Here is a 131,218-nt window from a genome sequence, read left to right as displayed (position 1 = left end):
TTAATCCAATGCATACCTTAATTTTTAAAAAGGCTCTAGCTCTGAAATACTTGAATGTTGGATTCCCAGGAACAATGGATCATCATACAGGACCAGAGTCCCAGAGTTTATTGTGGTGCTGTGTGGATGTAAATCTGGGTCAGGATTTAGGCTGATTTACTCCCCGAAATACCTTAGAATAGATTGAAGATACAGTGATACGACAAGGGGAATGGTTTTGAGCTTAGAGGGCAGGTTTACATTAGATATTAGGAAGAAATTCATTACTGTGAGGGCAGTGAGACATTGGAACAGGTTGCCCAGAGAAGCTGTGGATACTTCAACCCTGGAAAAGTTCAAGGCCAGGTTGGATGGGCCTTTGAGCAACTTGGTCTAGTGGAAGTTGTCCCTGCCCATGTGTGAGTCCATCAACCCTGGTATCTCTGACAAGATAAGCAATGTCAAGAGAGACAAGGTAAGAATAATTTAGATAATTCATAGGTTCATTTCTTTCCCTGTCTATCATATCTTTCTATTTAAAATTAATTTGTGTAACCTGTAAAAGATGAAGGTGATGATTAGATTACTGAGCAGTTGGACAGGAATTTGACTGAGGCAGATTTGATATCTACAGGAAACTTGTTGCAAAAAGCTGGCACTTCAGTTTACTTCCTTAAAGAGCAACTCAAATCAAAACATTTAAAATTTATTTTGAATAATTTGAAAGCAATGTATTTCAAAATCATTCTGCTTGCAGACCTTTTCCCAGTGCTCAGCTGCTGACTGAGTAACCATTTTTAAAGATGCTCATGGCCCAACCTGCTATGCTCATTTCATGTCTAAGTCCAACCACCTCTGTTATTGCTCATATGCATTTCAAGGTCTCTTGAAAAGCCCGTCCTTTATCACTAGTATTTTAAAAAAAGAAAAATCCAACAAATTAAAGGTTGCCAATCAGTAATGTCATTCTGTGGGCAGTGGATAAATTGGGCACAAGAACTGTGTGTTCAACAGTTGGATTTGGGCTCTGGGTGGAAGGGAGCAATTTTAAAACTAGCCCTTATTTTTCTTATGCTGGTAGAAGAACACCTTTAGACTTTATGAGCAATAAAACTCAGGGCACTACCCTGATTTTAGTGGTACATTTCATTCTTCTGTTTATACAGTCAAAGTTCTGTGTTGTTTTTTTTTTTTCTGAAGTTCTTCAGTCATTCAAATGTCTTAGCAGCTGGCAAAATGACACTGTTGAGTGCTGATAACTCCAAGTATTCACCAGTAATTCACCACATTCATCAACATGAGGACTTTTTAGACTGCTCTCTCATAGACAAAGAAGACTCCTATGGACAAGATGATTTTACTGGCTGGTATGTTGGTATGTAACAGAGCTGCTGCAATAGGAGGTTGCTATACCTATGATAGTTGACACACACCCACATCCCCAATATACTCAGTGTTACACTGATACTTCCAGGACCCTTTGGTTCTCATGTGCAGGATGATCTAATTCCTTATCTGGGCTATGGATGCTACCAGCATGGTCAGGTGCCTCAGCATTTGGCACTTCCTTCCCTCAGGCTGTAGGTATTTATTCAAGCCTGTTTCAGAAGTTCTTCTGAATCCCTAAACTACAGCTGTTTCTTTTGTGGTGAGGGTCAGGAGCTCCACCGACCACAGCAGCATTGTAAACACCTCTAAATGGCCAAGAACACGGGCATAAATCAGGTATTCCAGGAAGAGTATTGTGTTTGACAGGCAAGAGGTGGTGGCAGCTACCCAAGGCTCTTGCAGTTGCTGTGGAGGAGTTTGGTGTGTGATGTGGTTGGCTGTAGGATGAGCTAGGTAGGATAATCTCATAGGAGATGCTGCCTGGCTGGCTTGGTCACACATGTGGGAGCTCCTGACCCACCACAGCCTTGCTGCCTCTGAGGTGAAATAGCCCAGGGATGAGAGCTGTGTTTTAACTGCCCGGGATGAGACATGGGCCATGAAGTGTGGATTTGCCACTATTGCACTGCAAAATGTCTTTTATAGCAGTAATAGTGGAAAGAGTTGACAGTATGGAGAGAGTCCTCTCCAACCCCAGGGTCACTGGCAACAGAAGAGGTTCTGGCTCTGACAATTACATGCTCTCGCAATTGAGCATGCAATTATATACCTGCATCAGCAGTTTCCAAAGCCTGAGAGGAGATTATAGTGAGATTTACATGGCAAAAAGTAAGATAGAGGTCTCCTCTCTCCCTGCTTGTGTGTCCTGGTGAGGTACTGTGCTCCCAGTTAAGAGTGGGACCAGAACTATGCAGAGTCCTTTCTGCCTCAAGCCGCTGTTGCCAGAGAGCAGAGTGTGTTGCATTTGGTTTTATTCTGCTGCTGAAAAGCACTCTGATTTACTTTGGCTGTGATAGGTATGGCCAGCTTACCTGCCTCCTCTCAGCCTAATCTGACAGTCTTTCTAAGGGGTAGAGTCATCAGGTCTCCCTGTGCCTCCAAATGCCCTCTCTGACAGGACAAAAAGACCTTGAGAAGATGACGGGAGTAGCTCCTTGGGAGCCCTGCAGCTCTGCTCTCAGAAGACGAGCAGGATCTGCAGATGGGTCCCTGAGTTTTCCCAACCTCTCTGCAGTCATGTTTCACCCTTTGCCATTGCAGCAGGTTTCATGCCAGGGCAACTGCAGTGCTTGTGTGGTGTTAGCCAGAAGCACTGTGAGATGCTGGGAGAGGTCATGGGTCATAGCTCACCCCAGTACAGACATTACAGCTATGACTGGGCTGATGTTAGCACACTGTTGGAAGGTGATCTTTAAAACATTCTTTACAGGGTGTCTCTCTCCCAAGAGAGAGCTATTTAAGGTAAAGCACTATGTAACTACTGGAAGTAGGTAGTCAGCTCTTCAAAGTTGATTATCTCTGCTGATGAAACCACTAATATTCAGCAACTGTGCAGTGTATGTTTATTGTGGAGCAGATGTTGGGATTTGGTATATATACCGAAGAGACTCCATTTTCTGTTTATTTTCAACATGAGTGTGTATTATCGTGACTCATTTGGGAAGATTAAACTTGTGCCTACCAAGTTCCTAGCGCACAGCAAGGTGCCTGGAAAGTTCTAGATGGTTTATGGTAGAGCTTGTCCCTTCATTTAACCACATTGCCTTAATGAGGAGTGCATTTTCATCACCCACTGGTTCCATCCAGAGGACATAAAGTGAAATCTTTCACTCTACAATATCAATGCAAATCACTGCTTCTACTAAAGCTGAGCCAAGAGAATAAAATTATTCAGCAGCAATTTTTTTTTTTTGACACATGGCTTTAAAGCACAGTGTAACTGAGTGTTGTGGCATTTCTATATTGTGATGCTCAGCTGCAATTATCAGAGACTTTCCAGATCAATATGTTTATCATTTTGAATTTGAGATGCTAATTAAAATGCTTTTCCTATTTCTATTGATTTCCTTTTTTTGACTTTTCCCATCACATTCAGAAGGAGCACAGTTAGACCCTGGCTCTGTGGATAATGTATAGATGAGAGCAGCCAGCCACATTTTGCAGCACTGTTAGCTAAAAGTGACACACTCAGTATGGTGATGGCTTTTTCTCTGCTGCACTGTAAAACAATTTCAGGATAAAATAAATTCTGAGCATGTCAAAAAACTATAATCAATACTGCATGCTTCTGCTGGAGACAGAAATATATTATCAGGATTATCAGGAGAGAGGTTTTTCTGGGTGAAGTCACTCAAAAATTCAACAATTATCTCTTGTATTCTGTCAGTTAAAAAATTTGCACTGAAAGGCTTTGATTATGTTGTAGAAAAAGAGAAAAGGATAAAAGATGAAAGGAGCTGAAGCACAGATTATTCCACATGGAATTAGAAACACCTGGGTCTGATCTGTGTCTTTGAGAGTTGCCTGTTCACAGCTCACTCCCAGTCAGGGTCAGGGGGATTCAGGGCACTTCAAAAAGTAAGAGAAATTGTCATTACTTTCCTGCTCACTGTGTGGTTTCTGGCTGTTAACAGTCTTTACAGTTGGCTTCATCCTGCCTTGTATCACATTGCCAATGATTGAAGTCCAGAAATTTGAACTTGTGAGCACTAGAAGATTGTTGCATATGGCCGTGGGAGAACAATGGAAATATTCTAGTGCCTTGTTAGAAAGGGATTAATTGCATCTAAATCACTTTCTACAATATATTTTTTGGCACAACCAGAGAAAAACCTTCCCCAGCTCCCACAGACATCTACTCCACTGTCATGCTGACTTCAGTGGTATTAAAAAAAAAAGGAAAAAGAAAAAATTGCAATTGAACCCCACTAGTTCTTATTGAATCCAGCAAGAGCACAGTTTATGTCTTCCCTTTTTGCAGCAACCTCTCATATATATGTAGAAATATATATATTTCTCCTTGTGGTGGATTTCTTTATGCTGAGCCCTGGTTCTTTCATTCTTTCTTCAGAGGCTGATATCTGCCAGCACCACAAAACCTTCTTCCTCAAAACCTATCAGATGAGACTCAGCTAATATGCTGGGCAGGCTGTTCTGGAGGGTTGTCAAGCATTGGAAGAGGCTGCTAGGGGAAGTGGTAGTCATCATTCCTGGAGGTATTTAAAAGACATGTAAAGGTGGCACTTAAGGACATGGTTTAGTGTTGGACCTGGCAGTGCTGGGTTAATGGTGGGACTTGGTGATCTTAGGTGATCTTAGGTTTTCCAACGTAAGTAATTCTGTCATTGTCAGACTCTGTATATTGGTTTCATTTCACGTTAGCGCAGCTTTGTTTTGTGACCTGCAAGGCTGAACTGCACCTCATTGTGGACCCTGAGTAGGGAATCAAACACGCATGGTGGGCTTGAAAACTGAAAATGTGTAAATCACAATTCCCATCAAAAACCTGCAGGACTGCAGGCCTGAAAAACACTGTTTGCACCAATGAGGCACAAGCTGATAGAAAGTAGAAAACAATGTAATTGATGGACAATATGAGAAGTGGGTTGGAACTGTGTGAGAGGTGAAGGTGCTGTGGGAATTGTGCTTAAAAGAAGAAGCCGAGACTAAGAAAAAGCATGTTCTCAATGGCTTGGTGTCATTTTGAAATGGAGTCAACATGTAGGGTGATGATGATGATAATGTGTGATCCTTAGCAGTTCCTCTGAAAACATTCATCAGGAGCCAGGAATTTGACCCAGTCAGGCAGGCTAAGAGCACCCACTGAGCACCTGTAAAGCTGTTTGGGCAATTCAAACAAGAAAAATAGTTCCAGTTTGTGTAAAAACAGTGGATTTTGCTTTGGAGGACTAAATTACAAAATGTTTTACTGTACCTGAGCCATCTAGTCTTGTGTAAACCTAGGCTTGAGCTGTCAAACCCCAAAGACTCTGGATTTATGATATCACACAACTTTTTTTTCTATAAACATTGTGCTGGAATACAGAAAAAGATGCAGGCATCGATAGATTAATAGAACTCCCCGTTCTACTGCCAATATAAACTAAGCAATACAGAAAGAACTTCACTATTTCAGTATTAACAAGATCATAAAAATTCATGAGGCATTCAAAGCTGTTAGTTAAGCTGTGTGAGAATTTCTGAATATGTTCAGTGTAGGACCAGACTGAAAATAACTCACAAAAACTTAGTTTCAGTGGCTTTTTAAACTGCTCTCAGTTTGGCAAGAGCTATATTTCACAGCCTATTGTTATTTGGTCCTGGATTTGCACACACAGCTCACACAGGAGTACACTGATGGTTGTTACAAACTTTGCATCAATAACTGGGAATGAATGCAGAAAAAAACAAACCAGCAGGAACCTGGAATCCCTCTTCACTAATTGTGCACAGTTGCATTTATATTTCAAGGACTAGAACTATTCAAGTGATGATTTATAGAAATTCTCTTTACTAACTAAAGAAAGCAAATCACTAGACTCTTTACAGACACATAAATAATTTAAAAATCTGTGAACTGGTCTGGAGAAGTGCTTCAGTTTGTGCAATTTAATGAAGACATCTAATCCACATGTTCAAGGAGATACAGTTTACTGGATTACTGCTATTAGAATATGAAATTTGGGGTTTTTTTCAATGTTGTAGGGCACATAAAGTTTTATTACATCTATAAGCATCTAAGTATAAAGAACTGTGCATGAAAATACATATATATCCCCTACTGTGCATGTGGCTTCCATTATTCTGGGAATGGATCTCTTAACTGAAAGCAATTACTGCAATGAAAGGACATTTTGGGATACATTCCCCGTTTTGAATAAAAAGATCTCTGCACTTGTAATTTTGGAAATGAATCAAAAAGCTGCACTATTGACCCAGGAGCAAGACTTCCCTTGAGTGTGAGGTGCATGTTTCTCTGTGCATAACTATTATTTGGATATATTGCAGAAGAAACAGCTGGAAAGAGCAATTATCTAATTTTAATAATTATTTAAAAAAAGCAATTACTGTCATAACAACACAAGACATTTAAAGTCCATGAGCATTCTTCATACTGTGATGAATATATACAAGGAATAACTGACTAATATTTAGCTGTCTAATGTATATTTTTCCTTCTGTTTTGCACCAGGATTCATCTGATGCAGAGTCATTAGTCACTACAGTGACAGAACTGTATTTACTCCACCAAGTGAGAGTAAGGTCTAACCAAACTGGTATTTGATTGCCGTGTCATTGTCAGAGGACTGTCACACCTGAAGATAAGCAAACTTTTGAGCATTATGGATAATTTTTTTCCAAGCAGTGATTTTTCCTTGGGCTTAAAAGGTTTATAGACATTTGTGCTGTGTGTTAAATCTAGTGTGCTAAGGATGCACCTTAGGTCGGAGGGTCAGCTGGCAGAGCCTGGCTGGGCAGAGCCTGGTATTTAGCTGCTATTTCTGCTTCTCACATCCCCTTCACAGTCTGCTTTTCATCGGAGAAGCTGTTGGAAACATAAGCGAGGTAGAGCGGTGCTGCTCCTTCTCCTGTCATGTGGCAGGAACTTCACAGCCCCCAAAGCTGTCCTGCGGATGAACTGGCTCCTTGCAGGACAGCGGCAGCTGGAGGAGGAGGGACTCTTCCCTCTTCCGTCTTCAACACCTTCGGGGACTTTTATGACATTTGTTCATGTGGTGCTTCATCCTTGTTCTCTGTTAGTCCCCAGTAAATCCAGCTAACAAAAGCATAGATTTTGAAAGGGGTTGTGAAGATGTTATTTGGTGAGTTATTAAATAAATACCCTGCAAGGTTATTTTTTGTTTTATAATGCAAGAGAATCTGATCTCCCAGGTTTCTGCAGCTTAAAAAGAGGCAAGGGCAGAAGTTCTTTGGCTATGAAAGACACATACACAGATGAAGAGAACACCAAAAATGATCAGAATAAAGCAACTACCGAGTTCCATAAATATGAAGCACAAAAGGTCATAGAGCAGATTAAGCATTTATCATGTACCAGCTCAACAGGTTGTAAGGTTTTTGTCCTTTAAGTAACTGTGAAAGGACTAAACTAAGCACTTCTACCAGGCTGAGGGAGAGGGACTGGATGTCTGATCTGCTGCCAGCAGTGACAACATGCAGGAACTTGGTCCCACCCAATCAGTTGTAAGGAGGGCAGATCTCACATTGCTCGAATTGTGCGTGTAGGTCAGATGAAATATTACAGATAAATGCCCAGGCCAGTCCTGTTGTTGTACTAAGTCCTACCAAGCAGATTCTCAAAGCAGAAAGCAAATTGTAGAGATGGTTTTAATTTCACTCTTAGGTGGCAGCAGGAGTATCCTGGTCAGCTCCATAATAAATCTATAGGACCACAGACTGGGGAGATTGGCCATATCCGCTGTTAACCGAACAAGGAGCCAGTCCTGTTAATTTTTAATCTTATGACTAGCCCTCATTTGTGTTGATAACTTTTAATTTTCACACTGCTACAAGCATTTATGTGAAGAGTCAACGTTGTGTAAAAGTTTTGAGTAAAATCCTGACCTGTGATGGAAGGGAAGGGTAAAATGACCACCATTACCTACCTCAGATCTGACCTCCAATATTTAGTGGTAAAACTTCTCCAGGAATTATGGTCTGGAGCTCCAGAACTGAATGGCTTTTATATTTGACTATTTTGGCGTTTTTCTTTTGATACTGAAGTACAAGCAACCTAAAAGACATCTCCTTGTTAAGTGGGCCAGGAAAGACTTTTCCACTGTTGGTCTGGTGAAACTGTTCATGGTATAACTGATCAAAAATGGCCATCAAATAGTCATCCGTGGTCTAATATTGTGTACAGAAGAAAGTATTGTCAACATCCTTCATTTGAAAGAAAAAAGAAATGTCTTTGCCTTCAAAATCTGATTTTTAAAGTAGTATTGAGTAACTTAATGACAGTGAAAGCATGTATCATGTGTTACAATTTTCCTGTCACTTCTAAATTTAAAACAAAAATTGTCAGAGTGATTTTGAATTCCAGAATGATCATCTCTTCAGCACCACCTACATCCCAGGTGCCGACATCACCTACTCTATTTGAACTCCAGTTCTTCAAGCCGGTGGTTTGGACTGCAAAGCTGACCCCATTTAGTAAATAGTTTGAGAATATCTAAAAAAGCTACTTATTAGGTTTTTTAAATAATCAAAGCCAGCTGTCCTGGTTCATAGCAAACACACAAGCTTGCCAGACAGGCTGATTCTCCTCCTACTTTTGCTGAATTGTTCCCATTTTCCTTCTGTCTTACTAACATTCATTTATTATCCAAGTCTGTCAACAATGAGAAGAGGCTGAAACTTGTACCAAGTAACAACCATGCAAAATTGAGTTAAGAAAATGTAGCAAAGCTCCTGGAAGAGTAAAGAAAGTTCAGCACACAATTTCCCAATGATTATCAGTAGGCATAATGTTTCAATTTTAATCTAAATGCTCCCTTGTGTGGAAAAAACTTAAGAGTTGGGGGTTGTTTTTTTAAACAATGTGAGACTTAGAGTCTGATTTATCTATTTATTGGGAAGTGCTGGGATTTTCCCACTTCTATTGTACTTGGGTCAGCAAATAGTGCTCACTGCAACTTGCAAGAATTGTAACAGCATGTCTGAGCAATGGTCCAGACAAAGTGTTGGCTTATGTCCATAAATTATCTGTACATTTCAAAACAAGGTGAAAGTAGAATCTAATGTCCAATTATAGGCAACTAAGCTCCTTAGAGAAATTTCTCACATTTTATTAGCTGTAGCTTTTCTTGTATTTATTTCTGGCGTCTAAGTTAAATATGACAATTACCATCAATTTAAATATCTACTCCAAAAAAATTTAATTAATTCTAATTTGTGCCAATGAATTAGGGTTTTACATTGTTTTGGTTCTGCATTTCTGAATTTTTCTATTACTTTCAAATTAATTTTTAATTGCTCATTGAATAAGTCCTGTGTCATGTACTGTAAAAAAAATGTCATCCTTCTGTCTTGCATCCTGTTTTCCTCAGCTATGTTTCTTCTTAACTTTTTTTGACATTCATATTCCATTAGAAAACTTAAAATAATTATAATCTGCCTCCTCCTAAGTCTCTTTTTACAGAGGGGGACAAGACTTGTAATACTTGTGTTGTCCATTCCTATCCCTTTGGTCCTTTGTTTTCTTTGATTACTGTTGCAAAGTGAGCAGTGTTTTTATCATTAGTTCAGTCATAGCTCAGATGCCTACCTATGTATTTTATATGAATTAAATCAACAGCAGCAACGTCTAAGTCACTTGGATGATTTCTCAGACACAGATTTCCTCTGTCAGCAGCTGCTCAGTCAAAAACTCAAGAGTTTCTTCCACCTTCCTTGTGGTTGCATCATTTATGTCCCTTCCAAAATCTACAAAAAAGTTTAACAGTTGCAGCTGCATCTGTCTGCAAGAGGGCCACAGGTTGCACAGTGTTATCCTTTTATCCTGCTGAGAAGTGACTTTCTCCTTTCTGCCACTTGATACTGTTTTACTTCTCAGTTGATGAACAAGTTGTTTCTAAAGATGTGCTGGCAGGAGAGGCCAAGTGCAGCCACAGGGGGAAGGTGGGGATAGAGGAGGGATAAAAAGGGAGTGGGTGGCAATGAAACCTCCCCACTGAAAGGCTGAGAGACTGGTGTACAAAATACATCACTAGATACTAGAAGAGTATATTTGGCTTGGCCCAGACTGAGCATTCTGCTAATACATCCTGCTTCTCAAGGGTCTTCAATAAAAATTATTCTCTAATTGAGTGAAAAGAGTTTTGATGTTTTCCTTTGATGCCTCGAAATAAATTTAAGTAAATGAGCAGAGTAGTCTCTACCTAACAGTTTAGAAAGGTGCAGGATGAAAAATCTAAGGCCGGCCAAAAGGAGACAGCCTTGCTAGACAACTTTTCCAAACCTAAGATCGTGCAAATTTTAGCTAAGTTTGTTTATGGAAGCGTCTGAGTCCCAGTGTGTCTGACCTGTTCAGTTCAGAACTTGACATAATTTCCAAATGGTCCAGTTTCTTTTATGTCTAAGAATTAAAGCCACTGAATTTTTTCCATGGGGTAACGTAAAAGTATCTCTATATATACACATATGCATATACATAGTCTGTAGAGTTTAATCCAAAGATATGAAATTATACGAAATTTGGATTTAAGTAATTAATTCTTGAATGCATATTTGAAAATGTCAGCCTGCAGAGAAAATTGTATTTATCACTTTTTTAATCTTTGGCATGCTTGCTTTTCCTAAGTAGCTATTGCTTTCTGGTTTTCAAATGTGAATTGTAAAAATTTTTATATAATTGGGTGGAACAAGTCAGAAAAAAAAAGTGGAACAAATGTAGAGGTGAGCATTGCATTTAGCTTGACTGATTTTTTGTCCTGAGAGAAACAAGAGAAAATGAAACTAAAATCAATGTCTCTGCATAGCAGCTTACATAGCAACAGACAAATTATCTCCTACCTCTACAAGATCATGCTCTTAATGGATTGTGTTTCAGGGGTCTGACAGAGTTATATTTTGCTTTTTACCTTTTGTAAATCATTTTAAGACAGCCAGCTACTCCAGGGGTCTCACTCTTGGCACTCTGGTGTATGAACCAGACTACCAGTGTTCTCACTTAGATAAAAAAACCCCAACAAATCTTCAACCAACCAACCACCCACTCCCAAATTCAGAAGAAAAGCATCAGATTAGTGCTTTTACAGCATCTGAATAATAATATTGTTTCCCAGATTGAGGAAATAAGCCATTAGTTTACTACTAAAGAAGATAAAAATGTGCTGGTTTTCCCAACTCCTGTGAGTATACCATGTCTTTCTTGGGTACATTAGTGCAGTTGAAACCACTGGAGAAGATTTCTATGAACTTCACTAATCACTGCATGTGTGTCTCCTGAAAGCTTTTCTTCAGTACTTTTGTTTTGTTTTAACTCAAAATCCTAGGTTTAAAAGAATTTAACAGTAGTGAGGCTTTAGAGGGAACATGTTAAGAAAGAGCTCGACCATCCACTGCCTGTGTTTCTCTTAGGTTGTGGAAAAAGCAAGGTTAATGCAGCTTAGCCTGCAAGGAAGAGGGCTGTAGTGACTCAGGTTATGCATGATTGCTTACTGAGCTGTGATAACTTGATTAGGAGTCCAAGTACCAAGTGTTTGCCTGGAAATTCACCTTTTCACAGGGCTCACTTTCAAATAAAACCACTTGCAGAGACGATTAAGTATGGACTCAAGCTTGAATGTTTTAACAGCATGAATATTTGTATTAACAAACCTGCTTTGGTCTGGGTCTTTGTGTTTTAGATTTTTAGGTTGTATCTGAACTCTGTTTACTGGAGGTAAACTGAAATGAAAAGTCCATATATGTTTCCTAAGAATGCTTTACTTGGATTTGTTCTTCCTACTGTGTGAGGTGATGGCAGATCCAGTAATTTATATGGTGATGTCTTTAAGGAAAAGCACATAAAAATAGTCAAATGAAAGAAAGCAAATTTCAAAGAGTTGGATTTAGTGTGGGTTTTTTTTTTACTTTTTTTTTTCATTTTACTCAGAAGATGAAAATTATCCCATATGGATTTTTACTCACATCTTCCCCCACTAGAAAGCAGATCCTTGTGGAATGAAAATTGGCTTAAAAAACTGAAGTATGAAATTCAACTTTCTATACATATTTCAGATTTCAGGTTTTGCATATCCATGTAGCAGAAATAGTAATTTGACTGGATTTCTCATCAGAAAGTAGACCTTTAGCAACTCAAACTTACACATTGCAAAAGATAGTTTTCTACAAAAAAGCTTTACCAGATTCAACAATTCTTATAAACAACTATTACTACCACTAACCAGTTTTAATTGTTTTCCTCACACTGATGTTTAAAGCTGAGGATAATATGCCAAAGAATGAAGTGTGGAATCTGATTTGAGAAGCAAAATGTAAATAATGCTTAAAAAAATATACAGATTCAGGGATGATTTTCTTCCCATTAACTCCCAACCACCCAATTGTAGATTCCACAATGACTTGGGTCATCCAGACTCAAGGATGGAACAGACTTGTGCTGGGACACACAAAACCCCAGGGAATCAAAGCGTGCAGCTGTAGAGGTTCAGATTTACCCAGAACAAAATCTACATAATTTTACTTTAATTCCAAAGGTTTATTTTGTGATCACTGTGCACAGACATAGTTGATCACACACACTTGTGGTACTCATACAAACACCACACTGCAGTACCTCATCCCAATGTCACAGACAGGAGAAGAGAACGTGGCACCACACACCACTCGCTGGCAAACACACAGGCTATAGACAATTTGATACATTCAACAAGAAAAACCAAATGATAAATTGCTGATATTTTCCATTTTATCCTCTCATTGCTGGAGAAACTATAGCAACACAACAATGGAAAAAAACTTTATGGAACAACTTGAAGAACAACACGAAACTCTCATTAGGGTCAGAGATGAGAAAGTTATTGCAGTACTGGCACATCTGAAACTTCCACAACGCAAGGCAGAGGACACTGCAGCCACCTTCCCTGGCCAGTGAGCAAAGCACCAGCTCGGTGCTTTACCTTGTACCACAGGTGGCAACAAACCACTGGGGAGATGTGGAACCATCATCCCATGGCTCCTTCGGTCTGTAGCAGCTTTCTTTGCAGCCACACAGGAAGCGTGTGCCCATCTCACGTAGGGCAAGAGGTGGACAAATGGGATGGCAGAAGAGAAAAACATGACCCCTTGTTGTTAATGTTGTACCAGCCCCTTGAGCTGTATAACAGGAAATTCTGTTGAGCCATCTCTGCCCACACATTCAGACCTAGGCTCCAAATGCAACTGTAAGCAACTGTAAGATGATTTTATTTTGTTGCAGAAGCCCCATAAAACTGCTATATCAGGTCATCATGATATTTAATTGAAGTTATCCATTTTTAAAAATGTCTATAATGAACATTAATGAACAGCACTAAGTGCTAAATTCTTCTAATTCTAATAATAATGGTTTCCAATCTTGCCACCTTGACTCAAACCAGATTACATCATACCATGTTAGTAGCCCTAACTGCAATGTGATTGTCAATCTGAATGAGAAGGTCTGAATTTGCCAGTCTCACCCTGCAGGCAGAAAAGGAAGAATTTCTTCCTAAAACTGTCTGGAGGGGTGGCATTCACACTCATTTTTTACATAGCCATTCACTTAACAAGACTGATGTAACTCATGGAATAGGGAACTAAAGGCACTGAAAGATAATATTTTCATTTGCTATATATAAAATTTTGTAAGTGCTTATTAAACAGACATTTTTCTTCAGTTTTCTCCACAATTAGCTTCTATCTATGATTATCAGTTGGTATAATCCTGATTCACTCTCTCTCTTAATAGTAGCACCAAACTCATAAATTTTATTGTTTCATTCTTAATTCTCTTTCTCATATATATTTTCATTTTCTTACTGCTGTACCCCTATCCCCCCCAAAAAAAAAGCATAAATTCTGGCATAAAGGCTTACATCAATTTTTTTTTCTATTACCTAGTAGTAAAATTGCCCTATTAGGTCAGCTTACAACGTGTGCAGTAAATATGCCACATACAAATAAATCACAGTATAAAACTATATACATAATTTAGTAGTAACAGCTAAACATCAGGATCTCTGATTTTAATTTACAGTGTAATTTAAAGTGTAGAACAAAACAAAAACCAGCTTATCACTTGGGGAAATATGAAAAAAACCCCAGATATTGGAAAACAATTCTCCATCTTGTGTGTGTATAAATATAAATATATAAATATAAATCATGGAATCACAGAATGGCCTGGGTTGGAAGGCACCTTACAGATCATCTAGTTCCAACCCCCACCATTGGCAATGACACCTTCCACCAGATCAGGTTGCTCAAAGCCCAGTTCAATCTGGCTTTGAACACTTCCAGGGGTGGGGCATCCACAATGTCTCTGGTCAACCTGTGGCAGTGCCTCACCGCCCTCACAGTGAAGAATTTCTTCCTAGTACCCAATCTCTATCTACCCTCTTTCACTTCAAAGCCACTAATATTAACCCATTAATTATTAAAATATATCTATACTTGGAATATATATATATATTCATATATGTATACATATGAATACATATGCAAGTGTTCTTATAAAAAACGCTCCAAATGTATGGGTTTCTGGATTAGTAAATACAACTTGTGGAAGCAGTTGGCTCTGCCTACATGCTGCACTTTCTTCTTGTGTCTTACTCCTACCTGAGAGCAGCTCTAAGACTTACTGATTTTCATGTAAAACAGCTATTTAATTTAAAAGTGCTCATTACCCCTCAGCATCCAGGTACCTAGAAGGATCAAGAAAAACTATTATCAAAATTTCAAACTGCAAAGATGATGTTCATTTAAAAAAAAGTCCCATGAATGGTTCACCTAACCACCGAGAGCCTGCTGAGTTTTCCTGTCATGAAATTAAGAAGTTTTACAAAGCACTAAACAGCTTAGAAACTTATTAATGTGAACTAGGCCTGGAGCTTCGGAATTTAATGCCCAAATAAAAATTAGTGTTTAAGTAAGAAATAGGCACTGAAATTCCTTTGGAGAGATCTGAGTGTTAAGAACTAACAGGTCTCAGAGAAATTTTGTCTCCTAAGACTTACTTTAAAAGGAATTTGAAAAGAAAAGCAAAAAACAAACCAAACCAAAAAAACACACCCCCCTCCCAGCCCCCCCAAAAAATCAGAAAACCCCAACCCTTGGAACACTACATGTTTGATTTTTTGTTTTAATACTATGCCCTACACATACCACCAGAGTTTTCTCACTTCATCATGAGGTTTAGTTTTTTCTTTTCATAGTAAAGCTTCTGAGTCTATTCTTAAAAAATAAAATTATTTAAGTATATATCTTCAGAGAAATGCAGTGCCAACAAACCCAGAAACTCTTACTATTACTAGTCAACCAGGATTTGCAAGAGAGACAAGGAAACTCATCTGGACCCAGAGCTGCCTGTTTGTGGTAAGGTGGGACATGTTCAGAAAATACAACTGAAGGTGAAAATAGCTGGAAAAGGAACGGGAGGTCAGGGAAGTGTCATGAGTCTTCTTTCAGTTCCTCAGTTCTCACGTGCAACCTGAATGATATCTTGGGAAACGTGGAGAAATATATGCTGGTGACATTTCAGGTTTGCTTGCATTGATCCTTAGCAGACCCCCACTGGGATCTCTTCCCTTTTCCCTGCTACCTCCTCCTCTTCCTGGCTACAGCACACACACTTCCCTGTGAGCACAGGGGGATGCTCAGCCAGCTGCTGCTCACAACCCTGGCTCCCCACTGCCACTTCACTTCTACAAGTCCATATTCCCCATCCCACTCACCACAGCACCAATTTCACAGGTGCCGAGAAAACCTTGTCTCTTATTTCTTTAATCAGTTGCTGCTACTCCATGCACTTAGTGCCATGGTCTAGTTGGATCAAGGATTGGACTTGATGATCTCAGAGGTCTTTTCCAAGCCAGTTGATTCCATACTCCTGCCTCTCATTGCCTCAACCATCACCCCAGCTGCTAATGAATTTACCCATATTCACTTTAACCATATTCGAGGGGGAATCAGTTCATGATGCCACATAAAAAATACAGGTTGTGCACCACTGTAAATGAAAAGAGCATGTTTGCCCTCATCCCCTGAGAGAGTATCCTGATTTTACACAATCTCTTTTTTGGTTTCCCCATTGTCCACTGAAGATGTGAAGTCAGATTCTTGTTCTGCACTCGATTTCCTCTCCCCTGCGTAGTGGTTCATTTCTTGCATTTCTAAAGTTACTTTATTCCTTTTGGCAAATGCCTGGCTGATCTCATGAAATGTCTTATTTTTTGTTTCAGGCAGGACAAAAAACAGGTAGGTCGCTCCCGCAAAGCAGATGGCAGCAAACACTAGGAAGCAGTAGGTCTGTAAACCAGCCTGTGAATAGAAAACAAAGGAGATAGTCATGACAAAAGGGAAAAAAATCCAGAAGAAAGGAAACATCAGGAATGATTTGAAAGAAAAAATGGGGTGTATGGAGCAATTTTTAACCAAGCACGGTACATGCTGGCACTCGTTGCAAGTCAGAGTGCTGAGAAGTTCATAAAAATGCATGAATTGTTGGTTCTTCCAACACTGCCTGTGGCCTGTCGACAGAAAAGCAGGTTCCTGGCAAAGGCGTGTGGAGCTGCATTCTGGGCGATACCGGGAGACACCAGACTGAGCTCAGGCACTGCGGGCACGGGGTGGCAGCAGGGCTCCTGAAATGTGCTCAACAGAGGCTGGAACTGCTGTGGCATTTGTGGAATTGAGGCAGATGTTTCACTGGGTTGTTCTGCACACCGCCTCACAATTCCTGGGTACCAAAACTGCTGCATGCTTCTGCAATATTGGGCATCTGTACACAACCCATCGAAAAGCTGCCATTGCCAGGGGCACCTTCATCACTGTAGTTACAGGCTTTGAGATTTGCAAAATGAACAAGATAAAAAACCCAAATGGTAGACATTTGTATCACTCATAAGGTTATGGGAGCTTACAGCAGGAAAAAAGAAATCCCTAAAATGTGTTTACTTTCATGCTAGAAAGTGTAAGAATTAAGTGAAAACAACGTACGGACCGTATTTTAATGTTTTGGATTTTACTTCACTGCAAAAATAAAGAGAGAAGGCACAAAGAAATTAATTTATAAATAGATTATAAAGGCTCCAACCAGCTAATATGAGTTGTACTTCACTGAAACGTAAATATTTCTTGCCCGGTGATTATTAAATCATTTCAATAGCTTTCAGTTACCTTTCAACAGTACAGTTGTGAAAAAAACATTTGATAATTACAATATTCAACAAAGCTGTGCTTTGTTGAACTGCCAGCCTTTGAGGAAACCTCCCTTCCTCCTCTATAGATTTACACTCCGTTTTTGTCCTGAAACCAAAAATCCATTTGACTTTTAATAACAAGCCTGAATGAAACCAAAAAGGGTATCTCCAGCTCCAAAAATAAGGTGACCTTTCTGTGGTGCCTTGTGTGAACAGTAAACCCAAGGAGACCTGGATTCCTTGCACATCACCTCAGGTGTTGCAAGGCTGAGGTTACCCCAGGGAAAATCAGTCAGGACAGAGGAAGCAGATGTGGCTTCCTAAACATACGTGTTTGTAGATGCCATTAGAGGTATGTAACAGAAACAATTAAGGCAGAACTAGACAGTGATGCAATCCTGATTTTGCACATTTGTGTAACACACTCCCATCATTGTTGGTTACACCAGTCCTACACTGCAGGCTGGTTTAGCTCCCTGCTTTGGGTGCTCATGGTATATCCAATTCCCAGCATTACTTTTATGTTTCACTTGCTCAGTATACATTATACATGGTGTGCTAGAAGAACATCAATTCCTGTGTGAAACAAGAAACTAAAAATGTAAAAGACCTTTCCTGCAGCTGCTTTTTAATACCATGGCTGATTGCCAGCCTGCCTAGTTAAAGTGTTTTCTGTTTCTGTGGATAATTCACTACCTAGGTCAGCCTTTTAAATCCTGCCTGTAATAAGGAAAGCTGGAAAGTGCATGCTCTGATATTGTCTATGGACTCCTGAGATCATCAAAGCTTTTTCGTTAAATTCTAGAAGCACGAAGTTCTGAGCAACCTGACAATCACAAGACAAACAGCATGAGTGATGTGGGGGGAAAATATTCTGGCATGGGAACAGATAGAACTTTCAAGCTTATACAGAGGCAGAAGCAAATGGATATAGTAGACAGGAAAAAATGATTTCGCAGTGCCTCATAAATCATCCTGTTATGCTAAGAATTCAAATTTTACATCTGGATTTTCTGCATCTATAATTGTAGTTCAGTTGGATGGTAGAGTTTCAATCCAGAATCATGTTTTTCACTTTTTAAAATTTTACTGAATTAAATATTCTCCATTATGACAACGAACAATTAATGCCTCGAACAAATAAGCCTGGCAAACAAATGCAATAAGTTATCTGCATCTCTTGGTGGTGCAGCCACAACTTCGTTCCACCTTTTTTATCCCTCTTTATTTCTTTGCTGTCCAGGATCTAAATAAATTAGTGTTTATTATCTTTTTTGATTCACGTCTCTGTAAACCTTTTCTAATTGAACTGAACAGTCTCACGAGTGTGTGATTTATTTGCAATTATTTTACATTTATTGGTAATAAATATATTCTCCTTAATTTCTGCAATCCCTTAAGAAGTAGTCCTCAAGAACCTCAAGAACCTCTAAATGAATTTCCACAGAGAATAAGATAAAAATTAAATTTTGTTTTAAATCCTACAAGTGGAGATTATAGGATTTATACAAGACTGTGCACTTGTGCCAGCAGGATTTGCCCAACGAAGTCATAATTTCCAGATAGCAGCACTGCAGGGTGTTGCACGCAAAGCCCTTTTCTCACTGGCCAGTCTTCAATCACAGTATTTCCTTAAAGCTGGTTATTATTTTACACTCACAGGGAAGGAAACCACTTGTGTTCATAAAACTTTCGGAACTCATTCAGAGTTCAACTCGTATCACCCAAACCTGCATTTGGCACAGAAGAACATCACACATTAATTAAATTACTCGTTATAAGCACAAAACCTTCTACCTGCACCGCACACTGATAAAGGATGTAGGACAGAAGTACAGGATAAAGTGGAAGGAAAATGTTAAATCACAAATCTCAACTCAGTAAAAGCCCTTAGTGGGACGTGAGTGGGATACAGTTCAGCCTAGATGTTTAATTCATTTTTATCTATTTCTGATATATTTTGAATTGCCTGGTGGTGGAGGAAAGATCTGAGGGGTTGGAACAAGCAGTAGATTGGCCAAAGCATATTGGATGTGCCCATCAGGGGGTTCAGAAGGTAAGATAATGTGATGGAAAAACATTAAATGCTGAGTTATTGAACAATGGCTACTACAGAACAGGTACTCATACACAGATCTGACAGAAAAATGGATCTGTCTTTGTTCCATGAAATGACTATACTTTCTCTTATTTATGTTATATTAGATATTATTCATATTATGCCCAAGAAACCTGTATCCCTCTTTTATTCTTTGACATCTGTAACCTCCATAGTCTCCTAACTAATCCATAGTCTCTCTTCGTTATTTTAGTCCTTCCGACTGTGTAGAGATGAGACTCTCCTGCTGCTACTCTGGAACTAAAACCCCAGAGTTTTACTGATCTTGAGCTGGGGTGGGAGTAAAAAAACTGAGTAAGAACTTCAACTAAAGTCTTCCGTGACTAAGTCCAGATATGCTGCAACTCTGTGTGTTTGGGCCAACAGATGTGGTCTCAAGATTCTTTTCTGACACGTGCACTGTCAATGATATAAGAATAATGACAACGTGTATGATAAAATTTAAAAGGTAAATATTGTTTCTACGCTCTGTGACATTTCACTAACTACATGGGGTTGAAGCCTCAGCGTTCAAAAACTTGAATACTTGTATCCACCAGAAGAGTAACTTGACTCCTTAACAAAATATACCACACCCAAGGGTTAAAAGCAGAAGGGAATGGAAGGAGAAGAAGCAAAGACAAGCCAATTCTGAATGGAAGTTGTAACTAAACACACAACGAATACAAGGGAAGTATGCGGTTTCTGCTACTTCTGTTTTCTCATGTAAGGACTGGTTACTTCCTCACACTCAGTTCCCAGCAGGAGCAGCATCAACCCTGCCCACGTGAGAAGCACTGAGCCAGCCCCATCCATGCCCCCCTGCCACATCCATTCGGGCAAGTCTCTTCAGACAACCTGTTCTGTTCAAGTTCAGAACACGCTGCCACCTTCACAAAGCTGCTTCTCCTCCCCCAACACCAGAAAGGCTTGCCAGAGCTAGGAACATATTTTCTTAGCAAGACCTGAAGGCATGATTTTACATGCACCATGAGAAACCCCAGGGTCAGAAGGAAGACAGAATAAAGTGCGATGACACTCTGTGCTTTGCAGCCATTTTCACCTAACATTTCCTTAAGCATGACCTCCTGCAGGAACATCCAAGGTTCAAAGGTGCCTGAAGTTTCAGGTGGTTTCCTAAGTAACAACAGCTCAGTCTCTTGATAGATAACCATTCAGAGCCAAGGTCAGATACACAGGTGAAGATTGTTGAAAGGCCAGGCTTCCGATGGGTTATTGAAGGTCACCTGCCCTCCCAGGTGCATAGGGGAGGGCAAGAGAACAGCAGACACTTATTGATGCAGTCTCCTGAGGGAAGCACCTACTTACTCAGCAGGCTAATAAAACCTCTTCAAAGCAGGATTTACATTGGATTTTTCAAGGCTGATAAGGGCTGTTGTTATACAGGATATTTAGTAGTTAAGCATAAACTTTTAAATGCTTCACTTTCTATTTGCATACCAGCTTTCTAAGGAGACCATTTAAAACACAGCATTTCTGCGAATGTCCAGCCAGCTGAATCCTGAACTACTCACTTTTATTTTCTCTTCTATCTTCTCTTTTCTGCAGCTTATCAAGGCTTTGCATTTGTCAAAAAAAAAAAAGAAAAAAAAAGAAAAAAAGAAAAAGGAAAACCAAGAAGTGATTTACCTAAGACACACATACTATTACCACAAAAAAGCATCAAAGGTGAAGGAGTTGGGCAACCCCCTCAAATCAGACTGCAGACATGGCAAGCAATCAGGCCTGACTTTGAGGAGGATTAGATACAGCTGCATAAGGAAGGTATATGATTAAGTAGGTGCAGCTCTGCCACATTTTCACAAGGAAAAGGTTAACAAACATATTCCCAGCTTGTGTGGGGCTGCTACGCACATTAGGCAGAATGTACAGGCATTTCCTCCACCTTCCTTTAAATAAAATGGTAAAGAATACTTGATTTTTGCTATTGTGAACTGACTTTAAGTGCCCAGAATGAACAAGCAAAAGAGTTCACTTTTTTCAAGCTAAAAAGTAAACTAAAACAAATAAAAACCCTAACATTGAAATGATCAGATTTCTGATTTTGATTTCAAGAACCCAACACTTTGCCACTTTTAAAGTCATCTAGCTGAGAACAGTCTTCCTGCTAATAGCTTACATGCTGTGAACACCATAGTCTGGAAAAATCTAAAAGTAGTTGAGAGGAACATCATGACGTGCTATTTAATGATGGCTGCTTACAGACAACACTTTCTGTAGCAAAGGTTAAATTCTAAGCAGGACTGTGATACTGGAAACAGCAAAATAGATATTCTAGGGTAGATATAGCAAAATTAATGAGCAAATCAACAAATTCTGAATCAATTTAACAAACTTAACACATTAATATTTTTAAAACAGAACTTCTGGCAAATGCCAGATGTGATCCTAAATTCTCAGCTTGCAATGTCACAGCCCCTTGGCACTGGCAATGGGTGCTTGCATTTGGAAGTTGCCATGAAGATTAGAATCATGAGATGGGGGTCAAACAGGATATTGAAGTGTTGAGGTCAAACGATAATGGTTAGATGTCTTACAAAAACGATCAGCAGCAAAACTGTTATTCATGTAGGCATTCGACTTTGCTTTGAATTGATATAATCCAGTGAAACAAATGGATGAGAGAGTATGTGTCCTTTACCTCTTGTCCTTCTTCAGTTCCAGACACAATTTAAGGTTCTGCTGAAAGTGCAGGACAATGAAGGACAGAGCACTAAAGTATAATGTATGAAACATATTTTCTAAGTAAAAAATAGATACATTTTTAGACATGAACTGCAATTTCAATCATGACCCTCACACATTCACTATCTCCTTATAAAAAAGTTAACAGATCCTTATATTTTATACCTGAAGTGGGTTGCTTCTAATTAAGAGCATTTTTTTCCTCACATCTAATCTTCTGATAGCCTACATTTCATTTTCTCATCTTTGAGGGGAACTTTAGCCATTTACCTTAATATGGGGGCACTGTAGTTAATTTAAACATCTGATGTATTTGAAAAAGTTTAAAATAGCTTGGCTGAGGGAATCTATGCATAGGCTTCTGTGAACACGCTTGTTATTCAAATTCTTATACTGCATAATAGAAAAAGTCAAGGGATATTATTATACAGTAAAGAAATAATAAGGAAAACCAAAAGACAATCTTGCTGAGTAAATGACACTCGAGGCATGAGAAGGAAAATATCAAGTGTAAAAATAAGGAAGAAATAGAGCAGAAGTACAGGAGAGCCTCCTGAAACAAGTATAATGACTAAAAATCTAATGGAACAACCTGGAATATAAGATAAGAATACATCAGCATGTAATGAAAATAACATGTGAAATTATTTAATTATTACTGTTTAGTAAATCTTTGTATTTACACAATACATTACAAAAAGTGAACAGAACCTCTTTCTAGATATCGTGTAATTTATGGTCCCGCTACACCATTGGATTACAGAAATCTGTCCCTCCAAACTTACCATTAATGAAGAGTGCTAGTTTAACACAAGTCTATTCTGCTGCACCAGAGGTTTTCCAGACTTTTAGATTACACTTTTCTGCTGATGTTCCCTCTGCCTGCTTCAGCTCATTGCACCTATATACATACATTCTAATTTCTGATTTATCAAGTGTCCCTGGTCAAACCTCAGCACCTCAAATAGGTAGTTATGAGGGCTGGAAAAGTAGCTACATTTATTTTTTTTAATTTTTTTTTTTTGATTTGTCAAAAATTTATTTGTATACTAGCTTTTCAATATTGTCTGCACATTTTAATGTATGACTCAAGGCACAGTTTTATTATATTTATCTACAGATGGTTGAAGGGCAAAAATCTAGACATTCAAATTAGTTAATTGGTGACATTTGGAGAAGTAACTACTGGTTGATTTTTTTAGTAACTCTAAAGTTAACAGATTTGTTTCTCAAACATTTTTGATAATTTTGTGGAAGGACACCAATGATCAAAAAAAATGGCTACTGTTTCTCAAGCAATCACGTTAGTATTTAAATACTTAGACAGGATTAGGCATTCATTCTGTGAATGAATTTTAAAGGGTTTTTTTCCTGGTTTAGATTTATAAAATGAGCTAAGAAGGGGATATTGCCTTCCTGTAAAGAAGAGGGTATTACCTTTCCGTAAAGAAACAGGTGACTCATAAAATGAATTTTGAGAATAAGGTTGACTGAAATAGAAAAAAGGGAAAGCTCAGGAAAGAGAAGACGTTCTAGTTTGATCTTGTGAAAAAGCTTTAAAATCAAAGACTGAGTAACACTGCTTTCATCTCGAGGTGCAAACTCTAAACTTTTTCTCTTTTTTATGTTCTAAAGACCAAAAAAACAAAAAAACCCCTTCAAGCCAGAAATATAATTTACCTTCATTAAAAATAAACTGGTTAATTTTGTAATCACAAACCAGGATATTTTTATGACACATGATAAATTCCCCAAGGCTACTTCATTTGGATGCAAAATCATTCAAAAAGCTTTAATATGCACATGGAAAATTAGAGAATGTAGTTTTCCTTTTTATTTGAATTTACTGAGGGTCTTTTTAAACAGTTCTCACCAGGTGATCTGTCAGGTAGGATTAGCAGGACAAGAAGGGAGTGTTGAGTACCTGAATGAAAGGGAAGAGCAGTCCGACTGCAAAGTTGGAGAGCCAGTTGACTGTTCCAGCTATCATGAATGCAGCTGGCCTCTGGGACTGCTGGAAAAACTCTCCAGTGAGGACAAATGGAATGCCACCTGAAACACAGAGTCCAACAATACAGTGGTTTTAGTAAACTCCCCCTGCCATCAGCAGTTTGACTTACAGAGATGAATGTGCTCCGTGTTGCACACCTCCGTGGCCAGCATTGCTCTGCAGCTCTCTGCTCAGGTGTATGCAGGGGCTTCTGAGACAGTAACATGTGATTTGTCAAAATCATATTTCAGAGAAGTGACACTTCTCTCTTTCATGCCATAACATCTCATGTTTTACATTCTTTTCAGGGATGGCAAGCAGGTAACAGAGCAGTGAATCCACACAACTGCTTCCAGAGTACTATGTGACCTGCTGTTTAGTAAAAATAAGAATGCCTGTTTCTACTAAAATGCTTGAAATTCTGAAAATTCAGAAATACTCCAAAATACTTTTAGACCTTAACAGTTGGGAAGATGGCTCCAAAGAAACTAAACAATATTTTTTTAACAATTACTACCCATTTTATTTCAGCAATAAAAAAGACAAAACATTTGCCTCTCTCTGAGTGTACTTGTCATTGATGCTTATTTAATACATTCTCCTACTAAGATATACTGCTGGCACTTCTGGCAAGGTCTGTTTCTCCCATCAGCCAAGGACTCTGACCTCCATAATAACAAGCTCAGCTTAATACCACATTTGTCACTCATGTTTCCTTCCACTTAGGCAGTGGACTATTTTGTACAGCACTGGCATATTGCTGGCCTGACAGTAACCCCTAGGGAGTAGCTGTCTAGAAGATGGAAGTCTCAATTTATGATCTTTGGCTTCTCTCATTCCCACTGGATATTTCAATAGAAATATTTCTATTTTTAGAGAATAAAACATGGATTGTATTTGCTGATTGGCTACATATTTCAGTTAACATTACATATTAGACATGTATCTACTTGCAGAATTGTCTTACGGTTTGGAGAACTGTAAACCTAGTAACATCAGTATTCTGCCTCTACCAGTTTCTACCTCCTCATGTGTGCTGGTATGACCTATGTCACCATTTAGCTTTGTAGGCAAAATCCATGTACACATGTACTATGTAAGTCCTTTCTCTGTTTTAAGCATTTTAACAAGTTAGTGTAAACAATCAAAAATGTATTTATAGAAGCATTTACTTTCAAAAACCTCTGTAACAATCCTGATTTACAAAACATATATAAATTACAATGAAAACACCACCAAAGACTTATCCAACCTGGTTCTTCTCCTTGCATGTCCTTGCTTGATCTATATGCTTATCTTTTATACTACCCTTACTCTTGGACATATGTGAATACATCTCTAAGTGCATTATAGCAATGCACTGCCCCTTGTGCTCTATGGCACTGAGCTTAAACACACGCACCAGAAGCTGTCCTACGAGCAGTGTGAGACAGGCACTTATAAACACGTAACATGACGTGAAGATGACACGTTATCAGATATTCTTTCATTCCACATCTTTCAGATGCAGAGACCATGAATATGTGCATAAAAGAAAGGCAATGTGATGCAGCAAACAGCTGTTCTCTCTCATGAGCTAATGTGACTTTTTGTGAGAACATATCTAAAGTATTAGAAAAAGCTTCAACTGAACTTTCTGTCCCAAAGACTGCCAGTACAAATTACACCAAAAAAGAAGAGAGCAAACAGATGTATTTACTCCTACTTTATACATAGGAAACTGAAATATGGTTAGTTTAAGCCTTCCAAACTGCAGCTTTGTGTCTTTCTACAAGACATACGTAGTATCAGAATTCTGTGACTAAAAAAATTAACCTCTCCCAGCAGCAGTCTGAACATGTAGAATAAGCAGGTGAACATGCATAACTGAACAAAATTCAAGCAACGTTTGGTCTAGCAATCCTTGATGGCTTCCACTGGCCATCCTATCATATACTTGGGATTTGGTTCAAATGGCAGCAGTCACATATGTTCTGTCAGCATCTGCTTTAGGTCTCAAATGCCATGAGGTAGTAGTTTTCCAGGACCCTTACCCCTTGCTGAGAGGAACTGAAGGACTAGAAACACAGAAATCATGTAAGATGACTTATTTATGATCATTTATTCTGTCATGCCTTTGCTGTAGGACAATCTACAGAGGTGTTGCTGTTCTTGTCAGTATAATAAAAAATGCTGTTGGAAAATGCATTTGGAAAAATACACATTGTACAAGAGAGGAAAAAAGCCAGAGGCAGGAAAAAAAAAAGAAAAGTACAAAAGAACAGAAACTTATCAGAAAGTATAAATATTATGGAAATGAAAATGCATGGGCACTATCTTGGAAAAGGGTCCTTGAAAGGGTTCCTTGAAATTCCAATGTAATTTCTAAGAACATATTAATCATCACTAACTTTCAAAAGTTCTGTGGAGGAATGGGAAGGCTGGCACAGACAGACCTCCCGAGTTTCTCGTGGCACAGACAGGCCTACCCACAGCATCACAAAATAAAGTCAGTTTCTGTGGAGGGATGACTTAAAAAGGTCACATGGATGAACCAAGGAGCCTGAAAAGCAATACTTGAGTTATGTGAAAGACAGGTCAGGTCTAGAAACATGAGAAACTGGACGAAGCCAGGTCATTGCTGTATATTGCTATACACCTGGAAGAGCACAGACTTGACCTTAGGAGGATGAAGAGGAGGGCATGTGAATGCCTGCCAAGGACCACACCACTGTGAAGAACACACTCTGCAACTGAGTGAAGTGGAAAAAGAAATTTGGATGAGGTGAAGGAAAGATGAGTTTAAGACACAGCCAGTGAAGGCACCTGAGATCAGCTGAGCCTACAGCCCCAGGATTCCATGCTCAGCCATTTCAAGCTGTCAGAGACGTGCTCAAGGTCTTCCTTCCTCCTGGAACTTACTGTTCTTTGAGATACAAATCTGAGTGCATGGGGTCGAAAGAAGCTCTGTTATGCTTTGAGTGCATAAATTGGATCTGGGCTGCAGAAATCACAATATTATGGCATCTCACCAACCACTCCTTACAGAGTCAGTCTCTGTGCAAGGCACCCTGTATAATCACTAGGCCAGATGGGTCCATACTGGCCTCTGTTCAAATGTGGATGCTTGGAAACCACTGCCAAAAGCAATCCAACCAAACCACTGTATTTTTGGAACAGTCTTTAAACACTTTTTCATGAGTTTTGCAGCTTTAAAGTGTATTTGAATGTGGGTGAAATAATTCACTGAAAAAGCCACCTGACGATCTTTCTCATGGAGGATGAACCTGGCATTGGCATTTCCCCTGGAAGGCTTTCCAAACAATTTTAGCTTTATTTTAGCTCTGATCACAGAATCAAAGTTGTGTATTAAGATTTTCTGTAGGAGTTTTTCAGCAAGGTAGCTTCCAAACAAGAATTTAAAGAGGATGCATTGACCCCATAATTATAGTGATTAATTTCTAATACTTTGTTCTTTTCAGCATTGCAGAGAATATAATGGAAGAAGCTCTTAACATACTGCAGTGGCAGTAAAGAAAGATTGTTATACCTGTTAGCAAACTACATCTATTGGAAACTACAAATGTCTTATTGCAGGACTTGTATATCAATAAGCTGTTTAATGAAAGGAGATTAAGCACATGACACAATTAGACATGAATAAATGCTTCTGAATCTGTGTATTTTATTAATTTCTCTTTGCAATTAGTCTAGTGACATAGAATCAGTGTCATGTACTGGTAAAAATCCAAGCTCTCTACCCCGTATTCTTTATGTATGAATTTGGAATGTTAGAACAAAAAAAATATTCTTGGTATCCATACTACAGATTTTCAAATATTATTTAAATTTACAAAAGTATCAACATATTTTCTTAAGAAAAATTAAGTGCAAATATTTACCATTTTGTTCAGTGAGCATTTACAAATAAATACTGCTTAGCAGAAGTTACATGAATCAGTGCAAAAATCTGAAAACAGAAAGCATGAAAAAGGAAGGAAAATGCTGAACTCCTCATTCTATTTTTATCTAGTACCTAAGTGGAAATTGAAGTTATGGTTATATATATGATTTATGAAAGGAGACCGTTAAAAGAATAAATGCCTAATACAAACCAAGGAGATTTATTACACTGGTAAATCACCTCTAAAAGTGCTGGAAACTTTGTGCTCTAAGAACCAATAAGGAGAAAGGAACTCTATCCCTGAGCTAGCAGCTCATCTTTCAATACCCACCCAAGACAAACCTCTGTGTGTTCAGGCAGTGGCAGCCAGAGGGTGTCCAGTCCCACCAGCAGGACCACCCATGGCCACCCAGCCTTGTGACCCCCTGAACGACTCAGCACCCCAAATCCTGCCCATACAGGAGGGAGTCTGGGAATCCCAAGAGTCTGATTAGGGCAAGAGCCCCCAGACCTTCCAATTCCATGCTTTGAGAGGAATCTTCAAAGGGAGATGTTTCGAGAAAACAGACAACTACTTTGCAACAATGTTCCCCCCAATGTTTTTTTGGGGAAAAATAAGTCTGTGCAGCTCTAGATATGATCAAGCAAAATGGCTTTTGTCTGCAAGGCAAGGCATGTAGGAAAGGCTGGTATATCCTAATAGGGTTGGAAGATAAAGTAGTCTCAATTAAAGGTTTTGCTATTTGTAAGTGCTCTCTAGAGTGCAACTGTGGGAAAGAAGCGATGGAAGTGAGGCAAAAATCCTGGAAGATAACTGCTGGAAAAACAACCCAATATTCTTCAGTGAGAGAGCAAAAGGCTGTTAGTTTCCAGCCAGAGCCTAGCTATTAAAAATCTCAAACAAACAAAAAAAACCCCAACCCAATCAATGAACAAACTCCCCAAAAGTCCATGTCAAATCCCATAGAAAAATATGCTGCAGGAATACTGCCAGTGAGGGATGCAATGCAACTACTGAGTTTCTTACATCTCTGTGGGTCTAAAGATAGGAGAAGAATTTTGCAAAATGCGTATCTCAGTCTTTATAGAGGTGTTCTGTCACCTGTTGAGATTATTTTAACTTGTACTTTGTATTTGATAGAATAATACGCCACCAAATCACAACATTAGTCAGATATGACAACTGTATTGCCCAGCTAATCCCGCTGAGAGAACTGGGAGCAGAAGGTGTGATAGAGATGTACTGAGTCACAGCTTCACACTACAGACTCTGCTATCTCTCTTTAGCTCTTCTCCACAGGAGAATTAAGCAAAACAGGCACTTTGCTCATGGAAAAGGTATAGTTCATTAACCACATTGATTTGAAAGGCTGCTTGGATAAAGAACATTTAAAGCTATGTCAGTCTATAGCAACCCAAAAGTACAAACTATAAGATCAAATTAAAACACACAAATAATACAAAATCTTGGAAAACCCAATAATATAATAATTAGTACCTATAATTATTAAAATATTTTTAATACAATATTGTGTGAAAGACTTATTACATTGATTAACTTTCCTTTGGTTTAGCATCTATAAAACCTGTTATTCTGACAGCATATAGAAGGATTGGAGGTATTCTGAACTTTGTTACTGCAAAGCAGCCCAGTATCATTCAGGGTAAATTAAAAAAACAAAATAAGCAATGGTGCAAACCAAAAATATTGATATGCTCTGTCATAAAATCATTAGAAAAAATGTTATTTCTTGGTTCTCAGGTAATTCACACTAAAATGGTTGAAATACAACAAGGCTATTACATAAAAAAACCACACAACATTCTTCCTAGTTCCATTAGGCAACTGTTTCTACTGCAGATATTCCCTGCAACTTTGTAATGCAAAAGACACAAGAATACACTTATCTGAACCATATGATAATTTCCTCTTCAGTGAAATTCTTGTCCTCTTGAATATTAACTAGTGCATTTTCCTATATTTTTTATTTCCATAAGTCAGTGCTCTGAAGCAGAATTTTATGAGCAGTCCTTTACTGACTGAATCATTTTTCTCTGAAAATCTGTTCAATGAAGGCAAAATATTTACCGAATAACTGGTGAACCCAAACAATTTCAGTACTTTTAAGATATTGCTTTTTACTTGACCTATAACAATTACATTTTAAATACAGCTGTTTCCTGGAAGCCTGAGGAATGTATTTAATTTTTCATAGCTTTTCCTCTTTTGCCTTTTTTATTGTAAGAAAAACCAGCAGTGCTTAGGCCATTCTACCAAATTTTACACAAAATGAATACATTCTTTTTTTGTTGTTTTGGTAACACTTTCAATCTATTGGGGTATTTGATTAAATATTTTGTTTGTTTTTTATTGTTGTTGTTTGATTTTTTTTTGTGTTGGCTTTTGTTTGTAGAAACTGAACATCAGCATTAAATTTCTGTTGTGGTACTTAGCAACATTTCTTTTTGCTTCGCAATTATAATTTGGCTTAGCTACTGAAGAATAAAATGCAATTATAAATACACTCAACTTGTAACTACATGTAAATAGTCTTTTAAACATTTCTGCTATATTTTGAGACTCACTTCATCACATCACAACCCTAATTACAGCCCAGCTTTCTGTTCTTCTATCTGAATGTGAGGAAAAAATTTTTACTGAGTTATGAGTCTTCATGATAGAATTAAATTTATAGTTACTCTCAGTAACGATGATGATTAACATAATTTCTGTTCATATTGCATTATTAAAAACAATTATCTCAATGACAAGTACCATGATGAGAGTTTTTACTTCAATAATAGCACAGAAGTGTTCCTTATGTATTCTCCCACTATAGAGATGGCAGTATTGTGGAAATGCCTGAATTAAAGACTCACAAGTGTGTTCAGTCCTAGGTAAGAGAAATATTCATACAGTTGCATCCCTATGTCAGGACTTTAAAGAAGGAAAAATCCCAGCCCTTATCTAGTCTAGGCTTATTAGTTCTACAATAATCTTCTGAAAGAAATGAAAAGCCATCAGATGTGATTTCCCTGTCAGCAATTCAGGTTGACAGTCCATTAGTACAGAATGCTGCTGATTGTGAACCTATGAAAGCTAAAACAGTCTTGAAAACTCAGTGTGGCATGTCAGGTTTTCCTCATGAAATATTTTAACAAACAAATCAATCATACTAGCAGTGCACAGTTTATGTCATTGTGTAGCTGCACTCATCCTGAAGGGCCCCAAGAGTAAAAATAGTGGACAAAATTTTCAGAGAAGCCGGGACTGAAGAGTTCTCCCTGTCCTTCTCCTGTTTAAGATGGGCAACAGACCATGTCTTCACTTTTTTTGTTTATGATTTCTGGAAACTGTTGGAAGTTTTTAGGGCACATGGCCTGAAATGCCAGTAATTAAAGAATCTGGCTGCTGCCACAAGGTGGTAGACAGGGTATGAAAAGAAGTAGATGTAGAACTAATGAATGTAGGACAAATAAAAATATTTTATTTTCCTTACTGTGGCTGATAAGCAAAACAAATTTAGCAAATAGCAGTATCTATTTGCTACCAAACAAAAGGAAAAGGAGGTGAGTCATAAGAAGCCCTTTGATTAGAAGTACCAGCTTGAAGAAAGAAAGTAACAGTCTTCCTGTGAAAAGATATAAGCCTTCTTTCTGATGAAACTCAGAAAGAAGTATCCAAAGGCATAACAGTGTTCCCAAAAAAATGAAGTTTCTGGAGTAGGACAGATAACATCTGGAGATTCAAAGAAAACAACTGCTTACTCAGTCAAACTGACACCATCTGACTACCCTTGGTCATGCAGTTGTCCTTCTGACCTATTTTTTTCTCTGGAAGTCTCTTACTGGTCTCTTACTTATTTAGCTTTCTATGCAGTATGTTGGCTACCAAGAAACACTGTATAGACCCTAGACCAACTTTAATTGCAACATAAAACTAATAAGTTTTTGCATTTAGATTGCAGCCATGGAGCTTAGCCAGAAACAGATGAGACAAACAGAGAACGTTTCTTTGCTGTGCATGGTGCCTGGGCATAAGGAAAATGAAATATTTTTATTGTCTTGCATTCATTAGTTCTGCATCTCCTGTTCTATAAATTTATTAGTTTGCACTTTTGTAAGTATAAATATTTTATACTAATTCACAGAAGAAGCAGTATATTTTTTTTTTACTAGGCTTTCCATATCCAATGCCCATTAATCTGAATAATGTACCTAGGTCACTCACACAGCTTCAGAATAAATTAATTTTTCATGGTTACATGAAGATTTAAAACACATGGGTGCATTTTTTCAGCAGTAAATTTCTTCAGTTGTGAGCCATCAGCAAGTAAGACATGATTATTCAGGAAAAGCTGCTAGTTCTGGTAGGAGGAGCACTGTCAAGTGTCAAAGCATTCACATTTTGAAAGCTTCAATTAAGATAATTTGTGGAATCTATTGTTAGAGGGATAAAGTTTGTAAGTTTTCCTGCTGCTAAGAACTCCAGGTGTCACCTCCAGCAGTTCCTTTATCCAACAGATACAATTACCTTTCAAATACCCGGGGTTAATTTTTCCTTAGAACTGCCACTAATTTTAAATAATTGAAAACACCTCTGCTACAGAACTGTTAAAAGTTACACATTTACTCTATGCTGCTCTTGGAGAAGAATTCAAGCAAAATATAAAACAGGTATTAAGCCCAAAATATATGTTGAATGATGCTGTATTTAATATATTCAAGGGTCATGCTATCTTCCCCCTCAAAAAAAAAAAAAATAATCAATGAAGATGTGGCCAGATTTAAAGCAATTCTAGTTTTATTTCTTAACAGCCCCAAAACTCAGTTTGTTCCCTCAAAGGTAATCAAAAGTGAAATTCTCAACTACTTGACTCAATAGAACTATTTGAAAATACTTCTGCCCCCACGTGTAGGCAGAAGCTTTTTCTATTGCTAGAGAAAACCAGGAAAGGAAAGGAAAGGTAAATCAGGCCTCCTGTGGCTGTGCTTCACAGTCCACACAGATTAAGACAATGGCATTAATATGGCAGGCCGTGATGGCTGGCAGCTGGGAGGCTAAAGGACCAATCCTAGGGATACTTGCATTGGATGGATGGCAGTCTACAGCAACGGAGAGTCACAATAGGGTTGGGAATGGGGCCAGAGTTCCCTCAGCCAGTCTTCAACTGAGATGAGTATGTGCTGTCTCCAGTTTATTACAAGTTCCTGAGCTGAGCTGTAACTCACATTTGGAGTATTTAACTGATTTTAGAATGGCATATTTGAAATCTACTGTTGTGTCCACAAAAACCGTACAACTATCAACAAACCAAACCTTTTCCTAAATACCTGTGAAAAACTAGAGGATATTTCTACAAAAATACTCTCCATATCCGATGCAGGAACCACTTGGCACTATCAGAGGATGTTTGTCTGCTGGAAAGATTGTAAAGGCTTCTTGTTTAGAGAATAAAATAAATTTTGAAAATTAACCTTTCAAATCTACTACTTTTTAATTAAATATAGAGCAACATGGGTTTATTTGTTTGTTTTTAACATCATAGACTTTTCTGTTACAAAAAGGTGGGTTTTTTTTAACTCAAGCAGGCTCAAACTCTTTCTCAAAGTGGACTAGCATAATGCCTCTGTGGGAGGCCATGAGCATTAGAAATTCTTACATCTCTAAGTGGAGAAACTAAAACTTCACACAAAGCTTCTGTAAATGCCTGTTTCAGGCAGTAATACCAACGCTGCCTTTCATTTCAGCATTTTTATGTCTACATATGTGCTATCACACCTCTGTTTGTGTTTCACATCCAAGAGCTGATTTTTATTTTCTTCACTCATGACATTTCAGATTGAACAAACCTCATGACTTTCAAAGTGACCCTTTTATCACAACAGCTCTGCTGTCAATACAGCTGCACGCTGGCATTCAGGGCAAGAGCACAGACTGATTTAAACTTTAAATACCAAAATATCTTTGATACACCTCGGGGCACAGCAATGATTTCCTCTAAGTTTTGTTTAATTTATAATGTCAATTTAACATGCTGAATATACTATTATCATGTCTCTATTTTTTTCAGCTGTGCTAGGGAAGACTTCACTCACATTCCATAAGCCATGACAAATATTATAAAACTCCACTATAGGATAAAACTCTAAAAAAAGAGACAAACGTAAGTGGAATATTTTTCTGGAATGACCTGGTTTGTTAAGGTTTTTGAGATGTGTCTGAAAATGCAATTGCTATAAAAAACAACAATCAAAAAATGAAGATCTTATTACCATAAAATTACTTTTTTTTTCAAATTCCATCTGAGTGTGAATTTTATTGATTTCCCTTTCTTATGATCAGAGTGTGACTGGACACATACCACTGATCTGATTTTGTCAACCCTAAATAGAAACCTATTTTAAAAGTAGAAATCAAGACAAAATCACACAGACTCAAGTTTGATCACACATAATTCAGCCTTAGCCATGCCCCACTGAACTCAGCAGGAATTCTACAGGATTTGAGACCAGAATAACTACGTCTAAGATGTTACATGGCATAAGATAGAAAAGTCAGAATGCCTGAAACCACTTAACCAGAGACTCCTGCTTTCTTCTTACTCTAGTGCCACTGATGTAAAAATAGCAGCTAGTGATAGAAATGAAGTCAGATGATGATCTGCTTTAGGCAATGACCATCTAGAAAATCTCTCTGGCCACCTGCACATCTTTGCAGACATCGTGGGCTTTCAGACAATGGAAACAGAGTAAGACTATACAGAAGATCAAGCATCTCACTTACAGATAAATGAAGAACACAGGATTTCAAGAATAAAGCAATCTAGGATCAGATTAGGTCATGTGGTTCAAATCCAATCCTCAGCTGTTTCAGACAGTATTTAATTTATAAAATATGTTTGTTTCAAGTCTCATTTTGCTGTTTCCATTGAGGAGCTGATACAGAACTTGTCTCCTCTAGCAGCTAGGAGTTTTTTTCCAATTTCCATTCTAAATTTATTCATGGCCAGCTAGCATTTAAGTTTGGGTCTTTGTTGTTATTTTTTGTAGCAATATTTACCTTCAGATTATTCTCCCTTCTCAGTGTTGTTTTCTCTTTTGCCCATGTACTTAGAAACAGAAATAATATTTTCAACCTTTTCTTTTAGACACTATGAAGTTATTCTCTATCTTTTCCTAAAAAAATCTATTTTCTTCACCTTCATGGTAGCCCTTCTTTGCAGCTTTTCTGTGCTAACTACTGCATGAACAGTTTTGTGCTCCAACATTCAGCTCTAAGTCATCATCTCAAAAATGGTGACATGATACATGACAACGCAATGAGCATTTTTCACATTACAATACAGAGAGACAATGCATGACAATATGATGTATTAGGTCTGAGAAAACGTGCAAGAATGTGTACAGTGTTAATATAAAAAGAAAAATCTTTCAAATTACTTAGATGAAATATAAATAGCTATAAGGAAGACTTCCATGTGATACTTAGAGGTGTTATTATATTCTCCCTTAGCTAACTGGCATTTTCAGACACTCTTAAATTCTTACCCTGTTCTGATTTTCCAAGCCTCTTTTCCTCTCCAACTCATACAGATACATATGTCCCATTACTAGAAATGGGCAAAATGTGAAACACTTAAGTCAGATTTCAACAAAATCACTAATCTCAAACTTGAAGTGCCACCAAAATAACACAAATTTCCAGGAAAAGATGGCTTGAGTTACCATGATCAGACAATGGATATAAAAGCATATCCTCAGATTTCTGGAATTTCCCTGAGTGTTACTGCTTGTTGTAATAAAAGCTGATTTTTTTTCCTTCCAGAAGACTCCAAGAAACTCTTGGGGAATGTTTGATGAAAGAAGGAACATTGCTGGACACCTTGCTGTGCACATATGTGGGTGACCTCCCTCTCAGCTACAGTGGTTGAAGAGTTGGCAACACACTTGTGCTACACAAACATTTTTTACAGATCTTACTGCCACAATAGGGTTGGGTGTTATTTCTGCTTATTTTCAATGATAAAATAAGTCCAGTGCTCTAGTTCACCATGTTTACCAGGGCCAGAAAATTTGAAAAGATTTGAAAGCAACAGTACTTATTCAATTTCTGAAATAAACTGTTAAAAGAAAATTACTTCAAAACAAGGTATTTTATTGAAACAGTCCACCTCTTCCCATCTTTCTATTTAGTTAAAGACAGTCATCATACCTAGCCTCCCTCACTCTGGTTTCCTTCCCTTCTCCACAGAAGTGCCTTGTCCATTTATCAAAACTCCATAGAAAGGTGTTACACACAAACAGCATATGCTTCTAAGAAAGAAATATCAATAAATCTCTTCATACAAAGATAATGCGTGGAAATGCTTTGTGCCAAGTTTTCAAGTTTTCAAGGCCTTGACTGTGTTTTTGTTATGCTTGCTTCACTAGGAAGGTTATCTAGAAGTCCATGCCAACGTTGCTGTAATCCCCAGTTAGTCAGTTGACGGGGTTGTTTTCTCCACATGTTCCACCATCTGGCACATCTTGACACATGGCAGAAAAAACATTCTCTGGTTCAGAGAATGAACATTCAATTGTTTTATACAAATTGGAAAAAGTATCTAAAACAAGGACTGCAAGTGCCTCATCTCGAAATGCATAACAGACTCACTGACAGGTGGGGTCACATCTCTGCAGGCAAATCAGGGAACTGGATTGCACACATTCTCTGTCAGAGAGGAGGGTTCATTTTTTTTTATTTGTTTGTTTTAAACTATTTGGCTGGTAGATAAAAGGGGCCAATCTGCAGCAGCTTTTGTAAAACTACAATGCACATTTTTCAATTCTCCCAGAAAAATTAAAAATCACTTGTTGGCACAGCAACTGTTGCAAAGGCACAGTGGGTGACTGGGGAATTCAAGATAACAACTAAAAATAAGCATAACCTTCTCTCTTTTTTCTGTTTAAGTCAGTATATAGAGTGGCTTTCCAGAAAGAGATTGATTCTGCAGGCACAGTTTAACATGGCAGTGTTCAGTGTCCACGAAGAGACAGCCACACAAATTGAACTGAGAAAGTGGCGATAAATTTTAGGTTTTCCTTTTTCCTTAAATATTGTCTAAGGCAAAGTTAAATAAGGAAGACATTTCACATGTACCTAAGCCTGTCTATCACTATCCAAATTTCCAAGGAGCTGCATATTGTTACCCACTCAGTAAGGGCATTACAAATCAATGCATTTACTCATGATGCCTAACCTGAACAACACATATACTCTTTGGAGATACAGAAAATGTTCTCTTACTATTTTTCTTTTATTTGTTTTCTCTATTTTTTTTTTTTTTGGCTTTTTGTTTGTTGTATCCTTAGGAGCTAGAACCAACCCCCTCAGTTCTTTCTATTTACTCTTTGTTGGATGACAATTCTTCAGCTGAAATGTATCCTATATTTATTTCAGGTCAACTGTGAGACCAAGAAAAAACATTTCCATGAAGCTTCTGCCATTTTACGGAAAGGAAAACTTAAAATTGTTTAATTACCTGTTCCCATAGTCAAAAGTAATATTGGAAAGCAGTATATTTCTCTGCAAACCAATATCTACACTTTTATATTATTAATGAAATAGGCACAATGAAGTGGCTGTCTGACCAGCATGGCTTCCTAATCTATAAAACAATAAGCAATTTTGAAGAGTATTTTTCTGTCAGATCACGGATTGATTATCTTGAACATAGGGGTCCCTTTAATTTTTAGAAAGTGAAAGCTTTATTATGTTTGTCTTTTGATAAAAATGATGGAGTACTGAACCACGTGCATGCCTGAACATACCTGTTGCTAACATTACTGTTTCAGTCCTCAAAAATATCTGCAAGCTGAAAAGCCAAATTCAGAAAAGTGAAACAAATAAACCCTCTCCACAGTTTCTAGTAACAGCTGACCCCAGCTTTAAAGGAGCAGATGGGAGTAATTTGTATGCTATCAGAAAGTGGAAGACCACACAACACGTAAGCTATGGAGAAGGTATCAGATCTGCTAACAAGAGAGAAAATATTGTACTTTTAAAAGCAATTTTATGCTCTAGAAAGTTAGAGCAGTATTTTTATAAACTCGGTTCCTCATGTTATTTACTATCTTCAGATGAGATAATTCTTCCAAGCACCAATAACTCAATGAACACAAACTAAATTTATCCTTGCTAAGTTCTGTACCTATGTAATTACAAACCATGTGTTTTTACTCTGAAGAATGCTGAAATACTCTGAGTAACTACAGGTGGAATTAAGATACTGAGCATTAGTTACACCATGACAATAGTACCTGTTTAACCAATACAAATAAATGGCAAAACTTCTACAAAAAGCTAAATATATATAAAATATGCAGATTTATAATAAAGAACATGCTTTAATTCTCTTAGGCAAAAACCCTTTTACTGACCAGAAAGTTGGGAAAGTTATTCCTGAACTTGAATCTTGTCTCATTAAACTACCAGAGTGCTACAAAAGAATACTAGATATTGAAGTGTGAAATTTTCCTGCTAAAGGGGTGTCATAAAATATCACTGAGAAAGTGGCAATAAGAAATAGCTATTCAGTCCAGAAAAATCTGGGGTGACAAAGTAAAAGTCTACAAGATCACAAGAAAGTTGGAGAGGGGAAAAAGGGATAAGTTCCTCTGTTTCTGCAAGACCCAGAGGGCATCACACAAAGAACAACAAAGGACATGAGCATGAGAGGTGATCAACACGTAGTTTTCTTTGTCAAGGAATGCTGAAATTTTGCAGTTTCAGACAAAGAATTAACAAATCCATGGAAGACTATGAAAATGTTAGAAGCTATGACTCAGGAAGACCCTAAACTGAAAAAGATGTGCTCTGGTTCTGGAAAAGTGTCTCACCTACTTGTCCTGTTTCTGTTTTACTCTAGACACTTTCCTATGGCCACTGCACTGGAAAAAAGCAGAAGTACAAACTACTCAATTTTGATCTTTGTGTAGTAATTAAAGACTCAATGTCCTCAGTAGCTTGCTTGACTGCCTATAAGCAAAAAGCTTTTTCTTATAACCTCGCTGAATCTTTCCCATTTCAACACCTGCATTCTGGCCTTCAAGCATCTCACCACGCAGCAACAGGAGACTGACTTCAGCATTGCAACACCCTTCCCATAGGTAGTGGTGCTGCTCTTATGTCCCCAAAGCTGTCTCTTCTCCAGGCTGAACAAGTCCAGTTCACCCGGTCCCTTCTCACAGGAGTCCTGACACTGCTTTGGTTACTCTCCAATGGACTTGCCACAGGCTACTGATGCATTTCCTGTCTTGGATGGGGGGTCAAAACTTGACACAGTAATGGCACTCAGATGTTGAAGTTACGTCTTGTGATACAAAAAGCAGTGGATGGAAAGTGGACATCTCATTTTTGATAATATTTTCTTTGTTCAAAAAAAAAAAAAATGCTCTCTTCTCATTCAACCATCTTTAAACATGGCTAATACTGGAAGTTGCCCAGCTAAGAGGTAGTAAAGTAGTTCAGATCTCCTAGGGGCCCACTAAAGAGAACAGAGAATTTAAATCTGAATATAAACCTACCTTTTAAATCTGACTTTAAAGTCTGCTAAAATAGTAAAGGGAAAAAAGTTAAATGAAGAAAACCAGAATCCGTGTTGAAGAACGATGTAGTGAAGGAGTAACATAGAGGGTTAATCTTCATATGCTTAAAACATAACTCGTAAGAACATCTGCAAATCTGCAAGTTCAAGGTGGAATGTATCTGTAATATGGAAAAAACCTACAATTTGTTTCAAACTCTAATTTGTGGTTTTTAAAAACAACCCAAAACTAGATGCTGCAAGGAGGTACACATTAACTGTCTGAGCTACTTAAAACACTAGAAGGGAAGTTTTCAAGAAGTTTCAATTCAACATTTGACATTTTTATGGTATCCAAAATTCAAGGACAGTTCTATTTCACAGAATTCTTAAAAAAAAAAAAAAGACCCAACCTCAGTCTACAAAATATATGTCAGCAATACAGTGGATGTAGCTGAAACTGAGATATGTAAGAAGGACAAAGGGATGGCAATATTTTTCCAGTATTTTAGCAGTATTTTGCACAGAAATTAGTGACAAACTCTTTTCCCAAAAACAGGGGGAAAAGGAATATCTTGGTCTTCTCCCCATTTTTGCTTTAAAGCAGCATATTTTTTTTGAGCTTTCCAAAAGAGGATCCACAGAATGACAATGTTTCATTAGAGTCACATTAAACATCAGCAACTCTTTCTTCCCCCAAATAAACCACAATCAATCAATTAAACCACTCCAGTGGTGAAAATGTATAAACATTTGATTAATGTTTAATGTCAAACTCTTTACAAAGAAAAAGAGGCAATAAATAGTGCATGAAAAAAGCTCTGAGAACTCAAGGGAACAGAAGTCTTACTTTCTGGTTTACTGCTGAGCAACTGTGAAAAAAATCCTAAAAAGCAGTTGACTTTTCCCCTTTTTGTGGAGGACAACTTGTAAGAGAATCTTTGAAAATTTAAGCACTGTTTTGACATCTTTGTATGTCAGTTGAATTTGGATTACATTTTTCTTTATCTATCTGCAAATAATTTTCGTTAACATTTCATTATTTGATAACTTCAGAATTAAATTCTCTTTAAGTATCTGAAGGCTAGAGCAATATTATTTAGATAAATATTACACTCAGACAAGTATTTGCATCTCTATTAAAATATGTTTTCCAAACATGTGATTCAATTAGAATCCCAGGATAAATTAGGCTGGAAGAGACTTCTGGAGTTCAGCTGGTCTTAGCAGGGGCAATTTCTCATGAACTTGTGCAGCTGACTTTTGAATAGCTCCAAGGACAGACATTTCATGGCCTTCTTCAGTGAAGTCTTCCAGTGCTTTATGTTGTTGTGTTCTGGGTCTGGCCAAGACAGAGTTAACATCTGTAGTAGCCAGGAGTGGCATGGCCAGGACTCAGAGGTTATTCTATACCATCTGATGTCATTTTCCAGTGGCAGGGGAAGGGCATGGCAGTGGGAGTGGTTGGGTATTGTCAGGGGGTTTCCATGTGAATTGTTTGCCTCTCTCTTGTACCCTCTGTCATTGGTATTGTTGCTGTTATTATTTGTTTTCTTACCTCATTGCTGTTTCCAGTAAATTATTCTTATCTTAACCCATAATCTTTACCTTTTATGCCTCCAGTTCTCCTCTCCATCCCACAGGGGAAGGGGAGGGGAAGGAGGGAGTGAGCAAGTGATGTATGGTTTGGAGTAATTTGAGTGGGAACACTAAATTGGAGAATACCATTCTGAAACCACGACATCTCAGTATAATATTTTTCTCCTCTATCCAGTCAGAGAAGGCCTTGCTGAGACTTGACTGTTGCTCTTGTCTTTTTATTCTACATTTCTGAGGAAGGTCTGGCTTTATCAATTTTTTATACCACAAACATGTTCTTTGTTAAAGAAAATGAAATACAAAAATTACAACCTGTGAGTACCAGATTGTCTATAAAGTTCTACTCATCTCTAAGTAATCAAAGTTGAGCTGAGAAACTAGCTCTGATAAACACACTATAACCTACAGAAGCAGTTATCTGAGGGCATCAGTTCTGAAATGCATACAATCTCTAGAGAACTGACAGAAAAGAAGCAGCTCCACTATAAGGGCATCTACCTTTTCTATCATATTCCTAAAGAGAATATGTGTAAACCCTCTCACCTGGGGCTTCTTTGTCTTTGGAAAGGAAGAGAACAAAGGAACCACACACACAGTTGTTCCCTTCCTCCCTCTCCACCAGTGCCCCATTTGAATTCCACCAGCACTGAGGTGCTAACACAACAATTTTTACATAAAACACAGCTTCCAGTCTGAGTGTTTTTGAAGATCTTGAAAAATCACAGTGATCCTACAATAATAGTCAAGATTTTAATTTTTTAGGCACTAACTCTCAATTATGCTAACACCTAAGTGAGAACACATGTGTACAGGGGTTTTTTGTCAAGAATATTCCTATCACTTTGTGTTTCTATCTTTTATTGACTTAGACCCCTTGTGGTATTCAGATAAGGGTAAAGTGAAGTTCCACACAAGTGATTTGTTGACATAATGCCAGTGAAAAAATATCTGTGCTTTGATGTGCAAAGAAACATGAAAAAATATATAAAGACATACCTGGTCCAATGCAGAATGATGCAATGATTGCAAGGATGCAAAATATACTTAGGTAAGGAAGCCAATGCACAGTGTTCTGGGTAGATAAAAGACATTCATGTTAAGCATATTGTATGTATCACAAATATTTGCAAAAATAGTTTTTAAAAAACCACAGATAGTGTTTTCCATTATTCTTTATCTATTTCAGAATTTAGTCTAGGGTTACTTTAGAAAATCACAGTATTTCTGCAGGACCTTACTAGATGACTTGTATTAAAAATCTTGGTCTCTGTGGAATCCCTGTAGAGAAACATTAGACAAGCTCATGCACCACAGAAGTCAGAACTCTAAAAATTCTCAACTTCTTGTGCTAAAGTTCAAGCCAATCTGGAAAAGAGGTTTTCTTTCCAACGAACAGATTAAGCACCGCCAGCCTCCTCAGATATTTCAGTCATTTTTAGAAAGAGCCACTACGATGGCCCATAGAGCTTCAAAGTTCAGCAGTCAAAGCCTGGGCTGAAGACTAGACACGACACGCTGTCAGTCGGTGTGAGAGCTGAATCTGAACCTTGCCCCTGGGGAAGCCACAGTCCAGGGATTTTTCAACCATAATCTTACTTTGCAGACAAGGAGAGCCATGTCTGCAAACAATAGGTAGAGGTAAAATCAGAACAAACTATAAATGCTTCTTTAAGGGAACTGTAAATGGCATCACTTATTTTCCTCCCAAGGCAGTCTTTCTTCTACTTCTAAGTAGATTTTTCTCTATTCAGACCTCTAAATGATAGGAACCTGAAACATGCTGAGCAATTTCTATGGAGTTAGCAGAACACTTTTCTTAATCACGTATGCCTGATTCTAATACCATTAAGATGGGAAAAAACCATGGATGCCCATTTCTTTCTCTCTCTGACAGGAGGGGTTTGTTCCCCAGTAAAGTGTGAATGATATTTTTATTAGAATTTTACTATTTTTGAAAAGTTGGTTAAGATACATGTAACTGTACTATCAGAAAATATCACCTTGAATGGCACTGTAAAAATATGCTTGCTAAAATATTTTATTGAGATTTAATTTATAAAATAAATAAATTAAAATTTATTTAAAATATTTTTTTTCAGTAAAGACCCTCATTTTGTGGTGTGGTTTTTCTTCCAGTCTGAGTTATTCCTTTAGTTCTGTTGAAACCGTGGTCTCCTAGGCATTAACGTTAACCAAAAGGCTTGTAAATCTATAAAAATTACACAATCTGGAGTTCTTGTTTAGGACAAAATCCAAGGTCTCTGAGAAAGAGAAGGTGCAAATACAGAGTAGACAAATTCCTCTGGGATCAAGCCTATTTGTATCCTTGTCTTTTGTTCAAAGCAAATCTCTGATACTTAACAGATTGAGACACTTTGGATGAAAGGATGTAAAACTGAAAGCCATTCAGACTTCATGGATTTACAATAGCTGAAGGTCTTCACACATCAAACTAGGTTTCAAAAGATCTAGAAGAGAATTTTTCACTCGGCATACAAGATTTGCAATAGCATCTCTCTTCTGGAGGAGAGCTGTTTTACAGCTGTCCTGATTGCAGTATGTGAAGTAAAGCTTTATTGTGCTGTACATACAGGTAAGTCAAACAAAAACTTTGTAATGTTGTGGTGTACACCTGCCAGTCACACTGACTTAATGACTCTCTTCAAACAAGAAAGGAGATTTGAAAGTCAGATTAATGGCACCACACAGGTATCAATAACAGCAGGAAAGCAACTTGATGAAAGACCACCCAAACCCATGCCATTGCAGATGCCAGTTTTACTTCTCAAAAGTCCTCAGGAAGAGAAACAAACTGCATCGTTATGTAAATGGAAGCCAATAAAGGAAAAATTACCCATGGGTAGAATTTAAACTGGTTTAATAATCCTCCTCTGATCATTTGAAACAGGTGGGGAATTGAGTGCTAATAAGATCTGAGAACTTAGAATAAATAGTCATAGAATCATTTGGATTGGAAGGGACCTTTCAAACTCACCTAGTGCCAAACCCACTGCAATGAGCAGGGACATTGCCAAATAGATCAGGTTGTTCAGAGCCCCATCTAACCTGACCTTGAATGTCTCCAGGGATGGGGCATCAATCACCTCTCTGGACAACCTGTTCCATCATTTGACGCTCTCTCATTGTAAAACACTTCTTCCTTATAACTAATCTAAACTGGTCTTGTTTTAGTTTAAAATCTTTACCCTTTGTGCTATCACAACAAGCCCTGATAAAAAGTCTATCCTCCTCTTTTTTCTAAGTGCAAATGTTTCCCAAAGGCTAAATCTTTATATTGCCTATACAAATAGCAGACAAGTAACTTGAAGAAATAGCAAACATGAAATTTTTTCACTACTGGAAAAAAAAAATCCAAACCTAAAATAGTGATGACATATAAAGTAAGAAAGAAATCTCAGAGAGAGTGAATCACAAAGATAAACTCATGGAATGTGTAAAAACTATTTACTCAACTATGGGTAAAATTGTCTTCGTAATAGTTCATGATATGAATAAATCTCTGAGTTAAGGAGACAGAATGTGAGAAAGCCCCTCTTGCTTTTTAATGCAAAAGCTGCTGTGACTAATGATAGCACTTTGAAGTCAAGAGATTCATAAATTAGCAAAAGAGACCGTTCAATCCTTATGCCAGACTGATTAAAAGGATTCACTTACGTAGGAATGTCGAGGCCAACCAGTATTAAGCATATTTAAAATAGGTCAAAGAGAGAGTAAAAATATAGAGTGACTGAAGTGTTACCTGTAAAGTCAGGGAGACAGTAAGTACAGAGAAGAAGACAACCATCAACCCAAAACCTCCAATGAGAAGAGGCCTGCGCCCAAGCCGTTCAATAACCAAGCCCTGGAAAACAAAAGGTGGCATTTGACTTTCTTCATAAAGCACTGAAGATCTTGGACCATGTGATATGTTCTCCCAGTAAACGTGAAGATTAAAAATAAAACCATGAGAGTTGATTTTACACTATTTATAAGCTATACATGTTCGTAATTGTGCTCACAATTATGTTTACACAATTTAGCCTCTTTGAAAACACAAGCCAGCATGGCATCCTTGTTTGAGACCATTGAAAAGACAAGGAAACCATCAAAGCAGTAGTTGGTATTTGTGTTATGCCCAAATTTCCTACTACAGAACAAATATAACCATATAGATAGAAAAATGTGCAACGGGTAAATTCATGTTTAACACCATTAGCATAGTAGATTTCAAAGTTATTGCTACATTTACCTTTTTGAGCAACAGTTTAATAATAAAACAAGTGATGTACATTAGCCATAAAAAATAATTAATATGATGATAACAAAATGAAGTTTGATTTTTTTTACGAGGCATAAATAATTGTAGATTGATTGAATGGTTTACAAATTTGCACCAAATTTCTATAATAACATTCTTATAATATGTAATTTTTAAATACCAATGTCGAAGCAAACTATAGTCTCTTGCTTTTGTATTTTGAGTGCTTCATAATTTCAATATCTCTCTGAATTTAAGCTTAAACATTTAAAATTTAAGTCTTAAAGCTTTTTAGCATAGATTAAATTTTGATTAAACTAGAATTTATTTTAAATTTCTTTTTTTGTCCAAACACAGAAGAAACATTTAGTCGTAATTTTAGACAGATAGCGTAATTAGAATATCCAGACAAAAGAAATCCACCCAGAAGAAAACTTTGCTCAGACAAGTGATTGTAACACTGATACTTGTGCACTCATGTTCATTTTAAATTTCTATTTAACACTTGAATATAAGTCACAAAATCTGAATAGAGAAGAACATAATGAAGAATTGCTTCAAAACCTGTAACATGAAACTGTCTTTGCTAGTCTGACTCATTAAAATAGGCTAATACATATTTTAGGTCATAATGGATGATGTAATTTTCATGCTGATAATTACTAAAATTACAATTACAGTTGGTTTTCTTATGAGAAAAATAAAACAAGTTTACAAAGCCCAAAATGTACTATTTCAAATAAGGTAGAGTCAGACTCACATGACTGTTTGTCATATAATTATTTACTATAGGTTGAAATCCATCTTCCACATATCTTTTGAGCAAAAGATAAAATGAGCAACTAAAATGAAACCTGGACTAACACCCTTAATTCTGGGAGACAGGACACACCATTCCCCTGTGAGCATTGAGATGAAATGTGTTAGAGGAAAGCACAAAGTCACCCAGAGACTTGCCTCGAGTGGCAAGAACTTCTTCAGAGTGGGGTTGAGGATCAGATCTTAGGACAGGCTTCAACATGTGTTCACCTTGTACCCTGAGCTGAACTTCCACACCAGAGATGTGCACTGTTACACTGCAGAACACTGAAAGCAGCTCTGTGGCAAGATTTAGCATTCCTTGTTTCTTTGAACGGCAAAATATACTCACTTGGAAAGTTTCCACAGCTTCCATAATAGAATTATGGAATTCCAAAAAGACGCGCATTGATGTTAATAAGATTTCACATTGTGCTCATGAGGACCAAATGTTTCAAAATTGCAACTGCTTCACTGTTGAAACCTTTACAAGATGGTAAGTAGTTTCCATTATGATGAATGAATCCATCTTGCCGATGGATTTTAACAGATTATAACGTAACTTCCCAAGAACTCTCGAGATGCAAGTATTTATCACCTCATTTTCTTCACCTGCTATGACTGGCTGTCACTGGAACATATTTCTTCCTGTTCTGACCCCAGTAAGAGCCACCGAGTTTCAATGGAAATATCTTGCATCACACATACACTTAACCAAGAGACATCTTTTATGGATCTGAAGGATGAATGGGTCTGTAAGACAGAGACTTCTGCAACAGATGTTGCACATGTAATTTGGTATGAATTACACATTCAGCAATAAATGCTGCACATGTAATTTGACATACTGGGCAATTTCTCTTATTTTTTTCAATGTTGGGTTGGTGGTCATGATTAAACAATTTCAGTGTTCCCCAGCTGGTGGGTTTTATGTTAAAACAGGGTAAGGGATTATGCTTTTCTTAGAGGCAAAAAGGGTCGTAGATGCCTCTCGTACAAAACGTGGTGAAGATCCGATACATAGTTTTCAGTTGTAAAGCTCAAAGCAAATCAAATTCCAGTAAGGGAGAACAGCTTGGACAAGTCCTTCAAAAAAACATGTGCATGCAGTTATGTCTACCTACACTGTGGACACATTTGTGTAAAACTAGGTGGGTTGGTGAGGTACTCCCTGTTTTAATTGAGACCAGCCAAGCAGATACAGTTACAGCAGATCTGTGGGTTCTATATCCTTTTTACAGAACATAACAGTAGTTTCTAATATATTTGAATTCTGTTTTACTCAGAGATAATTTGGGAAGAAATAAAGCAAATGCATGTGCAAGCAAATCCATGACATTCTGTTTCCTGAGCTAATGCCAGGTTTCCCAAGCATTCATCAATGCTATCTGTTTAATACAGAACCATTCAGGAACTTGGATGCTTCAGCTTCTGGGCACTAGCTGCAGTTTCTGACCCAAACAATTTATAATTGCTGTTGTTCGTTACACTTCTGGTCATTTATGGAATGGACCAACTTCCTTCACAGGAAAAATAATCAGGAATTTTGTCCTTACTCACAGGGACACTATGTTGTCTCAGAATTGCTGGGAATCCTATAAGCATTTCCACTTTGAGGATTCAGCAATACTTGAAAAGCAGAGTCTAACACATCTTCCACAACAGCAAGTTTCCCTGGTGAAAAAAATGCTGGTTTTGAGGTTAAAAACAGACAGCAATTAATTTTTTTAGTTATGATTATACTAATTCAAAACTTGTTAATTTGCAAAACCCACTAAGATGCTTATGACTCATAAGAAGTGGAAGATGATTCACCAGTTCTCAAGTATTTATAGTTTTGAATGCTCTACTGCTATGCATTGGTAACTGTTACCTATTGAAGACCTATAACAAGTCAAAATATACTATACAGTAGAGTAAATGAAATAACAAGAAATTCAGTATATGCTCTAGTACAGACAAAAGAAGAACCTTACAACTGTTTTCAGTGATAGCACACTGAGTTATGTGCCAAATTGTGTAGGCTGATACTTGTTTATGTGTGATCATAAACATGCCTTTGCAGAACCCTATACCCAGTCATGATAATTAACATAGCTGAAATTACTGAAAATGTGTAAAAAAATATTGTAACCAAAATTCTCTCAGCACAAATGTTTGGTGATAATAAGGCAACTGATATGCAAACTACGTTAACATTTCACAGAACTTACTTTTGTCTGGCAGGAAACAGTTGTGAATAAAGTTAAAGAAGCAAATGTCAACCTTTTCACTTGAGTCAGCTGCAGATACCAAGGCTGACATAATGAAAGCAGAGTGCATTAAAAAAAGATCAGACAAGCTTGTCTGGACAAAATTAATGTCTAGGCAAGTTTTACAGCCCAAATAGGAGGTCACTGAATACTATTCCCTACTTATATCCTGGTCCTAGATTATACTAAGAAAACTCTGTCAGATTTTCTTGATGTGAAGCTCTGTGAAGAAGTTTGCTCTGTATGTTAATGTCAATAGTAGCCACACTTTCTTTCTGACATATTTTGGATAAAGGTCTGAGTTAGACTGTATGACTGGTTTCAGACTTAATGTGGCAAGCTCTTAATTCCATTTTAAGTATCAGGACGAAAAAGTATAATCTCATTTATGTAACTTTATGACACAATGTGTAGTATCTTGCATCCAGGAAAAGGAGCAGAACAGCAGACTGAGCATTATAAATTGAGGGGTTTTGCTTTGTATTTTGATGTATGTCCATCAGTATACTCTATGAATTATACATTTTAAAACAAAAAAGGGTTATTGTATTTAAGTACCTAAACTGGAATTTACAGGCCTAGCATCAAGTTTGACCACATAAGCAAAAGCCTTAAATAAATTGCTGCATTTGCCTGCATCTGTGTTAAAGTCGTGACAGGATAAGATCCTACACACCTTCTGTAGCTGCCAGGCTGGAGATTACTCTCAGCAAAGGGTAGAATTGATTGCTAAGTTTCCAAGCTCAGTTTGAAGCATTTTGCAGTAAGGCATCCTTAATCAGCTTCAGTTGGAAGAGAAATCTTCTACTCACTAAAGATGCTCTCCATAGTCGATGCCTGCCAGACCAGCATGACTGAGACAGGAACTCATCTAGCCAGATGCTTTTGCCTCAGCAATGCTTGGTAACAGCCCCTAGGGTGACACAAAAGCACCTCATTTCATTGTTCCTATGATGTCCCTTCAGTAAACTGTAGATATTTCTGAATCAAAACTCCTTCTGTTGGTGATTCAGCTGTTAAAAGCCCTAAGTTTTGTTTTATGCCATGTTCATGCTATAAAAGCGAGACTAGATCCCAACCTTAATCTATGACAGCTTATTGTGGCTGGTGCTTTATTTTCTAATGATAGTATTTGAATGCCCTGATGAAGATCATCTTGAACATTACTCAAAACCAATGTTTTTTAATCCTCAGCAGCAGGAGATAGCTTTAAGAGTTTCAATTTCTGAATGTATCCTGCAAAAGGATTTGCACTACATAAACTCAGTCTTTAACCATGTGCACCTTGGGTGTTAAGAGTGGCATCGTAAGGTAGACCTTCATAATGAGACTTTTTCTCCTGGAAGGCACTACATGGTTACTTCAACACATGTAAGCCTTGTCTAGTCATAAGTCCACATGTATTAAAACAATTGAAAAGGAATCACGTCTTTGTCTAACAGCAATTCCATTGATCACTTGTGGATGAATGCAGTGTGCATTAACGCAGTCACACTCTGCAGTCCACCCCGCAGTGAAAATGTGCCTGTATGCCTCTGTCCATCAACAAACACCATGATCTGAGATGCTGGTTGGCCAATCTTTCTTTTCTACTGCTGACTCTACCCAGGCTATTACAGGCCAAGATATAACTTTCAAATTCTGGTAATCCTTGAGCAACAGCTTGTCCGGGTGAGGGGAGAAAGAGGGAGGAATGCCATGTTCTTGCACTCTCCTCTACTTACATCCTATTGGGGTTTATGGACAGGTGAAGGTTGATTCTGACCTAGTGTGAACAGTCTCACATGGGACTGCCTTAAAAATCCTACTAAAAATCAGATTATAGCATAACTCCCTAAGAACTCTTGAGATGCAAGTATTTGCCACCCCATTTTTTTTCATTTAATATGCTGGCTTTCACTGATATATATTTCTTCCTGTTCTGACCCCAGTAGAGCCACAGAGTTTCAATGGAGATATCTTACATTGTCCTTTGGAAATCATGGAGGAAATGTGTTGGGGATGAGAATACCTATGGAAGTATCTGGAGTACCCTTGTTTTAAGATGAGCCATGGCCCAAGCAGGGAATCCCTCCTATGTTAAGATCTATTAACATTAGAAGAAACACAGACCAAGTCTAAGAGCTCTTTCTCATGAGATCCTGAAGCAGAATAAAATCATCTCGCCTAAGAAGGTTGGCTTCCTTGACTTCTGTGTGATACTGCAAAGGATTTCCTGTATTCTTTTATGGTCTAGTACTGAAATGTATTTTAACTCACTTGTGGCTTCATATGGCTTGTCTCTGTCACAGGCTTTTAGTAACACCTTGGTGCATCACCTTATGGGAAATGCTTAAGGCACAGTGTTCTCAATATAGACATAGCTAGTCTCTTTCTGTGAACACTATATAAAGACCAAATGTGGTGTCACAGATGGTAAAATTGGATGTGGGATGTTTAATTTGAATAACATTCCTTTTTATTCTATGCTGGTTTCATGGAGGAGGGAAGGAACCTTTTCAGAAGCTTACTTGTCCCTTTACATTCACCCTGCTGCCTTGCTAAAGAAAGGCACTGGTGAATTGTTCTTTTTGCGCACTAAGAGTAAGATAACAACTAAATTAAATAATCTCAATCAGTAAAAATTAAAAAATAGCCACAGTAATCAATCTTACTAAAGAATAACTAAGTTTGTGGAATCCCCTTACTGCAGAATTTATAGAACAGACTTCTAATAATCACAGGGAATTATTTAGGTATATTCTATCCTACTTTAATGAATGGTTTCAGGTTAGATAACATATTGCTGTAATATGCCTACAAGTAGCAAATCCAGTCAGTCAGTCATTCCAGAGGACACCAAACTTCTTCAGAAGTAAACTGAAATTAATGGGCACCCTCATTAAAAAGTGGATTGTCTAGTCAGTCCTCTAAACCGAATCTGTGTTCAGTACAGTGGGTGGAATTCTCTACAATTAATGAAAAAACATACAGGAAGTTTATATTCTCTCCCTAGAGAGAAGCCAGGGTATCAAGTATGCAATGCTACAACAGAGGTGTTTTGTGAAGTAAACTAGGAAGTGCTAGTGCAAGCAGAATTTGTAGCCAAATTATATGAATGGAAGGAACATAACGATACAGGTGTTTCACTTTTCAATGGCTTGGTAACATGGCTTTTGCTCGAGGGGAAGAGGAACGGAGCTGTAGGCAAAGCATGCTACTAGCTGGCATATCAAGAGATCTGAGGCAATACAGAGCTATAAAATGATGGGATGTTATTTGCCTTTCCTCACGAACCACATCAACATTATTACTATATGCTGCTGCTCCTAGGAGACACGTTAAAGGGAAACTTTCAAAATTTTTCACAGTTTCAGTATTTCTCTCCTAAATGTTAACTTTGTTTTCTGTGAAATATGTCTATTTCAATCTATTCCTTTGGCATTCATCAATGGAGCTCATCAATACCTCAGTATTCTTACTGAGGCTCAGAGTCTCATAGCCACCTCATTTAGGCATAATGATCACAGATGGTACGTGATTTCTTGTGGGCCTCTCCTATCGAATTTGCAAGGACAAAAACTATATCTCTGTTACTGATTATCTCTACTGAAATCCTGGAGTTTACTGTAAGTAAAATCTGGCTTCTTCTAGAAAGCACAACATATTAAAAAGACCAGGAAAATAAAGTCCTGTTTCTGCTTTCTTCTGTTTATTTCCTGAGTAGTACAAAAGGCGTGCACATCTGACTTAACATTTAATGCTGTCAAATAGATTAAACAAAAATGGCATAAAGAATCATTGGGATAGGTTAAGAGGGGGAAGAAATGCCCCATCCTTAGTGCTAGGAATGAAGAAAATTAGAGGAAGTTACTTGAATAAATAAGCTGCAAAAAACCCTCAACTGAAAAATGAAATTCACACTGTTGTTGCTTTAAACAACAGCAATGAAACATCTCTGTAGATTACTGTAATAAAATTAAGGCTACAAAACAGCATCTCTTGACCTGAGAAATCTGAAGAGAGAAGAGATATCAACACATCAGCATTTCCAGAAGCACGGCAGGTAGCTTAAACAGAAAAAGTATTAAAAACATTTCTCTTGAGAACAAAAAGTTACGCATACCAGGAGCCAAAGCAGACACATCCACCTCATTATGTATGAACAGTGTGCTCTGAATAAGCCCCACAAACTGACAGCACAGATGACAGACCCTATTTATATAATGGCTTTAATATCAGGGAATCATCTCCATGTAATTTTCCTCTGTTTTCACATAAAAGAGGTGTATTCTTCACTTATATCAGTGGCAGAATTATCATAATTGTTTTTACATATATCTTAAACAGAGGAGCGTTTGTGCAGAATCACAAAGAAGAAACTGTAACAGGTAGGGACTTCCATATTTCCCTACTAATCAATGTCTCTTTAATTAAAAAAGAAATTAAAAATAGAAGCTTTAGCCAAAAATAGATTTGTGGAAATTCAAAAAGATGAGAAGAAGATATCTGTGACCTTTAGAGTCCTTATGTCCTAGGCAATAAGAAAATATACTTGATAGCTTGATTTAGTTTAACATTTTGTAGGTCATAAGCAGTTGCTCTGCCACAGAAAAGGATTTTTTTTTCCAAAACCATTCTTCTGACATTTAAAAATGCTTGGCTTGTGTGTCCAGTATTGTGCAAATACAGTTAGTATAGAATATATGAAGATAAGGAAAAATTCTAGCAAGAAAAGAAAACAGTACTTGCTTGTTTGCAACTTTCCATTCCTAAGACCTCTCCCATTGCTTCTTATTTATTGCAGTGCAAATAGAAATGCATTTCCTTTAGCAATTAATCGTGCATTCACCTACTAAAACTTTCAGATTAAGTTTGCTCATTTAGTGTATTTTTTTTTCCTAGTCAACTTTTCCAGTTTGAAATTGGAAAGAAAAAATGTGCATGGATGATTTTTTCTATTGTTTCCTCTTCATTCAGTGCAGTGAAGGTCCCCAACCTACTCAGGAGCTCACATGTTACGAAAGGATGCCTGCTTGTCCTCGGTGAGTGAGAGAGCAGAATTTAACACCACCCTAGAAACGGGATACCCTTTTCTAGCATGCTGGCTCACTTTGCCACCAATCTGGGTGGCTGTTTCTGCAAGCCACAGCGAACACACCGACCTGTACTGTGCCTGAGCCTTCTCCAACAACACTGTCTGCTTACAAACAGACACATGAGAAGACTCTCAGATGTGAATAAACTGCTACCAGGTAAAGTTGTTTTACCAGGTAAAATCATTTATGAGTTACCACTTAATATACTTTGGGCCTTGCTGTTTCTGTCTTCTTCCTCTTCGCTCATACAAAGCACCTCAGGATATACCAACTCATATGTTCCTTTTATGGAACTAAAACTAAAGAGCATCTTAGAAAAAACATCCCAAAGATGCAAAACCGGGATTAGGATTAAAATTAGAAATAATATTTTCAATCACTTTATCAAGTGTTACACTTAATCAATATACTATTCTCTTTATATTTTTAACCTGTGTAAGGAAATAAAATCAGTAATTTAAATATCAAGCATGTTAATGGATTTTTAAAACCATACTTACAGAAAAAACAGCAGCCAGAGTCTCAACAGCACCAGTACTTAGCGTAACATAGGGAATTGTTTCATGACTGATCCCAGCTTCACTGAAGATGTTGTTTGTGTAGTACCAGATCTGTATCAGAGAGAATAAAATGAGTTATTAAACAATATGGATTGAACTACAATATATTGGTATTCAATTCAACCACCTAATCTGCCAGAGGCCAGACTTGTTAAACCTCTGAGCACTCTCAAATGACCAAGGGCTGGACAAGGGACAAAAAATGAAGGGAAGGTACAAATTCCAGGATTAGTCACAAGGCCGCTGCCCTTCTGCTTGCAGAACCAGGCAGAATTACAAACAGCTTTAACTCAATTTAGCTTAATTCACTTTAGGAGTAAATCAAAGAAACTCACTTTAAACTTGAACAAGAGGATACAAATAGGTTTCATGTGGCTGAGCCACGTTGCTTAACCAGCAGGTTTGTGTGGCTTTATGGAATACTTTAATGGCACATAACAACAGAGGAGAACACAAGAAAGAGATGTTGAGAGGCACTGAAGAATCTGCTCAGTTTTGGATAGAAGGTGTGAGATTTATCTCCAGTTTAACATCACTGCAGTGAGGACATCAGCAGTCAAGTCATTCCCCTAATGTTTCTTTATTATCCACGGGAAGAAAAGATATTTTTAGAATGAGAGTTGCTTGGTGAAAACTAAAAAGCTGTTTTTAGGATGAAAGAAATCATAGGCTAGAAGTAGCTGTCACTAATGGAGAGAAACAGAGGTTGCATAGCTTAGAGGAAGTCAATCATGTTTGGTCGGTAAAACCATATCCAGTGGTGACAATATCCAGGCAGAGAATAATAGCAATATTCTAAAATAAAAAGTCTGGTAATCATCAAAGCCCTATTCACATCACAAATAAAGTTTGAAAACCATATGTGTTTGACTCAAGGTGACAACAAAGAATTAGCCAAAGCTTTTGGCTGCCAAAAGCATGCAAGAAGGAGAGACTGCCTTGGAGAGTGAAAATATAATTGATTTACTAGAGAAAATGAAACAACTGATTATCAAAAGAAAATAAACTTCTAAATCACAGGTAATTTACCAGTGACAACAAAACTGAAAGCCAGAGATAATGATGGCACTAAACATAAAAGTAGCAGTGATATTTTTCCCCATATGCTGTCCATGGGACACACCCTAACAGGGTTAAAAAAAAGATTTGTCTAATGAATGGGAGTGTTATGATCACATGAGGAAAATCATGCTACCTGCTAGCATACTATGCACATGCTACATCTGTTCATCAAGATACTAACCCAGGAGTTTTGTAAAACAAAAAGTAACTCTAAATTCCAAATTAGCCCTTCAGCAAAGTTGCTGGTCCCAGATTAAAGAAGAAAATCCAACTCATCTTACATAAAACCAAAGCAAAATAAAACACCAGTGATAAGTCACCTTATCACCCTACAGATAAGGAGAAGTTGACTGAAGACTTTTATGCCTACTGCTGACACATCAGCTCACACCAGAGCAGTGATGAGAATAATATCAGCAAACTTCTCTATATGAAGGAATCTGCCTTCATGTAGCACGTGTTGGTGTTAACTGACCATTGGCCTGCTGATACAGAGCACAGACTGAAGCAAAACCAAGTTCTCTCTGAAATGTTAATGCCCACTGATAATTTTTTGGGGACCCAGTACAGTGACAACACATTCACTTTCCATATACCTACACAGTATATAAGAACAAGAAGGTAGGATAAGAACTGTGATAAAAATAATTTTCTTCTTCATTCTACAAGTTACAAGACTGATTTCATGCAATAAAGTTAGAAATCATGTAATTTAGGCATTTTATTATTGATTCATTATTGATATCATTTTTGTATAGCAGCTAGAACTTCTAAAAATGATAGAGATATTGCAGGTTTTCACACCTTAAAAGAGAGGCAAAAGGCCAAAGAGTCATTCAAGCAGTTAACTCCTGCCAAAACGCAACAACTAGAACACAAGATATTTTGCAATTTTTTTTACAGAAGAGTATGACTGACCACTGATGGTAAGATTAAAAAACTCGCAGAACAAAGACAGGATAAGATTCATTGACTCACTACTCTAACAGCACAAATATAAATTAGGATAAAAATTAACAAAATGGACATATTTGAAAACTAAAAAGCGAATGTTTTTCAGCTTGTGTATCATTGAAAAGGGAAATACATTGGCAAACTTACTAGGCTAAAGACGACTGTTCTACTTTCACTTAAGATATTTTTCTAACATGCTTTTTGTCAGCTAATGATTTCATTAGCTAACAAAATTAGCTAATGATTAGGCTAAAAGTTTTGGAGTGAAAGAGCTATTGAAAATGGTGCAGAAGGTTCAAAAACTAGATGGGCAACAACAGAGATGCAGTGTGGCACACTGCATACTCACCCCTTCCTGCCCTGCCTGGTGCCAGGTATTCTCCATACCAACTGTGAAGAGCACACTGTGGTACAACTTTTGCATAGTGAAAACACGTATTGTTACTCAGATCCATCCCCAGCATAATTTCTTTCTACTTGAAATACAGCCCTCTGCCTTAAGGGGAGATCCTACAGAAGCCTAGGGATCCCACTTTGGGAATGACTCCCTTAAAGTAATATGCAGCCAGTGAAAAGGATAAACCGGTGAAAACTTCACTATAGTTTTACTTCTTCTTTAGAACTGAGATAAAATGGTAGAAGATAAATGAATTTATTATGGTTTACATATATCAGATAAATGTTATCAGATGAAAAGAGACTAATACAAAATAATTTTTTTATGTCAATGCAGGTCAGATTGTCTGGTATTTTGTTAGAATTGAAAACATTATTATGATCAGAACTTCACTGTGGTTTCTGTTCCATGTGGAAACCAACAAATGTACTGTTTTTAAGCAAAACAAACTTTTATTTAAAGCAAAAGCCTTAAAAGGAAGCAAGTTTCTCAGATACCAGCAGGATGATTACAGCTGGCAATTTCCCTGGAGAACGACCTGAGATTCTCGCCTGAAAGAATTCCAACTTTCCCATATGCCCTGTCCAGATGGTACTTGTGGAAAAGACCAGACTGCCTAAGAGGGCACTACAGACAAAGCAAATGATGGGAGCAATGAATGAGAAGGGGTGTTCACTGCCAGTTAAACCTGGCTGATACTGGCTCACACCCAGCAGGTTGGTTCAGATGCACTCAGGCAAACTAAGACCCAGTTCTGCAATATTTGTCACGCCTGGGCCTGTCCTCTAATCTTGGAGTTTCGGGTGACTTGAGCAAGATCAATCAGGAAACCCAAGCAGAAGAGACAAGCTGTTGAAGCCTGTTCTCTTAATCAACTGGTCCAGCTATTTCTCTTGACCTCTCATGATTTGCTTGGTTTTACCATTAACTATTACTAACAACTATTTCATGTTTAGTGGCATTGCACAGGAGGAGAAACAAAGTAATAATAAAAAAGGTAAGACTTGAAATAGCCAACTCAACACACAGGTTTTCTGACAAAGAGTTTTTCTGAGGCATGTTTTCAGAAAGTGGTCACCCAGTGCCACTTTTAAACAACTCTGGCATCTGTTTCAGACTGGATATGTCTCACTATTCTCCCACGCCCCCAGTCAAGCTATGAGAGTGTGGCTTTGTTCTGCCACAGAATACTGGACAATTTCTGTCATCTATTAAGGATTCTTGAAGTCACAAAACTCTTCTATTTCCTCTGAAAATTTAGCTGCTTCATTACTTGAACAGTCTGTTTCTTACTATAAGTGTCATTCTATTTCACTTATACATTGATAAGTCTTAAAAAGACTGGATGACAAGGTAACTGTTTCTTTTCTCAAAAAAAGTATTCACAATAGGAACAAAATAGCCTGTCATTAGCTCTGAAATCCTACCATTAGAAGAAAACACCACCTATACATTTGTTATTATAGTTCACCCCGCAAAATGAAAAAATCTTCTAATTCCCTTCTAGCATTTTGTAAAAAACTTTTAGACACCAGAGTTCTAGTTGCATGAATCTTTTAAGTGATCTTGGACAAATTACACTGTATTTGGAGTATTAAGACTATGAGATATAGGTGTATACCTGAGATAAGCCTGAACTAGTGCTTATAGATACAAAAGCATATACAGTCATTAGCCCTGGGGAAAAAAATAGCTGCAGAGCCACAGTGAGAGGTCCTTGCAGCAGAGATAATATTGCCTTTCATGCATATGAGCAAGTAGCACATTTGAACTATGACAAAAAACCCTTTTTCTTTGAGGTGCTTCATGAGACCATGCTGCAGCAAGGATAGCTCTGGCTGGAAATAAAGAAACCATTTTTCACTGTGTAAGTGGTGTAAACACCTGGTACAGGTTGCTCAGGGAGGTTGTGGACTCTTCACCCTTTAACATGTTTAAAACTTAACTGCACAAAGCGTTGAGCTGACATTGAAGTCGCTCCTGCTCTGAGCAAGGGCTTGGACCAGATGAAGGGATCTTCCAAAGTAAACTGTCCTGTGACCCTCTCATAACTGGTAAAATAGGCTCAGACAGATGCAAAAGGAGACTTCTGATATCGATTAGCCTCTGACACATTAATAGTCAGTAGGATTCCCTATTGATTATTTAATGTCTTTTTCCTCTCTTGCTCCACTTTCCAAGACAGGAATACTGAAGCAACAACGAAATCAAACATGCAATGCAACCTCTTAAAATCACTTACAGGAACTTTTACTGACTTCTATAAGTACAGAACTGAACCAATGAAAGCTGAAATGTCTACTGAAAAGACTATGGATAAACATGGGGCATATCAGACAAGAAACAGAGAATTTGAGTATCAGAAGTGAAAGCTGTGCACACTTTCTTTGCAGTGCTACCTTTTCATGTATTCTTTCTAAGTTAACACAATATGGCTTCTCTCATGCTTTTTTTGATCAAAAAAAAAAAAAGTCTGAACAATACAGATCTCTGTGGACCTTCCCATGTGCTACGGTCACAGAATCACTACTAGTATGAAAGAGCCAAGAAATGAAAGTCAGAGGTTCCTGAATGGTATAGTCCAAACCTTGTATTAAAGGAAAGAAGCATCCCAGGAGATGCCATGGCCTGAAGGACACTTACAGCATTTAGCCCACAGAGCTGGTAGCAGCCCATGGTGACGACCACGGTAACGACCTGCCATCGCACAGCACGGGTTCTCAGGAGCTGAAGTATCGACACTAACTTGGTGTTTCTTTGGACTCGAGACTCTGCCAAAACTTCTTCTATTTCATGAGAAACATCATCTTTCCCAAGGAATCTCTGAAATGCTACAAAGAGAGGAATATGCTTTAGGCCAGACACTTGGCACTGGGTGCGTTTATAACAGACTTGTTTCTTCGAGATGGAAATGTGTTACACAAACAGGAGACATACATGGGCTACAACCTAATTATTCTTCTGCCAACAATATCATTCTGCTCTGGGCACAATCTAGCTCATCCCTGCTATTGGTCTCAGAAACTGCAATAAGAATATAAATTATTTGTTTCCCTACAAGATCTCCCATATTATTTCATATATAATATAGCCTAAGGCCCAGTGCAGAGTGAAAACCTTGTGTAATTTGAAAAAAACATTAATACCAAAGCAGCTCCAAACATTATTTGACTTGGTTACTTTTGCCGCCTAACAATATAGCTGAGATAGACTGGACAGAGAAGTAGTAAGATGTAAAAACTTATGAAAGTCTGGTAAACCAAGAAAAGGCAGACATTTGAAAGAAAGAGCTATTATTCTTCATGTTACTTCTAGTTTTTACTAGCATATAGACAAGAATTCAAGATGTCAAGATGATTAATATTAGAAAGAATTACCCAAAGCAGTTCAAGACTTTCTATTTGTCAATGCTGGAGACACAGGAGCAAATTTACATGGCAAATGTAAGCAACCAACTAACCCTCATCTCCCTAGAAACATACCATTTAATATTGCACATCAATGACTTATTGAGATATCCTTCCACTGTGAAAAATAAAAGTTTTCCATCTCACACCTCCTCCTAGGTGTACTACAAACAGATACCTCCTACTGCATGTGGTGTATCTCCACCAGCTTTGTTTTAAAGATACTGTATATGCTGATATTTTGTCTCAATCTCATCAACATACCCCAGGGGTTGGATTTTTAAGAGATGGTTAAAATACTCATCATCTCACAATGACTGCAGAGAAACAATTATGTTAAATATACCCCTGCAACAAGGCTTTGCAACCCAGTAGGATGCTAACTCTCAAAACAATCCCTTACTCAGCAGGTCACTTATAATTTTTTTTTTATTAAATGAATAAGTTAATTAAGTTCTCCTAAGAGCCAAATGAATTTTTTTTATCCACAGCTTTGCATAACACTACATATAAATAAATGACCACATTTTTTAGTAAGTTTATATCCTTTTGGATCATAAAAAACACTTGGATGGTGAAGAAAGCCAAAGAAACTGACTAGTCATGGTTAAAATGTCCAGACTCTATTTAGGTTTTGAAGTTACAAAATTTTAAATTTACCCAGCAGGTGAAAAGGCCAATTAGTGGCATTTCAAAGTTCTGAGGGATAGGTCACACGAATGAACCGGTGGTCACTCTGGAGCACCCCTCTCTGCCACTTTGGTGAATGCACAACACTGCACATGCTGCCTGGCCCCCAGTCTGGTGGCACAGGGAACTAACTTGTGCTCTGGGCCAAGATTTTCTGAGGCACTCAGCGCTTCTAATGCATTTTAATGGGCCCTATGTGACTGCTTAACAAGCAGGATGGGTTTTTTTGAGGGACGAACCACCTCTGGGTGTTGAGTCAATTCATAACATTCATATATTGTGATAACCAGTTTCTCTCTGGTGAGAGGAGAGGTCAGAATTTTTAAATCCCTCAGAAACAGCGCAAGATTTATCTTTGCACACAGACTGTACAATCAGAAATGAGTTAACAAATTCGGACCTCAGAACCCAGATTTTAAGCTGCAGTTTTGTCCTTATGACACTGCCTGTTTTTTAATAAATAACATGCTAAGCACTCATTAAAATGACTGTGATGTATTTAAAGACAGTGTTAGGAAATGTAAAAATAGAACAATGTGTGTCTATGGTATGGTATGATAAAAATAAATGTCTTGTGCTTAAATTACACTTTCCTCAGTACTGTTAGACCACTGATTAAGAAAAATTTGAGTAAAGATGCAAGCAACCAGACATATATCACCATACTCTTCTTTGAAAAGATTCTCTCACATTTTTAAGCATCTGGTTTATCAGTGTAAACTAGGTCAGTGCACAAATTTCTTTATTTTTCCCGTCCTTGGAATTTTCAGCATTACTTTAGGGCACACAAGTCAAAAATATAGGTGCAGTCAAGTAAAAAGAAAGCAATCTGTCTTTTCTGCACAAGGGAGCTTGCTGTATTTCTACAGGGACCAGGAAGCAAAAACCTGCAATTTCCAAAATTACCAAGTACAAGGTAGGAAGAAGATAGACAACTGATTTCTTTTTCTTCCCTCTGTGGCATTAATCAAGAGATGCCACTAGGCAACTTTGATGGATACTTAAAATTCACAGAATCACAGAACATGACAAGTTGGAAGGGATCACAAGGATCATTGAGTCCAACTCCTGGTCTGGCTCCAGGACCATCCCCAAGAGTCACACCATGTGCCTGAGAGTATCATCCAAAAAATTCTTGAACTCTGTCAGGCTTGGTGCTGTGACCACTTCCCTGGGGAGCCTGTTCCAGTGCCCAACCACCCTCTGGGTGAAGAACCTTATTCTAATATCCAACCTAAACATCCCCTGACACAACTTCAGGCCATTCCCTTGGATCCTGTCACTGGTCACCACAGAGAAGAGATCAGTGCCTGCCCCTCCTCTTACCCTCACAATGAGGTCTCCCCTCAGTTTCCTCTTCTCCAGGCTGAACAGACCAAGTGCCTTCAGTCACTCGTCATATGGCTTCCCCTCAAGGCCCTTCATCATCCTCATTACCCTCCTTTGGACACTCTCTAAGAGTTTAATACCTATCTTATATTGCAGTGCCCAAAACTGCACACAATATTCAAGGTGAGGATGCCCCAGTGCAGAGCAGAGCAGGACAATCCCCGCCCTTGACTGGCTGGCAAAGGTTTTCCTGATGCCCCCAGGACATGGTTGGCCCTCCTGACTGTCAGGGCACTGCTGACTCATATTCAGCTTGCCACTGACTAGGACCCCCAAGTCCCTTTCCATGGCACTGCTTTCCAGCATCTCATTCCCCATGTCCGTACAAACATCCAGGGTTGCCCCATTCCAGGTGCAGAATCTGGCACTTTCTCTTGTTGAACTTCCTATAGTTGGTGATTGCCTAATCTTCTAATTTGTTGAGATCTCTCTGTGGGGCCTCCCTGATTTTGAGGGAGTCAACTGCTCCTCCCAGTTTTGTGTCATCTGCAAATTTGCTTAGTATCCCTTCCAGTCCTGCCTCCAAGTCATTTATGAAGATTTGAAGAGCACAGGGCCCAGGATGGAGCCCTGTGGAACCCCACTAGTGACAAGTGGCCAGTGTGATGCTACCCCATTCCCTATTACCCTCTGTGCTCGACCCATGAGCCAATTGCTCACCCACCACATGATGTGTTTATCCAGCTGTGGGTTGGACACTTTGTCCAGAAGGATCCTGTGAGAGACAGTATCAAAAGCTTTGCTGAAATTACCAACAAATCAAGAAAAGCTAAGAAAATGCTTTGCTATACATACACAGTTTTGAGTAGACGGTACCCAATCTGCTTGGAAAAACGTTTTCCTGCTATATCTTTAATTTTCTTCCATTACCAGTTTTCAGTACCGTAAGAATCTCAATTTTATACATAACTAATGTGGAAATAAATTCTGCATTAGCAGGGAGATGGGAAAACTCAAAGGTCTTTCAATGTATGATGTTCAGTTTATTCATTTTACATTCTAAACCCCTGCATTGCTGTCACTGAGAAGCACGGCAGTCGTTCCTCTCCTTGCTGCAATGACTCATTTCCCTCCGTGACTGTCTGCTTCTCTCTATAAGGAAGTCTTATTTTCATGTAGCACTTCAAGCCATCTAAGGAGCTGAAGTTCTAGCAACTTTTAGACCTTTCCCAGATTTCTATTTAATTCCCTTTGATCAGAAGGTTCTAGATGCTCAGCTTTCGAATCTTGGGATGCTGTCTTTATAAACAGCAAAACAAGTGGATGGTTCCAGTCAAGGGGAAACTTTACACTTCCATTTACACCACTAGTTTTTTTTCTTCTTGGCTAAGTGAAGGTGTAGCATTTGAAAGTGGTTCAAAGATCTGAACAAAATCAGTCAATACCATCTTTAAAACCAATCAGTCCTTTAAATTAACTGAAGATGGACACTCAAGAACTCAGCTACATGGAGAATGCTTTTTCCACTGCAGCACTTCCAGGATTGTGCAAAAAAGCAGTTGTTGTCCTACAGACAGAATTAGCATGTAAACTTTGAGAAGAAATTTTAGTGGATCAAAATGCTACTGCATGGTTTAGAGAATAAAGCCAGCCTCAGGCGAGAAGAGGCAGAAAAAGAGAGAAGTGGTCACAGGTAGTTTAGGCTTATGTCTTTAAAAACAAACAAAAATAATACAAATAAGCTGCATGAGTATTACTGTCATCTGTTTCCCATGGACGCATTCACTTTCACTTCCCTGCTGATTAAGTGCATTAAACACAGTGTCACACTGTTATAAAGCTGGTTGCTGTTCTGAGCAGCAGTAGACATATGGGGTTCACCCAACCTCAATGCTTTTGAATTGACTGTAGAAATTTCCCTGTCATAACTCCATGTCAACACAAAAATAATTGATAAAATGAAAAAAACTAGTTATTTTCACATATGACTAATTTCATTAGAGTATTGGATAGCCAGAAGAATAATTTAGATGTATCTTGCTAGGAGAGATTTAAATGTAATAATGCTATTTAAATCTAGCAAAATATTTATTATCTACTAGCATGTAGCATAGCAAAATTTAAGATTAAATCTCAGTAAATACAACTGCAAGCAAAAAACTTTAGGTTTTTCCCATTTGTCACCTCCTTCCTCTTCTAAGAAAAGAACACACATATCTTCTATGAGTTATCATCGAGTTAAGGATTGCATCTTTACCTTTTTCGTATGTCTGGTTTCAGAGACTATCGATAGGCCTGTTCAGGTTCACCCGAAACTAGCTAAGATGTACAGGTAAAACAAACTATCCACATGCCACCCTAAAATAACACAACAGCTGGTAAACAGAGTTGTATTAAAGTCCAGTGAACCAAATATCTTTTGTAAGAGACAGGAATTTTAAGAAAAGTTTAGAAACAAATCAGAAACACCACAAGCACTCCAGCTTTTGGCAGTCAGCAACCATCTGAGATGTAGCCTATACCATAAGCCAGCAAGTGTAGGAGTCACAGCTGTCTCTTCCTTTCCAATAAGAATAGTTTATAATGCTTACAGACATACAAAATCCACAGATAAACAAAAATAAATCATATATGTCCTTGTCGTCAGTCATAAACAGTTCATTTTAATCATTTACTGAATTTGCAGTAACTTGTTGCTGGTATAAATTTGGTTTTAATATCGCTCCTGTCCATGTCCCATGAGGGGCTTTGTAAAAAATTGGCTGCCTGCTTTCTTAAATCAGGAATGGTATTGCTCTCTTATCATGCGAGAAGGCATCAACTCTAATCCATCTTTCTAAGAATTTAAATCTACACTTCTTGTTATACCTATTGTAATGCTTCTTTCATAACCACAGGGTTTATAATGTATGACTGAACATACCAGATGAACAGATTTTGCATGTCACCAACAGATGTTACCATGACATTTTATCTAAGTTATTTGACATAACAATATTCTTGTTCTCTAGCAAGCTGGGATGTCAGCTGAATTCGATTTTTGATTGACAAGACCTGCTCCTGTAGCTGCACAGAAAATGTAGGTTTCCTCCTTGTAACAATATACTTCAAAAGAGACACCTCGGCTCTCCACTTGAAAGTGTTTATAACAAATGTTGTTAGTCATAAAAAGTGTTCCATTTTATCACATGACTATTACTGATTTTATTTATATTACATCATTGTGACAGTCACAGGTCACACCCTAAAAGGCAGCTACTAGAGCTTGGATGGGAAATTACTGGTGTAACTATAGCAGTAAGTTTTTCCTTTTCTTCCTGTTTCTATCCCTGTTACTCCTCCTTCCCATAATCTCCTTCTAAAGCCCTTCTCTTCAAGCACTTAAATACCCATTTCTTCTTTGCTGTCCAGTCAGCATTATGAAGAAGGATTACACCAGTTAAATGCTAGGCATTTGCCTCCCTTCTGTTCTTACCAAGGGAGGGGAATAGTAGTTATGAGACCTGGGAGTAGAGCTGGGATGCTTGTACCCTCTCTCCATTACCAGACTTTTTGCTTCTTGAGCAAAGCAGGTTTATAGATTATGCGTTGCTCCAGTTAACTTTTCTCCTCCCACAGCACATAAATCAGTTCTCCCACATTCAGCAGTAAGACAGAAATATGAGGGAGAGTTCAGCTCCTTTTGGTCTCAGGGGTTCAGATAAAGGATGATGACCCCTAGGAAGATGAGCCAAGCTCAGCTGTTATTGCTGCTTTTGATAGCAGACAACCACAAGTCGAACACGGCCTCTGTGTGGCTGATGGGCCAGACATGGGCTCAGCTGCCCGCAGTGTGCACCAACTGCACTGCTGTAGAGGGGGTAGGAGGAGACCTGGTAAATCCCTGCTACCAGGGCGCAGGTGACACTGCTCAGCTGAGGCTTCACTACTCCTGTGTTCACAGAGCAGCTTCTCTCATTGGTTTGTAGTTTATGCTCACACATGATGCTTCCTGCTCTAACTGCACCTCTTCATTTTTTTTTCATTGCTTACACAACACATTTTGGTCCTTCTCCTCCTTCCAGTCTGTTATTTTCCCCTTAAAGACATCTGCTAGAAAAGACCACTTGTATTTTGGTAGTTATAGTCTGGCTCTTTCCTGAGACTGAGAAGAAAAAGGGGGGGATCAAAGCAGGAGCAAAACTTTGTGGAAACTCAATGACCCACATTATCCCACTGGATGTTATTGCTCCAAAACAATTAAGAAGATTAATGTTGTCAGCTCCCTTTTAGGAGCTTTGACATAGATGCACATTTTAGAGTATTTCATAAAGACTAATGTAGTCATCTGCATTAGATACAGCAGACCTTTTACAAATAACAGTTTTATATTTCTCTAACAAGGTATAATCCACAGTGAAAAATACATTTGCATGAATAGCCTTGATCCATTAGGGGAAAGAAAGGGGATTTAGTCAGAAGAAAGAGTTGCATATTTCCGATATTAATATGCAGATTTAAGCTAAGAGGCAAATAATTCAAGAGCATTACTGTAGTCATCATTAAAATGGAGAATACTGCTTTGTCATAATATGACTTACAAGCAGAAGGGCATTTTAATAACTCATATCTCCTCTAGTCTCCCTAATACTTAGACTTTTCCTCCCTCATTTCTGCTGGTAATGCAAACATCCAGATGATTTGTCTTGATTGTTGATTCACTCTCCTATTTTGTGAATTCTGCTGTAGACTACACTCAAAATGAGTTTCACTCTGTACTACAACATATCTCAGTATTGGTTTTTTTATTCTGGAATTAATCAAGTCCAAAAGCTTCTATTGACAAGCAGTTACTTTGAAAAGGTTTTTTGTATCAGTCTTTTCATTTTTCTCAGAGTATCTAAATTTGTAGTCTTTAAGGTGGCTTATGAAAGCCATCTTCTCCTGATCAGCAAGCCAAAGCTCATTTTCCTTCAACTACCAAATACAGCAGGGGTAACTGCTCTCCTACTGCCTCCTACTCCAAAACCTACCTCAAATTCCTCTGTATTATCTTTCAAATTATTTTTAGAACACATATGCTGAAAACATCCCAGACTGCAGTTGGCCCATTAACAGCAACAGTAAATGGTGTGAATTTCAAGGCAAGTGGTGTTATTTTACTGCCATTTTTTTACAACTTTTAAACTCTACCTATGAGAGGCCCAGTTTCACTGTCAGTGCTGAGATTTCCAGGTACTGTAGCAGGAGTTGCAATAGTTCCTCATAACAAGTGTGACATTATGCAATAGCATTGCAGATGCAGACTCTTTGCCAACCATAGCTCTGAAAATACATCTACAATTTTATCAGGCAGATATCAGCCAGTTTAAACTTGGCACCCAAAGGCATTTCTTCCCAGCCCAACCATGGTGCTACAGAACTTACTCACCAAACAGCCAGCCCCACTCTGGGTCCTGCATCCCTGCTGGGCACTCTGACCGCTGCTGGTAGGCCAGCACTTTCCTTCACGGTCCCTGGAAAAGCTGTTCTCTGTCTCCTCAAATCTCTGCTAACTCTGTAAAGCTAAAGAACTGTCCCCAAAGCCTTGTTGCTTTTGTGCTATTTTTTTAAGCACTGAACTATATCTCCAAATGTCTGAGGCTCCAATAATCACTGAGTTCTTCATTCAACATCAAACTGAAATAATGTGGGAGTCTCTTCATTACTGCACCATTTCTTTTTCAGAGCACTCATCAGAACAAAAGAGGTCAGTTTTTAATTTAATAAGGAAAGAAACAGGATAGAGTTTCATTAATTTCATGCTAAAAGATTATCAAATTTTTATTTCAGGTGTTGATTCACACTTTGCAAGTAATTTTGCAAGCAACTAGTTTATGACTGAAAATGTTAAGGGTTACATTCAAGTGAAGTTTTTAGGAATAATTTGTAAAACAGTTACGTTTGATATTTTGGTATTATAATCAGACTCTGTCCTTCTTTGTACATTCCTGTTTTTAATGTGTCCCTATAATAAGCAAGAACAAATTTTCAATACTCTCTCAGCTGTATTGGGACCATAGTAAATTTACTGGGGCAGAGAATACAGCAGCTGTGATCACACAAGCAAATTGTTTTATACCCAGAACCTAAAGTAAGAACAAAATATTCTGGTCTGTGTCTGTGAAACAGAAGTAACATGGAAGCACTGGAAATTTTCAGTTAAACAGATGTATGAGGTTTTTATTAGATCTACGAAGGTTATTAAGTTACAGAAGCACAAGGTCAAACACAGTGACTACTTGGAAAAAAAAGTAGGAACTGTGTTTTTATTAATCAAACTGCAAAGACTGTAGATAAGGGAGAGTCACAACAACTGGAACCGCCTTTCAATCCCAAATGACCCCTGCATATGGTGGCTGACGCACAACAGCAGGATGATTTGGTTAGGTCTGTATCACCACATATAATGCTATATAGGTTAGTTTGTTGGAGAATTTAATTTATAAAAACTTCAAAGCAACAGTTATGTTTACGCATACAGAGACAAAAAAAAGGTGAGAAAAAGTATTGCCAAGAGAATCTCTCCTATTAGAATATCCTGCTTTTAGTGTGATATCAGAATCAGGTATGTCCAGCCTGCACTCCTTTAATAGACAGCCTTTGTTGAAAGAAAGTAACATGTCATACCTTTTTCTGCCTCACTTGTGTTATGCTTTTCAAGTAGGAGGTAACGAGGACTTTCAGGAAGAAAAGGCAGAATCACGACTTGTATCAATGAAGGAAAAGCGATTGCTCCAAATAAGTAAGGCCACCGAGATTCCTGCAAACAGATACAAACATAAGTCAGTATAGTCACATATACCTTCATGTGATCTCTTTGTCTAAACTCTCCCATAGTGATACTAGGAAGAAAAATAGCTTCAATGGGAAACACTGCAATTTTTCATCATTCAACATATCAGTGATCACAGTGATGTGTTCTTCCTGAGCTTAGTAAGTGGTTTGAACACCTCCCCCTCACATCATCTTACTCAAGGGCTGAGGAAGGCAGAATTCCAGCCATTGACCGAATAAGAATGAAAAGAGAGATACAGGAAAGTTGTGAAAAAAACCCAGCAATATATAGGATATTTTCCTTTCCTTCAGCATCAACAATTACACAGGTAAAAGTATTATATATACTCATATATTCTGCAAGTCATACACACACACAATAGTATCAACGATAAGCTTTAAAGAAACCCTATAAAACTATTTTCATATAGTTACATATACCTTCACATTGTCTCTTTCTCTAAACTAATTGTTCTAAAACGTTGATAACACTTGAGCTAAGCTGCAGTTTAGCAGTTTTGTGGTTCAAAAGGCAGGTAGTGACTTTTCAGCATTTCACAGCTCCTGGGAACAAACCAAGATGGTCTCAGGTCTCACCACAAACATCTACTTGATGAAACACAACATTTGCCTTGCAGGAACAACTGACACATAGTTGGGCAGTTTTCATATATGTTCAGAAAAGACAACACATGCAGTTCAACACGATTAGAGCAAAAGACAGCTAAGCTATAAATTTTACAAGAAAAACAATATCTGGCTAGCTGTTGTGAGGTGATATTTATGAATGCTTTCTCTCACAGCCAATGATTCCATCTCTTAAGCTGGCTTCCATGCTAATTTAAGAATAAAAAACAGGTTTCATCTATTCTTCTGCCCAAAATCACAGGACCTGAAAGAAGTCCTTTGGTTTTAGAGCAGTATAACTAAGAATAGCACATTGTACTCTTTCCCACTCTGAATTAGCTAACCTACCTCAGATATTTATATGAAACAGTGACAGTCCTTTTCCAAAGTCCGTGAAACAGAAAGTGTTTTTTCTACTGACTTGCAAATAACCTGCTGGAAGTCTCCAGCAAGGACCTGAAACACCAGAGGCATCTACAGCATCCCCACCAATGCAAAGCACTGATGAACACTCTCTGGCAACTCCCCCATGTGGAAGCCAGGCATTTTAACCTTCCAGAGCCTCACTGCTGTGCAGATATAGAGCACAAGGTGCTGCATTATCCAATACTATTAATGTGAATCTACTTGACTGCTAGCAGATTTCACATACAACTTGACTTTGATAATTTTCTTTTATATCAACTGAAACAAAGTTGTTAACATCCTCAAATGCATTCTTAAAACCAGCTATAGAGGGTAACTTGACCCAAGCTTTTTCAGGAATAGGCTGGGAAAGACAGCAGAGAGCTCATCTGGTTCTTTGGGCTTACTCTCAGAACAGGATTCGTTCAAGCACTTAAGGAGCAAGGTGACAGCAGTGCTATTTTCTTCTACAGAGAGGCCCTCGATCTGTCCATGTTCTTCAGATATCTTCTGTTCTAACTGAATGCCAACATGAAATTTTTTTGTCATTTTCTCCAAGTTCAGCATTCATCTATTCAATTCAATGCTTTCTAATCTGAGACTTAATTGAAAAACCTGGTGAGACTACAGTGGGTCTACTGTTTAGGCATAATGTCTAGCACATTTTCAAAAGCTTGGCTAGTTCAGGGGCAGACTGCACTGCATCCTGGCTGACTGAGCTCCAAGAGGCACCAGTGGTTTGGATCCTGTCCCTCCACCAGAATGAATCTGTCCATTCAGAGCCTGTATTTCCCTAAACAGAGCTGGATAAATTTTATTTCAATATAATTTTCAAAGTCAAATTAAAGGTCAAAAGGCCCCAAACTATTTTCTGTTGACGGTTTTTATTTTACACTCTCCCAGTTCAGCAATGCCTAAAACACCACGTACTGCATAGTATGAGATGTAATCCATGCCCAAATCTGAAATGGGGCCCAAGATAACCAAATAACTCCTGGGAGGAATATGTGGGGTATCTCCTAATCAAACTTTTCACTTGCCCTTTAAGTGATAGAGGTGTTTTTTTAAAAAAATCTCCTGGGATGGGAAAACAACTTGAGAAAGGGTGTTTTGCAAACAGATTAAAGCTTGAGGTAATCAGTTATCCTAAGAGCCTCTATTACCATGAAGACTTCAAGACACTCTTAATTCCTTTTTTCTTCTTTTTCCAATGCAGTTGAGTGGAGAACTTTACCCAATACAGGTGAACACTGTTTATAAACAAATAAGCCTGTATCTTATTTTAAACACTAGGAAACTAAACTAAAGTTAAAACTTTAAGAATGGTCAATAATCACATAAACAAAGTGGGTACTGGTTTGTAAAGAATAACTGAGGAAAACAGGCAGTATAACTCATCAGCTTCGTTCCATGTCTGCCTGGAGTAATTTCCCATAATATAAACACATTTGTTATGTACTGTACAAGAATTTTTGACAATACTTCCAGATAAAAATCTTACTCTTGATCAGCACATCATATTTTCTGTAGTTTTTTTCCACAATGTCAAGAATGTTTCTTAAAGGAAAAAGGAAAAAGTATTTTTTGTATACTGTTATTATTAGCATTCTGCCAACCTACGGAGACTTCCTTGGAATAAGCTTAAACTTCTTTTAAAGTCTCCCGTAGTGTATGGTTTATCAGTTGGTCACATTCTCTTAAAAACTTTTCTGAAAGCATTATTTTGAAAAAGTTATGAACAACACCCTGAACTTACCCTTTACAATAAATACCAGTATAATGAAAAGCCATTTGTTTTCACCACATAAGACACCAAGTTTCCTTCATTTCTTCTATGAATGATTTCTGTTTTACTTTTTATCATGCTAACTTCTAAAACCTTAAGGTAAACACTCATAAATATGGTCCCATTTGCCATTGCAGGCATGAGTTGATCAGTAAGTCACTGAAGTCAAGGGAAACTTCTCTATCCATTTTAAAATTCAGGTGATGCCTATTCAGTGCTATGGAACTGTGTTCTACTTGCTTTTTTCTTAATTTACATTATCCAAGTTCAAATTCTTCATTCCACTACAGAAAAGAAATAGTAGGACTAAAATAAATTTAAAAGCTTAATTAAAAATTGCTGAAAATCAGGCTGAATTAGACCCTATAAAGAGAACAAAGAGAAGCAGGGAGAAGGAGGGTTTCATAACCTCTTTAGAAAGGTTAGGACAGGACACAAACTGGGACAATGCCCAGAAGCAGCAATAAGACAAGCAAAAGACAGTGCAGGTGTGACTTAGAAGACACATTAACACTTTACCTCAGTTGTCAGCAGTAAGAAGAAGCAGTACACAGGCACTGCTGAGAGAAATGAAAACAACTACATCCCATTTTATCTCAGGAAAAAACTTAAAAGAGCATTAAACATTTTAATTACAGGAGATCTGATTTATCACCTGCTCAGAATTGGTACAAATAACATGTCAAGATGGTAAAATTTTAATTTTAAACTGGCACATTATGGATATTTGCTTAGGCTGGAGCATGAAAACCCTGGCTTTGATGTATTAACAGAAGACAGTTAAATAGTAGAGCAAGTTTGACAACCATAGACTCATTCAAAGGTTGACATAATAAAGTGCAAACCTGCAGATATAGAATGTTGGTGGGGAGTGGAGTAGGTAAAGCATGACATGGATTTATCAACTGCAAATGAGACAAGATTAAGCTGTACTGGAATACAGTAAAGCAAATGCAACCATGCCAGAAAATCATCAGCTAAAGTAGAGAAGATGAAATTTACTGTAGCCATCAAAAGGTGGAAAAGAAACTGGTATGGGGAAATGTCAACAGGCACTGCTGACAGCTGAATTACTGGTCCATATCAAGCTCAATGACCGATTTAAGCACCAGTGACATTTAATATTTTCAGCAATTAGGAAGATTTTTATAAGATTTGAAGACTGTCAACACAGAAGAGGTTAACAATATATATATAGATGAATTTTAACAGGGAGAAATGAATTGTTCACATGGTCATGCAACAGAGGTGGGAAGAAGTGCTGTACTGTTCTGGACATGGACACACGTTTTTTGAAAGATCTAATGAGGTCAATTAAATATCCCAGTATGAGATGGATGACAGGATCAAAAAGACTCAGTAAGGAAATACACAACTTTGACAGGCTCTACTCTCTCTGTCTCTCTCTAAATAATTTCCCAGAAACATAGAATGACTTGGGTTGGAAGGGACCTCAAAAATCACTGAATTCCACTGCCTTGCCATGGGCAGGAGCACTTTTCACTAGATCAGGTTACTCAAAGCCCCATCCAACCTGGCCTTGAACACTTCCAGGGACAGGACATCCACAGCTTCTCTAGGCAGCCTGTTCCAGTGTCTCACCACTCTCATAGCGAAGAATTTCTTCCTAACATCTGTTCTAAACCTCTACTCTTTCACTTTAGTTGTGATGAGCTTACTACAATGCTGAACACTTTATAAACAGCAATGACCTTTTTTTATACCTTTCTCGTGTAAAATTACAAGTTTTACCCATTTCATATGGGGGGAGTAAAGAGACAAAAGCCTCTGGCATCCAATGCAAGATACTGGAAATAGCCAGGAAATAGTGATTTGGAAGTATCTTCATTTTTATGTTTCTTTAAGAAGCAGGAACACATTTAAAATTTTAGGCAAAATATAATCACAGGCACAGATAAAAAGAATTACATCTAGTCTAATTTCTAGATGTCCTGAAGCATCTTGCCTCACCTCGTGCTGTGGCTACAGAAGGATACTGTAGATCTGATATTCTGCGTCACATCTGCCAGTCCCCACAGGGACACTTAAAGCACCCATGGGCATCAAAATGATATTATGTGTCTTTATTCAAGTAATTGAATTTTGTCCTCTCTCACAGACACTTGGCACGAAAACTTGTATATAAATGTGGCAGTTTGAGCCACAATTAAAAATCTAAAATCCAACTTCCAAGCTTCCCCCACCCCTTCTCAACAATTTATCCTAACACCAGAGAGAAACTTCCAGGCCAGAGGCTTCTGTAGGGGAAGGGGGAAGTATATACATTTATTTACACAAATAAATACTATACAAACTAAAGGGAACTATATATATATATTACATTACTATCAGTCAGTCCTTTCAAGCCCCTCCTTTAACTTTAGTCCAGGAGCAGCCTTTAAGGCTGATATGTAACACAGTCTGCCGTGGGAGTGTTCTGGGCTCCTGAACACTCCCTCCTCACCAAGTTCCAGCAGTTGTTTGTTGTAGTCTCTCCTCCTCATGAAGTCTGAGAAAATAGCTTTGAGTCCTTGTTCTCCTGCTGCTGGTGATCTCTCCCTCTCGGTGTCCCACCTTGGTTCGTAGGCTGCTGCAGTGTAGCTTATCAAGTGTACGTGTCCTGGAATCCTCATTCCTCTAAGTCAGTTTTTGGCTGCCTCCGGTCAGCTTTGACAGGCAACTCCCGAGCCTCTCTTGGCCCATTTCCAATTTTGCCTGGGATTCTTCTCCCAAGCACCGAGCTGATTTTATCAGCCTGTCCACTTGGCTCTGCTCAAGTGCTGAGCCTTAAAATCCACCCCCACCAGCCTCAGTGTAGTGGGGGGAAAAAAACCCCTAGCCTTGGCCACAGGCAGCTCGGTTCAGTTATGCACTGTCCCAAGTGTCCCACAGCTGCAGGGGGGGGGAAAGAAGGTCTAGCCTCCTCCCTCTTACCTCAGGTGCTGTGAATCTCTTCCTTCACAGCACACACTTCAAATGCTGACTATAATTCTAGCCAAAGACTGAGTTGGGGGGTCGCAGGACTCCCCTCTCCCACCCGGAGAGGAAGAGAGGGAGCCCAGCCACGCCCTGGCCTTGTCCACCTACACGCAGCAGACACCAACAGCAAAACAACCAAGACTGCACTGCCAACCGTTTCTGGTGCTGTGATATAGGATTTTGAGCAGAAGCGAACGACATGAGTGGTGATTGGCTCTCCAGGGAACACTGTCCTGACACCCAATCACCTCTGAGCCCCTTGAACTCTCAAGGGGGGCCAATTTCAAACTATGACAATCAGAAATATTTCATTTTGCACAAAAAAAAAAAATCACATCCCTGCTCAGAACAAACTGAATAAACTTACTTGGGTGTGCAAAGCTGAGAAGACTGCACAAGTTCAGCATTTCTCTGTTAATCTGCTACCATGCCACATAAAGTACTCCTAAAAGTAAAGGACAATCACACTGGCCTGGGGCCAAGGACTGAAAAAGCACTGAGATGGAACTAATTTCTTAGCATTAGAACTGTCTTTTCTTCCTTGAGTCAAGTGTATGGCACAGTGGTGATGATCATGAGGCAGCTGAGAAAAGAGTACTTTCATAACTCAGGCTTCAGACCAGCTACTCAAGCAAGGTGCAGAACAACTACCTTCATCTTACCTTGTACCACTCCAAACACTGCTTTACAACCTCCTCTGGCTGCAAAGGACACTAATCTCGCAGTTACACCCCTGCTGGACACACTTTTCTCTTTGCATGACCAGTCCTGTTACCCCCTTTGACAAAATGTGTTTCAGTAGCATTGTTACAAATTGCTTACCTTCTCATCTAAAACATAGGCAACCCAGATAATATGTGCATTCTGCCTCTGTTCTGCACCCACATGGATATTTATTTTTATATGTCACTACTACAGGTATAGCTCTGACAACAAGATTACTCAAGTCTCAGTATCTTCCCAGGTATTAAACACTACAGAAAGACACCAGACTTGAGGCTGTACAAGTCTAATGTAAAATTCACAGAAGTCAGTGGGAGGTTTTTGCTATTAAGTAAAACTACCTTTGAATCAGGACTTAAAACAGCCTTGAAAGTGGCTGGCATCTGAGTGCCATGATTTTCCTTTCATTACATTGCATGTTAGATCAAGTTGTACATACTGAGAGGGAGAATTAAAGTATCTGTTACCAGTTTCTGAGATGTTTTTGGTCCAACTTTTTATCGGAGTAACAACTAGCTTTTTACTCCATGCTTACATGGCGCAATTTGTCTTCGCTGTTTATTCATTTCCAAGAAAAGTGAAAATTTCAGAGAAAAGCAGTGGGAAACAATAAGCTTTCAAATAGTTAGCAGCAGTCAGCATATATACTTGAGCTTCTTTAGAAAGAAATATTGGAGGGTTGGAGCTAGGCAAAATTCCTGACAAAGTTTCCTTTCAGCAATGCATGTAGACTCAGGTTAGCTTCCATAAATAATAAAATACAAAATAGTAAATTAAAAAAATTGAGAAGGATAAGATTCAGTTTCTCAAATGAGCGTATAGTGTCATTCTGATATCCTCAGGCACCTTTAATGTCCCCGTGGGACTAACAGATGTGACACATACAACTCCAGAGACCTGCATCCTTCTGGGGCTGCAGCAGGAGGAGAAGAAAAATGTTCCAGGTCATCTAGAAATTACATTAGATGCAAATCTTTTTTTATGTGATTATATTTTGTCAAACTGAAGTTATAAAAGACTACAGTATATCAAGGTTAAGAAAAACAAACAAACAAGCAATCATAAAAATACCCAAAGCATGTTTCTTGATTTAAAACCAACTGATATAGTTGAATATTTAATCTTTTTTCATGGCAACAACTCTTGTTTAGATTAAAAAAAAAAAACACAACTCATTTTAATTTGACATTTCCTTCAAGTTTGAAAAAAACCCTCACAATACTAATCAAGAATATACCTCCTGATTTTTCCCTTTGCCAGCAATTTCAAAAGCAAACTAAGAAACGCAGGCCTAGAAAATACACCCAAAATACTCAATAGACTGCATGCTATAGTACAATGCTTGACCAATTTACTACAGCATTAATATCCAACTGTAAGGGACAAATTTACATCTTAGGACATGAATTTGCAATAATGGTCAATTTTACAAAGTACAATGGAAATTAAAACTGAAATCTTAATCATTCAGAAAAAGGTTTAAACGGTAGTTATCTCCCCAGTGAGTGAAACACACTCAGAAGGAAACCACAGGTCAAATAATTTTAGATTTATTGCTTAATAATAGGTCCATAAATATTATCAGATAAAAAGCACTAAGGAGATAGGCAACTTTACAACATTCCTTTACTCATAATCTTTTGAAGCATAATTCAACAAACACAGGGTAAGATAAGGTTCATAGACAGATGTTGCCTGTTATTAGGTCAGCTACAATAAGTGAAAAAGCTCACCTTTTTAAGTCTGACAAAGAAGCAGAAAGTCATAGTTTAAATATTAGTATAAACAAATGCTCTAAGCTTAATTACACATTTTAACTATGCTTCAGTGGACCAGGAGAAAGCTGCATGACAAATTACAAGCAATTGCTATCAACTTCCATAACATTTTGATGTCTTTTTTTCCTTCAGATCTGTTGAAGGACATCTTTCCATGAAAGCTTATCTACTGCTTTTCCAGCTGACCTAATAAGCAGAGTACAGCTACGTAGAAAACTTAAGAGTCATATGAGCACTGTTTCAGCTGTCTATGAGAAAACAGTCCTCACCCATGATTAAATTGCATCCAAACATCTGCCATAAAGTCTTTTGTTCAGCTTGAAGTCTAAATATATATATATATCTATCTCCATAGTGCTCTTTCTTCTATAACCACACTTTCATTTCCACATTCAGACAAATCCTCTCCTGCAGGATGTTCTCCTTCCCAAATGCAAAACTGCAGTATATCAATATTACATATAGCCAACCAGCCATGTGTTGTTAAAATTTCAGGAATTGAAGTCTCACAGCACAACTTTAATGGACTGAAACTCATTTGCAAATATGAAGACACACATCTGTTTTCCCATGCTTTGCTTAATGAGTTCTGTACAGAAAAGGGATGAATAAATACTGCTGTGTCTGTCTTGGGGAACCAGTAAAAAGTTAATTAATAATCTCCAGTAAATACATAATCTCTGCTGATCCACAACAGATATTAACAAAATACCTCAACGTGTCCATTAGAAACACATCAACACCTACCACAACCCACCAACAGGGTTGGTGTAACAGAGTAGAGCTCTTCCCATGGGTACTACTGAACTATGAATATGCAACAATCTGGAAGGTCCTGGCAGTGTTTCTGCACCTTTATCAGCACAACTAAGGCTGTGTGCATGGCATCTTCCCTTGGCTGCATCCACTAACCCTTGGGCGAGGTAACCTTCAAGCCCCTGATCAACAACTCACAGCTTGTAGGAAGCGCAAGTACCTTGATAAATGACATGGAAATTGCTTCAGCAATAAGGAACTTAGTGCCTAATGTGTTACTGTGAAAAGAGGAAGGACATTTCCCACAGCAAGAAAAGAAACAAACCCGGAAAATATCTTAAAAAAGATTGCCATCTTCAAAATTGCTACCTCAAGCAATTCTTAATTGGCAGGCCTAGTACCAGTTTGCAGGAAGTGCAGGTAGGTTTCCATCAAGACACACATAATCAATCCAGGCTCAGAAAGGCATACAACCACCTGCTGAAATTGGTCAATGTCCGAATAAGCACCAAAACATTTTCCTGTTCTGTTTCTGGGTTTGTTTGAGGGGTTTTTTTTGTTTGTTTGTTGATTGGTTTGGTTTTTGTTTGGTGGGGTTTTTTTGTTTTATTTTTTGTTTGTTTTTGTTTGGTTTGGTTTTGTTTTTTTTTTTAAGATTGTCATTCAGAAGCTGTTTTTCTGAGCAATTCTTAGCAGATATCATCATCATCCCCTTCTGGTTTTGAGCAGACACCTACAAGCACCAACATGTCTCCTGTATCCTTAGCAGAAGTTTTAAAACACTCTTCAGGGAAGAGTTTTGCATTTTACTAAAAGGATATAAAGTAGCTTTGCTTCTATGCTCTTAAGAAACACTGTACAAGCTCAGTAGTCCAGTGAATTGGTAGGGACCAGGGTAACTTGGAACCACCTTTTGCAAGTCTGACTCAATAGCAGAATAGTTTCCAGGAGTAGTTGAAACCACCTTCTCAAACTCTTGCTATAAACTTAGGCAAATCCTGATCAAATCCTGATCAAAAAACCCCACAAAAAAACTGGGGAACAGAACTGATAAGCCAAATTCCTAGTTTATTTTTCTCATGTCCTACACTAACTTTTTCTCTTAAGATTTTACTCAGAACTAGCAATTTATATCCTAAAATGTAGCCAGATGTTTGAAATTATCACAAACAGGACACTTCAGGAATTCAAGTGATCCTGGAAAATGCTAAACTAGTAGATGCATTTGTCCTACTCTAATGGAAGCTACAAACACCTTTTTATATTCTGTAAACAGTATAAGGCATAAGCTGCTTTGATTTCCAAGATTGTCCAAGCAGCTGCAAGAGTTCACCTGTCTCATTGCCACAGGAGCTCTCTGTTCTATACTCTGAAATAAATTATCACTCATATTTTGAAAGAAGAATAACTATAATCAGTATCGTGGCTCAAGGGGAAGATAAACATACAGAAGAAAATAGCTCACAGAAAAATGTAAGGAAAATGGCTGATTCATGCTTTGTGTTATCATGCTAATGTGTAAGATTCATTTCAAGCACATCTCCAACAGACCACTTTGTCTTTGGTGTCCACCTGCAGGCTGCAGGTCCCTACAGCAATTCTGAATTCCTTTCTTTATTCATCTGTAATTTGCTGACAGTTCTTAAGGAATCCTTGTATCGGAGTCAAGAGTCTTAAGAAGAAAGATCAGTTAAAAAAAGAAAAAAAAGGGAAATATCACACTGAAAATGAAGCTTTGACAAGCAAAATCAAAGCTTTTTCCAGAACAGCCTTCAACTGAACAGGCTGTAGAACTACCTATTCCATCACTGCCTATTTTAGTGCAAGTGAAGGTGTACTTTTAAAAGAATGTGGTAAAGCAAAATGAGAAATTCCTATATAAACATTCCCAAATACACAACTATCTATCACATTAAACGCATCATTTTTAAGAGGTCTGTTAAGAAAAATTAGAGTCTGACACAGTATCTACAGAAGTTTTTAGTTGATGTTTTTTAAAAAAAATCACAAATATTTCTTTGCAAGGTCCACTCATGCAAAGAACTAACTTGAAAGGGACTAATCACAGAGATGCTTCCTTATTAGGTACATAGTACAGTGTCTATGAAGTTCATTTTCCCTTTCCAAATTTAGCTCAATTTACTGCAGAAACTGATATTGATATTTATATCAGTAACAGAATTTCTCTGCTAAAATAATCAGTTGTGTGGAGGAGAGTTTGGCCATTGTCACCATATGTCACGGACCTATTTCCAGCTAACTCCTTTTTTAAAAAATAGGTAATTTCTAGTCAGATATGTATTAAAGCTGTTCAAAATCCTCCAAAAAGTGTAATTTAAAATGAATTCATGTTCCTTATATGACAAAGACAATGTCTAATTAATACAGTTCATAACCATAACCACTTACACAAAGTTTTGCAACATAATAAATACCAAATGTATTTAAAGAAAGATTGAGAAAAGTCTAGAAAACACAGCATGTCACTTTAAGGCAAATTCTAAGTCTTCTCAGGTGTACTTTGTTTTTCATTGCTTTGAGTGTTTCCCCAGCATGGGGTTACCCATAAGAACTGTTTAACCCTGACTTCTCCTCAATAAGCCCCTTCCCACCTCTGATAATTGCTGCTCCCTTCTGTACCTTGTATTGCTTGACCCTTTTTAAAACAGAATGACCAAAACAACTTGCAACATTCAGGAGATGGACACATCAGGAATTTTATGTTGTTCTGTTTACGCTATTTTTTTTCCCCCTGCAAACACTTACAGCAGTAATAGGGTTTATTCAGCAAGTCTTAGGATGCAAGCAGAGCAGGGTTTTTAGGATGACATGCTATCCACTATGAAACAGTGCAACATTGCAGTTAGACAAGCTCCTGGGTGCATTACCTAGAAACACTTGAAGTCTATAAAATAGGGTTGCTGAAGTAAACCTAAAAAATTCTATTTTTCTGTTGGCCTACCTATGGCAAACAGCTGTTTGGTCAGAGAAGCAGCCAGAGCCAGCCAACCACTGGGGTCAGCTCCAGAGAAAACAACTGCAGCTTGGCAAAGCTTTACACACCACGCACAGGAAAGGGGGCTCAAAGCAGAAGTCTGAGGAAAACCTGGCAACAGGCAACAGTTTCAGCTTTACCTGCCCTGAATACATACACATACCATAAAATTTTTTTTCTCCCCTTTCTTGTATCTATACACAGATGAAAGAGATACAGAGGCTCTAGGTATATTAAAAAATATGAACATTGTAACTACTGAAAAAGTTTGCATAAACTAAATCCTCTATCATTTAAGGAAAGATTAAAGCCTACCTTCATTAAACAAATGAACCAATAGAAGAGACAGTCTGTGGTTTATAAAATTTAAAAGATGTTTTCATGCTAAGGAAAACCTGTAGAGCACGACATTACATGCAGGAGAAACTAGATGAGATAGAATGATACCTAGAGTTACATGTAATATGCCATAATCAGGCCAGATAATATTCCCCCAAGACAGTAAGTGTAAATTTGAACTTTCAAAACTGAATTTGACAACGCACTGGTCTTTGCTTTGCAGGGATCAATCTTTTAGGAAAAATGGGCTGGGTGATTCAATTGTAGAATCATAGAAACAGAGAGAATGGAAACACCTGAAGGGCAGTGTTTGAAGAGTTGACAGATCTGAGACCTCCTTATCTTAATGTCTGTTTTTTCCTTGTCAGATACATGGAAAACTGCACACATAATACAATCAAAAATTAAATAATCCTGTAGCCAGTAGCAATAATTTGGTGCTCACATTACAGCAGACAACATCTCTGCACACCTGTGGGCCTGCACCAAGTTGTCATTTATATTTGCCATGGCATCTTGAAGAATTAAGAACTCTGGTTTACAGAACACTAACACAAGATGCTAGCACATGAAAACAAGCACTCAGCTCTCAGCACTCAGCGTGGTGGAGAGAAGCAGGTCACCAGTACGTAAAGTTATCATGCTCTGTGCTCTGATCACCAGCTGGCTTTATGACTGTGTAATTTACCAAACCTCAGTGGAGACATAGCAGATATAGTTTTCCATAAGTTATGGCCTACAAGAATCAGAATCCTGAATAAAAAGCACTGCTGGCATATTTGTATGTGAGGGAATTAAGGCAGTGGAAAGAAAGAAAGAATATCAAGTCACTGTAGCATTGTCACAACTCCAGCTTTTCTCCTTCAGATAATCACTCTTGCTAAGCATTGCATGCTAAAGGAGAACATTCTTCAGACTTGGTACTCTAAAATTAGTACCTTCGGAGACAAATAGGATAAAAGTCTATATATTCAGAATCTAAAAGAATGCCTGTATTTAGATTTTACTGCCATTATTGGATTTATTTTTTTTTGCCTCAAGTAACACTCACAGCTTCAGAGCTATTTTTATCATAATTCCACATTTAAAGCAACACTTTTGTATTTGATAACAGAGGAAGTAATCGCTTAGGTTGTTAATAAATGCTTGTTAACACTATGCCCCCCTGCCGACACAAACACTTCCCTTTTCTGTGAAGAGACTTCTACAGAACCACTGAAGGCAACAACCTCATATAATCCACAAGAATGCATCAAGCTCCAATTTAAAAGTTAAATTTTCTGCTCAAGCTACTTCAGCTGAGAGTCTGTTCCAAACATCACTCTGATGAATTTCTGCATGCAATTATTCACACAATTATTATAAAAGTCATTCTTGTAGCCATATTGTCCTTAAGATTAAGCCACTCTTCCTTCTGCAGTTCTCTTCCTTGTGTTTACATGGTGCAGTCAGTTTGTCTCCCTTCCCTCTACTTGACCACACAAGCAATGTTGCTGTTACCTGCTCTTACAAGACAGAACCCCAGCCATGCTGAAAGCCCTGCTCATGTCCACTCCTCTTCCAACAAATCTCTTCTGGTAAGATGCCCAAATCTGGTTTTGTCCCTCCTTTCTTCAAAACCATCACTGCTTAGATACTACAGTTAATAATCTCTTAGATATTTGCTCAATTTACAAGTAATAGATAAATGACAGAGCTCAAGAGAAAACTCTTATGAAACCATGACAGAAGACATGAATTTGTAACTATTATTATTATTTACAACAAATTCTGATAGGAAACCAGCAAACAACCACAAAGCAACAAAATAAAAACTACGTCCCACTGAGGGAGGTTCAATGGGAACCACATAAAGCTGGTGAATAAAATCCTGGCTTGACTGAAACCAACAGAGATAAAAAGAAAAATACACCCACATTCCCAACTAGATAATTCAAGCTGCTTCCAATAAGTTTTCTGGAAATATGCTAATTCACATCAGCCAACATGCTGATGTTATCTATCTTGAAAAGAACTAATTCTACGGATAAAGTGTATTTCTTCTTACATAAATTAATTAATGTCTATCTTTAATAGTGTAATATTAATTAACTTCATACTAAAGCAGGTTGCAGAAGCAGTCTCCATAATTTGGTAGCAGCAACAATGGGGATGAAAGGAAGAAATAAAAACAGCTGAAACCAAGAGCTGAAACCAAGAAATCAGTATTTCCTGTTCAAAATATCCTGAAGACCTAAGAGGGAAAAAGAATTCGCATGACACCTCACCTTTAAAAGTGTATGCATGTTTTAAAAAAAAAAACAACACCCCAAAAAAACCAAATTAAAAAAAACCCACCTACTACATTAGGGCTGACATATATTCTAAACAATCTGATTGGCCTCTTGACAGTTCATACATTCATTTCCAACAGACTAATTTCCAAAGCAAGAGAAGGCAACTCCGTAGAAGCCACCAAGGAAGGTCAGTAAAAGCCATTTAAAGCTTTTTTCTAAAAAGGGGACAGAGGAGAAAACTATAATTCAATAAAGGGTATATTGAATCAAACTGTTTGTCTGCAGGAGGGCTTAACAGGATAAAGGAACAGAATAAGAGAGCTGGTCCAACAAAAATAAAAGTGTCAGGGAGGATGGCATTGTGTATTTACAAAGGAGCTGAGTTTGGATGGATAGAGGAGGAAAAGCTCACTTTTCCACAGTTTACTACTTCTGCTGGCTGTCAGAAGTGATTCTGAGTTCAGGTTTCATTGTGAGAGGATACAGATATTTCCTCCACACTGCACTGAAGATTCACCTCTGAAAGGAAAGTATCTGCTTGGATCAGATGACCCACTCTGGTTCCTTCTAACCTTAACAATTCTGTGATTCTGTATTTCCAAGTACCAGCCATAACCAACCTCGAGTTCATTTGTTTAGAGCAATGATGACATCCAGTGGTCACCAAGTTAATCTCAGTCTATGACAGCAAGACAACCTATTAACTGAAGAGATAATCTTTCCATAAAGGTATATATTAGCTCTGGTTTTCCACCTTATAATCTAAAAGAAAGAGTGCATTACAAGGAACACTCTAATAACCAAGCAAGGGTCTTCCTATTCAGGTTCTCATACAAACTCTAACCAAGCCTTTTTCAGTCCTATCTCACACTGAAAAATCACAAATCAAAAATGTAAAAGCTATTAAGCATTTCCCTGATACTCAAAGAAACTGTAAACCATCAAAAATAAATGTACATCAAGAAAGGGGAGGAGGGGGACCTGCACATGGACACACACAAGCCACTCAAACTGTTAAAACTGCTGACCACATCTACCAAACTTAGCCATATGTACCTGCTTTTAGAACACATGGAGGAAACCACTTTTCAAAGTGCTTCAAAACAAAAAACCCCATTGTTTCTATTTTCCACTTTTGTAAAGAACTCACTCAAAATACAAAAAATATGACACTTAAAGCACACTTGTGTTCTTTGACAGAAAAGATGTGTTAAGTACTTACTTGCCCAAATATTTCTGGCAGCCCCAAAACTTGACCAGTGAAAACACCAATGCAGATGAAAATTGCTGTGACCTGACCCAATGAACCACGGATTTCCTTAGGAGATATTTCACTCAAATACATGGGAAGGGCACTTAAGGAAATTCCTACAAAAGAAGAAAAAACCCCATATATTAAGTCAAAACTTCTTTTCATTATGCCAGGTATGAAAAAAATGTCTACTGGAAGGAGTCTGAGCACTAATCCTCTCACTAGAGTGGCATAAGAACATGCAAAGAACAGACAATATGAATTATCTTCCCTGTATGTCTAATTACTCTTACACCATTTAATAATCATTTGATTGATTATCTGTTACAGATCTACAGAAATGTGCGTAGGTGTTATTTGATGAGGAGCACCAAAGGTTACTCAGAGATGAGAATCACCAGGAGAACAGATTTGATGTTTTAAATTTGCTCATCCCAAAGCAAACAAAGTCGTGTTAGCAATGGTGTGGGTAAGGAAAAAACCGCAAACCAATGTATCCATCAAATAGAGCAGATACTGTCAGGTGAAATATTTTTACTGTAAACAGTACTAGCGGATATTCCTTTCAATATAGGCTTACACCTGCGATGAACTCTTCATAGTAGGCAGAAAATAAGGGTGAGGTGGCTGCTCAAAGCCAGGAAGAAACAATTGCATGATCCTAGTTAGTACAATGACGATATTTACATAGCTCCAGAAGCTTGGTAGTTTGGTGGTAACCTAGACAAAAATTAGCAGTCAGCACCAAAATGACTCATAAACTTCACATCTAGTGACCCGAGAAGTTGCTGAGACCCTTACTTTTAGCTGCAAGACAATTCTAGTGCTGCAGTGCCTCAATGGTTTACTTTTAAATTGGGAAGACTATATAGCTAGGAGCAACTGAAGATGTACCAAACCTTCCTTAATCCTGCTGGTATTAGCATGGAATCCAACAACTTCTAAACACACAGCAACAAGCAGTGTTAATAAATAGGCTATACCCTCCTAGCTAAAGGGTTTTCATGGCATGAAGACAGATGAAATCTACCAGGGTTGGAAGAGGAAAAGTGGGAGAACAACCAGGATGGATAGCAGTAGCTGGCTTTCATTCCAGTGTCTTCTCCAAACATCAGATCCTTCAGCCCTTAGTCTGCTGTTTTGTCCCAGTGAAATCAGTGTGGCTACAGCTAGTCCCTAAAATACCTCTTCAATGTAAAGAAAGTTCTAGCTGGGGGAGAGGAGGAATTTTATGTATGGCACAAGCATTTCAGACATGTAGAGCATGACCAAAGCTTACCTGCATCAACACCCATGATAATGCGGCCCAGTATGAGCATTTCAAACGACCCTGCCAGCAAGGAGAGGGACATCAACAACGCAGCTGTCACTGCAAACACATTATTGAGCAGCAACGTACATTTCCTAAAAGGAAAAGACAATTTATGTAGAAAACCAGCACCATGGCAGCTAAATCTAGTCATATTCCAAGCATACTAGGCTGTTATACTTAAACATTTATGAATAAAAAGTTCCTAACAAACACTGCCTCTTAGATGTTGTGAGGTTCCAAAGTACAGCACTATATCCAAATGTATACAGTTTCAAACCTATACCACAGCTTTAAAATAAAACATATCATAGCTAACTGAAGAGCTGTACTTCAAAAGCAGAGCAATTAGCCACTCTATGCATCCCAAGAACCCAAGTGACATGCCCAAGATTCTGTATATGAATATAAACATAAACAAACGTACTCTGGGTAGATGATGTCTAGATGTACGGAGGAACTGTAGAATATACTTTAAATAGCAACAAGCTGATATAACTACAGGCATTTTAATGCTACATATGTTTTTCGACACTTTGAGAACTACTCAACACTGACATATTTATGTCATTATAATTCATCCTTAAATCCATGATAATGAAAACATACATTGAGGAAAATTACCTCCTACCTGTCGAGTTAGAAAAAACACTTGGGCTCACATGAGTAGTAAAACTCAACCCTTCTCTAAAAATTGTTCAAATGAACCAAAATACAGATTTACATATTTCTTTCCCACTTTTAAATTTAAATAATTCTATAACGGTTAAATAAAAAATTAAAAATATTTTTCAAATAAAAGAAATATTCTCTACGGAAAATTATTACTTTGTTAAAAAAATTTTTAAATCACAAAAATGTACTTTAAAATTTTAAAAACAGGAGGAGTGAGAAGAAAGGAACGGCACAAAGAAGTTGTTACACACTGACCCTGACTCCTTGCACTGCCCATTCTCTCACTGAAGGCACTGGGCGTGATCTGCTGTGGCACAAAAAGGAAGGAGAGGGACCTGGAGTGATGCTCAGCCTGGGAATGTGGCTCCCTAGCAGTGGTCTAAGCAATCCCTTGAACATGTTGCTCTGGGTGCTCAGGATACACAACAGCAACTGATCTTCATTAGAAGAAGAGAATTTAAATTATGAAGCGTCAAAGACACAGGGGACTTAAGCTTATGTGTGTGAAGGTTCCCTTTCAAAAAACTACTCTATATCTCTCTTGAAGTAAGTAGGGACTAGTAATTTGGAAATTATGTTATTAACCTTACAGCAATGTGATTCAAGTGTTCTTTTTAAAGTCATACATTATTTCTGACTAATGCTTTTGATCCCCCTTAGCTCATTATTCTGTGTCAGTGTAAATGGAGCTCAGCTTCATCATACATACAACCCTCCAACCTACACTTGAGCAACTTAAGAGCAGAGTATTTTATTGTTCTGTCAACATTTCACAATGTGCTCCTCAATAACTATAATGGCACATCAGTCTGAGTTCCTAGACCAGAAAAACACACTGCAGTGTGAACAGTAAACTTAAGAACCACTCTTTGGTAAGTAGCCTTTATCCACACAACCCTTTGCCATCTGTACTGTAGCGTTCATACACCATATCTATAACAGAGCTGTTTTCGTGGCTTAATGGAGATAAACATAATAAACAGGGGCAGAATCTGCAAGTGTAAAGGTCTGCCCTGGAAACACAACCAGCTCCAATTGAAGTGGTGTATCTATGACAGAGATCAGCCACCACTTTAACAAATTGCATGCAAAGCTGTTCTACTCTTCACTGAAAATTCAAGCCTTCTTTGAACTAATTTTTTACTTCACTTTATTTTAATGAAGACTCAGCAATATTCTGGGAATTAATCTGTCTTAATCAGGCATAGTTTTATATATTACACAAGTGTGTAAAAGCCAAATTGATGATTTGGCAGAAGAAGTTGAAAAACTAAAAAAAAAGAAATAATGTGCCTATGAAAAATATTTAAAAATTGAAAATCAAATGGTGAAGTAACAGAATAAATTAATGAAGAATGGATAACAGCAGAGAATACTGACTTGCTGTAAGCATGAAATGGAAGAGCTTGAAAACATACTCTTTGAGGTGAAAAATGGGATATGGAAGAGTTGGGAGAATGCCAAAGAGACCTAGGAGAGTACAATCGGTCAAAGGGTACAGAAACAGTCAAAGTGTAAAACACAAAAGTAAGAACAGTGGAAGTTAATGCTTGTATTTAAGCCTCCATGATGATGTTCTCCTGTGATTTAACTGACAAAAAAGTATCAAATTATATAGAATTTGCAATTAAGGAAATCCAAATGAGCAGTTATGATGAATACTACAGTGGAAGGGTTTTTTCACGCTCTTCTAACTATAGGTAGTTAATGAATTACCTTTAAAATTCTCTTTGGAAGACTGTATGAAACAAAAATTTGTCAGAAATATCTAGTCAGTACCTGCAGCAAAAATGCAAACACACACCAGCACAGACATTCCTAAAATACTCATATTCTCTGTGGTCAAGACTTGGTCAAATACTGCATTGTATAGAGCAGGGACAGTATCCCCAAGCTTGGCAAAGACCAAACATGAACTTCATCCTAGTTTAGTTCCTCAAACTCTATTTTAAATTGACATAAGGAAGGAAAAATGTGCAAATTTTCATTACTATATGACAACAGATATTGTTAAGAAGCAAACGAGATATATTGATGGCTTTGTTTGTTTACAGTAAGGTACTCAGCAGACTCATGAAACAAGAATCTGCCAGTCCTTTGTGACATCTTTTCTATTTTACAGTATTTTCCTTTCACATTCTTGACAATGCAACCTCCTTGACATCTCAACCCACTGTCAGTTCAGAGCAAATGACTTCTTTGACTTAAAGGATACACAGTAAGGCCAGAGAGAAAGGTACCAATTTCACTCTTGGAAATTCACATCTCTCAGAAATGAGCTTTCATGATTTAAAGATACTTTAATTTGCATTCTGGTGAAGAGGGTGCTTTTCAAAAATAAAAGTAAAGCCTTCTAAAGAGACTAAGTGAGAAACCGCTTAGAAAACACAAGTTTTGCAGTACACTTACCGTCCGAAGAACTTCACAATTGGGGTAACAATGATGGCACCCACAAGGCCACCAATGGCAAAAATAGAAACGGTTACAGACCAGAGCAGCGTCAGCGTGCTTTCATTCACTGAGAAGCCGTATCTGCTCTGCCAAGTTTCATTGTAAAACTTCTTGATATACTGAAAGAAAATAAATAGTAATAATACATGTAAAAAAAAAAAAAATCAGACATTAAGAATGCGACTGAGGGAAACAGAATTAGAAAAAAAAAAAATCAGCCCAATAGCTTGCTTGCAGCAATCACCTTTGCTCTCCTCCAAAAAATGGACCCTCAATTCTAGATGCAACTGCAATAAAACTGAATCAATCAAAACATCCATATGTATAACTGCATGGCGGTCCCAAAAAAGGTGGGGAAACGGCAGACACGAATGTCCAGGACCATCTCACTTTTTAGCCTTCAGTGTGATAGAGTTTATACTCTTTTTCTGCTTTCCTCACATGAGCACAACTGCAGGTTTTTGAAGGATGCTTTCTAACAACTTCTCTGTATTGTCTGCAGAGACATTGCCTGTTTACTTTCTTGTTAGTCAGACTTCCTCATTTTTATGCTGCTCCCATTTCAAAATCAAGGACCGTTGTGTCTGGTGCTCTGACGAGGATACAGCACCAGGTAGCTGCAGTCACTCCAGCAGGACACAGCATGCTTGTGAAAAGCTCTCACCTGTTCTCTGTCACCGCTTCCCAACAAGCTCTACAGTATCACAAAATTCAATCTTGGCTCTTTTCCCCAGTTTCTTCTCAGATTTCCTTCAGCATGTAATAGCTCCTAAAGTATCCTGGAACAGGACTCAGCAATATAAGCCACAACATTTTCCCCATTCAAACTAGGAATTTCAAACTTTAGTCTAGCCTTGGACACACAGAATATTTGATTTGAGGACTTCAGTTAATTTGAGTCACCACCTCTCCATCTGCAAGATACCTAAGAAAGGTGGAGGTAAAAACATACAACTTTCTGTCTTCCTTCTATCAAGTTTCTAGTAGACCTCTTGTGCCTTGAATTAAAAGGTGGGCATGGATATTTCTCCAAAGCTATCTTATGTGTTTCTAAACATATAGAAAAAAAAAACACTTAAAAAAAAAAAAAAAGAAAAGGAAAAAAGTCAATTTGATGCTTTGTCTATTTATAAGAATCTCACAGTAAGCTTCCAAATGAATCTGCCAGTAAATCAAGTAGTACATCTTATCTCTTTAACACCAATACTCAGATTATATTTAGATTCAGAGATCTTGTTTATTTGAAGTTAATTACTGATAGTAATGAATACTGAGAGAAAGCCCTTTTACAACTCTATTAGCATTTCTTGCTAATGATAATGGTTCAAAATAGTATGCAATTTATTCTCCCCCTGTGTTATGACTAATTTTCTCATCATATCTTTGTTATTTACAAGGAGACATAAATAACTGGAAATATTCAAGAAAAGAAAGTACAAACTACAACACTCAATAGTAACATACAGATGCTCTGACATGTACAGCACCTGTGTTTGGATTCCCATTGCCAATAAATTGGAAGCTAGTAATACATAGAGGTTTTGAGGGGAAGAACATGAAACAAAACAAATCTGATCTAACAAATTCACTGGATTTTAATCCATTTAATTCTATGGAAAGGTTCCTTTGAGATTTTGATCAGGTGTCTCAATAATGTTGAAGTCATAAACCTGTATACACAAATTTTAGCCCCTAATCAAAGCCAACAAGAAACAGTAGCTGATGCATTATCAGTATCTTATTTTCTCAACTGCTTCAGTCCATTACAGTAGTAGTGCTAGAGTGAGAAAAATAAGAGGAATGTAAGGGATATATATAGTTATATATATATATATTAATCTAATGGGTACATTTTAGATATAAGGGAAATATTTTCCTTGTCTTACGCATAGTTACAAAGGTCACTTACACACAGTGACCACTACTGAACTGGCTGACACAGCAGGCTGTACATTTTTGCATTAGGAATTCAGAACTGCAGCCCTCCCCAGGAGGAGGGCAAGTGCAAATCAGAAAGTAGCAGAGGCTTTGCTTCCTTGCATAGAGCACAAAGCACATCTTTGTTTCACAGGCCTTGCCTACAATCCATCCATGAAATGAACTGCAGAAATTCTGCTCAGAAAAACACAGCTTCAACTCATATGCAATTAAATCTTTTGTCTTCCTACTGCCAAATGCTCCCATAATTTCATAAATTATGGTAGCTCTTTGAACAAGCCCATGGACACTTCTAATTCTGGGTTTCTCGGGAATCATACCTGCAATGGGCCACTGCTCTTTCCCACAGAACAACAGGGAACTGAGTTGGATGCAATCTCAGCTCTGAGCGGAGTTTGTACAGTTTATTTCCCCCTTTCAGCGATCAGGAAATTGGATTAACTCTACCTTATAAGATGATGTGAGGTAAAGCTCAGCGACAACTACAGGAGTAGCAAAACCCAGTGAGAACTACAGGAGTATTTTTCTGGAGTTTGATGAGCTGACACAATTTGCAACATCAAAAGAAAATGGACACAAAAATTTACAAATAGTTCTTCAACTTTCCAGCCTTAAATTAACTTCCCCCTGTAGCAGGGCTCTTCATCCTGGAATGAGGTCAAGCAACTCAACAGGAAAATGCCCTGTTTGCAAATCTGTCAGCGGTGGGTTGAGAGGGGGCCCAGGTGCTGCTTTTGGTATTGAATTATGCCAAAACCAGTCTGGCTCATCAACCCCAAACCAACATACCGGTAGTGAGGCAAAGATATGACAGATAAGATGCTAAGCTGACCTGGAGACATGAGACTGACAGTCAACCGCTTTATACTATAAAAGTCCAGTCCACTTTCATATGGTAGGTTCCTCTAACATTCTCTTCCTGGAGTGTGTGGAGATGCTCCCTGGAAGTGGGGACACCCATTCAAGGATACTCCTCGAGGTTAAGAGAAAGAGATCTGCCCACAAGCATTGTTGAGCTGTTACATTAATTAAATAATTACTTCTTTTTGCTAGATTTAATCTAATTGCTTTGAGATAATTGCTTTGATATAGTTGCACTGTACTATACACTACTAATAGTTTTAGCTTTTCTATGGTGTTGTAAATAGTTCTGATTAAGATCTTATGTCTGATCATTTGTCATAATAAATAATTCATTTTATATAAATATACCTGGTTTGACATCTATAACCCTACGGGTCAAAGTTGTTCTTAAAACTGTTGACAAAGCCTGGGGCTAAGATTGTTTGTGATAACTGATATTTTAATGAAATCACCACAAGTTTTGCCTAATGACTCCACAGTACTCTATTCATCAAATCTATCCCACATATTGCAGCCAACAGATGGTCAACCCAGCAGTTTTGAATTCAGAACCAAACAAGACATCACCACAAAATGCAGGAGAGGAGGTCTATTATTTAAGGGGAAGCCAGAGGCATTATTTTTAATATTAATCAACAGGAATGACATGTTGTGCAACCCTCTAGAACTGAACCATGTGAACAGAAGTTGCTGAACATGTGCATACAGCTACCAAATACCTATTAGGCAGATATTAAAAATACTTTATCATACAAAAGTGTGCAAGGAGATTTAGTATTCGTCTGGGCTTGGCGAGAATGAGAAGCAAACCACGTGCCCCTATGCACCACAACAGTGGCATCTAGATTCCTGATAGCTACTGGATTTATGTGAAAACCTCATGGAGAGCAGGAAGGTTTCAGGCAAAGGAAAGTTATTGTATGAGATGTAATCTTTTTCTACTGTGTAATCAGGAGGACTATAAAGGCAGGATACTGAAGAGCGTGCAATAGCTGGACAAGGCTGCCCTCTACTGATATTAAATTCCATTTTTGTCAGTCACTTACCACTGCAGGAGCATTCACCACCGAGAGATTGTAACCATAAAGAAAAGATGACCCAAAAGCACCAGTTAAAGAGGCTAAAATGAGGCTCCCAGACCAATTCTGAAAGACAAAGAAAAGATGCAGCCACTGTTAGCATATCTTAAATTAATGTACCTCAGGTTTTAAACACTCCTTCTGCTATCTTGCATAGTTCCTGCAGGCAGATGTCCTTGCTGCAGAATAATGGCCTGAAACACTTCTCCTTTCTCAATCTGAGAAACAGTAAATTTGAAGTGACAGCATCTCAGTTAACATCTACCAAGGCATAAGTGAACATTTGAACTCCTTTCAACCTCACAGAGTTTTGTTGCAAGCATCCTACTAGCCCCCACCATTAAAAGTAAAATGCTGCAGAAGCATAATCTCAGCAAAGGAAATTGTTGACAATATTTCACTAACACAGCAAAGCAAGGAGTAGTGTATATGGGATACAGTAGGACTGTGGGTAGACCTGGCTTGGGTGAAGACTCATGAGATGGTGTGCCTCCCAATACCACAAGGATGAAATTGTGACCAAAAAAAATTTAAAATGATGCCTACAAACTAGGTTTTGTAACCCAAATGCAAGTTTCCGACAGTAATTTGCTGCCACACATGCTCTCCAGCGGAAATGCATTTACCCTTTTTTGCTAATGACACACTTGTACCTCCCCCTTCTCAGGCCTCCTCCCTTCATCCTCCTCATACTGTTTTAACCAACCTCTGCAAACAATTTCTTCTTCCGCATCAGCTGTAGTATAAAAGGTAGAACTGCTTTGATCTGAGAGATTTTGCATTTCAGGGTCCTTTCCACCTACCCCAGTGTTACTTTCTGCCACTCAGTTCTCCTGCTGGATTACAGACCGTGGCAGAAGAGCCCCCTGCCAGCCAGTCCCAGGAGACATTAAAGTTAGTGCTTTGGTGGCTGGTCAATTGCAAATGTAGTTTTGTAGATCATGAAGGATAACTTTGAACATGTTAAAATGGGTGGCTTTTCAATGTGTTTTCAATTAAAAAAAAACCAACTGTGATAAGAATCTAGAATTTCAAGCACAGCTCACTGTCAGTTATGCCCAGCTTCCTCACTCACTGAAGCTTCAACCCTTTCAAAAGGAGACAGACCTGCTTAAGCAGGCTTGAGAAACTCAGGTTCAGTTATATCACTCACAACAGGTTAATGAATCAATGCATTCTGTCAACTGCACAAAGCTGTATGTTCACTTTAGAAAACATGCATGTAGCTAGCACATGGCATAGCAGCAGTGACAGTAGACTGGAACGAGCTCCACCAGCCTCATGGGCACAACAGGGCAAGTGGCTGTAAGCATGTGCCAGAGCTCACGTTCCACGGTCAGCAGGGAATCACTGTGACCTGTGAGGAAGGACTGAGGTACCTGTGTGGTCAGGCAGGGACTACATAGTACAACCTGGCACACATGGGATCTGCCACACTCATAGCTACACTCCAGAGGGCTCAAAATGTACCCTGTAGGACAGGGGAGTGTTTTTAACTTCTTCCGCATGATGTGAGAACCTTTTAAGAGATTACACAGTTCATTAACCAGCCTGGTTTTGGTCAGGTCAGGAGGAAGTGTGCAGGGGGAGAAAAGCCTAGTGTAAGAAATATATCCTGCTGAGATCACTACACAAGGCAAATACAATTTCTTATTATTAGCCAGCTTCTTAAAATGACTGTGCCACACACACACACAGAGCTTTGTGCCATTACTTTGGTAACAAAATGTAGAAACTTTGACATAAGGCTTTATTAACTTCTGGTTACAACACCTCATATTAGGTGCTTATTATTTCTCTACTATGCACAAGCATTCCTAGACTTAGGAGAAATTGCTACTACTCTGAATGATTCATTGGGGAAAATTCCTGGTGGTCTACCAGGCTGCTCCTGAAGGGTTCACAAACGATGAGCATGAGTTCACAAGTAATCTTGATGCAATATTTCTAAAGGGCTCTACTCCAACAACATTAGACCATCAGAAAAATCCTGCAAGTAAAATGATTTGGAACATATAGCCTTGGGTTTATTAAAAATTCCAATGAATGCTTAAGCCTTTTAGCACAGGCAAATTATATGCACATAAGGCTAAGTGGAAGATAATGCAAGGCAAATCACAGAAGTGCTTAGAAAACCCTACATTCATAATATTTTCAAGTATTTCAAATAGCTGGGTTTAGAACCTACTTCAATACCATGAATTTTTTAAGTATACTGCCTGCTGCAGAAAACCTCAGACTCACTCTATTCAGAGGTTTTGGAGCTTGGAACATGAACTTCAACTTCTCCATGACCTGTCTCTTCATTCACTATTTTAAATATTTGCTCAGGTTTCAGCAACTCCAGATAAAGATGAAAGCACAATGAAGCAAGAATGCAAAAAAGAAAAAAAAATGTTGCTCAAAAAAATATTAACCCTGTGGCAACATTTAAAAAAAAAGGAAAGAAAAAAAAACAACCCACAATGTCTTTTACAATCGCCAGGAAACAAGAAGGCAACCACGCCTCCTTCACAGGTGTTCCTTGGCTTCACAGCCATGCATGTGCTTATGTGTCCCTGCCGTCAGCCAAAGGGCACATAGGTGTGACCGTCACCACAACAATAAATGTTCAGTCAGGAACGCTGCGTGATAGTTCACAGCAAAGACTTCCAGGTAACCGAGGACTGCTTACTCGTGAAAGCCCTCATTTTCGGTCTAATAGCAATTCCCAAGGCACTGTGCTCTCAAGGTGCTTTTCTCAACTCTAGTTCTTGGTCACTGTAGTATTTGTGCTGGCTACCGTGGGTCTCAAATTGTTTTGGGTTTTTTGTTTGTTTGTTTGTTTTTAAATGCATGACAGTTTGCATTTCAGTTTTCACTTCAGTTTTCAAAACACAGTTTAGAGTACTGTACTTTGTTTGGTCAGTCACAGCCCCCTTCTCAGACTAAAATCAAACACAACCGTTAGCAGTAGACATTGCACACATGCATAAGGGAGCTTTAATTTTTTAAACAGCTATTACTAAGACTTTCTGTGGATACAGGGAAGCTGGACTCCGGAGAACCTTACCAGATACCCTTAACGGGACCCGGGTCCCGTCACGCATCGCGGAAGCCTGGCTCTCCCGGCAGGTGCCCGTGGACCCGGCGCCCTTCGGCTGCTCTGCCCTCGGGGCTGCGGGAGAAAAAGGGAAACCCTGCAGCCCTCTCTGCCCGGGTCTGCCCTTGCCCTAAGGACTTGCCCATACGGGTGGTCTTGGGAAGCATCGGGGAAGCAGCAGCGGCTCCCTCGCCTTGCTCTGCTGCCGCCACTTCCCCCGCGGCGGCGGCTGCGCTCCCAGGCGGGAGCACCCCGGCCCGGCCGCTGCCCTCCGCCCGTCCTCTGGGTCCCGGCCGCGGTGTTTTTAGCTCTGCCCGCCGCTGGCCTCCCCTGCATCGGCACCAAAAACTTTCCAAGCGGGGAAGGGCTCGGCGTCGCCGCTGTGCAACTTGAGCTCCGCCCGGCTCCCGGGGGAGCTCCGGGCTCTTACTCCAGCTCCCGCAGCCACCGCGCACCAGCCGAAGGTCCCTCCCTCGGCACCGCGCCGGAGAGGGTCGGAATCAACCCTTCTCCCGATAACCAAGGCGCGGGCAGCGCAGGCCGAGCTCCCCCGCCCGCGCCGCCGGGCTGGCTCCCGTTTCGCTGGAAGGGCAGCGGGCATTCCCGCAGCGCGGAAAAGCCGCCCCGCGCTACTTACGCTTCCGCGGGCGCGGCCGCCCCCGCCCCGCGGTCCCCGCGCCACCAGCGCGTCGCCCTCGGGCCCCGCCGCTCCGGCCATTCCGCCGCCACCGCCGGCGCGCAGCGGCCGCGCATCTCCCGCAGGCAGCGCGGGGCGCGGGGGCGCGGCCGCGGGAGGCGGCGGCGGGGCGGGGGGAACGCGCCTGGGCTCGGGGGTGCCCGGGGGGGCGGCCCTGTCCCCGGATTTGCAGTGGGGAGGGGAGAGAGTCGGTGCCGGCGCAGGGCTCGAGGGATGGAAGAGCCCGAGCGCGCTCCTCCGCGAGCTCGCACGTAACTCAAGCGCACACAACTCTGCGCCTCTGGCTTTCCGGCTGGCCCCATCCCTCAGCAGGGATTTACCCAGCAGCCCAGGCGGGCAAGGGGTCACGACATTTGTCACAACTCGGTGTCCATCACGGCGCCCCGCGGAGTGGCACCGGGGCCGAGGAACCACGGCTGGCAGGGCGGACCCGTGCCGCGGTCCGTACTGGAGACCTGGGCGACCCCTCTGTAAGCAAGACACTAGAGTGATGCGGGGAAGCGTTTTCCCGTGTTGCCGAGGGTGAGAAGTGAGGATATCAAAAGGTTTGTAGCCAGTTAAGATGTTAGGGATGCTTCCACAGCCTTAGGAGGTTTAGAACTGACACGCCACACTACTGCTGTGTAACAGAAGGGGATTAGACATGCTACCTGGGGAAGATAAAAGCTTGAAGGTACCTATTTAGATAGGTACAAACTATTTAGAAGATAATGTTTGGAGGTACCTATTTGCAAACATGGGGATTTTGAACTGCTAAGAGTTAAACAGCACCTTATAGTTGGCAATGATGAGTATTAAGTGCATCTGGGAACTGTTCCCAGATGACTGCAGTTAATACTGGTGCAAATCTGAGCTGTTTCCACTTTTGACATGCTACATAGGCATAATATGTACTGCCACAGAGCACTGCAGGTTTGGAAGAAGTTTATGATGCAGCAACTTTGAAGTGTCGTTTGCTCAGATAAAACTGAGAGGTGTTTGAATAGAAAGCCAGATGCTAGTCATTAACATGTAAAATAATTGTACATATTGATAGATGATCCAGACGTCACTTACAATCTCTTTGAATGGTCTTAAGCAGTAAAAGACTAAAGTTAGGAGAATCAAGCCTCTAGAACACATGGAGTGCATTTGAGATGCACACACCTGTGTTTTGTTTAGTTTCGTTCTAAATAGCACAGTGCAAGTAATTCAGTTCATACTCAAATAGAAATAATATGCATGTGATTAATACACATACATAATTTCTTACCTTAACACACCATTTTTGACCTTTTACAATCACTATTGGTAAGTTACAGAAGCTAAACACGTGCTACCCTCTATACACCTAAAAAAACCCCAAACCCACAAAGTATTCATACGGGTTCCAAATAGTTATTTTCTACCTCCAGTCCCCAAATAGCAAACAAATGTTTTGACAGAAGATTTGATGAATTCACTCACCACTTTTTTCTTCACCTCCTTGTTTTCTTTCATCACACCGTTGCTTTGCTGTTTGTTCTCCATTCTGTTACTTTGCTAGGTAATAGCAGAGGGAAAAAAAGGAGAAGTTGTGCTACTGTTTAATCGGGGAAAAAGCAACAGTATCAGGCTCTTCAGTAGACATGCTGTCTCTACTAGGACAGGAGCATCAGACCCACTGCAACTGCAAAAGAAGTTTAGTCAGTCAGGTGGAACATTGTTATGGCTGAGTTCCAGTTCAGATGTTTGGATTAATTGGTGGTGTGATTCTAATTATTATGAGACCTTATACTAGCTGGGTCATTGCCTGAACATATTTTGCAAAGGAGATGTCCTTTTACGTATTGCTCTGTCAAGAAAATTCTTGCCAGAACATCACCCTATGTCCTTTAATAGTATTAAAGGATATTTTAATCTTAATTTATTAAGAAACTAAACTGATTTCTGGTGTTTCAGAGAGGATATGATATTTACACGGTGTTTCATTGTATGACCTTGGGCAGTCTGCCAGTTTGTTCAATTTATTTGGAGTATGGATCACTGGGTTCTTCTGCTTCAAGTGCTGGGTTGACAGCACATTTCAAGATTTTTGCTTACGTGGCCATTATGGTAATAATAGATCCAGTCCTGAATGTAAGTTGTCTTCCTTGTAGACAAGTTTCTATAAGACAGTGAGCTATGACACATGGGGAGTAACAGGCAGTTTAGCGAAACAGCGCATAGCAGTGAAAATTGTGTTGTGGCCATCACACATACAGGAGGTTTTTCACATGAAATCCTGTGGCATAGGAGTACTGCCACTGGCAGTCCTCCTGTGAGACACTGGCAGTACTGAGGCCATTATATCTGATGGTTCCAAGAAATCAGGCTGAGCTTTTAAGTAAGAGAAACTAGAGATGTGACAGCATCCTATAAGCGCCAAAGCCGGAAAAGTTACCTTCTTGCCTCTCTACCTACCAGTGCAGTGCAATGCACAAAAAACTCCTTTCTCTCTGCTGCAAAGGGCCTTAGTCAATTCCTGTTAAATTATTCTTCAAAAAGAGCTTTCAAGTCAAATGTATTTCACTTAATAGGAAAGATGCTTAGTCTCATCATCAAACAGGTCACCTGTCTCTTGCCACATTTAACAAGAAAATAATATCAAGACCTGTTCAATGAACCTCCCACATCCTATACAGATTTCATACATAGACAATGTAGATAATTAAATTAATGAAGGTTCTGATGGAGCACAAACAAAGCATCATCAAACTGGAATTTAAGAGCTGACAAGACAAAGTATGTGGGGCATAGCTCTGAAACAGAAACAACACAGGCTCAGTATGAAACAATCTGTTAAACATCTAGGGAGATATAGCCTCACAGCTAAGCCACTAGCAGGGATAACTTGTGTCTGTCTTCCCTCTGCATTTATTTTTATATGACTGAATCTTCTCAGAACATCTTTAAAACATTTTAAGATATGTCTGTTGGGACTAGAAAGTTTAATTGCTAACAGTGGAACTGTTCAGACTGAACTATCCCTTCTGTATTTCAGGTAACCCTTGTTTCACTCTTTGAACATATTTCTACACTTGATTGTAGCAAAAGGACTGTTCCCGCATCCAGAACAGACATTCTACATCATGCAAAAAAAAAAAAAAAAAAAGGAAATCTGGACTGGGGAGGGAGTAGAAATTGCTGAAATCCTGCATGGATTTGTCAAGGTTATTTTTGCATTCTATTAACGTGTGTGCAGGGAAGAGAGATGTGATTACAGAAAGCAGAAACTTGATCTTCAGACTGCAATGTTTGACAAAATCTAAGGAAGTGATGATACACTTAGGGGAACAAAAGGCTGAAATTTGCTCTGCTGCTGCTGCTGTTAAACATTCACTGAAAAATTTTAACAGATAGTGTGGAAAAATGTATTCTTTTTCCCTGAAGTTCATATTGCTAATACCAGGTAAGTTGCTAAAGTTGTTGATCCAGAAATATTAATTCATTATTTGTTCTTTGTCAGAGCAAATTAGGTTTGTGTGCTCCATAGTTTGTACAGTTAATCAGGAGGCGACCCACAAATCGGGAAAGGCTCATTTATGTTAGGCCAGGGGGCATCTTCCATTTCAGCTACAGTTTGCTTATCTACTTATCCAGTAGTTTATTTAGCAATATATAGGCTGAGTTCATTGGTAGGACGTGCAGTACAACTGAGTCCTACAAATTGTTAGCCTTGGCAAGGATGGCTCAGCACTTCACAGAAAGGGATCATTATGACTGGCACAGCAAAATGACTTGAGAGAGGTATGAATAAACATACTGTAATCCAGGTTTGGTTCTGAACTTCTACTGAACATCCAGCTTTAATTTACTGACTGTAAGTCAGGAAAAACAAAAGCTGTTGGAAAGCTGTCCTGTTCACAAAAAGCAAATATGCAAGGGGAGTATATTTTAAATAGCCATATTTGTTATGATGAAATCACCAAGGAGTTGATCACCTTGGAAAACCTGAGTTAAAAGATACAGTTGTTAAAAAAAACCTCCAAACCTAAACCAAACTAAGAAGCATATAAGGCCTGGACTAGATTATTTATTGTTTTCCAGTCTGAGCATAAGGCATTGTTTGGGCCAGTAGTCAGTGAAGGCCCATTTGCCATCTTGATCAGATGAGTGTGAACTTACAAGAAGGCCTCAGTCACTCCAACCAAAGTACAGCACAAACAAGATTCAGGCAGTTTATCTGTGATGTAAAAGGTTCTTTTATCACAAATTCCTCATGGTGGGCATGCACAGCTTCCCTATCTGTCTCCCAAGTGCAAACTTATACTACCTCTAGAGAAAGATAATGTCTGCGTCAGCATTGCACTACTATGGACAGGGAGAATGTGGAAGTGGGAAAAGCAGCCTCCAGCTGATAAAATTGTAATTATAAACTAGAACAATTTCTCAGGGAGGATAAGAGACTGCTTGCACCCCTCAGGGTACACCTATTTCAGATGTAGCACAGAATAGTTTGGTTTCTTTTACAAGCAAGAAGAGGATGCACTAAGAGGGATAATATCACAGTAGGGTATGAATTGCAAAGCTTTGGAAAATGTGTTGGTGAAAAATAACCAAAACACACTCAGTAAGTCCTATTGTCTATGATAGACTGACATGTAATAATTTTTGCTTTTGGGAAAGCAAAATTGCCCAACTTGGTTACTTTTTTTTTGCTATGCTTTGCACTAGAAATAAATATATGTTTCAAAAGACATTTTACTTTATTTTTCTTTTTGATTCAACACTAAACCTCTAGTAACAGAGGATGGAGAACAAGAGTTTTGGATCGCACTCCTATGCCGTAGTTCGTGTGCTGCTATCATTTTTCTACGCAGCTATAGCCAAAAATTTTCTATGGCTGAGCACTCTTGCCTTTCAAAAAAGGAGATGTCCTTGCAGTATAACAGACTTAAGCTAAGGACTTGCCTATGTTTCAAGTTAGATATTTCTGTCACTAGTCTGTACTGCAATGAATGTGCTCCTCTCCCTGGTACTGTAAGTCACACATACACATGCACACAGAAGAAATCCAGCATCAATTAATAAAAACATTAATTAGAGCATCCAACGTGAAGAACATATTTCATATTTCTCTGTCCCCTGGAGCAGAAAAGTTTGTGTATATTAGATCCTCATAAGTGAAATAACTATCTGGTTAAAATAGGTGCACTGGAAATCCATTAAGAACTGAAGGAATTATTTTCTTCTCAAGTAGTTTTATTAAGCTAGATCTATTCTGATGCAAGTGAGAATGTGCAAGTCAATGCTTATACTGTTTATGGAAAATGTCTAACAGCCCTAATATTAAAATACTGTTGAGGGAGATACTGTTGAGGAAGTCAGGTGGGGCATGACTTTAATTTGGCACAGAGTATTACTGTGGTACTGAACTACTTAGCAAAAGTTATTCTCAAATACTGTAGACACCCTGGCTTCCAGAAATACCTATTTTTATAAGTAATCAGTTGACATAGTGGTAAAAGATACACGTCTCCTTTTTTTCCTATATCTGTAGTATCAGTCCTAGAGTGTCTTTAAAAGATGATGAATCAATTTATCTGGATTTCAATATTTCATACAGGTCACAATCTTATCTGTTATACTGAGAGGTTGAAGGATTGAATCTCTATTTTAAGGTGAAGTGTTTTGCTGTGGGTTGTTGTTTTGTGGTGGATTTTCTTCTACAAATTGTCAGAAAAAATTAAAGCTATTTTCCACAGAAATCTATTAACCAGGAGAGGAAGACAGATTTCAGAGTTAATGAATGCTTATATAGAAGCTGAGTACTTGACTAGTACAGGAAATTAGTTGTTTATAAATTTCACAACATTGGTTTATACCAAGATAAATCTATTCCTCCTCCCTCCCCAAGTCAACCCCTTGAGAACACTGCCAAATCTGCTGCAAAGTATCAAGTCCAACTGCTAGGCACTACTCACCACTTATCTGAAGTATTCTTCACTTCCAGTGATGTTCAGTGCAGTGTAGAAGCAGCCTTCTTCAGAGTTGCTACAGCAGCCTTCTTCTCTGAAATAGGACCAGTTAAATCCCTGCATTAAATGGAAAGCCAGCTTTAACTCTTTTATACCTTTTCAGAGGTAATAAATAATTAACAGTAAAAACAAAGAATAGTATGATGCTCCAGCTGGAATTCATGCAATGTGTCTTTCCTACTCAACAGAAAACAAACTGCCTTGTACGGCTGTGATACCATACAAGGGGTCTTTGTTTTGGATGCCACAAACCGTAAAAAAGCTTTGGAACCATTAAATGTTTGAAATGCAAGTGCCTAAGGCGAGGGCTTGCATTCATATAGTTTTTTACCTGACTGCAAGTGACCAGGTGGGGGAACACCCACAGCATTCCATGTGCTGTAAATGGCTTTTAACAGTGATGTGTTGGACCAGTATCGAGCGTGTGAGAAGACTTCTTGTCAGGAATCACCCTTTTACAAGATTTTGAAAGGCTGGGCCGGAACATACTGTATAATAATTAACTCCTCAATAGTTAATAAAAACTTCACAAAAGAGTTTGGCAAAATAAACACCTGAAGAAAAGTACCAAGATCAGTGTTTACAGAGCCATAGTGCTGTCTACTCTTTTATATGGTTCCGAATCATGGGTCGTCTACCGCCACAACCTGCGTCTCCTAGAACGCTTCATCAACGCTGCCTCCGTACAATCCTAAACATCCACTGGTCAGATTATGTGACCAATACATCTGTTCTAGAACAAGCAGCAGTCACAAGTATTGAGGCCATGTTGATGAGAACACAGCTGCGCTGGGCAGGGCACGTCTCCAGGATGAAGGACCAACCACCGCCTCCCTAAGATCCTGCTCTATGGTGAACTTGCCACTGGCTGCCGCAAGAGAGGAGCCCCAAAGAGAAGATACAAGGACTCCCTGAAACAACATCTCAGCCTTGGCCATATTGATCACCATAACTGGTCTACTCTGGCCTCCAATCGGGAGGTCTGGAGACACACTACTTTCAATGCTGCTGATGCTTTTGAGAAAGCACGCAGGTTCACTCTTGAGGAGGAAAGACAACACAGAAAGAATCGTGCCTTGCAGAATATATCACTTAAGGAGTCTTTCTGCTGTGCCTTTTGCAACTGGGTGTGCCTATCTCGTATTGGCCTTTTTAGCCACCAGTGTGCTTGCAACAAACGTGGGTAGTGCCCTTCCCAAATCTTCATTTGTGAAGCCCTGCCATGATGGTGATGATGATGAGTTAATAAAAAAGATTTCTTTGTCTGCTCTTCAGATTTTATGCCATAGAGAGGAAGTCTATAGCAGTGTCAGTTCAAAAACTAAATGAAACATGGGTCAGGACAAGGGTGTAATAGTTCTGACTTTATTTTTACTGTTAGTTCCTTACATCCCAAAGCTAAGCAGAGGTAAGGACACACTGTTGTGAAAAGGTACTCTCTGCTTGGGCTTTTTCCTACTGGTATACATATTGTTTTATTTGAAAATCCAAGGTGTGTTAAATCAGTGTCATTCCTCAAGGACCTTTATAGCTAATTTAGTTGGATTATTTCTAAACTTGCAGATGCTGAGATATTCAAGATGTTTTAGGTAGAGAGGCAGCTATACAGATGTGAGTTGGCTGAAACTGTAGATATTGGCCGGGATTTGAAGTAACTTTTTTCTTTTAGGGAAAGTGGGATTATTGAGCATGTGGTTCTTGGTTTATATTTCAGCTATGATTGTTCTGGTAGCTCCTACGGATCACTTTTGACCCTGTTACATAAACCTTGGTGAGGTTCTCAAAAGATATTACCATCAGATTTACTTCAGCTAAACATAGGCATCCTTCTCAGGTTACAAGATGCTAATCAATGAAAACACCACTTTTAAGGGACAGGAAAGAAGTCTTCTTTAAGATCCTCTAGCATATTTTATCTAAAAGTTTCTTTAGACTTGGAATCCAATATCCTATAATTAATAGGAAAAAAATAAAGTCTTGTATGTTAGCTCTCTGTAACATGGGGGTTATAAGGAAGTAGGAGATTCATTCTCTGGAGTGAGGGAGCAGACAAGTGAGTTTCAAATAAATGTTTTATCTTAGATACAAATAAGAGATGATACCTTCCAGACCTATATACATTTAATTTTCATCTTAATCTACATTTTAACTGAAATATTTGCAACTTTTAAATTAACCCAGTGTTATTAGTAGCATCAGTCATTTGTGGAAAGGACTTGTTGCTTAGTGTGTCCCATGATTAGCACATGGACAGGAAAATAAGCAAGACAAGGATATAAATCTGGCACAGCTACAATATAAAACAAGTTTTACAAGCTTTGGAAAGACATGCATGTTCAAAAACATGAATTCAATGATCACTGAAGATCAGTTCATTCTGTGGCAGAACCAATCCTTTCAGACGAAAAAATGACTAAACAATGAATCAAACTCTTTGATCCAAGTTTTCCCAAGTTTTAGATTCAAGTTTATAAGTTTGGTCTGTGTCATCCTGAGTAAGAATACAAAGAAACCTTTGCAAGGGCAACTTACACAAGACCAAGAAATAACATAAACCGAGAAGTGATTAGTTAGATACTACACATGAAAGAAACTTCAAACAGAACAGAAAAAATAGAGGGAATCTTTACAAGCAAGCCTAAGTTAAAATTTCACCGAGTCAATATTCATATAGGAGTCTATGAAATTTCATGTTCAAGAATAATTTTTTCATTGTTACAAAGTTGGAAACACAAATGACAGAGAAAATGTGATAACCAGAGAGTATACAGTGTCTGTAACTATACACGGAAATGCTCATTCACATGTAAAGATGTAGTCGGTTCGTATGCAGATAGACCCCCTTGGAAATGCAGGCTAAAACTGGTAAACCAAACTGATGCTTAGATTTTGAGCCTAAAATATCTTGATCTAGAAAAGCAGCAGAATACAGTTTAGTTTTAATCCTTATTCCATAGGAAAATTAAGTATATACATATATACTTTGCTAGTGAACATGAGAACATCTAGTTTCTCACTTAGGCAAATCCCCCAAACTGAAATTTGGTGTCTTTTCATGGCCGCACATCCTTGTATCAGTTTCCTGCACTGATAAAACCATAGTTTTGAGAGAAAAGCCAGGACACTGACCATTTTCATTTAGTAGTCTTTTTAGCTTAAAAACCTCCAAGTTCCCAATACTTAGGCATTAGTACAAGGAGATCAAACAGACCTGGGGGGAATAGAATAAGAAAATTGAATATTTTAAAATAGTTTTTGCTGATTATTACATAATAGTCCCTTGAATCAGCGACAGCAGAGTATTTCCCAGCTCTTTTGCAAGAAAAAGTGGTTAATAATTACCCTTTGCCGTGTTGGCCATTAGTGTTGTTTTAATCATTTTCCTCCATGTACACATGCAAGTCTGGTATGTCATCATTTAGGAAAAATCTTATGAGCCATGAATTTAATGTTTTTATTATGCTAGGGTTATTTCCTACATTAAATTCCATGTATATTTAAGCTGGTTAAATCTTTGCAAAATTATTTCCAGTGAAGTCAGCCTAGCATCCACCTACCATTTAGTAAATGTTGAATTAAATATTGACAAGTGAAAGGTTTTATGTTGTAAGGTCATGCCCTGAGGCAAGACCAGAGTTGTTCCTGTGTACATGTTCATTCCAGGTGGTAAAGAAACAACCTTAATGTAATATGTATTATAAAGAAGGGTGATGCCCCAAAATGAAACCATTCTAGGGTGAGAATTTTGGGCTCAATCCTGAAGGCTGAGAACCCAGCATCTACGTTTCTTTTGGTTTAACTTGAATACTTTCAAAATTTCCAAGATAAATACATTTGCAGCTTCTGTTGTTTATTACTAATATTGCAAGCAAGAAAACTTCTTTTCACCAGAGTAGTAAGGACTTCAGCCTTCCCTTCAGGCAGTAGCAAAACCTGCTTCCAGCAGGCAGATACACCCTGACAGATGAATTCTTTATACAATTCTTTCCTAGAGTCTCATTATAGGCATCAAGAACAGGCAGGCAATTTCTAGCAAAACAGTTTTTCCAGCCAGTGGTCTTATTACACTCAGGAATTGTTTACTAATTCTTTTGAAATTTTCAGTGGGAGAACCAGTGACCTTTCTGAAAGATCACTTAAATTGCTAAGCCTCCAGGTGAAGCTCCATGTTCTCACTCATACAAGAATCATCCTCATCAATATAATGACTCCTTCTAGCCTTAGATATCACTCTTGACTTCTGTGGAGGGGGAAGAAACAAAATGCCTTTGCATGCATTGCACTCTCAGCTAGTCTCTAGCTTGCTCAAAAATTGAGTTGCAAGGCTCTGGTCCCCTGGGAGCAGCAAGCACTGCTCTTACCCAGAGTACACACATTCCTTGCAAGGTTGAGTGTGCCTAAAAAGGATGCAGAGCAAGCCCAGAGTAGAAATATACACTCATGTTACTTTCTTGTGAAAGCTGGTCCTAGAAATCAAGCTAGGAAAATAACCTTTGCCAAATTTTGCCCTATCCAAAATGCCCAGATATTTTTAAAAGCCCCAATCCCAGCTTTGCTTCAAGATACCAAAACCTTTTAGCTTGTCTAGCTGTGGTTTTAGGTTTGATGTTTCATTTTTTCTTCATCTAGGGACTAAAAATAATCAGAAATATTTGTGTAACAAATTATTCTCACTGCAGATTCGTGAAACCTGGCAAGCAGCAGCTCATTATTTATCCTCTTGAAGGCTAAGAGATATTATCAAAGTATTCCCCTCTAAAAGTAGGGATAGATAATGTAATATAAGAATTGTCTTTAATGTGTCACTACCTTAATTTGTGTAATTAAAGCTTTATATGTAAATATGGTAAAATTCTGCATGTTGTGAAAATCTGTGTTCTTCTCCCAGTTTGAAGAATTGGAGAATTAAAGAAAAAACTAATGAGATAGATCCTCCCCCCTCTCTCAAGCCTTAGCTGTGATTTCCAGGGACATTTAAATGTCTTTTGTTGTAGTTTTAAAAACAGTACCAAAAAAATGCTTTGTCAAACTCAGTAGGTTTCAATTACGAGTGTAAAGATGCAAAACTCCCTTACATTTCCAAGGGTTATGAAACACTGCAAAGGCTGATTACTAAAGGGCCTGCTTTGCATTTCAAAAGATATTGGGATCAAAGTCTGTTAGTTATCACCATTTTCAGCATTTCTTGGTGTCAGGCCCTGAGCACCGAGTCTGTCCTGGGCTCAGAGCCAGCTGAGAGGGTGGGTGCAGACACTCAGTCCTAAGGAGAGCCTTCTGAGCAGCAGGGACTCTCCTCCACCTTCACTCAGGAGAGCACACTGAGGGCACATTCTCAAGTGTTGTCCTTAGTCCACATAAAACTGATCCAGACCTCTACACTGACCAATAGGCTTGACTTTGTGGCTGAAAGTCAGACCTGCCTTGTCACCATGGACTTGCCTGTTGATGACGGGGTTGTGTCTGACCCTCACTTGATGACTTCAGTTCAAATCTGAACCCCAGACCTGCTCATCACCAGGAGCTTTTCTGCAGATCAGGGCTTCTGGCCAAACATGATCACTGCTACCAGATGATTGGCAGTCAAAAAAAGATACCCAAATACATGTTTCTAACATGCACAAAAGGCACTGCTCTATAGTAAATAAAAATAAATAAATCCCAAAGATTTTATTTTACAAAAACCCAAAGGATTTGGAGGTGCAGGTGACCCACTCCCCACCATGGTGAAACTATCCACCTTAGGAGGAGCAGAGGATGGATAAGCAAAATGCTAGGGAGAGGAGGAGGGTCTGAGCAGCATGTGTGTAACTCTGCTGACTGCACTGTTGTCCTCTCTTTCTCTGTAGATCTGGACTAATAACAAGAGTATTAAAATTCCAGTTATAGAAACAGACTCACAGTTAACAGTAAATTCTTAGTAGATCTAAGGTGTGCTTCGTCTTTGACACTAAACAGTATTTTGAGCAGTGTTTCCGCTCCATGTTTTTTTTTACTCTGGAAACTGAAGTAATTTGAACTGTGATCTCCAGAAAGGGAGGTAGAAGACACTGCAAGAGTTTAGTACAGTACCTTTATTTGTCAAAAGCAAGACTCTCTCAGCTGATTAGCACGAGTAACAGCAAAAGGAATTCTCCATAAAAGGTTGTCTTTGTTTCAGTTGCAGTCAAATTGTAAAATAATTTTTCTCCAGTAAACTTCATTGTCAATCTTTGTTTAGGATGGTAAGTAATAGTTTTTAACCACCTAATTATATAGGTGGTCTAATGATTCATAGAAATGATTATGTAAGCAAAACAGCATAAGACATTAGAAATGAAGTTAATTTCACTGTGATTTCAAGTGAATAATGTATCTTTTTGCTCATTTTGTGGAATAAAAGGGCATTGATAGAAATCCATCATTTTGAATCCAGACTTTTCTTAGAGAAAGAATAGAAGCAGGGCAGTAGTCAGCACTGGTGAGGCCACACCTTGAATCCTGTGTTCATTTCTGGGCCCCCCACTTCAAGAAAGACATGGAGGTGCTAAAGCATGTCCAGAGAAGAGCAGCAAAGCTCGTGAAGGGGTTGGAGCTCCTCTTTTGAGGAGCTGCTAAGGAAGCTGGGTTTGTTTAGCCTGGAGAAAAGGAGGCTCAGGTAGGATCTCTACAACCACCTGAAAGGAGGTTGTAGTGAGGTGGGCATAAGTCTCTTCTCACAGGTAACAAGTGACAAGACAAGAGGAAATGGCCTCAAGTTGCACAGAGGGAGGTTTAGATTGTATATTAGGAAAAAATTCTTCACTGGAAGGGTTTTCAAGCACTGGAAGAGGCTGCCCAGGGAAGTGGTGGAGTTATCATCCCTGGAGATATTTAAAAGATGTGTAGATGCAGCACTTAGGGACATGGTTTAGGATTGGACTTGGCAGTACTGGGTTAATGGTTGGACTCAATGATCCTAAAAGTCTTTTCCAACCTAAATGATTCTATGATTCTATGATTCTCTGATAGCCTACCCTGTTACTACACAAGCTTCCAGAGAGATGCATGCCCAGTTTCTCAGGTAACAAAATCACCAAGTTATTTAACACTCCATGATAACCTAATACCCTCTGTTTGGGTTGCTACTGACAGCTTCTGTATTCAACCTTTTATGCTTTGTTCATACTCAAGCCTCTCCCATTGTAGCAACCTTTTGGTCTTTTCAGTCTTAAGTACTGGCTTTAAAGTTCAATCTGAGTTGGCCTCTGCCCACTCTCACCGTTAAGAGTTTGAATATCGAGCAAACTATTGTAATTTCATGGTGTAAACTAGTATATGAAAGCACGACATGATAAAAGTCATGTCACTAACAGTGAGTTTGTCCCTAGTTTTATTGCTAATTACAACAGGATGTGATAGTGACCGGATTATATCCAAGTGCATGACTCATGCCATGTATGTTTAAAAATCCCATAACGACTCTAGGCTATTGCATTCCACTTTGCTGTTCATTTAAGGGGCATTACCTCCATGTTAAGCTTTATGTCGTTAATTAATAAAACATTAACCTGAGAACAGAAACGGGAGTCTATAGGTAGTACACACTAAGCCACTGGAAGATTGTTCAAAGTCATCATTTTATTCCCCAAGCAATTATTGAAATAATTTGCAATTGCATGGCAGACTTTTTGCATAGATCCACTCATCTTCCATTTATGGTTGTAATGAAAATCAAGGTTTTAAGTACTTTGTGTGACTCGGTCTGTGAAAGGTAATTCAGTGTTCCAGACAAATATAGGATGCAAGAACATGCTGTCTAAGCACACAAGCAAGTTATACAAGTGCTAAAATACACTGTTAAAGAGGATCTTGGACATATGGCTGAATTTAGTTACTTCTGTGTAAAATTAATTGCATTAAATGATAAAGCAATGCACAATACCACCATTATCTGGAGATTGTGTTGCTCAATCTATAATTTAGTTATTTTGAAAAGGAAGGCAGATGGGAGGAAAAACTTTACATAACTTTAATAACTTTACATAACTTTACTTAAAATCTAGAACTGATTGCAGAGAGCTGTAGAAAGTAATTTTGTGCTTTATGCGACAGATATGATTAATGGTTCATACATGCATATTAATGTAGAAAAAACCTTAAGGTGTGTACACTAACAGACTCACAGGTATCTATTTTTCTGAAACACTGTGGACATTTCTAGAAAGCTGACAGTTGCATTCTCTGGGGCAGACAAAACAAGCAAAGCATTAAAATTAATCTTAATAAAAGAGTCCTTACCTTGGTACTGTTCCAACCACAGCCAGCAATCCATTCTGTAATGGACCTTTCCTCTCACAACAGATGCAGATAAGGACAGAAATTATTAATGCTACTGTTGAGACTAAGTATACCAAGGACTCCTTACCTTAGGAAGGAGATGTGCCCTTTCCCTTGAATTGTACTTTCCTTGTAGAACCTTTGTAAGGTACAGATAACTACACAGTCTCACTTCAATAAAATTTGTCAGAGCTATATTTGGTCCAGCCCCATAGTCACATCTTATCAGAGAATCACAGAATATGCTGAGTTGGAAGAGACCCGCAGGGATCGTCAAGTCCAACCCTTAGCCCTGCACAGGACCATCCCCAAGAGTCATATCATGTGGCTGAAAGTATCATCCAAAGCCTTTGTGAACTCTGTCAGGTTTGGTACTGTGACCACTTCCCTGGGGATCCTGTTCTAACACCCAACCACCCTCTGGATGAAGAACCTTTTTCTGACATCTAACCTAAACTTCCCCTGACACAACTTCAGGCCATTCCCTGGGGTCCTGTCAGTGGTCACCACAGAGAAGAGATCAGTGCCTGCCCCTTTTCTTCCCCTCACAAGGAAGTTGTAGACTGCTCTCCTTCAGTGTCCTCTTCTCTAGGCTGAACAGATCGAGTTCCCTCAGCTGCTCCTCGTACGGCTTCACCTCGAGGTCCTTCACAGTCTTCATTGCTTAATATCTTTCTTATAGTGCTGTAACCAAAAGTGCAACATAACCAAAGCTCCCGCTCTGCTCTGCAGTGGTGCAGCCTCACCTTGAATATTGTGGCAGTTTTGGTTACTGCAATATAAGACAGATATTCAGCTGTTAGAGAGTGTCCAGAGGAGGGCAACGAGGATGGTGAAGGGCCTTGAGGGGAAGCCGTATGAGGACTGACTGAGGTCACAATGGCTAATAGTGGTTATTCAAGGATGTAGTGAGAGACAAAGCAAGTTTAACTGGTCAGATTCTTGCTATTGGTTTCTTAGCAACTTCCTAACTTACAGTATGTATTTGGATCCACTTTCCAATCTCCTGTGTCCTTTCTCCAATTTATTTATATTTTTTTGTTCCAACATCCTGTGGTAATGAGTTCAACAGGATCCATACATCAGGTTGTCGATTTTAATTGCTTTTCTGATGACTTGTCTGGAATCTCCTTAATTCTTGTGTTATGAAACTTATCAGCCATACCCTTCAAGTGAAGTAGTGGTGGTTTACATGCTCATTTGTACATTAACTGCTTGGTTCCCTGGGCACACTCCTGTTGTGCTACATTAGGCAATTATGCCTCACAGGTTGTATCTATCTTAGTCACCAAAATAGTTCTCATTTTCCTAAACTTGACAAGATATCCAAGACTACTCTGCCTCACAAGCCAGAACATGTCTTGGTTTACTGAAATTCAAACAAAATCACCACTGTTGTTGTACCACAATCTTCCCAATGTGTCCAAGGAATCTCCCCTCATCCAATGCTTTAACAGGCAACCTCATCCTTAGGTTTCTCCCTCACCAGTAGTGACTTGGTGTGTTTATTTTAAAGAGGAATTGGTCTGGACAGGAAATATCTGTTTTGGTAAAATTCTCTACTTTTTTTTTTTTTTTTTTCCCTGAGCTGCTGCAGTAGTGCCAGGAACTGGTGCAAGATATCCCTCAGAGCAGAGACAAAACTGAACTGGAGCTAGATGCTGTAGGACAGGGAGAAGCAGGACCAGCAAAGGGAAGTTATCAACAAAATAGAGCACTACAGCCTACAGAGACAGCCTATTGCTTGTGGAGTCCTACAGTGTAAATACCCTTTTAAAGAAAGAGGCTCAGAGTGGGAAGTGAAGAGCAGAGGTAGTTAATCAACACTTGAAAAAAAAGCTGGACTACTATCAAACTACTCTGAGTTATTAGTTTGCCTTTGGGCCAATATTTAATAATTTTTTCTGTACATTTTTCATCCTCTCAAGCTTCCTGCTATAAAATTCTTTGTTTGGTCGTTTACTTCCATTTTAGAAAAGGTTTAATTAAAACTCTCTCCCCTTCACTCACATCTCATTCGATGATAGCTTATGCTGTTTCTACTTCAGTTGTGATACAATAGAACTGTAGAGCTGGAGGAGAGAGGACCGGCATTTTCTGGCTATCCCTAAAGTCCTGGAAAAGGATATATTGTAGTTATGTAAAAGAAGAGAGATTCTTGTACTTGCTGGTTTTTGTGGTTGAGGAATACAACCCATCAATGTTAAATATCACAAGTGTCTGGCATGCCTGCTCCTTTTTTACCTTCCTGTCCAAGCCCTTTCTGAGAGGAGACTGTGTGCATTGGGCTTTCAAAGTGGTTTTTGTTCACTGACATTGCACAGCAAAGGTTTATGCACATCATAAGTGTCAGGTATGCTCCAGAGCCCCACAGACTGCTGCAATCCCATTGCTCACAAATCTCACTGTTGAGGGGCACAGGGAAAATCATTCTATTGGCAAACTTATTAGCCTTTCTCCTTTCATTTATATTATAAATGAAAAATAGAGTGGATTCTCAATTAGTCTCGCTATGTCTGGTCTGAAAGTAAGAGCTCAGCCAACTCTAGCAGTAGAAACAGACATGTCCTATAGAAACTTCTGAGAGCTTTTAGCAATATGTATATTAAAATATTTTTCTGGTCTTATGCACATTTGCTCTTCTTCTTCTGCCTACTTTCCTGACAGTTAAATTGTGGACGTAAAACTCTCCAGTCTGATATACAACAATGAGGTCTGCTCAATTGATAGTTAAATCTAAAACTGCTCATTGATGTTCCATAGCACATCATGTATCAATTAGTGAGATGAAGACAACATATTAATTGTGTCCCTGAAAGAATCTTCTGCATGACATTTAAACTTCAGACTAAACAGTGTAAATAGTGTAACATGGTGTTCTGCAGAAACACTGAGAGCAAATATCCACCCTGCAGTTTAATAACCGATTATCAACAAATGGTATGACATTTAAATAGAACCATTACTGTTTTATCAGCTGCACAAAACAAGCTGATAATCTTCAAGTAAACATGATAATAATGCCACCAAATTCAGTTTTTCCAACTTTGTACTCAAGATCTTAACAGACGTAGAGAGAAGAGCCAGCACAGAAGAGGGAAACACCATGAATTTGTCTAAACTGAAACTCATGATAGTGTTAGTTAGTACAGGCCCTGTTTGCTATTTCCCCTTCTTCCCTAGCAGGGAACAAATCAATTCACATGCAGATAATAAAAGCTGGAAACCGGCCTGATTGTTTCATTAGACTGCAAAAGCATAACCCAGGGAAGCAGGAATGGTAAAAAACTAACTTGTGTAATTACTGTTGCAAAAGAGGTGTGCAGCTTCTAGCCAGCCTGTAAGAAGCAGCTATGTGGTGTGCCAGAATAAGATAGGCAAACTTTTAGTGTAGCCACTCTCACCTTTGTGAATTCTTAGTGTCTCAAAGGAAGGAAAAAGATGATATACCGTAGTAACTTTTCTCTCTGCAGTACCTGCCACCACAGCTGCTTTGGGTGGACACATAAGCTGTACATCACAGATATATATGCTATTTTCATGGAATACCCTGAATATATCTAACTCCTTGAAATAGTTGAATGCTGTTGTCAGCTCTAGTTTTGATATGCCCTCAACAGTCCTCAAGGCAGCAAGGTAGGGTAAATGCTATATTCTGCAGATCTAAGAGACTTTGCACTTCTCTCAAAAGAGAAATTTGGAAAATTTTGGTGATCTCCATTCATTCTCCTGTGGTGGTTCTTTTATTACTATGATTTTTCTCTTCAACCCCTCGCATGATTTGGTAAAAGCATGAAATTCATTCCTGAAGCTCCTTAAGCTGCTGTCCCCACCTTGCTTTTCCCCATATTTCTGCAAGACCAGAACACTATGTTATCTGAGGCTCAGTTCTGCCCCATGGCCTCCACATCCTTATGGCTTGATTTGTCTCTTGATCATTTTGATTAATATTTGTTTCCATCCAGGTGCAAAGTACTGCTGCAGCACCCTGCTGTCTGTAGTTATCCCAGCTTCAATTTTTCTTGAAACCCTAACTTTAACTCTTCAACTCCTTTCTCTAAGTAATTTAGACCTAATTCACAATGGAACTAGTGTATAATGTGCTGTTCCTCACTTATGTATGGGGATATTACCTTATGCCCACTCTTCATCCCAAAATCCACAACAGGAGATATAATAGCCAGACTGTTTACCACACAGGACCCCTACAGCTTCCAGACCTCATTAAGTGACTTTTGTCCTGATCTACATCGGTTGATTAAAGTCTAGTATTCTTTGTGGGATAGGATACACCAGGGACAAGATAATTTCTTAAATGAGAGGTTAAATTGCAGCACCTTTACATATACATCTTTGCTCTGACTCATGCTTGTACACATAGCTCCACAGAAGCCACAGCCCTCTCTGGCCAAATCAAGACTTGTTTGTGTCTTGTTTATCAATCTCTGACTGACCACAGATTTTCAATATAGCAGATTACATGTGATGTTAATCCTTGGATCCACACTTCTGTTGTGGTAAGCTGTATGTGAAAATGCATATGGAGAAGACTCCAACTGCATTTGGACACTGACCAACCAAACCTATTCTAATTCACTGTTGCCTCTAATCTGAAGTGATTTGAACTACTGATACAAATTGTTGTTCTACCCAAGATGCCAAGGAAATACTTGGAGACCAAAGTGAGGGAGCTTGTAGATATGAGCAATGAAAGGGATAATGTGACAACTTCAAGTGACTGTGGAGACTGAGAAGAAGACCTCACAACTTTTGACCAATGTGGCTTAACTTCTTTTTTCAAAAGGCCAAGGAGGGAGGAATCTGGCTGTGACTTTCTTTCAAGTTACTCTCTTCTCTACAGCATGTTCTTTCATGTTTGCAGGGATTACCTTAAAATACTGACAGTTCAGCAGACAAAATATTTTTTTAAATACAGTTGCTCTTCTTCAAGGTTAGTGTTAGGTGTTTTTCCATTAAACGAAATTACTTGCTTTCTGTAGCTGCGTAGAATGATTTCAACCCTGTTGCCCAAGTTTAATAGTTGATACCACTCTCTTCAGAGTTTCCTGGCTCTGTGTTATGATCTTGTTCTATTTGCTTCACTTACTCAAGACCTCCAATAGGTTATTTTTTAATCCTTTTTAAAAACAGCTTGCAATCCAAAAAAAATTTTACAGGAATAACTTCCTATTATACAATCTGAAGGGTTTTTTTCAGCTGGTAATCCAGATATCTTCTAATTTTACCTAATTTTTCTTACTTTTAAACTTAAAGTAAAAGTATATTTGCTGTATGACCATAAGAAAAAAAAAAGAAAATAATAATTAAAAAAACCCCAAACCAAAACAAAAAACCTTGCCAATTTGTAAATCAAGAAGCAGTAACAAAATAATGGAACAGTAATAAACATTTCTTCTCCAAACTCTGTGGTGCACCACAAAATCATTTCACAATTAGAGCAACCTGATTTGACAACTCCCTTGCTAAACAAATTTTTACTATTTTTCCTTCTACCCATTGTCTGTGATGTTTGTTCATAAAATTTTTTCCTAGTAAAAGTCTAGTAAGAGCCAAAATCTTCATTCCCCTTCCACTATAACACCCTGTTTAGGAATGAGGAACAATTCCTGTCTGCTAAGCCAAAGCCATGAAAGAGCTGTGTCTGTTGGTATGACTCCTCTGTTTCAGTGCAGTGGGGAAGAGAAAGATAACCCCTTGCTTCATTACTTGTTCATTTTTTTCTTTCTCCTTCATGGACTAGTTTTGTCTGACTTGAAAGCCAGAAGACATTAACTCTCTTTAAGCAGTTTGAGTTACAGCCTAGCAGCAGAAATAAGGAGTTCATTTCTATTTCTTATCAGCCACTGTTTTGAATATGAAGGAGGACTAAAGATTAATCTTCAGTGATTTGCTGTACCTATACAGAAATTATAGAACCTATAATTTGACTTTTTGTTGTTATAACATGAGACTCACTGGGAAACATACATCCCTGAGGTACAGAGAGATAACTAGGGGTTAAGGATCTAGCATTGGATAGGGGAGACTACCCCATATTTCAGCATAGTGGTGTTTAGAAAGTTTTGGTTTTGGAAAACAAAACCCACAAGAACAACACCCCCCCCACCCACCCCCTCACCCGATCATGAGAATTGAGAAGCAATTTTTTTCCATCCTTTTGTTTTCTCCATACAGCCACCTTCTTTCTGCTCTTCTTCCCCTGCCCTTTCAGCACTACGACTAAGCAATACAGAGCAAATCTCATTTTCAGGTTGAGGAACAAAACTCCTCCTCATTGTGAGGAGTAAAAGAAGGGAAAAATGAGGAATATGAGGTTGACAAGGCTAGAACAGAGGCTGATAGGTAGAGAATCAAACCTGTCTGGACTAGGAGCCTGGTAGGTATCAGGTCTTGTTGCTTAAGGAGCAAGTTGCTTAAAGGCAAGTTGCATGCAGCCCCTGGCATCAGCTGGCTCTCCAGTTCTCTGACACTGATACTGAACAAGTCAGGACAACCATTGCAGATATTTGAGACTAAAGGAAACATTTGGACTGTATACACATTTTGACTCATCCTATTGTATTACTGTTAAATAGTCTACCAGTACGAGAGGGAAGTACTTCCTGTCAAACTATGGTTCTTGACCTGCCCAACTTCCAGCTTTGCAGCCTTAGAATTTTGAACTCTATGACTTAGTGCAAGTGGATTTGTTAGCTCTTCCAAATAAGTCGTTTTGGGGATTTAGCAATAATGTGGTACTCCAAAACACTGGGGACAACTGTCAAGATAATTTCTGAACAAACCCATAGAAACAAAATTCAAAGCAAGCAGGTAAGCAAATATACAGACTCTACCTCTGGTATTGCCAGTTGTTGCCTCCTGCCTCTGAGGATAGATGACACAAAAAAAGTGCTTACAGGAGGAAAGTATTTTATAGGTGTTGGGTACTGCTCCTCTTAAAAATCTCTAAGATTTACTCCAAATCAGTTAACACCAAATGTTATTAAAAGGAGAGGGGTTTGTTTTTCTGATATGCTTGGCAGATTTGAAGCAGTCTGTGATCTTTGCTTGCCTTTCACACTGTGTGTCTAAGCAGAGAGTGCTTTCTGTGGTTTGTTTTCTTCTACCTTAGGACTCAAAAAGATAATGGATAAAAAGAGATACAATATCACAACCTCAGCTTAAACCTGCAGTACTTGTTAGTGTTTTTCATGAAAATATCTTAAACCTTTACCCCCTGAATTATCTCACCATAAGTAACATAGGTAAGACAGAATTAGACCCCTTGACCAAGTAAGGAGTATCTTAATGTATTTTATTAAGAAGGATATGGTGCAAAGATTTCCCAGCCCTACTTTCCTACCTTCCAGTTTAGAAAACATCCTTCACAGTTTTAAAAATTTATTTAGACCTAAACTAGGTCCCACAAGACCAAGAGAAGAGATTCCTATTAACTTATATAAATACTTGATCATCCCTCTTAAATACAAACAAGCAAGGATACAAGTCCTCATCTATCTGTTGCAAGTTTCCTCATACATTACTACACATTGTAAGAAGCCACCATACCTTTTCTTTAAATCTTACAATCATAAGATTATTTCCTTGTATATTGGTTAGAATACTTATGTCAGACCCCAAGTTTACAACTCAAAATTTTTGCCAAGGAGCTGAAGCTCCCCATGACTTTTTGTTTCCTTTCTATAATGAGTATTTTACTGTGCTTGAAGACAGAAGCAATTTGCAATAAATCCACCTGCCAAGTTAGCATATGATTAATATATACTTACAGCAATTAAAGAAAGCATTACTGAATTTTTTTTGCCTCCAAAGAATGCCACAGTTACAGAAAAATACCTTCAGAAGATAAAAGCTGTTGCATTACAGGTACAGACTCCTCTCAATCAGAACACTCCCCATAAAAACAAACCTTTTGTGGATCAGTAAAGAGATGAGTTGTTGCTGGGCATCCTCTGCTGTGCTGGCCCTCAAGAGAAAGAATGAGAAAGTGAAAAGCTTCTTCCTTCCTTCTCAGTCAGTAGAAAGGGCTCTGGACAGTTTTAGTAAAGACAGCCAGCCCCTATGTCCTCAGGTTGAATTTCAGTCAGTGCATGGCTGACGGAGGGGAGGGCGAGGCGTGGCTGCTGTCCCAGTGGGCTAGAAACTGCTGAGGTCTCAGTCTGTCTGTCTTATGCACAGTAACCAAATACATCATAAAACACACCTCCCTGTTCCCCAAGAAAACTCTTCCTATGTCCTGCACATTTGCTTCCTGCATTGGAGTGGTAATTACTTAGCCTTAAATTTCTCAGGAGGAAAGACACTGAATAACATGTAAGGAACAAAGTCAGCTAATGAGTGAAGAAGTGTACAACAGATAAGCTAAACTGTTGGTTTAATATTGTGCAATTAATTGTACTAGAATAAAGTTGAAAGAGGAAAGATCAGTGAGGTAAGTCTTCAGAGAAAGCATGCATTTATTTGCTTTATTTGATAGGTTTTTGTGTCAGGCAATCTGTTTTACTGCAAGAAAAGCTTCAAAAAGACAATAACACCTGTCTCAGAAGGTCTTTGGGCTAAGAAAATAAAAGACAGTTTCTTAAATTAGACACTAATACTCTAATAAGGAATTACTAATAATTTAAATATCCAGTTCTTTACTTGCTGTTTTTCATTTGATCTTACCTTATGTAGCATTCTGAAGAACAGATAAGCTGACTAGTTAAGGAATAGGCACATCTAAGAAATCCTGTGTTTTACAGCTTCAGTCACATGGATGAGAAGAAATTAAGTAAATTTGAAGCTGACTCCAGTGTCTAGTTGTTTCTTTCAGAACTCTTTTCAAATCAGTGTCTTTTCCTGCCTCAACTTTACTGGAACCCAGCTTTGGGCTCCAACTGTCACAGCAAGTTCCTCAGACTCAGCAGTATCCAGCCAAAGTGACCACACACTTCTTGAATAGGCATTGACAGAGAACAAATTGTTGTGATTACATTAGTGCCTCACTTAAGGGTCTAAGTGTGCTTCCTCTAACATCTGCCAGACCTTCTGGCTTGGGTCCAGAAGACTGTAATAGCAGTGCCAGTAACACTTATGGGTGATACACCCTTTTTTCCCAAAGACTCATTATCACTGATATTAAATATTTACACTGTAGTGACTACAAACACCAGGTTTGGCATTGTGCTTCGCTACCTAGTAGATAAAGAGCTTCTTGGTAGGATGTTCACAGCACTTTGGATAAAGAAAACAATATGAGAAAAAGAAACAAAAGAAGAAAGGGCAAGTCCCTGTTAGTCACACAGTACATTTGCATCTCATCCTGCTGGAACCTTCTGACCACCAGATCATTCTAAAACATCAGTGAGGTGTTTCAGGAAGTACTGAACAGTTGCACTAGTTTTCAAGACTATGGCTGAGCTGTGAAGAGTTTGCTGAGGAGTTTGTGTCTCGGGACTACGCAAACGCTCTAAAGAAAAGCGTATACAGTGGACAGTGAGTCACAGAACGTGCTGCCGAGTTAGTCCCTTATGACCACGTCATACTGACTGCTTTGGAGATTTACAGCTCAGAAACCTGCTATGGGGATGGTACCAGCAGCCATTCTTTGTGGAAACAGACTAACACTCCCTGCCTGTTTGGCTTTCCCCTAAAAATTTAGGACACTTATGTTTCCAGCGGTGCCATTATAATCACTCCTAACAGTGTAGGAAGTGGGAAACTTTGCTTCAGTCCCTGAGTATAAGATTCAGTTCCATTCCTCTAGTTCCTACATCAATTAGGCTCAGACTAGGGGAGACTTGGAAAGACATTGCTCCTGATAAAGTGGTACCCAGTGTGCAGCAACGAAGATGAAGTTTACTAGGGAAAAAAGTGTAGGCAAGGGAAAGCCTGAGGCTGGGGCATGAGTGTGTATGGCACTCCAGTATAGTGCCAGGTTCACAGCCTAGGAGACACTCTCACCAAACAGACATCAGAAAGACTGTTGTTGCTGGGATTTTTGCTGAGTGATACAATGCTAATCCCTTCAGCCACTCAAGAGCAGCTAACAGCCTGTGTCTTGGGGTGAGCAAGCTTTTGAAAGTCACTGGAGAAAAGAGGTCATTGAAGCTGCTCCTCCAGCTACATGTTCATGGCTCCCTCTTTTTGTCAGGTCTGGTCCTAGCTGCTACATTGGGGCAGGCAATAAGTACACCTGCTTGGAGAGCTTCTCGGTGTGCTCAGAGCAGATTTCTAGTTGAGACTTTTCCTAGCACCTTAGCCCAAAATGTACAGTTATCTACTGTGTTTAGGGCTATCCAGTTCACAAAAGTGAATTTAAAATCAAATTTGACTGGACTTCTATAAAGTAATTTTTGACTCTTCCAATTCCATCCAAGTCATGTGTTGAATTTAACCTAATATGCTAAATAAGCTACCATATAATCCTGTTAATCTGCAGTCATCATTCCAGCCTGGAGCTGGATTTACAGGAGATTAGAGTGGAGAGTCTCCAAACTGGCTCAGAGACAAGAGGCAGAGTTAGGCACAGCATCCCACAGCAGCCCAGTGTCCACAGCGCTGCACGTGGGGAAGGGCACAGGACAGAACCAGACCTGAGACCTCACCTGTCACACTGGGATGGGGGTTTGTACCAACTCACTGTGCAAGTGCAGGAGGCTCGTCATTATGCTCTTGTAGTCACTGCAGAAGTAGCTCCAGACTGGAAAAAATAGGCTGTGGACAGACTGCACTGAAATAAGTCTTAAGGAATTTTCCTACTAACAGGACAATATGGTGAAAGTGTTGAGCTAGCAGGGTAAGGATCAAGGGCTGCTAAGCCCCCACTGGGTTTTCCCCTGGAATGACACAGGCCATAGCTGACAAAAATATCAAGTGTTCACCTCAGTGGTTAATCTCTGATCTCAAGAGGCAGCATGCTGGTGTACATGATGACTCCTGTACCAGAATTACTTCTCTGTGGAACTGCACAAGAACTTAATCCAGATACCAAAACTTTGATGAAATAATCGAAGAAATTTCATGAACTTCAATACTCACTCAAGCCTACTAGCAGTCCAGCCACTTGTGCTTGTTTTCCACTGGGAATCTTTTTCTTTATATATCTGAACGTTTTGCTAAACCAGAACAAGCCATACTTAATCCTAGAGCACAGAACAAGGAGTAGAAGATAAGTAGAAACCCTGGAAGATAAGCAAAAGCCCAACTTTTTTCAGTGTATAACACCTATGTTTTGAACAATTGAAGACCTGGCCTTTAAAATTAACTTGGTTTCTTTTTTAAGAACCGTATTAACTATGCACGAACGCTTACTTGAAATTGCAAAAAGCACAAGCTATATCCATTATTTCATAATGCAATATTTATGGAACAGATATTTCTACTCCTTTCTATTAGTATTTGCATTGTTTGTTGTTTTAGTCTACTTCTTTGGAAGATTATCTATCCCTAAAAGAGAGTTTAGTCTTGCATGAGAAATTCCATTCTAACAGCCCCCTCTGATCCTACAAAATACATGCTAATGTGAGATGTAGCACTACTAGACTAGACTATACTAATAAATATGTTCCATTGTGCATAATATGATGAACTAGGATTTTGTGAAATAAAAAGATGCCTCTGGGATTTTATGGCAAATACTAAGTTTTATTCAAGAATAAATTGTGGTTAATTATCTGTCTCAAAGGATGAGAGTTCCAGGGTTCTTACTGCTAATTCAAACAACCATAGTGTCAGTTATTCAGCCGTGATAGTAATTAGAAAGCCACCCAAAGGAAAAGATCCTTCCTGGAAGCTGTGCAAGTGCTTTAGGCAGGTCAAGGAACGTAAAACTTTTATAATTTTAAGGCGCGTTATAAATAAAATAAATAAAGAATAAAAGTTCACCATTCCTAAACAATGTTTCTTTTTTTTTTTGATGTAGAAGCTATATCCTGAGTTATTTGAACAGAATAATGGATATGAAAACAGACATACAAAAGGAAGAAAGACCTGGAACCTGATGTGTCCAAGATAATTGTAGCAGATACACTAAAAAAAATGCACATCCCATAAATTAAACACTTGCCTTAAATACAAGACAGAAATATAACTATGGAGGCATCCAAGTGATTATAAGGAAGCATTATTAGTTAGCTCATAAGGAGTCTGGTCATACAAACTTTAAAGAGATCACAACTTATGCAGCATATATATACCATATTTATGTACAGGTGAAGAGGGCACAAACCACCATGTCCTCGCTGCACACATACACTCTTCTCTTAACATGCTAGCTCAGAACGCCCCAATTCAACATCCCAGCTTGTACCACACATAAATATATGAGAAAAAAATTGTTTTTTATTAGATATATTCTTCTACTTACTACAGTTTTAATTCAGGCTGAAATTTGTTCTCTTAGTCATTCTTCCAACAGATCTTCAGTTCTTCCTCTTCACCACTGCCAACTCTCTTTTATAGTGCTCGTCCTAGGAGTGTTAGTCCATCCTTAATTCAGATAAACTGACTAATTAAGCAAAGCTGTTCAGCTGCATTCCTCTGCTCAAGTGTTCCTGGAAGGGGAACAAGTCTAAGAGAAAGATTCACACTTTATGACAGCTGGGAAAAATGGAACCACTTCCTTGAGCATTTTGCCATTAATAACGCTCTTGGGAAAAAAAAATTAAAATATCACATGAATTATATTCAATTTAAATAAAAAAGCCACAGAAGATTTTGCCTTTTATTCTGTATTTCAAAAGTTCTGTCATTCCAAACAATGCAAAATTATGCAAAAAAATCCCCATAATTATAGTTTGTGATTTCTTTAGGAACAAAACAAGCTAATTCTGACTTTTTTTATAATACCTCTTATATTTGAGCATCAATTTAGGGTAGGGATTTAGCTACTCTGAGATATGAATACAGATCTTTAAACTCACACAACCTAGGGTTATTCCCCAATTAGATTCTCAAAGAAAAATTATATCTCTGAGATATTTTCAATAATTTTTTAGTTTAATTCTTTGGTATTCGAAGTAATTTCTATATGAGCAAACATTGGTCTTAATGAGTGATTATAGCAGAAAGACTGATGGCACCCTTGGCAGTAAGTCAAGGGATGTGATAATGGACAATGGCTTGGCATTTGCAATGCTGCCTCTACAACACCCTATCAAGCTGTGAGTACCCTGGGACAGGAAAGAGATGTGCAAATGAATGGGAGCTCAGAAGCTGCTGGGGTGTCAGAGCATCCAGCATAGAAATAGAGTGTGAGGGAGTTCAGTCTGGGGAAGTGGAGGCTTAGGAGTGAATTTAATGACTGCCTTCCACTTCATGAGGTAGGGAAAGGGAGAAAGGACATAGACAAACTCTTCTCTGAAGCAATCATCACCAGGTGCAGAAAGAGAAATTCTTGTTGTAATGTATGAGAAGACAATGTTCACAATGTTAGGTTGGAAGAGGTGCCCGGAGAAGCACTGGCTCCCGAGGAACCTGATTCGGTGCTGAAGTTAGCTCCACACCACTACTCCAGAAATCTGTCCTAGGTGAAGTTCAGAGATCCCTTCCAACCTAAATTATTTCATGGTTGTATGACAGAAGAATTTTAATAGATATAGCCTGTGACAACGTAAATTATACAAATTCCCTTAAGGATTTAAATTATACTACCAAGCTTTCTTTCTACTTGGCATACTTTGCTTTATTTTAGGCCTTCCCCTGTATATAAAGATCACAAAAGTAGTTGAACTAATAAAACCAATTAAGATATTTTTGTACTGAAAACTACCTCCTGTAGTTCCAGTCCAAATCTCCAGTCAATGGTCAGCATGAGGATAATACATGTACAAATCTTAAATATTTCTGATTAAGTGTAGAAATGAAATCCAGTATTTAGGAAAACACATTAACAACAACAGAAAAATTCAGGCTATTTGTTATTCCCCACTGGACTCTGAACTGCTGGACTTTTAGCCAATACCAATGAAAAGATTATTGTCATAAGAACTTCCCAGATTTGCAATAAATGGTTATTGTTGTCTATTACCAAATCTCATTCTTCCAAAAATATTCCACCTATCACACTTTGTTGTTAGTTGCTTTTTTTTTTTTTATTTCTGTCATACATGATATACTTAAAACAAGTGTATTCCCAGTCATATTTTCTTTACATCTTGAACTTTGCCAATGGCAAGTGAAAAGTTTAGAACTCTTTTCAGCAGCTCCATAGCCTTCATAAAGTCAGTAGTCCGAGGAGTGAGTTCCAGGCAACTCACGACATTATTCTAGAAGTAATTAATTTGATCATATGTTTAAACTAGAAACCTCTTTAAAGTGTAGGACATGAAGGATCAGGACATATATCCACAAAAATAGATTCCTCTGACAACAAATTTCAGCTTTGGGCTGAAGGGGACTGAAAATTAGAGTTAACAGCTCATATAGATTTGACTGTGTCTGACGTCTCTGTGACAAATTTTAAGTGTAACAAGGATTCCATGACCTTAAATAATGTTTTGTTTCTGCTCCATTTTGTAGCTTGATTGCACTGCAGATAAAGCCAGTTGTTGGTACAGTCTGTAAACATGGCCTGTGATAAGAGTTTAGAAATTGAATGTTGAAGTTAGGTAATAATTATTAATTGTTTTCCTCTTCAAGTTTGTTTTGACTGTATAGATCATGAGTTGGAGCAGTTCAAAGAAAGAAAGTCAAGATCTTTTCCCACCTCATATTAGCTTAGCACAGGGTTTACTCCCCTGTGACTATATAGCTTACTCAATTGGGTAGTTATTTATCATTATCTTTTCTTCCCTGCTTTTGTGTTTTTAGTCTTCTCTCTGTCTAGTCCAGTTACATTTAATACTACTTCCACATCCACATCTCCATACTTTCCTGGAGATGGGTGCCAACATATCACAGGAGGAGCCCTAGTTCACTGAATTCCTGACCTTTCTAGCAGTGTTTTAGCCATCTGTCCCTGATCCTGATGATCTTAAGGGTCTTTTCCAATCTAAATGATTGGAAAGGTGGGATGATGATTCTCTTGGCCACCCAATGCCCTCTGCTCATGATGAGTCTTACAGTCCTTTAATTTTTCTTGCTTGATTCTTGATTACCCATCTCCCCTTTCCTTCCCTCTCTGGTCCTCTGGGAGTCTTGTCCTGCCCATGGGCAGCTTGCTTCTCTTCAGAGGTTCAGTACCTTCTGTTGCCAACCCCAATCTGTGCTGGCATCTAAATGCTCATTTCTACTCTGTACTAAACAGCTGCTGAGGTCCCTGGTGTCTCATCTGCTTCCCAGCATTGTGTTTTTCAGCCAGAAGCTTGCCAGCAGGAATATTTTGATTTTGTGTGTAAAAATGTAGAACTGAAGGGAAACTTCTCCCTCTGATAGAAATGAATCTATGATGGACCTTCAGGTGCGTTTTAAATTCCAGAAATCTTCAGGCTGAGAGTTTATACAGATATTAGAGACTTGATTTACACGTCTTTGAAGTACATGAATAATTTTACCCTTATCATCAAACCTTGTTTAGAGATGAGGAAACTGAGGCATCACAATTGTAAAGTCAACAATTCTGACATTCACTATCATGCCATACTATATAAAAACCTAACTGGACAGAGGTTTAAAGGCTAAGAGCACTTTTTCCACGCTGACTTCTCCTGCCTTTCTAGCTTAAAGTGTCTCTTTTGGGCACATAAAAACCCCAGAAATCTAAGTTCAATCTCAAAATTGGAGAAAAGAAATAAACGTAAAATACAATATATGAAAAAAAAGCAAAATGAAAGCCAAAGGTAGAAATATGACCCTCAGATTAAGAAAGAATTTTATTGTTCAAAATTGAAGTATAGGCCAGAATAAATGCTTACCATTCATTAAAGACCACCCCAGCACCTCTCTCATGGGAAGAGAGTTACCTGGCACTGTACCAATATGTCATGAGGTTTTAAAATGTGAAAAAAGTAAACAGAGATTTGGAGTCCACATTTGGGATCCTTTCAAATCCTGCTCCTCTGGTTTGTGTATGTTGGATTTCTCCTGGTTCATCAGAAAATGATAGCTTGGGCAGTTCATTTAAAGGTTCAAGGTCTTGGTGACTGCACAAAACAGGGTTTTTAGAGAAATCCTTGGCATTCTTCCTCAGGTTCTTGTGAACTTACATTATTTTTCTTTGGTGCTGTCACTGCTCATACGCTAATTTCTTCCTTTGTTTTCTTCTCAGAAAGGGGTCCTTCTATTTCATGAAGTACTGTTTTCTGCTCCAAGGGAAATCTCCCAGGGTACTATCCCTTCTCACACACCATGCAGAGTAACACGTCTGATTTTTCCCTTAAGGATAGAGGTGGAGTAGGAGAACTGGAAGATTATGCCAGGAAATGACTGGAGTCTAGACTCCACTCACTTCTGTTTTCAGGCTATGCAGGCTGCTTCCACCCCTGAGTAACTCACAGTCATCCTTCCACTCACTTCAGTGTCTTGCTTGTACATGGAGCTTCTTCATGATTTAAATGCACTTCTCATCCATACAGTTCAAGTGGCCTATTTTTTGTACTTAACAGGTACAATTGAGAGGTGATGATTTCATTTGATTATCTCTAGATGTGACTCATCGGAAATTAGGGCACTTTACGAGCACATCACTCATGATATTCACTTCCTTCTAGAACTTGGACTGATTAGTCAGACTTGGCATTTGTAAAGACATAGGAAAAACATGTTTACTAGAAATGTTAACTGTTCTTAATGGTTGGTAATCATATTGTGAATAATTGCATATCATTCTTTGATGTGGCTAAGAAAATACAAGCACAAGTTAGTATGATTATTGGTCTGGAAACACTTAAGATTCCCTAAAATGCATATGCTGTTGTTAGGTGATGGCTGGGCTACTTGCTTGCCTGAACTCAGAGCTGACAATATCAGTTGTGTATTCACTCACTTCAACGTCCAAAATGCACAGAAGGACAAGGCCCCAGAGGAATCACACTCTCCCTTTTCCCTCCACTGGAAGATGAACATGAGGATTTGTAAGAAATTGCCCATATGGAAGAGCTATTGGTGTAGAAGAGTAAGGATAGTTTGTGCTTTCCCTCACCTCACCTGTACCTTATGATTGCACAGCAAAATACTCAACTACTCAGACTCAGAAATTAATGTTAAATGTACTTACTTACATTCTTGGGCCTTTTTTTTCTATGTACTATGGTATAGTCTTTAACTCTAAAATCATATACTCTTTCAATTCTACATTACAGAGACTCAGTCTCCCTCCAGTCTTGACCTTGTATTAGTGGTCTTAATATGTCTTTATTCATAGTGCCTTATGGTTTTATGAATCACTATTCTTTTCAGCCTGTTATAATTTCATGACTGACAAATTTGAAAATTAAAATACCTGTAGATATATATCATTCAGTCATGTTGCCCAGGAACTTTCAAACATACTTTTTAAAAAAATTCTTAAATACCAGGAGAGCTTTTTTAAAAAAAAAAAAAAGGTAATTTTTGAGAATCACGGAACAACCTGGGTTGGAAGAGACCTCGGAAGACTGCCTGATCCAGCCTTTCATGGAAAAGGGAGCCCAAATGAGATTGTCTAGCATCCTATTCAATTGCACCTTGAAAACCTCAGTGATGGGAACTCTGCCACATCCTGGGGAGGTTGTTCCTGTGATTGATTGTACTCATCAAAAAGATTTCTTTCTTATATTGAAATATAAGAAAGAAATCTTCCCTGGATCTACTGATATCTGTTGCCACTTGTCTTCTCTATGTGACTCATTAAGAAGAGAAAGCCTCTGCCCTCCTTGTAATGACCCTGTAAAAACTGAAATACGGTAGTAAGGACCCCCCTGAGTCTTCTCTTCTCCAGGGAAAAAAGACCTAACTCCTTCAGTCTTTCCTCATAGGGCAGGTTTTCCAGCCCTTTGATCATCAAACTATCACTTCAGATTTATTGTCACCATGCAAGTGAAACACACCCATTTTGAGTAAAGTCTTGCTTGCTGTCGTCACATAACAAGAATAACACGCATCCATTTTGTATAAAGCTGGACTTTTATATTATCCATTGTTCTTCTGGTAACAGCTTTCCAAAAACAGCTATTATTAGAGGGAAAATTCTAAATTACATGTTAAGATACAAGGCGTATGGTTAATGGTTGTTTGTTGTGGGATCAACAGATTTTGGCAGAACATAAAATATACTTGATAGTATATATTGCCCAACAAAACACTCAGGTAATAGAGCTCACAGAGAGAAAAAAAATTATGACATTTATGCATTGAAACATATATGAAAAGAGTTAGTGCTTTGGTTTTTATATAAATATCTAGGCCACAGTTTATAGACAATAAAACCATAAAGTTTGCTCTAAGTGTCACAACTTTCTTTTATATTAAATTCTTTTGTTTGGCATCAATATTCGCACATTCAAACTACACTTGAGCTTCTGCTTCATAAAAAGTGATTCCTCATGTGTAGTTATCCATGACACAGACTGCAGCTGACCTCCACCTCCTATTTCCAGATTAAAAATAAGCACTGTCCTTCAGCTTTGGTGGAAGATACCAGAGTGTTTTGGTACTGGAAGCTCATGGAGGCCACAGTTATCATCAAAGTCTTATTAAGTAGTGGATACTAGACTTTCCCTCTAGATTCTACAAAATAATGATTAATAAAGTAACTAATTCATTGTCATTGAATTCTTATCAATTCAGGTCTGAAAAGATCACCTTGTGGAATAGCCTGCCACATGTGGAAACTAGGTATAGCATTTTAGCATGTCAGATTCTTTAGCCTTATAGTTTTCTATGGTTTACTACATCACCACATTTTGTATATGACAATAAATGATATACATTTATTGTATATATTAATATAATAATAATCATGTATTGCAAGTCTAATCAATATTAAAATGTATAATTCACTTACATATTACATTTCATAATGCATTTTATATATTGCATTATATAAATACATTATATATTTTATATAATACAATAAAAATTGTATTATTTTACAATTTATTCCAGGAAATATAACTTCAGTTTTCCTCTGCAGAATTCAAACTATTGGGTGAGTCTTACAATTTCCTGCCTGTTACTTTAACTTCATTTGGTTCTAAAAAGATCAAGACAGAAATGAAAAGGATTTAGGAACAATGTTAACTATGCTTTTTAACCTTATGGTACAGGGAAACATTTCTCCAAGTCATTGAAAATAGCACAAAGAGATTATCGTCATGTTGGCTCTCCAGGTTACCATTTCATTATTCTGCATGAACTCCCTTGCTGAATATTCCTTAACAAGATACTACCACCACCTCCCAAGAAAGTTTCAGGCCCCCAGGCTGTGAGTGTTTCTCTAACCAAACAGCTTTCCTGTCTCCAGTTGCCACCTGAGATACAAGAGTCCTTGATCCAATTCCTGATCCCTAGGTCTAGCAGTAACCCCTCAGACTAACACGGGTCCCTTAAAAATCTGAATCTTCTCATTTTCTGATGATCTCTGGTTTATGTATGACTGATGTAAACAAGCAGATGCATAGAGACAGTCTTTGGATGGAGTTTGGATAGATTGTTTCTGGTGGGGTTTTTTTGTTTGTTTGTTTGTTTGGTTTTTTTTTTTTGGATAGGAACAAGAAAGTAAAGTTCATTTTGAAATGATCCTGTTTCCAAAATGCAATAATCTTTCTGTTCATCCTTCACATCTGATTCTCTTTTTGAAGCCCAGAAAAACCAGGTCCCCACTTCTTTATCAGGTTACTGTAAGCACAGCTTAGATGAACTTTTGTCTGGCTGAGGACTAAGCCTCCTTTATTATTTTTTCTCTCTCCCATCAGAGTCTTTATGTGCAAGATGTATTCCTTTCCCTGCTAACATCTAGTTTCTTTGTTCATATCTTAATAATGTCCTATTGCTCCAAGACCTCTTCTGAGGGGAAAAATAGTTTCTTTTCCGATTTATACCAACTCCTGTCAATGTCAATTCAGGTACTTTGTCACAGTGCAATTACTAATAATTTTTTTTTTCCTGAAGTAGGAATACTGTTCCACTATGACTGAAGCAGAATCCTTAAATGGGGCTGTTATGGGGTTTGGAACTGAAGAACTCAGGGATCATGGGAAAAGTACAAATGTAAACAGATATTGCCGTAAATCAGGTGGCAGCAATAGACTGTTTGAGGGACCAAGACAGCAGTGATGTGTAAGATTCTTTGCCTGGCTCTATATACCAGTTTCAGGATAG

At 38.5% G+C, this 131,218-nt stretch overlaps 1 protein-coding gene across 10 annotated transcripts; it reads right to left on the bottom strand.

Moving 5' to 3' along the window:
- Window positions 1-11,772: 11,772 nt before the first annotated feature.
- Window positions 11,773-119,276, bottom strand: SLC2A9 (solute carrier family 2 member 9). 10 transcript variants are annotated; one of them, XM_051798449.1, is made up of 14 exons: window positions 118,911-119,276; window positions 102,632-102,742; window positions 98,154-98,355; window positions 92,896-92,994; window positions 89,006-89,166; window positions 85,892-86,016; window positions 84,583-84,728; window positions 68,550-68,682; window positions 59,119-59,306; window positions 54,003-54,113; window positions 44,877-44,978; window positions 42,113-42,188; window positions 24,002-24,129; window positions 11,773-16,392 (listed from the first exon to the last, which is right to left on the bottom strand). In XM_051798449.1, the coding sequence occupies exons 3-14, from the start codon at window positions 98,214-98,216 to the stop codon at window positions 16,135-16,137; spliced, it is 1,590 nt and encodes a 529-aa protein (XP_051654409.1). In that variant the 5' UTR covers window positions 98,217-98,355; window positions 102,632-102,742; window positions 118,911-119,276; the 3' UTR covers window positions 11,773-16,134. The 10 variants fall into 10 exon arrangements, with proteins under 10 accessions (XP_051654409.1, XP_051654414.1, XP_051654411.1 ...); XM_051798454.1 differs by having other exon boundaries at window positions 98,154-98,228; XM_051798451.1 differs by having other exon boundaries at window positions 102,632-102,719.
- Between the last annotated feature and the right edge of the window lie 11,942 nt (window positions 119,277-131,218).

Source organism: Manacus candei, unplaced genomic scaffold, assembly GCF_025592945.1.
Source record: "Manacus candei isolate 608988 ecotype Guabito, Panama unplaced genomic scaffold, ASM2559294v1 h1tg000048l, whole genome shotgun sequence".
In the NCBI taxonomy this organism is placed as follows: domain Eukaryota; kingdom Metazoa; phylum Chordata; class Aves; order Passeriformes; family Pipridae; genus Manacus; species Manacus candei.
The sequence above is the reverse complement of the archived record's forward strand: the minus strand, read 5'-3'. Positions and strand labels throughout refer to the sequence as shown.

Coding starts and splice junctions, on each gene's coding strand:
- SLC2A9 (XM_051798448.1), bottom strand. CDS start 96,728: ATGGCCGGAGCGGCGGGGCCCGAGGGCGACGCGCTGGTGGCGCGGGGA. Junction 89,167..92,895: donor TGGTGAATGCTCCTGCAGTG/GTAAGTGACTGA, acceptor ATTTTCTTTCAG/TATATCAAGAAGTTTTACAA. Junction 68,683..84,582: donor TGCCAGAAATATTTGGGCAA/GTAAGTACTTAA, acceptor ATCTGTTTGCAG/GAATCTCGGTGGCCTTACTT.